The sequence below is a fragment of the Sorex fumeus genome, unplaced genomic scaffold (genome assembly GCF_029834395.1).
Source record: "Sorex fumeus unplaced genomic scaffold, SorFum_2.1 ptg000008l, whole genome shotgun sequence".
NCBI lineage: Eukaryota > Metazoa > Chordata > Mammalia > Eulipotyphla > Soricidae > Sorex > Sorex fumeus.
The window spans coordinates 74,318,629-74,438,438 of record NW_026606065.1 but is presented as its reverse complement, the minus strand read 5'-3'; the positions used below and the strand labels follow the sequence as shown (position 1 = coordinate 74,438,438).

Below are 119,810 nucleotides of genomic sequence, written 5' to 3'. Positions count from 1 at the left end.
TACCAAGACCAGGCCAGAACAGTCTAAATAGACATACAGCAATGTTCTCAGTCGTGCACATGCTAAAGAAGCCAGATCCTCCTTCCCTAAAATAAACCTGAACTATCTTCATAGCCCCTAGCATTGTGATTTCAGACGATTCCAGTGAAATGGCAAGACATTTCCTATCTCAAAGGAAAAGAGGTACGTGAAACTCCTGAAACTCCAAAGCAGGGTTGGAGCAATAGCACAGCGGGTAAGGCGTTTGCCTTGCACGTGGCCAACCCAGGTTCAATTCCCAGCATCCCATATGGCCCCCTGAGCACTGCCAGGAGTAATTTCTGAGTGCAATGCCAGAAGTAATCCCTGTGCGTCATCGGGTGTGACCCAAAAAAGAAAAAAAAAGAGAGAAAAAAACTCCGATGCATGGAAGACATAAGTGCATCCCACCTTTCTTGAGTTCATGTTAATATCACAAACGTTCTGTAAATCTATGAGAACACTAATTAGCAAATTGGCTAAAATTTACTAACTACCAGTTAAATTTTTACTACATACATTGGAGAAGTCGTGCTGTGCATTTACTTTGAAAGTACAAGGGGAAAACAACATGTGTTTTAAAATAAAATCAAGTCAATGATGTTTACAATAAATGAAATGCAAATTTGCACAATGCCCTCACTTTTAATTGCACCACCTTTTTACTGCTGAGGTGAAAATGACTCCCACATACATGCCTGAAACTACTTGTGGGAATCCAAGTCTGTGGGGATAACAGGCAACTTTGGTCAACATCCCAACCATATGAATGTCATTGGAGTGTGGAGTTACCCTGTAACTTTTTTTTTTTTTTTTGGAATCCTTTGCATCTTAGGAGAACTTAAAAGAAGAGAATAGGAAGAATTATTTCCTTATTAAGTCTCTTATCTTGGTCTGGGAAGATAAGTGGAAGATAGCTCAAAGAGCTAGAATGCATGCCTACCAAGTCCAAAAATAAAAAATAGAAAATTAACCACACAATTCTTTCCCCTTTCACCCCAAAAGCTGCAATTAGGTCTAATATTTGGGAAGGGCTGTCAAGGAAATTCTAACTGGAACTTAGGTTTCTAATACCCAGCAAAGAGTGGCAAGTGCCCTTTATCCCTTTTCATGAGGGTAGCTTGTGTTTAATTGTGTGATCTTCTTTGAGAAAAACATGGTTCTGCTACTTTATCATAAAAATGGTGTGCCTCCCTTACAGGGCTGGGGTTGGGATCAATGAGATAAAGCATTTAAAGCACATTTTAAAGAGATCATGAATAGAACTAACAAATAACTGTAGTAATCAAAACAAAGCTTAGAAAAGGTGCACTGCTGTGATTATCATTGTGGCATAACACCTTTTCAATGGACTACATTTCAGTGGGATCTCATATAGAAAAGCATTAGCAGACAAATGAGTGTAACAAATGTCTATGCTCTCCTTTTCATGTGCTTATTGGATATTTATAAAAAAAAAAAGAAAAGTATACTTTTTCTTCTTTAGAGAAATGCCTATGAAAGTCCCTTTCTGGTTTTTAAGTTGAATTGTTTGGTTTATTTAATTGCTGAATTATAGAACTACTTTACACATTGTTGTTACAAATCCATTATCATATGTAGAAATCATATATGTGTTCTCTCAGTTTCTCTATTTTGATTTTATATTTTATTTTAAATGTCTTTTAAAGTAAATGTTATTTTTAGCAAAAAAAGTGCAAAAGGAGCTGGATAGCACAGCAGGTAGGGCGTTTGCCTTGCATGCGGTCCATCCAGGTTCAATTCCCAGCATCCCATATGGTCCCCTGAGCACCGCCAGGAGTAACTCCTGAGTGCAGAGCCAGGAGTAACCCCTGTGCATCGCTGGGTGTGACCCAAAAAGCAAAAAAAAAAAAAGTGCTTAATTTTTGAAGGCAATTAAAAACACATTTTGCTATCCACCCATTCTTATTTTACTTTTCTGTTTGTGTTTTTGTTTTGGCGTCATATCCAGCAGTACTTAGGGCTTACTTTTGGTTTTGTGCTCAGGGGTCACTCTTGGCAGGTCTGAAGGTACCCTGTGCAGTACTGGGGACAGAACCAGTGTTGGCTACCTTAACCTCTGTGCTATCTCTCTTGCCTAGTTTTTCAGTGTTATGTAAGACATACTCCACTATAGAAACAACATCACTGGACTGTTCTTTATACCTTCCCCATTACTTCTCTAACCCCTAAACTAAGGGTTAGTATAACCATTAACTATAACAGTAGAAAGCAAAATACAAACAGAGCCTAGAAAAACTAGAGACTATTCCAAATATCTCCTCAAAATCATCAAGAATGTGTTTCCAGTGTCTTCCTTTTGAGGCCACTGGAAGCAGATCCAAGATCTGAAATCCTACCCAGAGAGAATTGCAATCACCCATGAATGGGTGAACTCAAGCCATACTCAGCTAACTGCAGATGCAGCGTAGAAAGTTGTTCTTTGCAATAGAGCAGCACAGACTGTCCCAGCTTTCTTTCCTTTTGGGGAGACAATTTGTGTTTGATGAATAACTTGCTCCATGCCCCAGGAGGAGTCATATTTAAATTGGCCACAGATATTGTGACAAGTTTCAAAAATAAAAAATAAAAACTTTCCCTTGAATTCGGAAACAAGTAACCTCATGATTAGCAACCAAATCCAAAAATACAAAATAGAAAATTAACCACACACAATTCTATCCCCTTTCACCCCAAAAGCTGCAATTAGGTCTAATGCTTGGGCAGGGCTGCCAAGGAAACTCTAACTGGAACTCGAGTTTCTAACACCCGGCAAAGGGTGGTGAGTGCCCTTTATCCCTTTTCAGGAGGGCAGCTTGTGTTTAATTGTTGGATTATATTTTTGCCCTGGAACAAGGGAGTGATTCAGATTTTCAAAGAAGTGAATTACAGGAAAAGGTTACTGCTTTTACTTCTTGAGTCAGGGGGAGAAAAAGGGTGACAGTCACGAGTGTAACCCATCCCAGGGATTGAAGTCTCAAGGATAATGCTGAGGAAAGAACTAAGAGATCGAGCAGGGTTTAAGGCACGTGCCTTGCACACAGTTAACCCCAGTTTGTTTGATTCCCAGTGGTCCCCCCAGCATCTCTGCTCTGCTAGGGTGGCCAGGAGTGATCCCCAGTATGGCATCCTCAGGCCATTTCAGTGAACCACACTTAAAGAACCAGAAAAGAAAAAGAAGAAATTCAAAGAGTTTACAATTCACTTAGAAAAAGTAGTACATAGCACATGGTTTGAAGTATTAAAGTCACACAATTTGCTGTTTGGCATCCAAGCATCCAGAATTCTTACAGAACACACTGGCAAACGCTGTTGTACCTCTCCCACCTTGGCTTAGGACAGAGACCCTCCACGATGAGAAAAACTCACCAGGAGGAACCTTGGGACTCTCTGGCTCCCCCTCCAGCGCTCAGGGTTGGAACAGTAGAGCCAGAGAGCAATGCTACCAGCCTCTCGGTGCACCTGTCTGTACAAAGAGGGGCACTCTCTAAAACAGTTGAACTTAGCAGGCTCTTGGACGAGCTTTCAGAACTGCAGGCAATGAAGAGCAAGCCCAGGAGCTCTCCGGGCCAGAAGCAAGGGCAAGAAGTTGTTTCAGAAGTCCTGAGAGCAACAGCTTACAAAACATTCCACAAATGTTCTCCCCACCCCCATTCTTGTGGCTCTGGCTCCACATCCCAGGAAACCACCAGGAGAAACGTCTAGCTGAGCTGGGGCAAAGGGGATGAGGTTGCAGATGAGCACCACCCACACCCCCATGTGTTCCACTCTCCCGCTCATTTTGGCGAGAAGGAAACGGGGTGAGGTTGTAGATCAAAGGCCACCCCCAGCTCATGAGCCAGACTCAACTCTTTAAACCTTCCGTGGTCGAGACACCTGCAGGAAGCAGGTAGACCAGAAGATCCCCCGGAACCTCCCATGACCCTCTGGGCCACATTGATCTCTGGAATCTGGACCAAGTTGCCCACCTTCCCGCTTTGGCTTCCATCCTTCGATGGACGGAGGAGCAGAGACCCCGCGTCGCGCTTGGCGGTGGGCGGGGTTCCCTGGAGCCCCCCAGTCAGTCTCCCCGCATCGACCTGGAGGGGCCCACACTTACTCTCCGAGTCGCTGAAGCCGCTGCTGTCACTGACGCTGGCGCTGCTCCGCCGCTTCATGCGTTCCAGGTGCTCCTCGTAGTGGAAGTGGCGCTCGTGGAAGGGCGACGAGAAGTCAGCCAGCACGGCGTCAAACTCGCACAGCGCGTCCGTTAGGTCCTCGGCGGCCGGGGCTGTGGGGCAGGGGCCGGGCGGGAGGGGAGGGGACGCTCAGGTGAGTGGCTCTCTGGGTCCCTCCTGCTGGTGGTCCCCCACCGGCACCCCAATTCCCACGCTGGGGATTTCCTGATCAGCAGCGCGCGCTCGCCAGGTGCCACCCCCCCGGGCTGCTTATCACCAGGAACCGTTGAACCCTTCCAACCCGCCTCCCCCAGAGCGCGCTCGGCTCTCCCGCTCATTTTGGCGATAAGCAAACGCGGTGAGGTTGCTGATCAAAGGTCACGCCAGCTCCTGAGCGCGCCCCAACTCTTTCCCACGCTCGCTCGGACCGCGAGCAGCGAGGTCAGGACGGACGCGCCGGGGACGCAGCCCTGGACTCTGTCCTCCCCGTCGCGCGTGGCGGGCGGAGTCGAACCCGCCAGGGCGCAAGGTGGCAAGCGCGACGACAGAGGGAAGGGACGCAAACGGGCCGACCGCGGCTGCCTCTTCTTTCGCCCTCCACCTGCATGCATGCATGCCCAGTGCTGCCGTGGACTCACCTGCGGCCGCTGGGGTGGCCTGGCTGCCCTGCGCGGCTGACGGCTTCATGGGGAGGTTCGGCCGGGTGCGCGTTCAGGACGCGTCCTAGGACCTGCTGCACTCAGAGACCCGCGCACAGGGGGGACACCGCGTCCACCCGGGCTCGGAGAGCGGGTCTGACCCGCGCACAGGGGGGACACCTCGTCCACCCGGGCTCAGGAAGTGCGTCTGACCCGCGCACAGGGAGGACACCGCGTCCACCCGGGCTCGGAGAGCGCGTCTGCTGGCGGCTGGCTTCGGGGCTCCCGGCTGCGGTGGCCGCAGGGTGCGCTCGCCTGTTCTTTGCCCAGCGCCGGCCACTCGCGAGCCCCTCGTCCTTATAGCCGCGGGCGGAGGCGGGACGGGGACGGGGCGGGGCCTCGTCGCTGCTCCGGGGACGCCCCTGTCCCGCCGGCGCCGCCCTCGCCACGCGCCCGCCTGCGAACCGCAGCGACGAGCAGTCGCCGCAGCCCGGGTTACAGTCGCAAATATTTACCCGCCACTTTCTCGCGAGCCCTGACAACCCGGCCCACGTCTGCGGCGTCATCAGAACCTCCCCACCTTCACCCCCACCCCAAGTTTCCGACTCTACGGGAGCTGTCTGGCTCCCCCGCTGGGTGCTACCTCCAGCTCCTCCTCCGTGGAGCGGAAAGGCTGAGCCATCCGGCTGCTGCGGCGAAGGACAAAGTCACGGCGGGCCGTGGGGAGACCCAGACGGGTGCTGTGAGCGCAAAGGGCTCTTCGCGTGCGTCTCCACCCTCGTTCCCGACTTCAGGACGCGTGGAGAGGAGAGGAGAGGAGAGAGTGGGGTGAGGACAGAATCGGTGGAGCGTTCACGACCAGCTTTGATTCTATTCCTCGGGGTGCCTGTCCCAGGATGGGAGTACTGCATAGAGGCAGCGCAATCCCGTGCCTCTCTCCGTGTCCCCCGAAATGCACCGCCCTGCCCTGCTACGTGGGCAGCGGGGCGAGCTACTCTCAGCACTCTCAGCCCCTGGCCGCGATGTTGCCGGATGCTGTGCCACTTTACCACAAATCTCTTTTTAAATGGAAAGCAGTGAAATCGAATAAAACAAAAGCTTGCAATCCCGCCCTCCCTTTTACATTTCAAGTGTTGAATAGGCGTGATTCCAGAAAGTTCCATTGGGCATTGCTGATGAGATTAACGCACAAAGGGGGAACTCCTTAGGTGTCAAGTACCAGCACCTGACTCTTCATGCAAGCACCGTGACCAAAGCTCATCCCCATCCTAGAAATTGGAATTACATTTCTGTTTTGTAGACCAGGAAACTGAGGCACAGCCAGTCTGAAACAGTGGAAAGGTAGGGCTGCCGGCTTCGGAGCCTCCTTAGGCGTCAGCGCACCTCCCCCTTCCTCCCGCCCTCTACAGTTAGGCGCCAGGAAGAGGCTCCTGAGCGGTGAGCAGGCAGCCCGGTCTTTGAAGCAACAACGCAAGGCTGGCTCATCTTTCATTTTCTCATTCCCCCCATCTCCCCTTTTAAGTTAGTTCCTAGTCACCTCATTCCTTCCATCATTCTTTTTGACTTGCCCATTACTCCGGCTGGTGGGTGATGTCCTGGGTTAACTCAGACACAACCTCTCTTGAACTGAGCCCAGGAAGACTTCCAACAGCAACTCTGGCAGGCCCAGGGCTGAGGAGCAGGGGGGCAGACTTCAACCCATCTTACACGGGCCATCCCAGCTACAGAATGAGTCTAACTCAGTAGTGGCAGAGTGCGGACCCTGGGTTCTGTCCCTGGAACTTGGAGGTAGGGACCAAACTGATCTTCTAAAGGTCCTACAAAGCAGCCCACTTTTTTTTTCCCCTTTATTTTATTTTATTTTTTTTAAAGTTGTAGATTTACAATTTTTTGTGCTTTGGTTTCAATTATACAATGATCAGATACCCATCCCTCCACCAGTGCCCATTTTCCACCACCATGGATAATATCCCTCCCACCCCCATCCCCCCATCCCCCCTGTCTCTGTGGCAGGGCAATCCCCTGTGTTCTCTCTCTCCTTTTGGGTGTTGTGGTCTGCAAAAGAGGCATTGAGTGGCAAACATGTTCAATCCATAGTCTACTTTCTACATGCATCTCCCCTCCTGGGAGGATCCTCCAAACATCCTTTATTTGGTGCTCCCTTCTCTATCTGAACAGCCCTTTCCTCTAGGATACCCGGCTGGCCTCTAAGTTATGGAGTAATCCTCCTGGTGCTGATCTCAGCTATTCTTGGGTATTAATCTCATACTTTGTTACTTTATATCCCCCAGATGAATGCAATCTTTCTATGTCTATCCCTCTCTTTCTGACTCATTTCGCTTAGCATGATACTTTCCATATTGTACCACTTGTATGTAAATTTCATGACTTCATCTTTTCTAAGAGCTACATAGTACTCCATTGTGTAGATGTACCAAAGTTTCTTTAACCAGTCATCTGTTCTTGGGCATTCAGGTTTCTTCCAGTTTCTGGCTATTGTAAAGAGACAAAGCAGCCCACTTTATAACAGCCATGACAACTTACTGAGAGTGACAGTGACAATTTCCTGAGAGTCCCACCAGGAGAGAATGCTGTCAGCTGTCAGCTGTCCGCCAATGTGAAAGAACTTGCCCGAGCACTGGGGAGATGGATGGGCATGGAGCCAACTCCAAGTAGTGCCTCTAGAATGGATGTCACTTTACGTGTGGAGGATAATTGCATCTCTCTCTCTCTTTCTCTCTCTCTCTCTCTCCCTCCCCCGCCCCCCAATTAGGGTACGTAGAGGATTGGGAAATAACACTGTGTACTCACCATTCGTTCACATGCACTGATTTTTGTTGTCTCTCAGAAATTCTTTTTAAATTAATTTTTATTAAAAACACGGTGATTTACAAAGTTGTTCTTTATACAGTTGTTTCAAGCACTTAGTGTTCCAACACCATCAGTGTGACCTTCCCTCCACCAATATCTCCAGTTTCTCTCCCAATCCCAATCTCCCTCCTTAGACACATAAAAAATTTACTTTCTACTGCTTATTCCAACAAAACTTTAAGAAATGACAAATAGAATGATCAGAAAAATAAATCAGTAAGAGCCAATTTGTGATTATATGAGCCTGGCAAGCTCCCCGTGACGTATTCGATATGCCAGACACAGTAACAACACAGTCTCCAATGGAGACGTTACTGGGCCCGCTCGAGCAAATCGATGATCAACAGGAGGGCCTTTACCTTTACTTACCTATGAAAATAAGAAAATTTTAAAAATACAATATTTTCATTGTATGGAGCGATAGCACAGCGGGTAGGGCGTTTGCCTTGCACGCGGCCAACATGGCCGACCCGAGTTCGATTCCTCCGCACCTCTCGGAGAGCCCGGCAAACTACGGATATGCCAGACACAGTAACAACAAAGTCTCCAATGGAGACGTTACTGGGCCCGCTCGAGCAAATCGACGATCAACGGGAGGGCCTTTATTTTCAAATGACCATTTTCATACATAAGTTTTTAACTTAGATTCTAAAGTATACTACATTAAATTTTATTTTATACTTGGATCTTGTTATAGTAATAATCATGTCTCATCTGTCATTGAAACTTTTAAAATAATACTGTGTTGATATATTTTTGAGTTTACATGTAATAAGTAAAGCCTACATATATAAATTTTACCTCTACACTTTGAATAAACACTGTGATTTACAAAGTTGTTCAGTGATGATTTCTTATAGGCATTCAATATTCCAACCCAGTCCCACCACCATTACACCTTCCTTCCACCATTATCTTCAATATTCCCAACCACCCTTAAGTCTGCCCCCATAGCAAGCCCTTCAATAATGTATTTTATATTGTTTGTTATCAATAATTTGCTAACAAAATAATTTTTTAAAGTTTCCTTAGAAGAAAATTAGTGCAAATTGTTGTATTTCACCATAGAGATATTAAATAAAGGGATTACTAAGATGTTGTTACAAGTTAAACCTTCTGTGTTTATGTTTTGTTAATCGAGCCAGGTAATTCTTATTAGACATAACTCATACAAGAGTACATAATTGTGGTGTGTAAATACCTTCCAGCCTGAGATACATTATTTTATCATCATCCCCAGAAGGATCTCTATTCAGTTTTCCATTCAATAGAACTTTAAGTAATCCTGTGGAGACTCCTCTTCTAAACCCTGTCATCTAGGATTAGTTCATTCAGTTCAACAACCCTTTAGAATTATACTATTCTTTTTTTCTATTACTTTCCTTCTGCCTCCTTTCCTTTAATGTCCTCAAGAGTCACCAAATTGTTACAGTATTAATCTACCCTCAGCTAGAGGATATTTGAGTTGTTATTTTGTTGTATAAATAGTGCTGCTATGAATGTTCTTGAAAGTCTCCTTGTGTACATAATTAAGAGTCTCTAGGATATATATCTGCAAGCTAACTGGTTTTATTATCTCCAGCCATTAAGGCGTCTATGAAAACTTTTTCTTGGTACATGAATTTCTTTTTGTGTACATAAATACACACTTCTCCTGGTTTTACACCTCAGAGTGGATTTCAGAGTCACAGGATAGACATATGTTTAGCTTTTGAAGCTACTACCAGTTTTCTGAAGCAATGGAATGAGTCACTCCCACCAACAATGTGTGAGAATTTCAATTGATCTTATTTGTATCAACATATGATATTGTTAGAATTGTTAATTTCAGCTAGTCTGGTGAGCATCCTACTACAGCTCTAATTCTTCTTGTTGTAGTGCTAAGTTACATTTTCCTATGAAAGTGGGCCACCTTTACATCTGCCTCAAATATTTCATTGGTTGCAAGGTGCGGGGGCTGCCGGGAGTGTAAAGCAGGTTACACCCAGAGGTTCTCAGGATTTACTCCTGGTTCTGCATCACCACCCTGAGTTAGGGGGTAGGGGTGCTTAGGGACCATATAGGATGTTGGGGATAGAACCTGGGTCAGCTGTGTGTAAGACAAGTGCCCTACCCATGGTGCTATCATTCCAACCCCACAAATTCAAATACTTCAATAAGAGAAATAGAACAACACAGGCACTGTTGAGATCCCCTTGGTCACCCTCCCAGTCCCCACTGGCAGGAGCAGCCCCTCAAGTACAGAACTGCAAGTAGCCTCTGAGCACCACCAGGTTTGGTCCATAAATCAGATACTAAAATAAAAACACAGGATTTTGCTTTGTTTTGGGATTCACAAAACTACTTTCATGCTTCAACATGCTTTGTTTTCCCTCAACATTGTTTTTACATATGTTGATATACAATGAGATAATTATTTATTTTGTCTGCCAAACAGAGTTCCTTTGAATGCCTACAGCACAATTTATTTATCCGCTCTGCAATTGATGGGCAGTTGGATTCTTTCCAATCCTACTCTCTCACCAACAATACTTCTGTTAACATCATCTTACTAGCTCCTAGTGCACAGACCTAAGTCCACTTCTGTATTCGTGGGTATTCCATCCCTCAAAACAACAACAAAGGCCAATAGTTAACCTTTTGTTCCTTGAGCTTCTGACTGGGTTTCACTTTCTAGTCTAGAATTTCTGAGGATCCCAGTCACTTGACCATGATAAAGAGGATGGAAAGTGACCTCACTATTCAGATGTGACTTTGTCCCTCACACAGAAAAGCCAGGGGTTGTGTTTTCCAGAATCCCTGCCACTACTTTTTTTTTTTTTTTTTTTTTTTAGTGAGACATCATGAGGTACAGTTGTAAACTTACACATTTTTGTGCTTGGGTTTCAATTATACAATGATCAAATACCCATCCCTCCACCAGTGCCCATTTCCCACCACCACGGATCCCAGTATCCCTCCCACCCCCCACCACCCCCCCAGACCTGCCTCTGTGGCAGGGCATTCCCTTTTGTTCTCTCTCTTCTTTTGGGTGTTGTGGTTTGCAAAAGAGGCAATGGGTGATAATCATGTTTGGTCTATAGTCTACTTTCAGCATGTTTCTCCCATCCTGGGAGGATCCTCCCAACACTTTAGCTGTGACATTATTACACTGGGATTCACATTCCAGGTTCTAGAAGGTCCTTTGCTTACTTATATCCTACTCAGATCTCCTTTTAGCAAAAGACTTGAGATAGCTGTGACTTTAGAAACGCATAATAATCATTTCTTAAAGTCCAGATCTTCACTGAATTGGCATCTCTTTCCCCTGTGTACTATTCATCACTGTCTCCATCTAACTACCTCATCATTTCTTCTCAGAACTACTGAATCCTCTATAAAACTCTAAGTTCCTCCTACATATGATTCCTTCCCCTTTTCTCTTCATTTGACAACCTTACTGGGCCATCTCAGCCCCTCTCAAAATTCTAACTACAAATTGCCCAATGTTTATTTGAAAATCAGTTCTTTCCCCTCAACTCTCTTACATCCACTCACATGTGAGATTCCCAGCATTCCTCTGGAGATAACATGTGGGAGAAATTTTGGCTGTTTCCTAAATCATACTCATTTAATTTAATAATGAGTAGGTAGATCTATAACTTCCTTAAGCTATATTTTCCCACCTCCCATGAAGATAGGAATGGTCATATGACTGAATTCTGGACTAAAGAGGTATCCTTCACAGCTCTTCTTCCTGGGTGGAAGATAGATACAAAACTTGATTTCACACCACAAAATGGAAGCCATGTATTAAGGACAGCAGCAAAAAGACAGAAAAATCATGGATCCTTGATGCCCTGGAACCGCCAAACCAATGAATCTTAAACTACCAATTTCTACACAGAAGAAAAGAAAAAAAAAAAAACCCTCTTCCTATACACCACTGTTTTAGGATTTCTCACCTTACAGTCTAGCATAATCTTACTACCCCCACATTAATGTCTCTGAGAACCCCTCACTTCTGGACTTGTAAGTTTAACAGTCACTTCCTTATTGCTTAAGAAAGTTTGAGTTGTGTTTTTGTGACTACTTTCTAGGGCTGCTGGAATAAAATACCACAAATTGCATGAATCAAACAACAGAAATGCATTCTTCTGGAAGTTAAAATTCCAAAATCAGTGTGCTGGCACTGTTCACTCCTTTTGAAGGCTCTGAGAAAGAACCTCTTCCATGCTCTCTCCTGGTTCTGTCCGGCTTGTTGGTGATCTTTGGTGTTCCTAGACTTATAGATTCATTATCCCATCTCAGCTTCTATCTTCACAGGTGTGTGTCCCATCTGTTTCTATTCTCATCTTCTTATGAAGTCAACAGTCATTCATGAGGTGCCTCCTTTATTTAGTATGACTACATTTTTGTTATATATGCAAAAACACTGTTTCCAAATTGTTGGGTAACATTGCTTTGTCCCTCTACAAGAAGCTTAGGTTTTATCTGGTTACACCCATTAATCTGGTTACACCCATCACAGTGCTCCTGAAGCACTTCCATTTCCATTGTGTTTATCTGTAAACAGTCTTCCCTATGCTCTCCTTCCCACCCAGTTAATCAGCTTCCCCTTTAATCAGACTTTGTTAATTTGTAAGATCAGTTTCCCAGAAATCTATGATTTTATATGTATGAGTGAAATATTGCCTTTCTCCTCTCCTTATGCCTTATGAACAGTTTACTTTAAAGTAATATCCTTTTTGTATAGATATAGAAAGACCGTTAACATTATGCTTTGTAACTTTTATGATTTGATTGGCCTTGAATGTTATTCACTCCCAGGCATCTGCTTTCTCGACTTAAGCCTCAGTTGCCCTTAGTTTCTAACACCCCAAAAGCAGGGTCCCGACGAGGGACTGAATGGACCCAGGGCAAGCGGTGAGCTACCCTGGCAGTGAAATGGGACAGGCCAAAGTGCCACGATTCTTAACTATAAGTTAAGAGTTTGATCATAGACAAATGCTGTCATGATCCAAAGGTAACGACAAGACTAGGATCCTGCTAGGGGTGGGAAAGACTCTCTGGCCTGAGCACTGTAGTCTGAGATCGAGATGGCCCTAGGAGAGCAATTCTATAAGTTTAAGATATTTCTTACTGTATCCATACAAAATGATTTATATTATATTCTTATATGCTTGTCGGACAAGGAGAGGAGAGGCACGCCCATGGGATTATGCTCTAGGGTGGGTCCTCCTGCTGAGGAAGGATCTGTCCTAGGAGCGGTCTTCCCTGAGGCCAAGATTTCTACCCCTGTTCATCTCCACCCCTATTGATTGTGACCACACCTATATGTAATTGTTTCCCCCATTCTCTTGGAGAGAGATATAAGGAGACTGTAGATTGGGCAGGGGGGCAGAGAGAAGGAGAGACAAGGAGAAACAGAGAGAGATGGGAGCAGAGAGAGAGAAGGAGAGAGGGAGCAGAGACAGATGAGGAGAGAATCAGAATAAACTATGACTAATACCAACCAGCCTGGCCCTCGTTCCTTCCTCCACCTGACCATCGCCATCAACCTCTCTGGGGTGGGAGAAGGGTGAGACTACCGAACGCGGGCGGCGGGAGTGATAGAGCCACTGCCGCTGTGTGTGAGTGCCGTGACCCCTCTTTGTGTGAGTTTACACACCAAATAATATACCATTCATAGATCACATCATAAGACACTCCTTACCCATTCATAGGTCACATCATAAGACACTCCTTACCCATTTTACATAATTACCATACAATATTTGATAGAGAAATATATACATATATAAAATCCCCCATCTTCCAGTATGTAGGCATTACACCCACCAACCGCCCCTGGCGCCATGTAATCCCATCAACGGCCAAGACCCAGAGACTATAATACCCTGCTCCCAGAAGAAAACAGCGCAGTCTCCTGCCTCCGTGCCTGGCTGTCCTCACCAGGGCCCCTTGGAGGAGGGTGGGTTGAGTTTCCCTTCCCACCCCAAGCAGAGCCCCGGCAGCTGAAGACCTCCAGTTCCAGTCATAGCCATGCTTACACGTTCAGACAAGCCTCACACATGAAGGAACCAGCAGATGAACCCAAGTGTGCAAGACCCAGGGCGTAGATCTCCAAGCCTGCTTGGATTGGTACTGGGGCCTCCTCCACCCAGATTCCCCCATCTTCCAGTATGTTACACCCACCAACTGCCCCCAGCTCCGTGTAATCCCATCAACAGCCAAGATCCAGAGACCATAATACCCTGCTCCCAGAAGCAACATCTTATTATCTAGTTCTTTCTCTAGAGAACCTGGAGGGCTACCTAAAATATCCTGCCCACATGACAGAGTCTGGCAAATTCCCCGTGGCGTATCCAATATGCCAAAAACCAGTAACAATGATGGGTCTCATTCTCCTGACCCTGAAAGAGCCTCAAATGTGGCACTTTTTAAAATCTCAGGGCTAGGACCAAGGAGACGTTACTGGGGCCTGCTCGAGGCAATCGATGAACAACAGGAAGACAGTGATACAGTGATAAATATATATATGTCTCTTGGAGAGCCCAGCAAGCTACCGAGAGTATCCCACCCACAGGGCAGAGCCTGGCAAGCTAGCCATGGAGTATTCGATATGCCAAAAACAGTAATAATAATGGGTCTCATTCCCCTGACCCTAATAGAGCCTCCAATATGGCAGTGTTGGGAAAGACGAGTAAGGAGAGGCTGCTAAAATCTCAGAGCTGGGATGAATGGAGACATTACTGGCGCCTGCTTGAGTAAATCGAAGAACAATGGGATGACAGTGATACAGTGATACATAGGGACTGGTGTTAAAACTTCAGCATATCTTTTGGGTTGTTACAATTCAACCCAAAACAGTGTGCTAAGCCCCAAATTGAGCTATAATAGTGTAAATCATATTAAATAAAAGGAATAAAGTTATGATATATGTTTTAAAGGCTTCCTATACCACTGTAATAGTTAAGACAGCAAGGTGTTAATCAAAGTCTGACAAATAGGTTAATGGAATATATATAGTTCAGAAATACACATATTTGGATTAGGAAAGCATGAACACATTTTGATGATTAAATAAAATTCTTTTTAACAACTAGTTGGGACAACTGGGTATGTGTATGGGGAAAATACATACTACTGCTATTACATACTCTACACAAAAATTAGTTGGAAATGTGTCATACACACAAATGTAAAAGTCAATCTATAAAATATATAGAAGAGAACAGAAGAATATTCTAATGACTTCATTGTGGGGAGAGAGATCTTTTAAACAGAATACAAAATGCAGTAATCATGTTTTAAAATTCTGAAACACAACTTTAATTTTCAAATTAAATTTTCTTTAAAAAATTGTTTACCCAGGGCAGGAGCAGTAGTACAGCAGGTAGGGCATTTGCCTTGCATGAGTCCAACCTGAGTTCCATCCCTGGCATCTCATATGGTTCCCCAAGCACTGCCAGGAATAATTCCTGAGTGCAGAGCCAGAATTAAACCCCTGAGCATTGCCAAGGGTTTAAAAGGCAATAAATAAATAAATAAATAAATAAATAATTCACCCAAGTTACCATTACAAAAAGAAAAGCCAAGTCACAACCTGGACGAAAATATTATAATATATATATTTGACAAAGGAATTTTTAAAGAATTTGAAAATATCTATGCCCTAAAACAAAGAGACAAGCTATTAAAAACAAAACATGCCCAAATACTTGAGCATATCCCTCACAAAGGAAGATGCACAAATTAACAATAAACACAGGAAAAGTCGGGGGCTGGAGTGATAGCACAGTGGGTAGGGCATTTGCCTTGCACATGGCTGACCTGGGTTCAATTCCCAGCACCCCATATGGTCTCCCGAGCACTGTCAGGAGTAATTCCTGAGTGCATGAGGCAGGAGTAACCCCTGTGCACTGCTGAGTGTGACCCAAAAACCAAAAAAAAAAAAAAATAGAAAAAGAAAAAAAAAACACAGGAAAAGTCAAATATACAATTATCCTGCAGCAGAGAAATTCTCATATATATTTACCATAGAGAAATATGAAGAAACTTTAGAATGATTTTTTGTTCATAATAGCCAGACACCTATACTATTTCATCAGCAGAAGAATAAACACAAAACTGCAATGTACTCAGAACAGAGTTTAATTTAAAAAAAAAAAAGAATAAATTACTGACCCATACAACAACATGGATGATTTTTACTTGCTTGTGAAAGAGTACAACCATAGCAGACCAGAAATCCTTTAAGATACTCACATCCAAGTCCCCATAATGGCACAAAGTGACCTTCATAAGATGAAGGTCAAGGGCCTTGAGATGAAGAGATAATTCTGGATTATAAGAATCTTAAAATCAAATAACTTTGGGGGATCAGAGAAATAGTACAGTAGGTAGGGCAGTTGCCTTGCATGTGGCCAACCAGGGTTTAATTCCCTGCACCACATATGGTCCCCCAAGCCTGCCAGGAGTTACCCCTGAGCGCAGAGTCAGGAGTAACCTCTGAGTATGGCTGGATGTGGCCTCAAAACACAACAAACAAAATATATCAGAGAACTTTTCCTGGCTACGGATGAGGGGGATATGACTTTCACAAAAACAGTCAGAAACACAAGATCATTGACTTTGAAGATGGAAGAAGGAGTCACACCTTAAGGAATGTAGGTGATAATGGAAATAGGGCCGGGGAGATAGCTCAACTGGTAAAGCTTATGCCTCGCAGACTAGAGCTCCTGAGGACAGACCACAGTTCTGCATGTCCCTCTGAGCACCATCATCACCACATTACCAGGCTTGAGGATCACTGGGCCCCCAGAGCCTCAATAGGAGTGCCACCTAAGAAAAATAAGATAAATTTTAAAAGGCAAGAAAACAAGTTCTCCCCTTCAAACTCCAAAAAGGAGTATACATCAGCCAATGCTCTTAGCTTTGACCCACAAGACACCCCGTTAGATTTCCTACACACAATCATCAGCCTAAATAATTTAGGTTATTTTCAAGCAGCTAAGTTCATGGTAACTTGTTACAGCAGCATCTAGAAAACTAATATAAGTAAATAACACATAATTCATTAGTATGAATCCAACTCTGAAAATAGGTAAAAACACCCATGGAATTGCAGGATCAATGACTGCCTTAAGGAAAGGGCACAAGTTTGGGTTTACGTTAGGTGGTGGTTATATGAGTTAATATGCAGTTGCAAAATTTATAAACTTACTGTACTTAACATTATATCACGGTATCACGGTCCTCCCGTTGTTCATCGATTTGCTCGAGCGGGCCCAGTAACATCTCCATCATGAGACTTGTTGTTACTGTGTTTGGCATATCGAATACGTCACGGGGAGCTTGCCAGGCTCTGCCGTGCGGGCGAGATACTCTCGGTAGCCTGCCGGGCTCTCCGAGAGGGGTGGAGGAATCGAGCTCAGGTCGGCCATGTTGGCTGCATGCAAGGCAAACGCCCTACCGCTGTGCTATCACTCCAGCCCACTTAACATTAGTTTTTTAAAAAAGTTTAAGGGGGAGCCTGGAAGATAGTACAGATAGTACAGAGAATAAGACTCTGCCTTGTATGCAACGGACTCCAGTTCCATCCTGTATATGATCCCCTGAGCTCCTCCAGGAGTGATTCCTGAGTTCAGAGCAAGGAGAACCCCTAAGCACTATTAGGTGGGGCCCAACACACACACACTCACACAACACAAGATTTCTGTAGGTTACATGGGCTGGAGCGATAGCACAGCGGTAGGGCGTTTGCCTTGCATGCAGCCAACATGGCCGACCCGAGTTCGATTCCTCCGCCCCTCTCGGAGAGCCCGGCAAGCTACCGAGAGTATCTTGCCCGCACGGCAGAGCCTGGCAAACTACCTGTGATGTATTCATATGCCAAATACAGTAACAACAAAGTCTCCAATGAAGACGTTACTGGGCCCGCTCAAGCAAATCGATGAACAACGGGAGGACAGACTTTAGGAGACATGAACATACAATTAAAAACAAAAAGAAAAGTTGTGGACAGATCAGAGATGTAGCTCAGAGGTAGAGCACTTGCCTTCATGTGTGAAGTCCTGGGCTCAACCCCCACCACCACAAATCAATAAACAGCACCTTCAAAATCCATGAGGGTACGGATTTATGGCAAAGAATGTGAGTGACAAAGAAATGTCTAAGGCAAGTTATAGACGGGGAAAGGCACAGATCTTCCATCCTCCCCAAATGTTCACCTGTATATTGACCTGGAAGCTCTTAATGCTTCTCTCAGTGCTTATGGCAGTTTCATTAGTAGGCATAATTGAGTGACTCGCGGGCCATTGCAGCATCTCAGCTGCAGCCCCTCTCCTCTTCCTGGTGAACTGGATGGGACTGGAAGCTTCAACCCTTTAATCACATGGTTGGTCCCCTTGGTCCCCTTGAGGATGCTGCACAGCATCCTCAGGTGCTTCCCCAAAGTCACCACATTAAAATCATTTCGAAGGACACTTTTATCACTCACAATACTTAGGAAAGTATAAAGCTTTGGGAAGTTGTGAGTCAAGAACTGTGTATGAAAAAATTAAACATGTTTAAAAAATATATTTTTTGGCTAAAAAATAAGTAACCAAGTACATTTTTTATGTCATGATATTCCAGGTCTTTTAATCCATCTTCAGTTCATTTTCTTGTAGAGTATAAATTCATGTTCAGCTTTGTTATTTCATATGTGGAAATCAGTTGTTCCAGAACCATCTGTAGAAGAGATGGGCCCTGCCCTATCAAGTGAAAAACATTTTTTAAAAGCAGGTACACAGGAATTTTGGCCCACCACACATGCTAGGGGACCAAGCCAGTTCATATAGAGAAGGGAGCACCAAATAAAGGGTGTTGGGAGGATCCTTCCAGGAAGGGAGAAGCATGCTGAAAGTAGACTATAAACCAAACATGATTGCCACCCATTGCCTCTTTTGCAAACCACAACACCTAATAGGAGAGAGAGAACAGAGGGGAATGCCCTGCCACAGAGGCAGGGTGGGATGGGGGGGATGAGGGGGTAGGAGGGATTCTGGGATCCGTGGTGGTGGGAAATGGGCACCGGTGGAGGGATGGGTATTTGATCATTGTATAATTGACACCCAAGCACAAAATTTGTAAGTCTACAACTGTACCTCATGACGTCTCACTAATAAAAATTTTTTAAAATAGAAAATAAATAAATAAATAAATAAATAAAAGCAGGTACAGATCCTGGTGATGTGGCTGAGAGCACCTGCTTAGAAGGCATGAAACCTCATGCGTGGTCCCAGGCACTGCCCCTCTGATCTGCAGCACCGCAATACATGCGGCAACCACACACACTGCAGCCAAGTGTGCGCACTGCAAATAAGTACACAGCAAACGGCGGTGGGGGGGGCGTAGTGCAGCAAAGCAGGAGCGGAGAAGCTGTTTGCCTTCCCAGATAGCCAGGATCTCCTAGCTTCTCCCCCAAGCAAACACACACCCCTTGATTAGTTCCAGACCCTCTACATCGTCATCTTCAAGCTAAAAGGCCAGTGCTTTAATCATCCTAAAATGTCTTAGGATTGTCCAAGGATGCCTCTGGCCCACAGATGTCCCTGGCATGTGCGTCGGCTGAAGGCGAAGCAATGCTGGCTCCTACGGACCTGAGAGTCCGTCCACTCCCCTCAGCCTGTCCCCTCCACAAACCCATGCTGTCGTCCTAGGATCTCCAGCTCACAAACCAGGAAACGAGGTTCAAAAGCTGCCTGGTGCGACCGGCTAGCCAGAAAGGCGGCTTTGTTTCACATCTGTTTGGCCCCCTAGCCAGCCCCCTTTTCCGTGACCCCAACTTACCTCACTCCTATCCTGTTCCCCCACCCCTGGCACTGTGCCTGCGTCTTGGCAGCCACGACCGGTGATTTATAATAAACAAGGCAGTGACTTTTAAAAATAGAATAACCCAGAGACAAGGGCCTTCCTTGAGGAAGGGGCAGCAGAGACTCATAGTAAAAGTAGTATGGTTTTTAAAAAAGTAATTACCAAATTTGTGAGACAACTAAGATATCTGTAAGTAGATAAATGGAAAAATTGTGGTATATCCAGACAAGGGAATATTATTTGGCACCAAAGAGAAACCAGATAGATATAGATATCAAGTCATTTATAAAGGAGGGGTGTTTCCCCTTTAGAGATGCCTCTTGAGCACATATCTTGCCCTCATATATTTCTCTAAGTAAATGTGTTTAAATAAAACTATTTTACTTCACAAAAATATGTACACATATACATACATATATAGAGATATACATATACGTATGTATGAGAGAGTGAGAGAGAGAAAGAGAGAGAGAGAGAGAGAGAGAGAGAGAGAGAGAGACTGAAGAAATGACTCAGAGGGCTGGAGTTCATCCTTCGCGTGCGGGAGGCCCAGGTTTCAATCACCAGTACTACATGATCCTCTAAGCACCACTGGGAGCAACTCCAGCATATGGAACCACTAGAATTCTAAGAAACTCTGGGAGTGGCTCCCCCAAACCGTGGAAATGCCTTAAGTACAGATTGCTAAGAGAAAATAAGCTAATCTGAGAACATTACTTCCTATATGATTCCAACCAAAAGATTATAGGAAGTACAAGTCTAGACATGGTGAAAAAATGAACAGTTAGCAGAGGTCAGGGGTGAACAAGTGTATAATGGCCTGTATCCACTATTAGGATAGCACTGTGGCACTGTCCTCCCGTTGTTCATCAATTTGCTCGAACGGGCCCAGTAACGTCTCCGTTGTGACACTTGTTACTGTGTTTGGCATATCGAATATGTCACGGATAGCTTGCCATGCTTTGCCATGCGGGCGAGATACTCTCGGTAGCTTGCCAGGCTCCCCGAGAGGGGCGGAGGAATTGAACCTGGGCCGACTAGGTCAGCCGCGTGCATGGCAAACACCCTACCCGCTGTGCTATTGCTCCAGCCCCCACTATTAGGATATCATGAAGAATCTTTTCATTTCTTGACATCCTCTGTGCTCTACCTTAAAACACTTCCACTTCTTCTGTAATTATAAATTCATTCATTTTGTATATGTATCAATATGCCACTTTTCTTATTAATAAATAATATTCCACCATATGGACATACCCAAATTTATTTATTCACTCACTAATAAACATTCAGTTTGGGCTACTATGAAAGTTACAGCTAATACACAAATATGAGCAGTTGTTTGTTTCTCTTGGATAAATTCTAAGAGTTAAAAACTGGATTACATGATAGGTATAAATATAAAAAAAATTTTGTAAAACAATTTTACAAAATTTTGATTTTTTATTGAAGCAGAGCTTTACAATACCATTAATGACATGGTTTTATGCATACAAAGTTACAGCACCACACCCACCAGAGTGCCACTTCCCTGCACCATGTGTCAGGGTCCCCTCCCCACAACTCCACCCCTGTTTTGCTCCTTATCCTTGGTAAGTCCAGATCTGTAGAGTGGTTCCAGTTCTCAGGTGCACTTAGCTCTTTAACTACTAAAGAAAATAAGTACTCAAAGGTGATTGAGACCCAAATAAATGCACAATGGTTCTCAGGTAGACTCAAAACAGGAGTTTCCTCCCATTGGGACTCTACAACTTTCTGCTGCCCCAAATCTCAGGAACAAATAGGAGAAAGAGCTGAGCCCAGAGAACTCTCCAGAACGAGCATCTATGTTCTCTACTCTCACAGCCTACAACACATTATTGACACATTATTGAGCCACTGAATTTACTTGATTTCAACTGAGGAATTTCTGAGTTCAAGTCTCTGAAATGTCACTCATTTGAGAGAAAGAGAGAGAGAGAGAGAGAGAGAGAGAGAGAAAGTGAAAGAGAGAGAGAAAGAGAATACCTACTTTCTAGCCATAGGGAGTATCCTAATGTTTCAAAGGGGGAAAGCTTGTCAAATGCTAAAAATGAGCTAGCTAGCACTCTCTTTGCAACCCAAACTAGCTTTGCAAATTATGTCACAGGTGTTTTTTTGCCTTGAGTACTTGCCACATGATTTGTGTTTAATTTGCATCTTAATGAATATGATACATAGGTCCTTAATGTAGAAATAGTAAAGATAATTCACAGAGGGGTGGAGAGATAGTAAACTGCTACTAATAGCCTTGCATGCTGCTGACCTGGGTTAGATTCCCAGCACCTCATATGGTCCCTGCCAGGAGTGACCCCTGGGTGCAGACCCAGGAGTATGCCTGAGCACTGCCTAGTGTAGCCCTCAAACAAACAAACAAGAAGGATTTATGCAGACACATTCAATGAACAGAAGTCGTTCAACTAGCTGTGCACCAGGAGCCTTTCTGACTCTCAATTTCCTGATTTAAGAAAAACAACCTGAGCCCAGGAGGTGACTCAGAGGACTGGCAGGCATGCAGAGGAGCCCAGGGGGGTTCCTCCCAGCCCTACTTCCCTAAGCAAGAGTAGAGCAGGGAGTAGTCCTCACGCTCCCCGAATCAAAGTGAAAACAACCTAACTTCCTGAAACCTGGGAACATTTAAAATAAGTTAACAGGGATCAGAGAGATAGCTCTGTTCTGAAGAGTACACACTGTACATGCAAATAGCCTGGGTTGGAAGCCTGCTAATAGCACATACAAACACATCCAGGTGTAACCTCTGACCACTGTCAGGTGTGGCCCAAACACCAAAAATGAAATAAATAAGACAACACATGCAAAACCCCTTCTAAGTTGTCACTTTGTCATTAATGTAAAATTCTGCATTTCAAAATTTATTCACAAACATATTAGCAAAACCTAATGCACAGCATGACAATCTTTGTCTTCCCATAGATTAAATATATTGCATAGTTAACTCTGTGGATTTAGAATAGAGTGATTTTCTTTTCAGATGTTAGTACAAGAAGGTGAATCTCAGAAAGGTTCACTGATTTTTTTTTTTTAAGTATAACAAGAAGCTAAATCCTAGAGAGGTTCACTGAGTCTCAAATCACTCAGGCCATTTTTCAGGTAAATTTAAGTGTGGCTTTACTCTGAGGATATACCGATCTCTTCTGTGTCACCCAGCCTCAGCAACATTTTTCACCCTGTCACACACCTCTGACACTCCTTAATGTGGAAAGCAGCTTAGTAAATTTACCTGGAACCAAATTCTCACTTCTCTCTTGCACTATGCAGTATGCTTAGTACTTTTATGCTAGTTTCCTTATAAGGACATCAGTCAAATCTTCACAAATAAAACCACATCATTTATTTCATTTATTTAAATTTTTATTTTATTTTTAAAAATTGTTCACAATAATTTATTACACTCAATATTCCAACACCAATCTTACCCCCATCACACCTTCCCACCATCATTATTTTAAATTTTCCCAACCACCACCCAAGCGTCCCCAATAGCAGGCCCTAAATAATTTATTTTGTATTGCTTGTTAGGAATAATCTGCTAAAAATGATCTAAAAAAGTTTCCTTAGAAAAAAATGTGTGAAGATTTTTTTATCTTACCCTGGAGCCACTAAGCCCTTGTATAGGATATTATTAAAATGTTATGAGGTTGAGTCTTATGTGCTAATATATATGTATATATATATATATATATACACACACACATTTAATTGAGATGGGTTGCCTTCTTGCCTTCTACTTTACACCCCATCCAATGTGGTGTGTTAATCCTGGTACATCAGTAGTGTAGAGTATGAGATGCTCCAGGAATTCTAAAATTTAAATAGGGTGATACAACTGGAGTTAAGTTTTTAACTGGATGGTGACTGATCCGGAGGCATCTCTGCAGCTTCTTGATCTCTTCTGAGATTTATTTGTGAATCTCTGTAAGCCATGTAAGCTCATTATTGGCCATAATAATGAGCTTACATGGCAACAGAGGCAGTTCATGTAATGACTGCCAGCTCCCAAGAGAATAGGAAGATTGGGGGTGGGGGGCAGTCACCCCTCTCCAACTCCATGAGAGTCTGGATATTTTGGTCACAAAATCCTCATACCTGAGTTTTACCATAGATTCACTGATAGATAAGGCTCGTTCTCAACCAGTGGAGATGGGATGTGAGCATGGTTGTGATTGGGTTCTGGAGGTTTTCAGTGCTGGGGCTCTGTTCGGGTGGGTGGTGAGCTCACCCACCCCCTCTCTAGGGTGCCCTGGATGAGATTCAGCCTGGCGCTGGATATGGAGGCATCTCTGTAGCTTAAAACCAGATCACTTAAACATATATTGCAATACTGTTATAATACAATAAGCAAACACTATCAATATAAGAGAATTTCCCCCACTGTTAAATGAAAAAAGAAAAAAGGTACACAGAGAGCTAAAATTCTTCAGAATGGGCCAAATTCTCCTCTGACTCTTATTCTTCCCCCCTTGCCTCTCCCTTCACATGATCTGCCCGCACTACCCAGAGTCTGTTTTGAATGCACATCTAACAGGGTGGGGCTGGAGAGAGTCACTGGAGATATGAAGGGGAAAATCCTAACCTTCTGAGAACTGGGGAATGAATCCCCTATCTTCTGGATTCCATGACACCATTTTGTGCATTCCAGTGGCACAATTTACTCTTCCCTGGCTTGTTATACAGATGCTCACATGAGCAGCAATAAGTTAACGAGCAAACACGCAAACCACCAGCATCCTGTGTGTGTTGAGGGAGAGAAAGAATGCAATCCCCCTTCCTGTGTAATCTCCTTTACCAAAATACATAGAGAAAATATGGAGATGCTCAATCATTTACAAGGAAATGTGAATAAGGCTAATATGTTTTCAACGACAACAACAATAATAATAAAACAAAGGCAAGAGCAATAGTACAGCAGGTAGGGTGCTTGCCTTGCACACAGTCAACTTGGGTTCAATCTCCACAACCCATATGGTCCCTCAAGTACCTGAAGGAATGATCCTTGAGCTCAGAGCCAGGAGGAAGTCTTGAGCACTGCTCAGCAGATGGTGGCCCAAAAGCCAATCATAATCATAATCATAATCATAATCATAAAAACAGAGCAGTTACAGGAGTTCTCGGGTCATGAAAGCAATATTCTTAGTACCTATTAGTAGTGGGGAAGAGAAACTTGCTGTAAATCATTCCTATCTCTTCCTAAATGACATTTTAATCAGGTTGAAATACTCCAAAAAGGTGACCTTTTGGGTCCAGGAAGTAATACAGGGGGATTAGCATGCAGGCCTTTCATGTGCCCAACCCCACTTCAATCCCTAATACTGCATGGTCCCCTGAGTATTCCCAGGTGTGGCCCCAGAGGCCAGCAAGACCTGGTGCTGGGGTTTCTGAGCAACATCGCATCTTCAGGCCTTGCAGTGAGTTGCTTGGCCAAAAATCACTGACAATGGCCCCGGTACCCCTTGAGCACACTTGGGAGGAAAAAAAAACCAAACAAAAATTCCAATAAATAAGCAAATGGGTAGTCTTAAAAAAATAGTAGCATAATTTAATGATACTTTTAAAATGAGTTTTGGGGGCATAAGCAATAGTACAATAGGCAGGAAGCTTTCTTTACACACAGCTGATCAGGGTTCGATCCCCGGCATCCCATATGGTCTCCCAAACACTACCCAGAGTGATTCTTGAGTGCAGAGTAAGAGTAACCTTTGAGCATCACCAGGGGTGACTCCAAAACAAAACAAAACAAAAAATAAATTTGGGTAACTTTGTATGAAAAACAATGAAAGTAAACTTGATGTTATCAACATAGTTAAAAAAATTTTGGTTTTCAATAAAACCACACACATCAGTTAAACAGAACATAGTTACTAAAGGGCTGGAGAAATAGTACAGTGGGTAGGGCTCTTGCCTTACATGCAGTTGACATGGATCCCAGCATTCAATATTGTCCCTGGAACACCGCCAGGAGTAATTCCTGGGCACAGAGCCAGGAGTAATCACCGAGCATCACCAAGTGTGGTTCAAAAATTAAAACAAAACAAAAACAATATACTAGCTAAATATTTAAATGTATATAAAGGATTAGTATGAAAACATAACCTTTAAGCTTTCTCAGTAAACATGACCTAACATTAGCAGCTGTTCTTTAGATCACCCCCAACATCCTGAATACTAGGAATTTGTTCTCTAATTTCACTAAGTAGAGGAAGGCCTCCCTGAAGAATGGCTGAGCTCCTGTTTTAGGGAAGAGAAAAAGTCCACCTAAATATGGAATACCTGTTTTTTAAGTATTTAAACATCTGAGGTCTGGAGAGATAATACAGGGGGTCAGGTAGGTGCCATGCACATAGCCAACCACAATTCAATCCCCAGCACAATATATGATCCTCCAAGCACTGCCAGGAGTGATCCCTGACCACACTTAGGAATAAACCCTGAGCACCACCACGTGTGGCTTTAAAAAATATATATATGTAAAATATCTGTAAGGTTTTATAATTTGATTATAAAATTAAATATCTGTAACCATATGTCTCAGTGACATATGCTTACAATGAGAGATGTCTCAATGAACTAGAGTTCATGCTTTGCCTACAGGAGCCCTTGATTGATTCTCTCTCCAGATTCTCTCTCTTCATTGCATGGTCCCCCTGAGCATCACTTGCTGTGACAACTGGTAGTCCCTCCAAAGGCATGTTTGGGCTTTTGTTTATGTTTTTGTGCTACACCCAGCAGTACTCAAGGCTTACACCTGGCTCTGAGCTCAGGTTTCAGTCCTGACAGGACTTGAGGCACTGGGTGTTGGGGATCAAAGTTAGCATCCTACCCATTGTACTGCCTCTACAGCCCCAATTAGCTTCTAATCAGTGTTGAAACGCAGGGAAGAATTTATCAAAATTTATTGTTTTAATTTTCAGTTGTGGAAACTATACATAAATATTTCACTTCTTTTTCTGTTCTTTCAGCAAACAAAATATTGCTGGATATTGAACCCAAGCCTTACACATGATGCAAGGCATGTGAGCTAACATCCTTATCCCTTCATTGCAAGTTTTTAAAGGAATATGCATTTTGACAATGAAAGGAATGCTAATTTTTCTAAATCTTTATGACTATAAGCTATACAGGAGTGTAGCTCAGTAGAAGAGCTCAAGACTGGCATGAAACAAGACTCGGGATCTGATTCCCAGATAAGGCCCAAAGGTTTCCCTGCAAGAAGGAAAATCCCTGCTTTTGAGCATTTGAGATTTCTGATTTGGGCTTTTAATGATTTCAATTCAACATTTTCCTAAATCTTCTATTTGTTTTTGTGCTCGTTTTTACTCATATGCTTTCTATCTGCTAATCTGTCTATAACCCCTGGCCTTCCTACAGCCCCATAGGCATTAGTGCTATCATTTCCCCTGTCTTTTGTGTATCTTTCCAATCTATTTTCTTTTATGTTCTAATCATTAGACACATTTAAGAGTAGGATCATGTCTTTTATACTGTCCATATCCTATATATGATCATCTCAATACCTTCAAATATTGATTTTTCTTATTCAATGGTATAGTTATTAAATCAATTCTTCACTTAAAAACATTGAAGGGGCTGGAGTGCTAATAGAGCAGGCAAGGTTTTTGGTTCCTGAGTACTGTCAGGAGTGATCTCTGAGCACAGAGCCAGGAGTAAACTCTGTGCAAAAGCCTGGAGTGCCCCACCACAAAACCCAAATATATATGTATATATATATATGTGTGTATATATATATGTTAGTTACCTTTACTATTTTAAATGATATTGTGATGAGTGTTACACTTATGTCTTTAGGCTCAATCAAAATTATTCCCTTAGAATAAAATCATAAATGTTAAATTTGTTGGGTCAAAAACCATAAAATTCTAAAAAAAAAACCCATAAAATTTTAAGTACATTTTTTTCTCATCACCTAAACAAAGATTATTCTAATTAAGGTATAACTTTCTGCAGAAACATAAGACAATATTATTACATCAATTTTCTTCCAATCTTCAAAAATATTATTTTGACTCATTTTCCTGAATAAAAAATGATGAATAAAATACAATGAGCACAAATTTTAATACTTTGATACAAAAGAAGTAACCACTTTCTGGAATGTCACCTTATTTAAGGGAGTGCTCTCTGCAGGCACCTCACAATGTAGTATCTGTTTTACAAAAGCACTGTTGTTTGATTTTGAGATCAGTGTGTGCTGTGGCCTGGGGGTAATTCCATCCTCTTTTGTGCTCTGATTCACCCCAGCAATTTGGCTAAATACTATGTTTCCCACCAAAGGGGTCTGGACTCTGCATAACTATACCATGCCTTTTAGATTAAATCTGATTTCTTCCTTGAAGTGAATGCTTTATTCTTATAGCCAACAGGGCACGAAGTTCAGAGAGAGAAGATCATGTTTTATAATGTTTATTAATGTCTTAAAACTATGTGCCCATCTGTTCTGAGTCTGAAAGAAATCACAGTTAGATTTACCAAAAATCAGGCACAGTGAATCAATCAAGTCATTAACAATAGTTGAGTGTTAGGTAGTGGAAATCATCAGAATCAGAGAGTAGACTTACAATATCTTGGTAAACAATACTTTCCTTTGGATTTAATTGCTTTTCCTAGAATATTGGATGTTTACATTTGCATAGATGTTTATTTTTCCCTAGACTGGAAGAAGACCAGAGTAGCTAGCTATGTTTTTGAAGTATTCTATTATGTTTTTCCTCAAAAATTGCCTTTTTTAAAACTGAAGAAACCTAGGGTCTTGCTCTATGAGTCTGGCTTTGTTCCTCTTCTGTGAAATATCCATTTCTCACTTTTGCCGTTTTTCTTCAGAATTGTTATCCTTTTTTTTTATTGGTTTGCAGGAGTTTATAAAATATTCTTGACATGATTCCTTTGTTATAGGTGCTAACAAAATTGTGAGCAAAGTTCAATTCACAGTTCATGTTTTCATCTTTATCATGTTTTTTTTTCTTTCTAGCAGTGGTAGGGATGGAGCCCAGATTTCATGCATGCAAGGTCAACATTCTAATCACTGAGATACATTTCTGGCCCCTTTAACATGTTTTATGATGAATACATGTTGTTCACTTTAATATAGTCAAATTCACCACACATCTATTTGCTGTGTTCTATGTTTAAAAAATATTTCCTAGTAACTCAATGAGGGTCAATTAACTCCAAATGTCAATTGTTGTGCTTTGTTTTGGTTTAGGTAGGTTTGGGGACACACCTGATGGGAATGGGACTCAGGGGCTGGCTTTCCGCAGGCAGACCAGGCTTTTAGCCCACTGAATCTCTCCATCATTAAATACTATTTTTGGCCAGTGGGGAAGAGGTTGGGCCACACTTCGCTGTGCTCAGGGCTACCTCCCAGCTCCATGCTCAGGGATCACTTCTGGTGGTATTTGGGGTACCCTATGTGGTGTCAGGAATCAAATGTGGGTTGATCATATGCAAGACAGATAGTACCTTCTGTACTATCATCCAGCCCTAATGTAAAAAAAAAATCCCAGGGCTGGGGACTTAGCTCAAAGGGCTGGGGAGAGAACTTAAATGGATGGAGTGCATACTTTGCAAGCAAGATCCCCTGCTTAATGCCTGGAACCACATGGTCCCAAGTACTGCCAGGTGGGCCCCCCATACACACAAAAGAAAGTATTCCCTAAAGATATTCACCCATATTTTCTTCCAAAAGTTCTAAAGTTTTGCTCTTAACATTAAATCTTTAATCCATCTGCAACTGATTTGCATGGGATGTGAGATAGTCTAATTTACTTTTCATATGGATAATCTGGGGTTTTTTTGTGCTCCATTTATTAAATTCCTCATAAATAATCCATGAAATGCAAATCAAATCCATAAAGGGATACCAGTTTACATCTATCCAGTTGACAAAAATAATGATGTCTGGCAAGGCAATACCAAGTTCTGAAGATGATAGATCACTGAGATGTCTTATGTGTTGCTGGTGAAAGTGAAAATTGCTACAATTGCTTTGGGAAACAGTCTGCATTATCAGCAAAGTTCAGCATATGTATACCTTACTACTGACCCACACATCTTCCCAGGTATAAACCAAAAACAAGTGCAGAAGTTGTGTAGCAAGAAAGAGCCTCATTAGAGAATGTCCACTACAGCACTGCTCACTATAGCAAAACAAACAAACAAAAAAGTGAAAACCTAAACTCTTGAATCTGGAAGACTAGATACAAATGTTCTGTGGTCACACAATGAAATACTGTCCATAAGTTAGAGTGAATCCAAGCAACCCATTTTGGGTTGAGTGTGAATGTCTCAGCATAGAAAGCTAAAGAAGAAAGGGGTTGTGGAGATAGTCTGAAAGGCAGGAATCCCCCCAGGGTTAAATATCCAGTATGTCACCTCCCAAAAATTATTGGGTGTCACCTTGAGGCCCCCAAGGAGCAGTGCAGTGAGGCTGGTGGTCCCTGGCACTATAGGGTCTGAGCAGCTCACCATCCTCAGGCCCTGGCACTGACTTGGCCAAATGGCCTCGGGGCCCTCTGAGCACTGCTTGGGAGACCCCTATATGTCCCCCACCCCAAAAGAAATCTAAGTAGAAAAAAGTCCCAGAAAATTATACATATAGCATAATATGCTTTGCATTAGGCGGGATGTGGTGCAGGGTCGGGAGGGGTTGCAGGGGTGGGGGGTGATAGTATCACAGTGCCCAGGCTTTACTGCTGAAGTGCTCAGGGTGGTGCTGGGGATCAAACTCAGGGCCCCCCCGTATTCAAAGTATATGCTCCAGCTCTCTAAGTCATATCCCCAGTTAATGCTTTTTATTAAATCCCAGACCAACTAAAAATGATTCTTTTTCACACATAAGTAATAAAATATCTTTATTACACATAAGTAATAAAATATCTTAAACATGAATAAAAGCACATTATAGAAGTATGGCTGCATCAAATGGAAGGAAGAAGAGATGCTGTGGGCTAGGGTAGAAGCATAGAAATGGAAGGTATTTTTTTGGTTTTGGTTTGGTTGTTAGGTAAAGGTAAAGGCCCTCCCGTTGATCGTCGATTTGCTCGAGCGGGCCCAGTAACGTCTCCATTGGAGACTTTGTTGTTACTGTGTTTGGCATATCGAATACTCTCGGTAGCTTGCCGGGTTGGGTTGGGGGTAACACTACGTGGTACCCAAGGAGCCACATGGGCCAAAAATCTAACCCAGAGCCTCAAACAAGCAGAGTCAGTGTTATGACATTTGAGCCCCAGCCTGGGCCCCATAGCTACTGTTCATGAGTTAGTTCTTGAAGTGGATAGTGAATTTATGAATGGTCATTATACACTAACAAGTAAACAGAGGTAGATAAATAATGTAAAAGAGGGCCGTGCAAGGTCTGAAGATGCGCGTAAGAGGTGAATCAGAGATGAGTTCAACTTAGAGCCCTTAAGGTCCACTGAAAATAAAAGGAAATCAGTCCAGACTGGGTTTCCTTTTAAGGAATAGAGTAGCTTCAAGTGTGAAAAAACACTGTTTACAAAAAAAAAAAAAAAATCAAGTGCTGGAGGATAGTTCAAAGGGATGAAGCTCAAGGCCCAGAGTTGATCCCTGTCACCACCTGCTCCTCTTTCAGCACAACCAGGTGTATTCCTGGTGACCCCAAGTATCACTGGGCCCAAGTGATCGCACCATACTACCAGCACTCTGCACTCTTGGGCTAAGTATTACAGGTAGAGGGCTCACATCCCCAAGCACTGCTGGGGAGGCTCCTATTCATATTGATTTGTTAATTATTAGGGGTTGAGAGATATGATCAGTCTTAGAGTGCCTGCAATGAGCATAGAAGTGCAGATGATTTTTCTACATTGTTTCTGCACTTCTAGGGTATATTTCCAAGAGCTGTGTTGTTGGTTCATGTGTTTTGAGGAATATCTAGTGTTTTGAGGAATGTCCATATTGTTTTCCAAAAAGGCCAGACTTGCCAGTATTCCCACCAACAGTGAATGAGAGTCCCTTTCTCCCTGCATTCGTACCAACACTGGCTGTTATTGTTCTTTTTGATGTGTGCCAGTCTCTGTGGCATGAAATGCTATCTCACTGCTGTTCTGATTTGCATCTTCCTGATGATTAGCCATACAGAGCATTTTTCTCATGTGTCTTTGGCCATTTGTATGAAGCACAGAGTTTGATCCCCCACACTACCCCACATGCCAAGTGGAATCCTCATGCCACTCGTGTTAGTGATCACAGAGTCACAGCAAAGTGTAATGTCTGGTATATGTAATCCAGTGTGTTCAAGCTTCATCACTAAAGTGTGTAACCCCAAATATGCAACCCCTGATCATCATAATAACAACAAAGGGAAGAAAAAGACAAAAGAAAAAAATCAATAAAGATCAAACCTCCTCCACTGAGTAGTAATTTTTACCAGATCCTAATCAGATGCTAATAAATATGCAGTCTGCCTAAATTCCATGATCATTCAGGTCTTCCCGAGCAACTGTAAATGGTAATAAACAAGTTCCCTAGAGAAAATTTCAAGAGATGCAAATCAAGAATAACTAGATTTCTTTGTGAACATCTACTAACTCACAAGAATAAGTTAGAATCTATGATAGTTTCAAATTTCTAGTAAATGCAGCTCAACATTTTTCTGAGTTCTGTAGTTTGTATAGTGTTCTAATAGAGATGCTTCACTTATAATGAAGACAAAGAGTCTGAGAACTTACAAATAAATCAAAGCTGTCAGCTGTTGGTGACAAAAACTACTTACAATAGAAATGAAACTTGATCCTGATTTTATTTCACAGTTGAGTTTATGTAGAAAGGAGTTAACTAAAGACACACCAAAAAATAAGATTAAGGGGGCCGGAGCCATAGTACAGTGGGTAGGGCGTTTGCCTTGCACGAGGCCAACCTGGATTCAATTCCCAGCATCCCATATGGTCCTCCAAGCACCGCCAGGAGTTATTCCTGAGTGCAGAGCCAGGAGTAACCTCTGAGCATTGCTGGATGTGACCCAAAAAGCCAAAAAAAAAAAAAAAAAAGATTAAACCCGGGTCCTCGCACTTGCAAGGCAAGTACTCTACCGAGATGCTACATCTCTGGTCAAAATTAGACATTTTTATCAGGAGGGTCCTCTTGTGTCTCAACTTCTTTAAATTGTGGCCTAACAAAAGGTCATCATACTATTGCTCAAAAACTGAAATTCAACACATATTTCTGAGCTCTTAAAATATGCAAGCACTGTGTTTAAATCTAGGAATAAAACAACGGATGAGAAAAACAATAGGGGCTGGGAAAACAATGGCTAGCAAAATAAATGGACTTCTATTTTAATTTCTAATGGCATAATGCTTGATATCTTTTATGAAGCTCTACTTGGTTTTATCTGGAACAAATCCTACATCCCCACTGGGGAATTATGAAATGGGTGAGGCTTCTTTTTTTGTTGTTGCTTTGGGACCACACCTGGAAGTGTTTGAGGGGTATTCCTGCCTTGGAGCTTACCTGACTGTGTGGTGCTAGGGACTGAACCTGGGGCTCCCACGTACAAAGGATGCCTCCAGCTCTTTGAGCTATCTCACCAGTTCCCTATATATTAGCTTTTTAACTTCAGTTCATTAGGTTAGTTTTATTTTCAATCATTTAGGCTTGGGAAAAGTCCAACTAGACTGTGTGTGATTACTCTAGGAGACTGTGAGCTTTGAGGAACACCGGTGGGAGAGGGCCTGTCTGTCCCAGCACTGACCAGGTGGCAGCTACATTCATGGCAGGTACAGTGCCTGCATGCAACTTCCCAGCTGCAAGAGCAGCAGGCCAGCTCCCCAGACAGCTCCTGCGAGGCTTCATATCTAAAATAGGTGTAGGGGGCCCAAGACCCAGTAGGGGGTTAAGGTGCTTGCTCTGCTCGCACATAGGTGCCCCAACAGGAGTGATCCCTGAACTCAGCAGCATATGCTCTCCCCAACCCCCAATAAATAAAACAGGTATACAAATCAAATATTTATGGCAAGTGGGGGTATGGTGGTGCCAGAAGGTCAATCTGTACCTGTGAGGCGAGTGAATCAGCAGCCTGATGGCGCCTTCAGACTTTCAGATACCCCAACATTGCTGTTGTGCCTTTGGCCAGACCCCAAAAACTTGGGGCAAAGTTTACCAAGAAAGTAAATGGCCAAAAGTTAGGTATGTGGGAAACACACTCACAAACCACCTCCGGCTCAGCTATACAATCGGAGGCATGGCCTCTCTGGTTCCTGATTGAACTGCTTAATGGCCATGATCCCAGAGACTCAGAAACAAATCTCAAAACCCAGCGGCTCTTGGCAGAAATGTGTCCAGTCCCTGCAGTAGGTTACTGGTGCTGGGACAACCCAAGTGGGAATAGGTTTCATGCCTTGGCCTGCTCTCCCTGGCGGCCCAGTGGCCGCCATCCATCAGAGGCCACTGGACAGTCAGGTTTGGGCCCCCAGTGACGAGACATGCAGGGCTTCACGGAATGGGGGTGGAGCCGGTCCTGTCCTCCCCACCCCAAAGAGACCCCAAGTCATCACCCACCAATGGCCTCTCTGGCTCCTGATCAAGCTGCTTAACGGCCATGATCCCAGAGACTCAGAAACAAATCTCGAAACCCAGTGGCTTTTGGCAGAAATGTGACCGGACCCCAAAGTACATTACTGTCACCAGGCCACCCCAGGGAGGAAAGGGTGTTGTCACTCCGCCTGCTCCCCCTTGGCGGCTCGGTGGCCGTCATTCTCCAGAGGCCATTGGACAGTCAGGCTTGGGCCCGCAGTGACGAAACTTGTTGGGCCTCATGGGATGGGGGTGGAGTCGGGCGTGCCCTCCCCACCCCAACGAGACCCCAAGTCATCGCCCACCAATGGCCTCTCTGGCTCCTGATCAAGCTGCTCAACGGCCATGATCCCAGAGACTCAGGAGCAAATCTCGAAACCCAGTGGCTTTTGGCAGAAATCCCTCCAGATTTAAGTGTTAAAATTTCAGAATTTCAAAATCACATGGCCCTACTGCAGCCATGCGACATCATATGTTATTCATAATCAGCAAAAGAACACAAGTTGTCTACTGTTGCCTTTTCAGAAGATCTGAGTGTTGGGGTAAAATCTCAAATAATAATGGTGGGTCTGGTGTCGAAATATTGAATGTGATCAAAGTAGAGAGAGAGTAATGTGGAAATCATGTGCCCCACAGGTAAGGGGAGGGTGTGGGATGGGAGTATACTGGGGTTTTTGGTGGTGGAGAATGGGCACTGGTGAAGGTACGGGTGTTTCATTGTATGACCTGGACTTAGACCTGAAAGCTTTGTAAGTGCTCTCATGGTGATTCGATAAATAAAATTATAAAAAACGAAAAAAAAAAAGTTAGGTGGAGTTCATGCCCAATTCAATCAGCTAATCAGTAGCTGAATAAATAGAAGTATTCCTACATAAAAAAAAAATATATATATATATATATGGCGATCAATTAACTTTTTCAGTATGCATGCTGCTGAAGCAAGCACTGTATCACTGTCATCCCATTGTTCATCCATTTTCTTGAGTGGGCGCCAGTAATGTCTCCATTCGTCCCAGCACTGAGATTTTAGCAGCCTCTCCTTACTTGTCTTTCCCAACGCTGCCATATTGGAGGCTCTCTCAGAGTCAAGGGAATGAGACCCGTTATTGTTACTGTTTTTGGCATATTTAATATGCCACAGATAGCTTTCCAGGCTCTGCCGTGCTTTGGGGGTCCCATAAGTGGGACCCCTCATACAGACAGGAAAAAACAGAAGCATGCATTATGGCAATCAATTAACATACAATTATTTAAAAACAAAACTCAGGTAGGAGGGTCCCAAAGCAGTGCTCAGGAGGCCCAGTGGCCAGTTCAAGAAATTCATGGGTGATGAACACAAGAGCCTGAGGAGGCTGCAGTGTCCGGATTAATGGCCCTAACTCAGGCCTCCGGACCTGCATCCTGTCATGCTCAGAGGATAATATGGTACCTGACTGAACTGGGGTCAACAAAATACTGGGCAAGTGCCTTGACACCTGTACTGTCTCTCCTGCCCCTGAAACAAACACTTTTAAAGTTACATTACAATTCCCCACCCCAATCCCTATCTCCCTATTTAAAAAGTTAGGGGGTGGGGCTGGAGTGATAGCACAGCAGGTAGGGCATTTGCCTTGCATGCAGTTGACCTGAGTTCGATTCCCAGCATCCCATATGGTCCCCTGAGAACCGCCAGGAGTAATTCCTGAGTACAGAGCCAGGAGTAACCCTTGTGCATCACCAGGTGTGACCTCACTCCCCCCAAAAAAAAGTTAAGGGGTAAAATCTGGGCCTTGTTAACAGCCTGGTTTCACCTAAGACATGAAGCCTGAGAAATAGCATTGCTAGAACTCTTCAGGTCTAGAAAAATGCAAAAGCCTGCACCATCCCAGATTAATACTGCTCCACGTTTCCTTGCATGTGAGAGGATGTCTTCTCATTTGTTCTTTTAACTGAAGGATATAGCTGGAGAATGTAAACAAACAGAAGAAATCCAGAGGCAGGAAGTTAGTATAGTGGTTAGGGCGTATGCCCAGCCTGGGTAATCCTCAGCCCACGTGATTCCCTGAGTACCAAAGTATAGTTCTGAAGGCCCCACCACCACCATGTGTGATCCTGGAGGCCCCCAGCACCAACAGGGTTACCAGGTACCTCCACCACCCATTGCAAGGCCTAAGCATCGTATCCTTTCATTGACCAGACTTCCCTGTTGGCTGAGAATCACCAGTGGGGCCCCTACCATCCAGGGCACCACTTGGGAGCCCCCTACACTTCATAGAGAGAGAGACAGAGAGACAGAGTGAGGGAGAGAGACAGAGAGACAGATGGAGAGAGAGAACACATCTCCCCATTGAACACAACCCTTTCGTCCTTTTCTGTTATTAATATCTAGTTGCTACACTTTTCTTATTATTAAATATACAAGGAATAAAAAATTATCATAATCATTTCTCTGGAAACCCCCCCCCCCCTTTGGTACCTAGGGTGAACTTCAGGTCCCATTCCTACCATCTTAAACATTTTCAAGTGTTCTGGTTAGTACATCCACTTCCACTCTTAGTTTTCCATGGCAGCTATAACACACGTTTGTACAAGTTTGGTGACTTACCACATTAGAAACATATTTGCTCACTGTCCCAGAGGCCAGAAGTCCAAACTCAAGCTTTCTTGTCAGCAGGGACTGCCTACTCCAAGGGCTGCAGGGGAAACGCTTCCCTGTCTCTTCCATCTTCTGATGACTCCAACATGCCTTGGCTGTAGCTACATCATTCTAACCTCTGCCTTTGCCTCTCAAAATTATCTCATCTTTCTCCTATAGGGATTTTTCTCCTCCTATGGATTTAGGTCCCTCTCTGGGGTATACCAAGATGATCTCATTTTGAAACATTTAATTACATTTGAAAAAACTTTTCCAAACTGGTCATATTCACAGATACTGGAGCAACAGCATGTTCTTTTTTGTAGGGTCTGGGGTATTCTCAAACCACTGAAGCTGGGTTAGACCGGAACATTGCCAAAATCCAGAGTTCAATGCAAATGTTGTATTCAGAAGGTGATCCCAGGAAACATTCAGAACAGAGGGGGAAGTGACAGGGAAAAGAAGAACGTCAAATCTGAGAATTTTAGCAAGCAAGTTAACCACTGTGGGAAATGGGGCTCACTTCCATCTCCTTAGGGAGACGGCACATAAAACACCTCCTACCTGAGAAGGTGAAATAAAAGCCCGGCTATTTCATCTCTCTATCAGAGAAAAAGAGAGAGAGAGAGAGAGAGAGAGAGAGAGAGAGAGAGAGAGAGAGAGAGAGAGAGAGAGAGAGAGAGAGAGCACCATCTGCACATTTTGAAAAGCTACATCCTGGAAAGCTTAGTGCTTTGGGAATTTGCGTACAGTACTGCTAGAAATTTGGTACTAGGATGTCAACGGTTTCCAAGTCATTGCTTGCATAAAAATTGAAGGAGCAGCTACTTAATTACTTATTAGAGAGGCCAGAGGTGTGAGGATGTAGTTTATACAGAATTTTATCTTACATGGATAAGGCCCGGGATTCTATTTCTGGCACCTTAGAAATAAATTTTTGGGGGCTGGAGCGATAGCACAGTGGGTAGGGTGTTTGCCATGCATGCTGCCGACCCAGGTTCGATTCCCAGCATCCCATATGGTCCCCTGAGCACTGCCAGGAGTGATTCCTGAGTGCAAAGCCAGGAGTAACTTCCATGCATTGCTGGGTGTGACCCAAGAAGCAAAAGATGAAAAATAATAAAAACAAAAAAATTTAAAAAGAAATAAATTTTTTACAACTAAATAATATAAAACAACAAAATAATTATTTCAAATAATTGAGTGATATTAGTGAATAAATTCTGTCCCGTCTCCTTTACACATTTACCTGAATAACATTAATCACATGTATTCAAACTACATATACATATGATAAAAAAATGGGGAGAGGTAGAACTCTGTGATGCTTATTAATATGCAATATTTATTACTTGTGTGTTTCTACTTATGAAAATATGTAGCATATTTAAAATTTTAACATTAGAATCTATGGTCACCACAAAAAATTTTAATTACTACTTACATGGGTATTTTTATTTTGGAACATTAAGATGCTGTGATCAATAGAAAGTGGAAGGTTTTGGAATGAAAACAGACTTAATTAGAAAAACGAATGATGTAAAATGTACTTTGGTTAATTAAGTGCTTGTCCCTTTCTTTTAAAATAGAGGATGGGGGCTTGAGCAATAGCACAGCATGTAGGGCGTTTGCCTTGCACACAACCGACCCAGGTTTGATTCTCAGCATCCCATATGGTCCCCTGAGCACCGCCAGTAGTAACTCCTGAGTGCAGAGCCAGGAGTAACCCCTGTGCATCGCTGGGTGTGACCCAAAAAGAAAAAAAAATAGAAGATAGATGGTTCAATTCTAAAGATTAATTTGGGCTCCACCGGATAAGAAGAGGGCCTGGGAGCAAGGAGGTGGCTCAGAGAACCCTTTCTGTTACATGGGTGAAGCCCTGGGTTTGAATTTTTTTTTAAAAACAGTGCTGCAATTATTTTATTTTAAAATACAAGTATTTGTAGAGTCCAGGAAATAACATTATTTGCAATTCCTTGTGCTTACAATCCAATTTTAATTCATTCATCAAACTTTCTATAAATGCCATATCCAGCAATCTGAGCTTGGGCTTTGGTGGCTGAGCAGACAGCATCAAAACAATAGTGCTAGATGGGGAAAAGGCCATGTGGTCCTGGGGATCTAATGCAGGTTCTGGTGCCATCTCCTGGGCCCTATAATAAAAGCTCTTCAGAAGCCACTCAAATTCTTTTAGGAAACCTCTTCACTACCGTGTCCAGGAAAGAGGGTCCTATTGGGTAGATGTGGTCCGGGAAATCAGTGGCCAGTAAGGTAGGGTCAGTAGGCTCTCTGTCTCCTAACAGGGATGACAAGAGTTAAGTAGTTCAGTACAGCATGTAGGGTACTTACCTTGCATGCAGCTGAGCCAGGTTTGATCCATGGCACTCCACATCGTCCTCCGAGTCCAACAGGAGTAATTCCTGAGTGCAGAACCTGGAGTAACCCCTGAGCATCGCCAGGTGTGACCCCCCCAAACAAAAAATTAGGTAGTACATGATCCAGAGGGCTCAGGAAAGGAGGCACCTTTGAAAACTTTTCTTCTTAACAGAACTTTTTGTTTAATATGCAAGTGTTTCTTATTAAAAAAAATACTACAAACTTATTTTTATGCTAATGTTATTTCAACTGATAAGTTTGGACCATGGTTCCTAAGAAATATATTGGTGACAACTCTCCAAACCTGAGATCCATGAATTTGAGTTTCAGAGATGGTGCTGGACTGTGTGGTGGGCCAACACCACCTCTGCTGATCTCCATATAGGATGAGAAGCAGGTTAGACTCTGTTTCATGACTGCAAACACGAAGTATCACATAAGTGTCCCTCATGATATGAATCTCCTTCCTCCTGCTTGGCAGTTGTCCAATATGTATTTATGATTTCTTCTTTAGCATTCGTCAGTACCTCTACTACCTCTTGTTTCATAAGCCAACCTATGTTTTCCTCTTATATTTTGAATCAGGTTGAGTAATGCAGCTACCAGTCAAGCCAAAACTGGATTTCATTTGCTTGTGTCTATGAATAGCACAACAGGGAATAAAAAGGAAGTGTGTCCAGACAGTATGTCTCCAGAGAGGCACAGAGGATTCTCTGAGGAGCAGCAAGCTCTCATTCTGTGTCCCGGCACTGTGAACACTTTCATTCTCTCTATAAACTTTCTTATATCCACTTACTATCTGTAAGTTTAAATAAAACAAAGGCTGTACACTGAGACATAATTCAACCATTTCAATTACACAGTTTAATAACTTCTAACATACACAGGGGTTTTGCAACCATACCTATGATCTAATTTTAGAACATTTTCATCTTCCACAGATGAAAGTCCATACCTCTTAGTACTCAACCCCCCCCACACACACACATAATCCCTAAACCTTAGCCCAAAGGAATAATTTATTTATTTATTACTGAATCACTGTGAGATACAATTACAAAGCTTTCATGTTTGAGTTTCAGTCACACAATGATTGAACATCCATCCCTCCACAAGTGCACATTTCTCACCACAAATGTCCCCAGTATCCCCCCTCCCCACCCCCTTCCAAACCTCCCTCTGCCTCTATGGCAGACAATTTCCCCCATACTTTCTCTTTACTTTTGGGTATTATGGTTTGCAATACAGATACTAAAAGGCTATCACGTTTGGTTCTTTATCTACTTTCAGCATACATCTCCCATCCCAAATGATCCCCCCAACCATCGTTGACCTACTGATCCCTCCTCTATTCCAGCTGCCTTCTCCCCCAGCTCATGAGGCAGGCTTCCAACTATAGAGCAATATTCCTGACCCTTGTATCTACTGTCCTTGGGTGTCAGTTTCATATTACGTTGTTTTATATTCCACAAATGAGTACAGTCCTTCTATGCCTGTCTCTCTCTTTCTGACTCATTTCACTTAGTCACTCCATGACCAGTCACTTATAAGCAAATTTTATGTCTTCATCTTAAAGGAATCATTTATATATTCCACCTCTCTATGGATTTGTTTACTCAGACATCTTTTTCTTTTGGGGGTGGGAGAATAGGGATTGTTTAGACAACCGCCAGCAGTGTTCAGGGCTTACTCTTGGCTCAGTGCTCAGGGATCACTCCTGGAGTGCACAACAGACCAGATGTGGAGATGGGATTGGCCTTACACAAGGTAAGTGCCTAAATCCCTGTACCATCTCTTCAGCCCGATTCTGACATTTCTTATAAATAAAATTATAAAACTTATGATTAGTTTTTATTTTCCATATTTTCAAGGTATCAGCATAAATATTTCAATTTCAATACTTTCTAGTGCCAAATATTTCATTATTATATTTATTCCATTGTCTTCTTCAAGGTTCTCCAAAGAATCAAAAGAACCAACAGGATACTCATATGCAATCATGGCATCACTTAACAAAGGAGAGAGATATTCTGAGAAATGCCTTGTTAGGCCATTTCATTCTTAAATGAGCATAAGAAAGTATAATTACACAAACCAAGATGGCCTAGCCTACTACATTAGCCTACGAATACCACCATTCTATATGTGACTGATCATATATGTAACTATAAGAAAGTATAACTAGAGAGGTCAGAGCAATAGTATAGCAGGTAGGGAGCTTATCTTGCATGCAGTCGACTGGAGTTCAATTCGTCATCCCACATGGTCCCCAAGCACCACCAGGAGTAGTTTAAGTGCAGAGCCAGGCATAACCCCTGACTTTGCTGCTTATGGCCCCAAAACAAAAACATCACCAAAGAAAAAAGAAAGTGTAACTAGAACCAGAGCAATAGCTTGGCAGGTAAGGCACTTGTGTTGCATGCTGCCAACAGGGGTTCAATCCCTGCCACCCATCTGGTTCCCCAAACCACTCCAGAATTGATCCCTGAGCACAGAGTCAGGAGTAAGCCTCAAGCACTATTAGGTGTGACCAAAAAAGTACAAGAAATTATGTTGTAAATATAAGTATATGTAATTTAATATGTAAATAAATGATGCATGACCACAGACATACATATTTCAGTTTACAATTTTGAAAGCATCTTTGTGTGGCACCTCTGTGTGTGTGTGTGTGTGTGTGTGTGTATGTGTGTGTGTTTCTTTTTGGGTCACATCTGGCGATGCACAGGGGTTACTCCTGGCTCATGCACTCAGGAATTACTCCTGGCAGTTCTCAGGGGACCATATGGGATGCTGGGAATCAAACCCGGGTTGGCCGCGTGCAAGGTAGCCCCAAGCGTGTTTTAAAAAATTGGCTTATGTGATTTGTGACACTCCTAGTCCACTCCTTCCTGCCCAAATCCTTTGCTCCTTCCACTCCTCGGTGTAGAAAATCTCTTAAGGGATGGTGTCTTGAGAGTAGGGAGTCAGATGGGAGCAGGGAAGAAGTGAGGATATATATACAGAATATACCTGGGTCTCGTAATTAAGACCTGGGTGTGTGCTAAACAAACTTCCACCAGGGGCGTCAGGCTGTTAGGGGACCGCTGCATCTCTGTAAGAGCATTGCCTCACTAACACAGAGGTCACTGAGCTGCACAGATGCCAATGAGAATGGGACCTCCCAACTTAGTTAGCTGACTCATTAAGAGCACTGTGCTCCTTTGAGAACATCTGCACCCACATTTCTGGTGTAACAGCTTCTTAATCATCATCATATCATAATCATAGTAGTTTCCATTATCATCTATACAGGCTTGTCCTGGAATCCTCTGACAAGGACCTAGAACTGAGGAGCAGCGCCCTCTGCCTCCCCCAGATTTCTCTCTTTCCAATAACAGCATGAGGAGAAACTGAGAGCCCACTGGGTGTTTTTGCCACAGTATACCAGAAGGCTAGTGACTGGCCGAAGAGATGTGTCCCTTCTGTCGTTCCACAGCACAGTCTGAAGACCACATCCGTGGGCCTCTCTTAGGTCTGTCACTTCTGTTTTGAGAGCCTGGCTTTGATAAGTTTTCTCAGCTCAGCTTAAATCTAGTCTATGACTGAAGATAGAGCTTCTGACAACCACACCCAAGGTCCTTTCAAGGATTAAGGCATTTGTTCTTCTGAATGACAGACTAAAATATAGTAAAAAGGACAAGGAATCAATACACACTGCCCCCAATTCAACCTCTTGCACAAGAGGAAGAATGTGTGGTAGTAGTAATGGCAAGGCCTATCCCAGTTTCCTCCCTTTTCAATCTAAGCCTAGGAGAGTCACACCTAGAATCAGGTGTGAATGCCACCCATTAGCTGCAGGAGGAGGAACTGGAAAAAAAGTATCTGGTCCCTGAAAAACCACAAACACATTCAGGCCGTAAAGCGCTGGCTCCCTCCAGTGCTCAGGACTACATTGGCACTGTTGGGTACTGTGGTAGGATGGGAAGGATGAAGATAGGCTGGATATATAGCTCAGTGGTAAAGCACCTACCTTGCATGTGTAAGGTCCTGGGTTCAATTCCTGGCATTCAAAAGAAAAGAAAAGAAAAATACAAATGTGGAGGGCCATGGGGAGTCTATCACTGGAGCTTCATCGATAAGGTTGGAAGATGAATCCACATCACATTAAAGATCTATACAGGAGGGGTCACAGCCTGCAGCATGATTCAGATAGAGAAATAGTGGCTGGTACACTAATGGAGCAGGAGAGGGAGTGTGTGTCCCAGAAAAGGACGGGGATGGAGGCCAGAGAGCTGTGAAGGGTAGGTGGGGAGAGAGAAGGCAATGTGGAAGCAGTTGTAAATTTGGTGTTTCTTTCAAAAGAATGATTAGTTCCTTGTGTTTCCATTAAGCCCTATATTTGATTCACACTGACAGATGGAGTCCACCATAGCTGTGTGCCTATATGCCCACCAAAATGGCAGCTGTTAATTAAGAGCTGCTGAAAGACCTCAGAAGCTATTAATAAGGGTAAACGAAGGAGATGAACTGCTAACCAGAGCTGTTCAACACCGGCTAGAAAAATGTGAGGGCCCAGAGATGCAGAATAAAAACTCGGACAGCACGCCTGTCTCTGTAACACCTTGCCGGGAAAAAGCATGCTCCTCACCATCATGTTGTGTATTTTGCATCCATGAAGATATTCCATAGGAATAGAATAGAGGCGAGGGGAAGAAAAGGAACACAAGAAACATCAGCTAGGGCCAAGTTACCTGGACTTATTTCTTTTGTTGGGGATGATAGTCACACTGACTCACAGCTGCACAGCATCTCAAACTGCACCAAAGCTTAACTTAAAAGGGATCACAGACATAGTATCAAATGTTTCTACAAAATACATAGAGAAAAACATGGGCAGGACTCTCCAGGATCTTGAACCCAGAGTGTCTCCAATGAAAGAACCTACTGGCAAAGAAAAAAAGCAGAAACAAACATATGGATCTACATTACATTTTTAAAAAAACCTTCTGCACAACCAAAGAAATGAAGTTTAAAATAAAAAGACTGGGGCTGGAGCAAAAGCACAGCGGGTAGGGTGTTTGCCTTGCACGCGGCCAATCCGGGTTTGATTCCCAGCATCCCATATGGCCCCCTGAGTACCACCAGGGGTAATTCCTGAGTGCAGAGCCAGGAGTAACCCCTGTGCATTGCCAGGTGTGACCCAAAAAACTAAACAATAAAATAAAAAGACAGCCCACTGATTGAAAGAAAATATCCGCACATCTACAACCAAAGAGCAAAAATCTAAGACATAAAGCACTTTCAAAATTCAACAACCCCATTTTTAAAATGGGAAGAGTTATACAGACAAGACCTCAAAAGGTACACAGAGATAGCCAACAAACCAAAAAAAGTTCAGCTTCCAATGATTATCAGGAAAATGCAAATCAAAAGGACAATGAGCTATCACTTCCTTTTGTGAAAATAGTGAAAAGTTTTTCTCAAAAAGGCCAGAAATGAGTACTTGTGTCCTGAATACAGAGGTTTTGTGTTGTCTATTTTGGCAGTACTGGGGGTTGCCAAGATCTCACAAAGGCAAGGGAAGGGTGCTACCACTAACCAATGTCCTTGGGTCCCTGGGTAGGGACCAGGATTAAAAGGATAAACTCTCAAGTCCACTCTAAAGTCAGGAATGAGAACCATTGTCCTAAAGTAAAACTGCAGTTCTCAGACCAGAATACATCTGATCTCAAAAGAAATTATTTCCCAGCTTCCATTCCAAACTAAATCCAAATATCCGGGTCTAATCTTGTAAGACTACATTATTATATAGTCCAATATCAGATATTGTTAGAATTGCTAAATCTCAAAAAGTCTAATTTTTATTAGCTGATTTGCATATTTTTCCACTATAGATACAAATATTTAATCATGGTGTTTTACACCTAAAACAAATACAATATTCAATATGTAAATTATGGCACAAAAAATAAATGAGGGACTGGAAAGATAGTACAGGAGTTAAAGTGCTTGTCTTAATCTTGGAACCCAGTGGCTTTTGGCAGAAATGTGTCTGGTTCCTGCAGTAGATTACCGCGCTGGGTCACCCCAGGTGGAAATAGGTCTTGTGCCTTGGCCTGTTCCCCCTGGCGGCCCAGTGGCAGCCATCCTCCAGAGGCCACTAGACAGTCAGGTTTGGGCCCCCAGTGACGAGACACACAGCGTCTCAAGGGATGGGGTGGGGGTGGAGCCGGCCCTTTCCTCCCTGTCCCAACGAGAGCCCGAGTCACCGCCCATGAATGGCCTCTCTGGCTCCTGATCAAGCTACTTAACAGCCATGATCCCAGAGACTCAGAAACAAATCTCGGAACCCAGTGGCTTTTGGCAGAAATGCGTCCAGACCCGCAGTAGGTTACTGTCGCCGGGCCATCCCAGGGGGGAAAGGGTGCTGTCCCTCTGCCTGCTCCCTCTAGGCGGTTCGGTGGCCACCATTCTCCAGAGGCCATTGGACAGTCAAGTTTGGGCCATCAGTGACGAGATACGTAGGGCCTCACTGGATGGGGGTGAAGTCAGTCCTTTCCTCCCCACCCCAATGAGACCCCAAATAGTCGCCCACAAACGAACTCTCTGGCTCCTGATCAAGCTGCTTATTGGTCATGATCCAAGAGACTCAGGAACAAATCTCGGAATCCAGCAGGTTTTGGCAGAAATCCCTCCAGATTTAAAATTTCGAAATTTCAAAGTCACGCGGCCACTACTACAGCCACGCGACATCATATGCTATTCATAGCCAGCAATAGAAAACAAATTGTCTACTGTTGCTTTTCTGCAGATCTGAGTGTTGGGGTAAAATCCCAAATAATAATGGTGGGTCTGGTGTCAAAATATTGAATGTGATCAAAGTAGAGAGAGAGTAATGTGGAAATCATCTGCCCACAGGTAGGGGGAGGGTGTGGGATGGGGGTTTTTGGTGGTGGAGAATGGGCACTGGTTAAGGGACGGGTGTTTCATTGTATGACTGAGACTTAAACCCCAAAAGCTTTGTAAATGCTCTCATGATGATTCAATAAATAAAATTATAAAAAATGAAGTAAAAAACAGGTGGACTTCATGCCCAATTCAATCAGCTAATCAGTGGCTGAATAAATAGCAGTACTCCTACATTAAAAAAAAAGGCGATTGTCTTGCACACAGCTGACCCCCAGTTAAATCCCCAACACCACAGGACAGTCCTCCAGCACAAGGAGTAACCCCTGAGCAGTCAGGTGTCAGGAGTAAACTCTGGGCATTGCTGAATATGGCCCCTCATCCCACCTCTCCGACCCCCAAGAGGGAAAGGAGCCTAGTATGTCTTGTTAGTGGGCAGGAGCAACCTACTCAGAAGTCCCTGAGCAGGATTTTTTCTATCAGAAGGATGAGCACAGAGGACCTTGGAAATGTCAGGACATGTGCTGGGCACAAAGTTCCCATTATCTATCAAGCAATATCTTAAGATGCCCATCTCACTCTAAAGAATCCCTTAGGATTTCAAATTCAGACACTGTGGAAGCCAGAGGCAGTAATAAGAACAAGCTCTGATGTGGCACTGATTCACTTCCCTAAGGATTTGGCATGTGAACTTCTTCAAGCCTTGCTGTTGCTTATGCAGAAGGTTCTGTCACCCCCCTCTGAAGTGCAGAGATCATTCCACTGCTAAGTGGCAGAGCAAGAATTTGAACGTGGGCTGTGAGGCTCATTCTGAGCTCAAGGAACTTAGTCCAGCAGTGATGAGGACGAAGACATCCAAGTAACATTCTGCTAAAGTAGAACGTGATCAACACTGCGATGGGAACTGAATGGGGACACATTTCTTCTGCAGGGGCAGATGAACTTCACCAGAGGCATTAGGGAAGCATTCAAATCATGGCTGAGAGGTTAGTGCTGTGGTCCCCGAGCTCTGCTATGGGGAGATCTGCAGGTGGATAGGAGTGTTTTGCCACTAAAGTGGAATACAGCACTTGAATACAACCTTATCCAATTGGTGGGGAAACCAAATAACTGAAGGTGCTTTTTCCATTTCAAGTTTTTCTATTACAAACTTTCCTGAAGCTACGGTGTCTGAGAACATGTATTTATAAATGATAAGGAAAAGAAAACAGTAAGCCACAAATACTAATGGAAGTCACGGTTTTACTGGATTGCCAATTTACATTTATATAGATAAAACAGCATTTCTGCTATGAATTTTCTTTTGGGGGATAGAATGGGTGATGTTGGAGGACCACATGGGACACTAGGAATTTGAACTTGTGACCATATGTGTCAACATAGGTACTCTATACTACTCTCCTGGTGTAAGTGTAGAATAAACAGATCCAAATCAAATGCAGTTCTCATACGTAGTCAGACTCCAGGTGCCTGTCCCTGACTTGGTTAAGAATCTCCAGTCAGGGCTAGGATGTGGTTCAGTGATGGAGCACTTGCCTTGCATGCATGAGGCCCTAGGTTCAACCCTCAGTGCCTGCAGATAGAGGTCTTCTAGAGACTTAAGGGCAGGCATATGGGTACAATGAATAGGCAGCTGGAGTCCTGCTAGAGACTTGCCTTATTAGCTTCCTCACACATGGAACAAGTTAGTTGACTTCTGTACTAAGCTCAAAACGCCCCCAGTCTAGACCATTGAGCCCAGGAAGAGCGCAGAGACTGAACACCAGGATTGCTTCTGCTTCTACAGCTTTAGAAGGAGGCTGCTCAGTATGAGTAACCAGTGCTCTTGGGGAATTAATCCATGTAGGGGAATTAATCCACGTAGGGCACATGCCTTTGGGGCAACCAATGTGTCTGATACAGTGCTTAACCCACAGAGCCTTTGTTTGATAATAGAGAATCAGCGGTTAATGGCCCTCACTTTGTAGCACTTTCCTTCCTTTGTTTATCGATTTGCCCAAGTGGGCACCAGTAACGTCTCCATTGTGACACTTGTTACTGTTTTTGGCATATTGAATACACCATGGGGAGCTTGCCAGGCTCTGCCATGCAGGAGGGATACTCTCGGTAGCTTGCCGGGCTCTCCGAGAGGAATGGAGGAATCGAATCCAGGTCGGCCATGTGCAAGGTAAATGCCCTATCTGCTGTGCTATCACTCCAGCCTGGTCCTACACAACAAATAATCCCCCTCACCTTACAAACAGCAAGGGATCACCTGAAATTCCAGCTCTTTCCTTCTGCTTGCAGATCCAGGACCTCTCACACTTGAAACTCCACCATTCAAACCAACCACCAGGCAACTAGTTAATAAAAAAGTTCTATCTGGGACTTTTAACCTCTACAAAAGGCGATTATCAGGACACATTGAATTAGAAATTTAAACACATGGAAACAACCCTAATTTTCCTAAAAAAGAAAAAGCGGAAAACTCAGAACCAAGTAGATTGGTGCTCTTAATTCTTTAGAAATGGGAAAGGTGAAAAATGGAGTTGGAAAGTCTGCCCTCCAGTGGGGAAACAAGGAAGTCATTCAAGTTTCAGAAAATACATGTCCTGAACCACAGCTAAATATGTTAACTGGAAATACACCTCAGTGAACTTTCTTGTCGAGGAAAGACTTAGCTAGAACAAGGAGTAAGATAACAGCGTCTTGACAAAGGAAGTAATAAAAATAAACCTAGAGTTGAAGGAGGACTTTAGGATCTTGTTCTTTTATTCAAATGTTGTACCTGGAAAAAAGCCTGTTTCCCTATTAGCTTAGGGTCATGTAAAATAAGGGTGAGACTACAGACTTTTTCACAGGGTGAGTCAAATAAATGACATCTGAGTGATGATAGTCCATAGTGATTCAATTATGAATTTTATAGATATGACCCTAATGACCCTTTGTGGTAAGCTCTATATGTCACAGTTGAGACAGACCAGAGTGGTGATTCAGTAAACTTACAATCTAAATAAATGTGGGGCCTAAATAAGTGAGCTACTCCTAGTACCTATGGCTGCCTCGAAGGATCTGAAAAAGTAATCTTACAGAGTGCACAAACTACACAATCGTTTGGGAGTAACTATTAGACCAATGGTGGCCATGCCTATTTAAACAGCAATTAAATTTCAATTCCTATGGGTTGGATAATACAATGAGTATGAAGCTTGCTTTGCATGTGTCTGATCTGAATTCAATCTCCAACACCCCATATGGTCTCTGGAGCCTCACAAGGAGTGATCCCTGAGCAGAGCCAGAAGTCAGTCCTGACGACAGCTGGAGGTGGCCCCCAAATAAAAAAATTAAATAAATTTCAGTCCCTCAGGTACACTTTTCATGATTCAAGTGTTTAATAACCGAGTGACTACTTGAGAAAACTAGAAAGAGCAAATAAAACCTGGAGTAAACAGGAGAAAAATAATAAAATTAGAGCAGAGGTGTGTGGGGATGGCTCAGAGGCAGAACACCAGTCTTGCAAGGGTGAGGCAGGCTATCAGGTCTAACAACAGCATCACTCCACAAGCCAAGAGTAACCCTAGCAGCACTGCCGCTTTTGATTCTGGCACTACAGCAAAATGTGTTATCTCCCTCATCCCACAAATATGTCTACAACCAAGGGATTGTGTAGGGGGGGAGAAGATGGGGAGGAAGGTGATGGGAGGAGGAAGCAAGCAAGCACCACAACAAATTGTGCAATGCCTGGCCAGCACTGCAACTACAATGTGTAGGAGCACTGTGTGGCTGGCTCCTGGGGAGCACCACAACCTCAAGCAAAACAGTGTGCAACTCCTGAGGAGCACAGCCAAATATGCAGGCATTGCAACCAAAGGGCAACACCTGGCAAGCATCAAAAACAAGTGTGTGTGATCCCTAGAGGAGAAAGGTAAGGAGGGGGAAAAAAGAACAATAAAGAGAAGGGTAAAAGGGAGATAAAATGTCAGAGCAGGGGCTGGAGGGATAGCACAGCGGGTAGGGCATTTGCCTTGCACGCAGCCAACATGGCCGAACCTGGTTCGATTCCCAGCATCCCATACGGTAATTCCTGAGTGCATGAGCCAGGAGTAACCCCTGAGCATCGCTGGGTGTGACCCAAAAAGAAAAAAAAAAGTCAGAGCAGAAATCAAAGTCACTGAAAAAGGAAATCAGACTGGGGAGATAGCTCAAAGGGCTAAAGCACATGGTTTCCATGTGGGAGCCTTGTGTTCAATCCTAAAGAACACACCATTTCCTGAATACCACTAGGAATAAGTTTTGACCACTGGGTGTGACCAAGCCCCAGCTCCATGGGGGCTTGGGGCTGGGGCTGGGGGAAAGTAAAATCAGTGAAACCAAAAGGTACGTCTTTGAAATGATCAATAAAGTAGATAAAACTCTAGCCAGACCAAGACTCTAATTACTAATATTAGAAATAAAAGAGGGGCATCACAGCTTGGGCATTAACAATCCTCTACCCACAAATCTGATAATTTAGAAGAAATGGACCAGTTCCTAAAGATACAGATAGCAGAAGGACACCTATATTTCAGTTAGGGTCCATGTCAGTGACCCACAATAAACATCCAATCTCAAGGTCTTTAGTCATACCTACAAGGGCAACATATTCACAAATTTCAGGGGTTAAAATATGGACATATTTGGAGGACCTATCACACGATTTAGTCTTCCACATCTCTTACGTCAAGAAAGCTGGCTGAAATTATTAGTGTTTACAGTCAAAGTAGAACGTGTAGGGAGAACAGGCATCATCTCAATATGCTGGCCAATATTCTGAAAGATTTCAGTCGTTCCAGTGTTATTATTCTTTATCCAGTCTTCCATACCCTGAAACTCACTGCAATCATTTCAACTGAATCTATCTCCTAATCTAAAAAACCAACGGAATACTTTTTGGAGGACTGCCTCTGAAAGCACAATATCCACATTAATTTTCATGTATATTGTATTTTGCTGAAACAGATGAATTACATAATTGGTATCTGGTGACAAAGAGTAACAAGTTAACTAACTGCTAAAATAAAACCAAGCTACATTTTTAAACTTGAAAATATTAAGATGATTAAGACTATACCCTCTCATTGAATAAAATGTTTAGCAAAAACACTTCGTGTGAAGTGTAAATGAAGTACCAATAAGCACCTGTGTACAAAATAATTTATTCAGCATTATATATGGTGGCATTATTTTACAGTGAGGTTGTTTTATTTGAATAATTAAGAATCTAAATAGATTAGAGTAAAAGAAAACCATTTTAATTATAACTTTTTATCCAAATAGTATCTCCCTTTGTAGAATTCCTTTTTCCTGAAAGGGAAGTATTAACATTACAGACATATTTACATTTCAGAAACAAACATCAGATTATTCTATTACTGCCATTTGTATAAGACAGAACAAAAAATTCTCTCAGATATTATCCTCCCAGAAAACATATTACTAAACAATACTGTTTTAATGGTTAAACTAATGATGGTGTACATTCTCATTCTGCTGCTATAAAAATGCTTTTAATAGTCAATGTATGGCTATAAGACTATTTTATTATCATTTGTATTCTGCCCTCTTTCTCTCCCTAGAAGCGCACCACTCAGATAGAAACTACTTGTTAACATGCAAAGCAACATAATCAAGAAAGCAAAGTTCTTGCCTTTGGGTCTTAAATATGCAATAAATCCACTAGTGAATTTCAATGATTAAGAGGTAAACCAACCCCTACATTCAAATAATCTATGTATACCTGGAATAATTTCTTTAACTAGAAAGTATCACTTTTTTTGTGTATATTAGGAAAGAAATAATAATCATGAAAGAAATTAAGGTGAAAAGGGCAAATTAAATTTTAAAATAAACATCAATATTTGCCAGGAAGGATTTCATATAGCCTTTAACAGTTAAGACAGATATGCTTTAATTATAAAGTAAGCAAATAAAATCAGTAATAAACCAATAAGGGATCAAAATACACAACTTAGGTTAACAAAAAAATTTCGCATTTATGATATAAAAGTGACAGCACCTATCACAATGCTAATAATTTCAGAGTTTAAGAAACTGTACAAGTACAAACAGGTAATTTTAACATGTTTATGTAAATTGGCAGTCAGATAAAGAATAAAATAACCTTATGGAATACTCCATTTAAAAAATTCTACCCAATTATTTCATTCCATATCTATATTACATTATATCCTGGAAAAGAAATCCTTTATCTGAATTCAGCTTTGAATTCTAAGAGTCAACTTTTGATAAGATTCATATTTCATTTGCCAAAACATCACAGTTAGCAGTGTGGTTCAGTGCCACGTTATGGCCATCAACTTCATTCACAGCGGGCAGGAAAACAGATGTAAAAGGAAGCAAGTTATGACAGGCCATCCTATATTCCTCATACTGGGAATGACAGTTCCCAAAGCTGCCATCAAGGAGTGCCTCAGAAACCTTTATTAAAGTCTATTGAAACAAACAAACAAACAATTGTTATTTTTTTTAAAAAGCTTGTAATCAGGTAAGTCAATCTAATCTAATCTTACAAAGTCTAATCTTACAAAGTCTAATCTTACAAAGATCTAACATGGCTTTAAAGAAGTAATCTAAGAAAATCATTTCTTGCAAGTAACTGCCATCAAAAAGAAACTTCTGGGGGCCAGAAAGATAGTACAGGCATATGTCTTGCCTGCGTTTATGTTGGCACCATATATGGACTCCCAAGCATGGCAAGTGATCACTCCTGAACAAAGTGGAAATAAACCTGAGCATTACTGGGTGTGACCCAAATCCCCAGCTCTACCCCACAAAAAGTTTTTCGGGGTAGAAGTACTGGGGGTAAAGGCAGTGCCTTGCATACAGACAACCCATGGTCAATCCCTAGCACCAGATATGGTTCCCTCAGCACCAGCAGAGGTAGTAACCTCTAAGCCCAGAGTCAGGATACCCTGAGCACTGCTGCCAGTTACATATATATATATATATATACACACACACACATATATAAATTTTATATAATATGCATTTAACATGTATATAAAAATTCATTTTTAATGGAAGTTTACTGAAATAACATCGGTTTATAATTCTATAGGTTTTAGTGCACAGTTTCTTGATTTGATATATATTCTACATTATGATTACCAGCAAAAACCTAGTATCTAGCTATCACCATATAGTTTATATATTTCATATCCCTCTTCCTCATCTGGTAATCACCAATCCGTTATCTCTGTATCTGAGAAATACGTGTGTTTTATCTTATTTTATTTTACCTTTAGAAAAAATAGCCGAGCAGCATTTCACTGTGTAAATATTATATACAACTTTATCAACTCATCCAGCAATAGACACTTAGGTACCTTGGCCACTGTGAATTAATACTGCAGTAAAGTTGAGGTACATATCTTTTTCAATTATCTTTCTTACATTTCTGAGTATCTACTCAGAAGTGAGACAGACATATCATAAGCAGTAAAATTCTAACACTTGAAAGGAGAATCTCTAAAACTGTGATAATTTAAATAAAGGTGTCCTTCATTAATAGTTCCCACTTTCTCAGAGCTTACTCTGCCTGTCAGGTACTAAGAACACTTCAGTTTATTATTTCAGTAAACTCCAGTTACGACGTCAAGTCTATGGGACAGATAGTATTTTACATCTCCATCCTATAACTTAGGAAAAGCAAGCAAAGAGAGATAACCAGTCTAATGTGACACAGCTCATTACTGATGGAGAGTCAAATTCAGGCATAACTGAATGCCCAACCTAAAATTATATTGTAAATATATATTTTGTAGACTTCATATCCATAAATTTGTAGAAATCAGTCTGTAAAAAATCTTACCTTTACTACAAAGCCAGAGGCACAGAATCTTTAATGGAATCTATTGGGGCCATCACAAGTGGCTAAGAGCAGATATGCTTTTCTGTCCTGGCTACTGGTTCTCAATCATGGCTACATATTGGAATCAACTAGGAAGGTTTAAAAAAATTGATACCTAAGTCCAAATCCCAGAGATTCTGACATAATTAATCTGGGGTGCATTATGGACAATTGGATTTTTATAAGCTTTCCAAGTAATCCTGCTGTGTAACCCAGACTGAGAATTTCTGGTCCAATCTGACATAAAGATAATTTTATTTTATTTTCCCATTTAAAAATGCAATGGCAGGGAATAAATATAAGAATTAATGAAAATTCTGAAGTTTTCAATGTATAATAAAGCAAAATTTATAATCATCAATTATTAAAATTATATTCAAAAAATTTTTAAAAATCTTACCTTTACATTTTTATCTTTTATAGTTTCATCCAGTCTAGTGGCAATAGCAATTGCTTTCTCTTGCCTTGACTTGTCCAGAAAATACATCATTTTAGCACCTGAAAAACCATGACATTCAATTTGAGATAAACAAACTCCTTTGTCCTACAATTGATTTGATTTTTTGACCAGGAGCCATAACAATAGTACAGCAGGGTGCTTGCATTGCATGCAGCTGACCTGGGTTTTGATCCCTGGCACCCGACATGGTCTCCCAAGACCCTGAGCACCAGGGTATGTCCCCACACTCCCACTCGGAAAAATAATAATAATTAAAAAACATACATTTAGGGGCTGGAGTTATAGCACAGCGGGCAGGGCGTTTGCCTTGCACGCGGCCGACCCGGGTTCGATTCCCAGCATCCCATACAGTCCCCTGAGCACCGCCAGGAGCAATTCCTGAGTGCATGTGCCAGGAGTAACACCTGTACATCGCCGGGTGTGACCCCCCCAAAACAAAACAGAAACAAAAAATATTTAGAATTAACATTTAGAAATAAGGGCTTTTTTGGTATCAACCGATGGTCAGTACACATTTACCAAAAGACCAATGATTCAACAATTGCAATACTCCTTAAAAATGACAGGATTCAACATCTAAACATAAAGTACTCTGTGCCAATCAGTATTTCATCACAAGTTTTATATACATATTTGGGGCTGGGAATGTTCTGGGTCACACCTGCAGTGCTCAGGGGACCTAGTTCAAAGCTACTTGTTTGTGTATGTATAAGAGAGTATGTTTGTGTGTATGTGTGTGTGCAAGAGAGAGAGAATGAGAGGGGGGAAGAGAGAGGGAGAGAGAAAGAGAGAGAGAAGAGTGTGAGTAGATGTGTTGGAACCATACCCAGCAATGCTCAGTGTTCACTCTTGGTTCTCAGGAGTCCACATGGTGGCAGAGATCAAAACTGGGGTTGGCATATGCAAGGCAAGTGTTTAAACCTCTGTACTATCTCTTCTCTAATATCTCATAATAATTTCTCAATAAAATCCAGTTACATTTATCCAGAAAATCACTTATCTTCTATAATCATTTTCTATTGGGCTTTTTTTAACTTACAGTTTGTTGATTTATAGCAGCTCTATTAAATTTTTTATCAGTTACATACCTAAGTATTTTCCCAAATGCTATGATTTTACTCATGACGTTTTAAAAATGTATTCATTTACTTTTTTTTTTGGCGGGGGGAACCTGGCAATACACAGGGGTTACTCCTGGCTCTGTACTCAGGAATCACTCCTAGAGGTGCTCATGAAGTATATGGAATGCCGGGTATCAACCCTAGGTCAGCTCAGATGCCAGGCAATTACCTTACCCGCTCTATTATCTCTCCAGCTGCTCATTTACTTATTTCAACGGTTGGTTTTGAGGCCATATTCAGGGATAATTCCTGGGTTGGTGCTCAGGCAGTGCACAGGGAACCATGTGATGTTAGGCATCAATTAAGTGGTGAAAAATCTTTTATATTTTAATACAATGTTGAAAAAGTCATTTCCCACCAACACAATAAAGAAATGCTTCCCTCCACTATTCTGTGTTCATAAAGAGATATTCTTATCTGCTGCAAGAAGTTTTCCAACAGCTTTTCACAGGAATTTTTTCCCATAGATATCAGAACTGAGAACGAGAGTACTGAAAGCCTATTTCCTTCACAATAAAAAAGCTTACATTAAAACACTTACATATATGTCTTAAAGTAAAAGCATATAAACAACAGATTAGCAGGTAGGGTATGTGGTTAACCTGGATTTGATCCCCAGCATTTGGCCCCCTGAGCACCTCCAGGGAATGTGTATATTCCTGAGCGCAGCACCAGGAGTAATTCCTGGAGCACCACTGGGTGTGGTCCAAACCCCGCCCCCCAAAAAGAACAGAAACAGTTTTAAGTATTTGTATTTCATTTTACCCCAATATCTTTTACATAATCTTCTATCTTACTGGCATTTATCTTGATATTTTAAGAACCCATATAAACTGCCTAAAATCCTTCCTGTATTGATGCAGAATATAAATAAATCCTAAAGATACAAATAAATAAAAACCAAAAAAAGTATGAAATCACTCATATCCACAACTCCCAAAGGCAAATTAGAGCTTTGTTATCTATCACTTCCTGTAAGTTTTTGTTACATATATTGTACATAGTTGATATTACATTGCAGGTAAATTCAACTATGCAGGTAGCATAGTTGATATTACATTTGCAGGTAAGGAAATTTGTGATTTTAATCACAAATTTAAAAACAAATTTTTTTAAAAAATTTTTATTAGTGAAACATCATGAGGTACAGTTGTAGATTTACAAATTTTTGTGCTTGGGTTTCGATTATACAATGATCAAATACCCATCCCTCCACCAGTGCCCATTTTTCACCAACATGGATAATATCCCTCCCACCCCCATCCCCCATCCCACCCTGCCTCTGTGGCAGGGCATTCCCTTTTGTTCTCTCTCTCCTTTTGGGTGTTGTGGTCTGCAAAAGAGGCATTGAGTGGCAAACATGTTCAGTCCATAGTCTACTTTCAACATGCATCTCCCCTCCTGGGAGGATCCTCCAAACACACTTTATTTGGTGCTCCCTTCTCTATCTGAGCTGCTCTTTCCCCTGGAATACCCGGCTGGCCTCTAAGCTATGGAGTAATCCTCCTGGTGCTGATCTCAGCTATTCTTGGGTATTAATCTCATATTTTGTTACTTTATATCCCCCAGATGAATGCAATCTTTCTATGTCTATCCCTCTCTTTCTGACTCATTTCTCTTAACATGATACTTTCCATGTTGTACCACTTGTATGTAAATTTCATGACTTCATCTTTTCTAACAGCTACATAGAACTCCATTGTGTAGATGTACCAAAGTTTCTTTAACCAGTCATCTGTTCTTGGGCACTCAGGTAAAAAAAAAAAATTTTATATAACTACTTGACATTCCATCCTATAAATCCACCACTGTTTCTATTTTTGGATATACATAACATTTTTCCCTCTTCAGCATTTCAGTTTTCAAATAAAGTTTTCTCTGCTATGGACTGAATCTTGAAACTTATTTACAAACATGTCACTACATCTAAAGACAATTCTTTGTAGGTTGACATATTGCTTTCTTGAAGGCAAGAGTTAGTTTACACTTTCAGGGTCTGGAGTGATAGCACAGCGGGTAGGGCATTTGCCTTGCAGGTGGCCGACCCAGGTTCAAGTTCCAGTATCCCATATGGTCACCCAGCACTACCAGGGATAATTCCTGAGAGCAGAGCCAGGAGTAACCCCTGAGGATCGCAAGGTGTGACCCAAAAATTTAAAAAAAAAAAAAGTTAGTTTACACTTTCAACAGCAAAATACGTGAGCATTTGTTTGCCATTTCTTTACTTTAGTCTTCTACAAAGTTTTAACATAGAAAACTGCTGTTTGAAAGGTCAAAAAATGGTCTAAGTCAAACCTCTTTCCAAATATTTATAAACCATTTTTCTTTTTTCCATGAACATTTTAATCCTAGAACTAAATACCAACCTGAAAGTAAATGTTGAAGAGAGGTAGCATTATGTTTGAGAAAATCCTCATTGAAATTTTCCAAATTCTTGTTAACAAATATTTTTTGCATTTCTTGAGATAGAACTTTGCTCACAATGTCTGGAAGATTACTATGATCAGACACTAAAAATAAAACATTTGGATTAAAAAAACCTTTTAGTTTGTTCTTAAAAATAATTGCAATATAGTTACACTTACTCTTCAATTTGATGTACTTGCAGAATAGAAATGTTAATATTCCTTTGAATTTAAGTGCACCCAAAAAAAGTACTGATTTCTAACATTTATTAGCAGGTTTAATTTACAGAGATGCCTTTATTTAAATATTACAAACATTACTATGATCTTCATGCTACAAATCTCAATTCAAGATAGCTGAATTCTCATATTGCTTCTAATAAACATTACTTTTTTTTATACTTACCAGATTTAGAAAATTTAATTAAACATTCATGCAACCATGGGTTATTGCTGTTGATGGCAAAAGCTCGTTTCACAGACTGTAACATTAATAGAAATTTTCCTGTGTCAGAAGAAAGAACAGCATTAATATTTATGCATTTATTTTCCAGCTAATTTTAGCACCATCTAAAATTCAAAAATAAAACTTCAATTTCTTTTACTATTCATAAGAAAACTTCAAAACTAAATCAAAAGCAACACTGTTTCATAAGAAATTGCTTCAGATAAACAATTTTATAATGTTCAAACTATTCTTAAAATGAATTTCTCATTATAGTATTTCATTCACCACCTAGTAAATTTTAAGTATCAGAGAACAATAAGATTAAGTGCAAGGTTGAAATGAAACTCCAAGAAACAAAACAGATATAACTAATAGATTACACTGAATATAATCACCAATACAATTAAAGGATTAAAAACTGAATTTAAATTATTACCTTTCCTAAAATAAATTTCAAAAGCTAACAGATGAGTATCAATGTTATCAGCAACAAGAGTCTTAAGAGGTATTAGGAACTTGATAGCCTCCTCTAATGGATTCTCCATCTATTTTGAAATAAAAAACAAAATCATTTTTAAAAATGGCAAGACAAATTCCCTCTAAAATTTCATATTAATACACATCTAAAATCTAGAGGTCTTTCATAAAAAAAGTAGAAAACATTTAAACTTTATCTATAAACAGCCAAATTCTAAAACAGTCTTACTGTTTTCTGACTGGAATCCGTATGTTTACAAAATATTATTCCACAGACTTATGGAAATGTTACCATGTAATGTCTTGTCAGTACTTAATACTACATATATCTAAAGGAAACAAATATACTTGTACCACATAAGTAAAAAAAGATTAAAGCAAAATCAATGTTTATACTAGATTCACAGTGAATAAAACCAGAACACTTAGAAGTTCCCTAAATAATTAACACTTTGAGAAAATTCTGAAGATGAGACACTTTCTTTAAAGTTAAAAGATAACAAGATATATAGAACACTTTTTAATATAGACAATCTCTGCTGTAAGAATTAAAAAACAGATGTGAAAATAAAATATATTTTGTTTTGAAATTCTGTGTAAAGAATTACCAAAAGCTTCAGTGTCTAAAGTAATTACAAATTTATTATCTTGCAGTTCTTTCAAAGTCCAACAAGGGTCTCACCATGCTTAAAATGAAGGTGTCAGCAGGACTGCATTCCTTTATGATGGCTCTAATGAAAAATGTTTCAATACCCCTTTCAGCTTCTCAAGGCTGCCCACATTCTTTAGTTTATGATTTCTCTCTCCATCTTCAAAGCCAGCAACAGAGTTTGAGTTCTTCTCACAAATTCCAACCTTCTTCCCACCCGCCCCTCCACTTTTAAGCCCTTCTATGATTTAATTGTGCACCTAAATCATGTTTATCTATTCTTTGGTCAGCTAATCACCTTAAATTACATCTGCTATCTGAATCATGTAATATACTATATTCAGATTCTCGGGATTTAACATACAATTCTGTGACTAGATTAGCTCAAATTGTGCACACTGTCACTCAAAAATAACTGATGACTATTATAATGACCCTGAGATAGAGCAAATGGATTCTAATATATAGGTTTAAGTAATGTTTATGATCAAAAAATAACTAATTTTACCAAATAGAGAGTAAACTTCTCTCACCCTTTCTAACTTTTCAGGTATAAGTTCTTCTTTGTGGCCACTGGCTTCTTCTTCGTCGTCATCTCTCTTTTTCTTTTGACTTTTATGTTGACGCTCTCTTTCTGCATGCTTCCTTTCTTCTTCTAATTTTGCCTTTTTCTGGGCTCTTCTCTGCTTACTAAGCATTTTCTTCAGCTCTTTAGCTGACAGGTTTTCTATAATATCCAAAAGATGAATTCTAAGCCAGTTTCCATTTTCCTCATATTCTTCGGCAATACATACTATTAGTACAGCTTTGCAGGGTAAGTGGCAAGAAGAGGCAACTACATAAAAGTTTATGGAAAGTGTATTCCTAATGATCACCACAAAACCTGGCACAGAAAAGTCAACTAGAAGATAATGCATTGACACAAATCAACCAATCCTAGCCAATTTCTGCTTTGTACAAAACATTAGGCAAATTATTTTATCCCTCAATCACGATGCTGACTAGTATAAAACGGGGCTGCTAACACCAATAATCTTCTTGGAATACTTCATTGCAATATATAAACCTTAGAATATTTTAATGCAATTCATAAATACAATTGATATCTTTATTTTATAAACACAAGAAATAAAACATCAGAACTGTGTTTTTCTCATACCCTAGACGTTAACATTTTGCGACTAAAGGGAGCAATAATATGATCTCTGATATTATCTTCAATGATGTAGGGATTAGAACTTATGAAAACATGTACTTCCCTAAAGAACTTAATAGAAATATTCAAAAACAGTTAAAAAGCCCTAACACACTCATTTCTGTTGTTCATGAATTGGCTTTGCCAAAGATAAAAATAAAAGATTGGAGGGTTGGAGTGTGTGTGTGGGCAGGGCAGGCAAGCCCAGGTTCATTCCTTAGCACATGGGGTCCCCCCAAGCTCTGCCAGAAGTAATTCCTGAGTGCAGAGCCAGTAGGAAGCCCTGATCATTGCCTGGTGTGGCCCAAAACTAAAACCAGAAATTAAAAAATAAATAAATAAATAAAATAAAAGATTCTGACCAGAGAGTACAGTGAATAGGGCATTTTCCTTGAATACCACTGACCCAGGTTTGATCCCCGGCACCACACACAAATCCCCCAAGCACCACCAGGAGTGATATCAGAGCACAGAGTAAAGAATAAGCACTCAGCCCAGCCAAGTGTGCTCCCCCAACCAACCAAAATAATAATAATAATAATTATTAAAAAAGTACAAATCACTGCATTAGTAAAATTTAGAAGCTACAGTACATCATCCTTATATTTTAAGTCTCTCCCCAACTTTTTATGGATATCAGTTATCTAACTTTATCCTTATTTCCTTTGGCAATATACTTTTCTATTATTTATCTTAATGACATTAGAAATTTAATGTTCTTTACAATCTTTTTAAGCAAGCTCCTTTTCAGTTACCTGAATTTATTTCTTGTTGTTTGCTCTCATTAGTTAACGGATTATCATACAACTTCAAGTATATTTCAATTGCTGATCTAGCAGCCTTAAAATAAAAGGCATGTCTTCTGAGTACATCTTCTAATCTCAAAAGATCAACATAAGCACGAAGAGTCATCTTTCTCATGCAGTATGTATGGAAGTCAAATTGATCATCAGTTATCTCCAAAAAATGCTTAAAAACAAAATTAAAAATAAACCCTTATATTTATGTCAATAACATTTACTTTTGACTAGAATTATTTTTAGAAATTAAAAGCAATTTTAATAGACCCAAATTCACTAGGCTACCCACTAGAGTTTTCAGCTGTATTAAAAAATTAAGCATTTCTTTGCACTTAACTTTCTTTTTAATAATCTATGACCAGTCTCCAAAATCAGATTTTGTGATGATATTCAGTTTCTATGTATAAAAGTCAGAAGAGCAAATTATCTTTTAAACCTAGATAGTACAAATTTATGTTCTTCATTTTAATGAAGTTATTTCTCAATATCCTCTCTCCTCCAAATTAGCAAGGGAACTCTGAATCAAACTGAACATATATACAAATTCACACAAAACATTCAAAAATCACACTTTTCTAACTCAATTATGAGCTCTTCAAAATCATGCCCTGTCTTCTCTACCCTACTACCTGGCATAAGACAGCAACATAGAAGAAATTGGATAAGCATGGTGACCTCTGCCAACTCAAGATCAATTGTGAGGTGTGTGAATTCAATTTTTTAAAGCCTTGATAATGTAATCAAAGTTAGAATAAAGAAATTTATGCAGATAGTTTTATAAAGTTTTTTGTTAAACCAATCAAATAAAAACATTTTAAGATCATTTCAAGTAGTAAAGTGCTACACAAATGTAGCACTATGGTTTTCCCTCACTAAGTTTCCAAAATCCTTGTACATTCCCCTTTAGCAGAGATCTTAATCTGGATTCTATGTATAAACAACATTTCCTAAGGGAAAAAAATCCAAGGCTTTCATTCAATTCTCATAGGCTAAAAGCAGAAAAGGTTAAAACAAATCCCACGCAAGATGGCTCACTGGCCTAGAGCACACACTCTGCATCCAGGGATCCAAAAACGGATCCCTGGCTCAGAATGGTCCACCCAGTACTGTCAGGACTGACACCCGCCCCGCCTTCTGTCTCAAGCACAAAGCCTGGATGAGCCCCTAAAACATGGCTGGGTCTGGCACAAAACCAAACAAACCAAAAAAAGAATTATCAGTTAAATGAAAAGGACCTCTCCTTTAATAAAGCAACTTGCACTTTTACTTTCTTTCCAAAATGCATCTGTCTTTTTTTCTTTTAGTTTCTCTCAAAAACATACAGAAAAATCAATGGCTCAATACCTATCTAGGCCAAGCTCTTCAACTATTTCATCTTTCCTGTCCTGGGGTTGTACAGGAAAAGTTATTGTCCTGATTTAATCATTTAATTTTTAGTTGTCCTGATCATTAGAAACACACATAAAATTACATTAAGAGCCTGAGATTTTAAGAGAATTCAAAGATAATAAAAATATACAATGTGAAAATAGAAAAGAAAAATAAACATTTCACATTATTTTTTACTTCAAAAATATTTTAATGCTATATTTGAAAACATAATTCCTTCAATAATAAAAATCAACTCAAGTTATGAACTTGATCTTATTTTTTAAATAGAGAATTACATATTTCATAAAGTTGTTCAGTTTTTGTTAAGGTAAATCAAGTTATATGTAGCATCATAAAAAATTCTTTAAATCAAACCCAATCCTAACTAAAGAAATGCAGTGTAAAGTTATGGTACATAATAAGATGAGAGCATCTTAGGAGATTACAGGAATTCCTTCAGGCTAAGAAACATTTATATCTATGAATAAAAAAGCAGACACAAACTACAAGAAATACTTCTAGCAACATTAGTAGATTTAAGAAAAAGTCACATGGAACCACAAACATTTAAGCCGCCTCTTTTATCAGTTAACAGCCCACAAGCTGCCTCTCTCCAGTTAACATCTTCATTAAAATAAGGTAAACTATCCTAGGCTGCCCGAGCCTCGGCATCTCCACTGAAAAGGCTGATGTCTCAAGAACTTGCTCAGCCTTAGCAAACCTGAACATTTACTACTCTAGAATAAAATAAATTAGAAAATATAGGATGCTGCAAAAGTATCTTTGTTCTTGAAAGAAATAGCATTAGTACAGAATTCTACTTAGAACAACTAATACTAAATTTTTTTTAGAACTCTTAAATTATACAGAAGTTGCAATGGGTAGTACAGAAAGGATATCTTGATACTCTTATCTCAGTTTCCCCCAAAGATTACATACAAATCAAATGTGAAAAACCTGACACTGGTACAGCATATGTCTACAATTCTGTGTGCTTTTATCATGTGTAGATCTGTGGAACCACTCCCACAATCAAGATACAGAACTATTCCATCAAAATCATCTCCCTTGTAATACATAAAAATACAGATGGTAACACAAACAAAATTAATTTTCCTGTACTTTGGCCAAACATCATATGACATGGTCATATCAACTAACTGCAGAAAGTAGACATATGAATATCAGCATAAGTTCATACTCTCCAATTTTCTCAAAAACACTTTCAGCAAGGTGAGAAAATAACTGGCCGGAATAAAATTTGGTAGACTGTCAAAATTAGGGATGAATCAAAGAGGCTGGGCCAGCCAAAGAGACAGTGCAGTGGATAGGGCATTTGCCTTGCACACAGCCAATCCAGATTCTACCCCTGGTATCACTCCGTTAGTTCCCGGAGTCTATCAGGAGGAAGCCCTTAGTATCACCAGGTGTGAGGAACACTTGCCGCCCCCGACCCCTCCAAATAGCAAAAAGTCAAAACAAGTCAACACATAATTAAATGTTATTCACCGTAAATTCACGGCTTCCTTTACAAAATCCCTACAAAGCCCTCTCTTCTGATCTAGATGCATTACTTCTGAGTTCTTAGAGACTAGTTAAGAGTTCATATAGAAAAAGGCAACAAAACTAAACCTAATATATAAACAGATAAACTAGGGTAATAAGCAGATTTACTATTTGCTTGTAGAGAATCATCACCATAAAGAGCACACAAGTCAATTTGAACTATTAAGATGCAACGGAAAGGAGGCTTTCAGCTGCCAGTCTGTAGACTGGTCTTCAAGATTAAGAGGTTGAAAACACTACCCAGAATCTTCCTATAGTGTCTTCATCTACCAAATGTCTTAGATCTTATTTAAAAAATATATATGAGTATTGTTTGTTTCAGATACAAATCATCAAGACAAAGTTCCGAAAACCCATCACCCAAAAAAGGGAAAAGAAATAACGTCTAAAAAATAAAGTTTAAAATGTTGTTCTAAACATGAATTTATATCCAGTATCTTGAAGATAATAGTTTTGTCTTGATTTTAATAAAACTCAAGTTCTAAATATCGGACCAGATTGAACTACAACATTTTTATATAATCCTAAAATCCTAAAAGGTGACTAATCTTGAGAAAGAGAAAATACCTATCTTAGGTCTTTCTAGAATTCTAACCCTGAAAATCGAATTACTATAAATGTTACAGTAATATGCACCTGAACAGAAACTGCCTTCAACAAAAGATTTCTTGAATTCTTGGAAAGCATAAAAATGATCTGGCCTCATTTAAACTTCTATTTCTACTCACTGACCTATTTAGAAGATAAACCTCCAGGTATTTTCCTTATTAAAATACTTAAAACCCAGGTACAAGAGTGACTTATGAAGATACCTATAAACTTATTTTGTAATTATATTACTAAATCCTTATAATTAAATCAATTATATACAATTATATGACTTTTCTTTTAGATTATAGGAGTTTTATTAGAATTTTGGGTACCTTTAATCACCTTAAACTAAGCACTCACATTTCTACATATGAACACTAGAAGAGTTGTATCTTACTTATTTTCAGTGTGCTACACATAGAGGGTAGGGGGGAATGGTGCGCATATCTGGATTACTCCTGGCTCTGTGCTCAGGAAGCAGTCCTGGGGGGGGGTCTTAGGGGATCATATGTGGTTCAGGGATCAAACCCAGGTCATTACGTGCGAGGCAAGCACCTTCTGGACTATCTTTCTGGTCAAAATCTTACTTACTTATAATATGAATTATTCACTAAAATATAGTAGTAGGTAGGTAGTTTCTTTTCCTATTTATGCCTCAAGTTCTTTGTATTCTCAAGCATCAACAGCAAACCTAAATAAAGGTAGTTAAATTTTCAGCAATTAACCAAGTTAAAAATATAACTGGATAGTAATGACTTCTGCAATGTTTTAATTGCTAATTACTTCTTGTAAAATTTTCTTTAAAAAATGCTTTTTATAAGCCAAACTGTATTTTTAGCTAGAGCTGGATTTAAAGTTCTACAAGTATTTTCTAGATTCTATTAATTTCACATTATAAAATTACATAGAATTTTGTTTCTTGCTAGTGAGCCACAATCACTGAAAATTAAAGAAAAGCAAAATCCAAAAGAAACCTGGTATATGGACAGCTATTAATCATATTCTAACAATCCCTCCTAAATAGTAAATAACTATAGATATAAGTTGTTTGTGTTAGGAAGAATCAATTTGTAAGTTGGGGAAATTCACAGAAACAATGATCTCAGAAATAATCAAATTTCCGTTTCACCGAAAATATGATAAAGTCCTAGTTATGGTCTAGTTGGATTATTGGCCCTACGAGTGCAGCAGCCTCTTCACTACTGAGAACATACTGATGAATTACATTTTTCCTAAGCAGAATGCTTTTAAAGTGGCAGTCATATGGACGGGAATGTCAAAATAAACTAGCGATCTATGATTTTATCTCAGGAATAAGAGCTAGGACACATAAATCTTGCCTTAATTTATATTTTGCAAGAAGCAGAAGTTTCCCCAGGGATAACAGCCATCTATGTTCTGGCCTAAAAGAGGGGCGGGGGGGGGGGGGGGTTATATACATACCCCATAATGCAAAAACTACCTTATCTCTGGGGGCTCAGATATTAATTCTAACTCTAGTTCCCATCAAAAGCCACCCCCTAGTATTTTGCCTTTCTTTTGGGTAACCACAGAAATTTCAATGGGAAAAAGGCCAAAGTGACTGCAGGAGTGCAGACATCAGGCTCACCTGACTATGATGCCTGTGGTTTTATACTGCGTCAGCATGGGAACAGTGGTGCAGATAGACCCCACAACTGAGGGCTGCTGAGTACTGCCTCAGGGGTGCATTTGTGGCTCTTTTCCTCCTGTTGTCCATTTGGAAGGAGAGTGCTTCAGAGATGACAAAGAACAGGAAAACAAAAATTCACACAAAGGAAAAGAAAAGTCCCCTCACTGAGGCACATCACACATTTAATCCTAAAAGCAAGTAATAAAATAAACCAGCAATCCAAGCATAGATTACTGTACAAAACACTGAATGTAGGAACAAATCTCCTGAGAAGACAAACTGGAGAGAGGCTGACTACGGAGCAGAACCTGATGTAAAGCAGAAAGAGGTGGCCATCAGCTTGTGTATCCTTCAGTCTAATCATGAAAATCAAATAATGGCCGAATTCGGAATTTGAAATTTTGATTATGTTAACAAATAGCAACAATGGCTTACTAAACTGATCTTTTCCTTCTTCAGACAAAATATATAGACACGTAGAAATCATGACCATTTGAGAATTTTTTTAAAAACGATCATTTATTCACAACTTCTAAACATTTGAAGGCCAAAAGTCAAAAACTTTTTCATAAATGAAATTCTGAAAACAGAAGTATATGATCCTGTGTAAAAATCTGCCTTTTTTTTTTCAGTCACCTTTAGAAGAAAAATAAGGTCAAAGTTCTATTAACTTACCCTTTCTACTTCATGGCATTTTTTCAAGGCATCCCCGTATCTCCCCAAACGCTGGTAAGCTGAAATGCATTCTGTCTGAAACCACATACACTGCATCTCATTTAAATTCTCCATGGCAGATGTTCCTTCCTGAAACAGAAGCATTGTTAACTATTGAAAGAAGTAACCAGAGATCCTAAAAATCTCATTTCTCCTTTACCATGACAGCTGTCTTAGTAAGACAATAAAGAGCAATAAAGAATTAACTCTTATTTATGCAGTGCTAGGGTATTCACTACATAGAAAAGTCTCCAGTTTGGGTTTTTTGGGAGGAGGAGCTGGCGTGGGAGGTGGGGGGGGGGGGGGGTGGTAAGGGTAACTGAAGCTTCTCTAGCAGGGTGCTCAAGGTCCATTTGCGGTACCTGGGAATCACAGTGTCAATAACTGAATCCAGGGTGCAGCACTGCAGTCCAACATTTCAGTCATTGCTCCAACCCCCCACAAGCTAAGATTTTTATATCAAAGCCTCTACTTATTATTTAATATAGTGACCTTACGAAGTATAGTTAAGCTTTCTTTGTCCTTTACTAATGAAAGCGACTGAACCTTTCCCTGCTGATTCTAGGACCCTGTAATAACCCTTGATTAATACCCATTAATCAAGTCTGTTAGCAACAGGTTTTTAACTTTGCTTGAGATACTAATTTTCAATACTGAAAATGATGATTTTATGTATTAATTCCAACACATACCCTGCCCCAAGTTAGCAGAAGTTTTTTCTGGCTTTTGGTTTCCCAGTACCCTCCATTCGTGTTATCAGGTGTCACTTTCTTTGTCCCCTATGTTTCCTCCTACAGAATCTCCTGTTGTCTGACAATTCTTTGCCACAGGCTGACAAAATCAAGTAACTAAAGTTATTAAGAATAGCTGCCAGTTAAGGCTCAATGAGAATCCTAAGAAGATTAAGTATGCGGCTGGAGAGATGGTACAAGTAGACAGGGTGTTTGCCTTGCACACAGCTGACCTGGGTTTGATCTCTGGCTTCCCATACGGTCCCCCAAGAACCACCAGGGTAGTTCCTGAGTTCAGAGCCAGGAGTAACCCCTGAATATCATCAGGTAATAAAAACTTCTCAAAATAAAAAAATTAAAAGATTATATGATAAAGTATCAGTTTCAGTTCAGCAACATTGGAGTTGTCTGTTCAGAAGAAATAAAAATTTTGAGTATTTTGTGTGGCCCAGGAAATGTGGCAGTGGTATTTTTACATAAATAATTTTAAAGTCCTCAGTTCTCTTTGTATAATTTCTTTTTTTGTTGAGTACATTTTTATCATTTATATTTTTACTTACAAAAATTAACTAGAACTATCTTCAGCCAAAAAATCTGCAACAAGGAATTATCAACACTTCATTAGCAATCATACCCAAATTTAATTATTCATTCAAGGTCACCAACAGTTTCCCCCCCACCTTGCCATATGTTCCACCAGAGACTTGCAAGGGCACTGACTGGTATAAACACACTGACTGTGTACTTAATTTAGCATGAAACTTGTCAAGGGGGAATAACGAGAGCAACAATTAAGCTGTAAAGTCAGGGTTATTTGGTTTTGTTTGGGGGCCACCCCTGACGAAGGACAGGGCTTTCTCCTGGGAGTGTTCAGGGGACCTTTTGGGGTGCCTGGGATCAAACTCGAGTTGGACACATGCAAGGCTAAACCTGCTGTACAATCACCAGCGCAGCGCCCAGCCACAGATTTTGGTAACTATTCTCAAAAAGCCAAGCTTTTCCCTGCTTTCTCAGACACAGCCTAGTTGACTTTGGTTTATTATCTTTTGTTGTAAATAATTGGATTTAATTAATGTTTTATATACCAAAACTCTTCTCTAGAAACATATTTTTCTGTTTATGTTTACTCTGTGGTTGTAATCTTCCTCTTGTGATACAGGGCATGGAAAAAATTTAAAAACACACTAATTACCATGTGACCAAAGATTTGCATCAAGCAATCTCTTCAGAGTCTCAATCACTTTACCGGTCAACAATCTTGATTAAATGAATTTAAACAGTATTAGTATTCTACTTTCAAATGTTATCTTTTCTCATAGTACCCCATCTTCTTGCAAATGCTTTCCCCAAAAGTATGTTTAACCACCATATCTGCAGCTGATTCTATAGCATCTGAGCTTTAGATACTAGACAGTGCAGTTACTTCTCTTATCACACAATTCTAAAACATAGGCTTAGCGTTAGATACCAGTACTGAAACCCACACTCAAATTGAACGAATACCTGGGTGATCTTCAGCTGGCAAAGTGCATATCTCTCTAAACAATTTTCTTAACTATGATTTGTTTGTGTGTGTGTGAAGACATATATAGCACTTTTCAATACTAAATAATACCAAACTTTCTGCCAATCTGATGGCACAACAAATGTCTTTTATTGTTTCCCTCATTACTAATGAAGGTATACTTTCTTGGCCATTTTGTTTTCCACTGCTGGGAAATACTTGTTCATATCTTGTCTTACTGAGTTTCGTGTATTATTTGTTTCTATGACTTCTTGCAAGAGGTCAAACTTTCATGATAAAAATTTAAGCCATTCTGTGACTTCTAAACTATAAGACATTTCCAGCAGCATGGAACACAACTACAATCTATGCATAGAACATAATTAGTTAACATTTTTCCTTAATTTAATTTCTAGATATTTTAGGGTTTTTTGTTTTGTTTTGGGGTTACATCCAGTGATGCTCAGGGGTTACTATGACTGGCTCTACACTCAGGAATTTCTCCTGGTAGTGCTCAGGGCCGGGGATGGAACACAATTGAGCTGCATGCAAAGCAAAAGTCCTACCAGCTGTACTAGCGCTCTGGTCCTAATTTCTTAACAAGAAATTCATTAAATCACCATGAGACACCAAGTTACAAAGCTGTTTATGACTGAGCTTCAGTTGAAAAATGAGCACCCATGCTTTCACCATTGTCTAGTTCCTTCCACAAATGTCCCCTGCAGGTTCCCTCCTGCACTTTTCTTTTTTTCCTTTAAGGCACTACACTTTGCAATATTGCTACTGAAAGAATATCATGCACATCACTTTACGTCCATTCAGCACCCAGTTCTTGTTCAGAGTGATCACTGCCTAGTATCAACTATATCATTATCAATGTCATCTCTTCTCTACCAACCACCCTCCCCGCATTGTGGTAAACTACCCCCTCCTTTTTTTTTTAATTTCATTGAATTAAGTTACAAGTTTTCATGTTTGGGTTACCATCACACAATGATCAAACACCCATCCCTCCATCAGTGCACATTCCCCACCACCAATCTCCCCAGTTATACCCACCCTCACACCTTCCCCCCGCCTCCATGGCAGACAATATTCCCCATACTCTCTCTCTACTTTTGGGCATTATGGTTTGCAATACAGACACTGAGAGGTCATCATGTTTGGCTCATTATCTACTTTCAGCACTCGTCTCCCATCCTGACTGATTCCTTCAGTCATCATTTTCTTAGTGATCCCTTCTCTATTCCATCTGAATTGTGGAAATCTTCCTACCAAGGACAAGTCCTGACATATTCAGGCCTGGTAGTGAAGTCCTTAATCCATTTGACTTGACTTGTGCATGGCATCAGGAAGAGATATAGGTTCACTTTTTTGTTAGTTAACAATTAAGGAAAGTAGTACACTATCACACTAGGATACATTAGCATAAAGCACAGTAATTAACTGTGAATAACTCACCTGCAAACACAAGCACTAAAACCCTCCAAGTTTTATGTAATATATAGAAAAGTACAAAATTTCATTCCAAAGAATATAATGAAACTTGGGTATCAAACCTGCAAACCTAATTTCCTTTTACTTCCCAGTCACAATCAATGAATATAACTAGTTTTCATTATATGGATTAGAACTATCTTCTCCAAACCTATGGTTTATCTTCTACTGTGCTTTGGCTTTTTTTTGTTATACATAAACTTTAATTTTAATGTAGTCAAGACTATCAAAATTGTTTTTATACTTTAGGCCTTTTGGTGCACTACTTCCTACCTCACTTTGTAAAGATACACTTCTATACATTTCTTCTTAATATTTGAAAAGCTTCCTTTGGGGGGCTGGAGAGACAGTACAGTGAGTATGGTCCTGGTCTTACACGCAGTTGATCTAGTTTCAATCACCAGAACCCCATATGGTCCCCCAAGCTCCACATCCCTGAGCACTTCCCTCTGTGGCCCCAAAATTTGGGGAAAAAAAAAGAGTTTCCTTTTCATACTTAGATCATGAATCCACCTGGAGCTGATCTGTGTGCAACATATTTACTTACACACACACACACACACACACACACACACACACACACACACACCACTCTTTCAATAAATTCTTTTCATCTCTGGGTATTAGATTATTTCTGAATAATATTTCTAAATACACGTTAGTCTGCTTCAAGATTTGTACTGTTCTACTGGTCTACTTACAGTTTAACCATCAACATTTATTTTTTATAACATAACAAAGTCTAGATCGTTTTGTGGTTCATAAGCATGATGTAAACTCAGGGAAGTTAATCATGCATAAAGGTACTCTGTAAGCCATTCTAACTAAAGAAATTTAAAAACGATCATGAAGCTGGAATACAGTTCATGCTCTGCCTATAGAAGGCTGGATTTGATCCTCAATTCTTAACAGAAACAAAAGCGTTACAAATTACTTATGAAATAAAATAACTGCAAACTGAATTTTATACATAAGCACTAAAGCTGAACATTTTATTTTTGTACTATACACCACTACAAGTCAGGCACTTATACACATTCAACCACAATAAGCAAACACATTCAGGGACCCGGGATTAAAAACAGGATTTTTAATTAAAACAGGGTGCCAGAGTGACCGCACAGTTGGTCAAGATTTGCATGTACACAGCTGACCTCAGATTGATTCCTGAAACCTTATATGATCCCCCTAGCCTGAGTCCTGCCAGGTGTGAGTCCCCCTCCAAAATACAAATAAACAACAACAAAAAAACTGAGATGAGTTCTTAGTAACTCTAGCAACAAAATTACAAAGCATCATAGAACTTCAGTCTGACTAACTCAGGCAATTATATACTCATGTATGCCAGTTCCTACCCTTGTGAATTTGGAGCACATTTCCTCTGCTTCTTTTATCATATTTGCTCGAAGCATATATTTTGCACATTTGGAATTGATGAACCTATCAGCTGTGTCCAAAGACTGTGCTTCATCCATCCATTTTACTGCTTCTTTGAGATTGCCTATATGCTTTAAGAGACAAAAATATTAGAAAAATCACAACATATGACTGGGATAATATGGATGCAATATAATGGGAAAAGCTTACAAAAACAAACTAGAAATTTGAAATTATTTCCATTAAATTGATCTGAAAATCATTATATGAATTATACTTGCATTTGTAAGAGCTAAAACAAAACACTAATTAGTCTGTTACAATTGTGCAACATGAAATTTTTTAGAATTATGAAAAAACACTATTAGAGTTTCCTAGAACAAAGATTAAGTGGCAGAGTCTTCAACTACTCAAAAACATGAATAAACTAGTTTTACCTTGTAAATTTTGGCTTTCATATAGAATAATTCAATTAGTGTTGGTGTGCTACCAATTGCAGCATTAATATAATCTAAAGCCAAAGAATATTGTCCAAGTTTATCAAAGTGCTGTGCCAGGAAATACTGAACCCAGAGGAGTGTCGTTGGGGGTTCCTTCTCCCCATTCTCTGAAATCAAACATAAAATTATAGAAGGCAAAGTAAAACAAATCACATTCCTTTCCCCCAATGCATAATAAATAGTATTACGTTAATAAACACTAAAAATCCAACAGCAATAAAAAATTTTAACAGAAAGAGGCTACGACTTCATACTACGAAGTTCAGAAAGTGGTGACCAAACCCTTTTTGAAACTAGCCAAAGATGCTAGTTTATAACTTCCACCTCGCCAAAAAAAAAGTGCTTGGGAAAAGGGGTAAATTAATCTAAGTATAAGTTCTCAAGCCAAGAGTATATGAGCAAGGGAAAAATAGGAAAAATAAGACAAGAAGCAATATTTTATCAGTAGAAACTTCAATAAAGTCAAGAAATAGCAGAGCTCAGCAATTTTTAGGCCTTAACACTAAATCAGAGAAACCCAAAACTGAAAGACTGAAAGAAAAGATAGAGTTCTGAAAAGGTGAAATTAATCCTACACTGAGGCAACAGCTGAATCCTTTCTTACTCCCCATTCTGTACCTTACCTTTAAAATACAGAAGAACTTACAAAGAAACACCAAACTCTCAAGATAGTACCAAAAAAACCACCATAAAAAAAAAAGAGAAAGAAAAAAAAAAACAAGGAAAGCCTACAGGAAGAAAAAGAGCAACAAGAAGAGAAACCAAGTTCTCAAAATGAGTTTCAGAAGGGAGGACATACTAGCATAAAATGAAGAAGAGGGGCCAGAGAAACAGTACAAGTGCCTTACAAGCTATCAACGTGGGTTTGATGCCCAGCATCCCAGATGGTCACGCAGCACTACCAGGAATGATTACTAAGTGCAGAGCCAGGAGTAACCTCTGAACATTGTCAGGTGTGGCTCAAAAACCAAGTAAATAAATAAAATAAAGAAGAAAGAGAATTTACTAACAATACATCATAAAGATCAGATTTGAAAAACAAAGATATCTTAGACAAGCAAAGGACAGTTCAACAATGCAAACACAAATTAACATATTAAAAACAAATTATAAAGGGAAAGTTAGGTATTTATCTTGCTTTTCTTATATAAACTTTTATTTCTGAAGAACTAAATTTTTATGAGAAAAAGATCTTTATAAAAAAATTTCAGTTATGAAAAAAAATAAAAAAATTTTTTAAAAATTTAAAAAAATTTTCAGTTATGATACCATAGCAACAATGCATTGGGTAAGGAGCTTGCCTTATATGTGCCCAACCCGGGTTCAATTCCCAGCATGACATATGGTCTCCTGAGCTCTCCAGGAGTGAACCAAGAGCACAGAGTCAGGAGTAAAACCTGAGCCCTTCTAGGAATGGCACCCCCCAAACAAAAAACAAACAGAATTTTAGTTATAATAAATGTAAGGGACAGGAATGTAGCTTTGCAGTAGAGTAATCGCCTTCCACGTATGAGAACCTGCATGCAATTCCCAGCACTGAAACAATAAAAAAGAATGAAAAAAAAATTTGAGGGTACGGAGATAGCTCGAAAGGCTCTATTTGTGTGATTTGTGTGCTAGAAGCCTAGGTTCAACACCCAAGGGCAGCCAAGTGTACCAAAACAAAAAAATACAGAGAAAAATTATTAGAAAAAATAATATTCCTGGAAAATTTATATTGCTGGCTAACTCCCACCTCATAAAATGATGGAAAATTTAAATTAAGTAAGATTGAAAGTATTCTTCCCATTTCGTTCACTAATTCAAAAACGATTTAGTAAAGTATCAACAGCACACAGATAATTAACACTAGTTGCACTGTGACCAGAAATAAGTTTTAAACGAGCAATGAAATTCCAACTCAATCTAAACTTACCATAAGGACTGAAAAAGTCACATGTTCTAAGAGAGGCTTCATAGTTAGTCACAAGTTCCTGGATTATAGAAATCTGTTAAAGAAACAGAATTTCAAATTTTAAAAATATTTCATTGAAGGTATTCATATTTTATCATGAATTAAATTTAGAACAATATACAGCTGACTTCAGAACTACAAATTAACTAAGCTATTAGGTTTCTGCTTTTCCCTCCCACACAGGGAAAAAAGAGCACATGGAAATGTACTGCCATCTTAATAGTAAAACAAAATCTACCAATTTCCCATCACAATAAGCTACTTGAGGTACTGAAGAACAATTATCAACAATTACTATAAAATCTTTTCTTCGCCAAAATAAACATATCAGTTTAACTTACTAACAGTTAATTTACTTGTCTTTCCTTTCCTGTTATACTGTGAAAGCAGTAAAGCATTATACTTTTAAGATTTTCTGAAATGTTGCTTAATACTGAAAAATTCAGAGAAATGATCAAAACTATAAGGTGAGATTAAGCAAATTCTTAACAAAGTATTTAAATGACCTTTGGTCCTTGATCCTTTTGATAAGTATTTAGTAAGACTAAAATGCTACAAACTACACTGTGAATGTGCTCTGCCCTGAAAGCATCAAATGAAAAGTCACAAGAATTAAAAATGGCAGGAAAGAAAAAGTTTTCCCTTATATGTATATATAATTTTAAATATCTAATGATATTTACTATTCATAATAAATCTAAATATGACTATCTTATATTAAAAAAGGATAAACTGAAGAAAAATGATTAGAAAAAATTAAAACAAGCTGAACACACACTAAGGTAGAGTCAGAATTTAACCCAAGAAATCAGATTCTAGCTTTTAGCTGATATGCTCTATTACTCAGTGAGTAAGACAAAGACGCACACTTCTTACTAAATGGCAATTCACCTCAACTCACAGGAGAGTAAAACTAGTACAGGAAACTACAACAAGGTATTTTTACCCAGGAGCATGGGCACTATCAAAAAGCAAAAACCAGAAAACAAGTTTTGGAAGAATGTGAAGGAAGTGAAACCTTTGTACAATACTGGGAATTAAAATAGCATAAGGAAGAGTACAGTAATTACTCAAAATTTAAAAAATTAACAAATGGACCAACAAGTGCATATCTGAGCACATGCCAAAAGATGAAAAATTAGAACCTCAAATAGGTTATTTGTACAACCATGTCCCTAGCAGCATTATTCAAAACAGTATTAACACTAGAGCAATAGCACAGTGGTAAGAGCGTTTGCCTTGCACGTGGCCGACCCTGGTTCGATTCCTAGTATCCCATATGGTTCCCTGAGCACTGCCAGGAGTAATTCCTGAGTGCAGACCCAGGAGTAATCCCTTTGCATTGCCAAATGCAAAAAAAGGGGAAAAAAAAAAAAAGCAAATGAGTATTAAGTCATGTTGGAGTTCTAACTGGCTCAGCCCCTTGACCACTAGAGGTCGCAGGGCCCGTGGGAAAGCCCCAGGTCCTGTCTTTTCTGGGAATCAGCTCTTGCTGGGGGAAACCTGACATTTTTGGAGAATAACATAGATTAATTGGCCTTACTATTGCCGGCAGCCGATGGCTTGGGATGTGGGAAGCAGACATCTTCTTGCAGCTTCCTAGCCCCCCTTGTGTCTCCACCTCCTGTTCGTTAGTGCAGGTAGGCACATTCCTTCAGCCTCCATTTGATCGCTGTCTCTCCTAATAAACTTGGTCATGTGACTACTAATGTATGGCTTCTATGGGTGGCTTTTTCTTAGTCATGTTGCATGCATAAATCTTTGAGCATCCATTGCCCTAGGTTCAAGGAATTGTCTCACATTCCCAGGGTCTTGGTACCTGCTAGATGGTTACAAAACCCACGTACATTGATGGACATGTAAACCACTATGTACATTTATGTGGTATACAATATTATTCAACTTTTAAAAAGCAAGGACTTTCTGCAATATGCTATAACAGGGATGAATCTTGAAGATATTAAAAAGGGTAAAGGTAAAGGCCCTCCCGTTGATCGTCGATTTGCTCGAGCGGGCCCAGTAACGTCTCCATTGGAGACTTTGTTGTTACTGTGTCTGGCATACTGAATACTCTCGGTAGCTTGCCGGGCTCTCCGAGAGGGGCAGAGGAATCGAACTCGGGTCGGCCATGTTGGCCGCTTGTAAGGCGAATGCCCTACCCGCTGTGCTATCGCTCCAGCCCAGGGGCTGGAGTGATAGCACAGCAGGGAAGGTGATTGCCTTGCACAGGGCAGACCCAGGTTCGAGTCCCAGCATCCCATATGGCCCCCTGAGCACCGCCAGGAGTAACTCCTGAGTGCAGCACCAGGAGTAACCCCTGTGCATTGCCAAGTGTGACCCCTGTCACTGTCCTTGAAGATATTAAGTGAAATAAATTACAAGAAGACAAATACTGTATGACTGCCCTTATATGTTCCAAATTATAAATCTCGAGAAACATACAGCTACAATAGAGTATATGTCTTGCATATGTGAGGCCTTGAGTTGGTATCTGCACAACCTTTACAACAATGTACATACAAAATTATTAAGTATAATAGTGACAACCATAAGAATGGTTAGAGGGAAAAGGTATAAAATTTTAGATCTAAAAGATAAACAACTGTAGGGGTGGAGAGTCAACAAGTAATACCACTGACTTGGCTTTAAAACTGGTTAAGATTGGCTAGAGGACAAGCTTTGCATGCTGAAGGACTGGATTAAATTCTCCACACCACATGATCCCTGGGCCCTAAATACTGTCAGGAGTGACACTTGAGCAAAGAGCCAACAGTGGCCTCCCTGGGGCTGGAGTAATAGCACAGTGGGTAGGGTGTTTGCCTTGCACGCAGCTGACCCAGGTTCAATTCCCAGCATCCCATATAAGTCCCCTGAGCACTGCCAGGGGTAATTCCTGAGTGCAGAGCCAGGAGTACCCCTGTGCATGTGTGCATTGCCAGGTGTGACCGTCAGCCCCCCCCCAAAAAAAGAGTGGCCTCCCTGAGTACTGTTTGAATCCAAAACAAAACAAAAAAGGAAAATAAAGTGATCAAGATGATGAATGTATAATATTTTACCAGAGGAAGTGTTAAAATAGTAATCTTAAAGTATGACCTCGGACTAATATCAGTATTAGCGTTACCATCAGGAAGTAATTTGTTAGTTACTTACAGAATCTCTAGAACCAGAATTCTCTTTTTAGCAAGCCCTTTTAATTAGTCCTATGGAGTTTGTGAACTAAGAAAATGTTCCAAAAAGATTGATAGTAAAAGCAAAATTAAAAGCATGGCATTGGGCTGGAGCGATAGCACAGTGGGTAGGGCATTTGCCTTGCACGCGGCCAACCCGGGTTCGATTCCCAGCATCCCATATGGTTCCCTGAGCACCGCCAGGGGTAATTCCTGAGCACAGAGCCAGGAGTGACCCCTGTGCATTGCCGGGTGTGACCCAAAAAGCGAAAAAAAAAAAAAAAAAAAAAAAAAAAAGCAAGGCATTTACCTATCACAACCAATACCAGGGTATCAACCTCATCACTGTCACTGTCCTCCTATTAATCGATTTACTCGAGCAGGCCCAGTAACGTCTCCATTGTGACAATTATTACTGTTTGGCATATCGAATACGTCACGGATAGCTTGCCAGGCTCTCCGAGAAGGGCAGAGGAATCGAACTCGGCTTGATCATATTGGCTGCGTGCAAAGCAAATGCCCTACCTGCTGTGCTATTGCTCCAGCCCATCAACCTCATGGTTATGGTTACAGTCCTCCCATTGTTCATCGATTTGCTCGAGCAGGTCCAGTAACGTCTCCATCATGAGACTTGTTGTTACTGTGTTTGGCATATTGAATATATCATGGGGAGCTTGGCAGGTTTTGCCGTGAGGGCAAGATCCTCTTGGTAGCTTGCTGGGCTCTCCAAGAGAGGCGGAGGAATCGAACTCGGGTCAGCCATGTTGGCTGCGTGCAAGGCAAACGCCCTATCCACTGTGCTATTGCTCCAGCCCATAAACCTCATAGAGTAGTTTTAATTTAAGGCAACATTTCCAAGTTTAAACATTCAGTATAGTAAATCCTTAAGAACCAGATAGGTTCTTGGGAACTCCAACTTCAGGCAAACAATATATAACTAGACCAAGTCCTCAAAGAATGTTGCTTCATTCATTCAGTATCATTTACTTACAACACTGATGAGTCAAAAAGGAATCCCTGCTCATTCTGTTGTTGATTCTTTAAAAAAAAAAATTGCTCTATTGGATAGTGGTTTTAGTTATGAAGGGATATGTTTTCATAAACTTCAATGCCATCTACTGGCACTTGTGGAAACTGCAGCTAGAGCTGGTTTTTAAGGTAAGGTAAATGTGTACCTTTATGTAGGATTAAACCCCTTTTTTTATATTTTTAATGAATCACCGTGAGGTATAGTTACAGACTTAAAACTTTCATGAGGGGCTGCAGAGATAGCACAGCGGGTAGGGCGTCTGCCTTGCACGCGGCCGACCCAGGTTTGATTCCCAGCATCCCATATGGTCCCCTGAGCACCGCCAGGTGTAACTCCTGAGTGCATGAGCCAGGAGTAACCCCTGAGCATCGCCGGGTGTGACCCAAAAAGCAAAAAAAAAAAAAAAAAAAACCTTTCATGATTACGTTCCAGTCATACAATGATCGAGCACCATTCCTCCACCAGTGCCCATTGTCCATCACCAATGTTCCCAATATCCCCCCCTTCCACCTCTGTGGCAGGTGCATTCTCTTTTACTCTCTTTTTTTGGGTATTAAGGTTTGCAATATGGGTACCAAGTGGCCATCATGTTTGGTCTACCTTGCAAAAATAAACATAGTCTGCTTTCAGCACACATCTCCCATCATGAGAGAGCCCTCCGAGCATCACTTACTTGGTGGTCCCCTCTATATCTCAGCTGCCTTTCCCCACCCCCCGCATGTAAGGCTGACTTTCAAGCCATGGAGTGATCCTCCTGGCCCTTATCTCTACTATCCTTGGGTGTTAGTCTCCCATTATGCTACTTTATATTCTAGGATTAAACTTTCTGTTCATCTGTAGTTTGTTTTGGGGCTACATCATACAGTGTTCAGGAACTGAACATTACATGTAGGTACTCCTACCTTGGCATTTAAGATATTGCTACTAACAGTGTTCAGGAGACCATGCAGTGCCAGGAATTGAACCCACTGCCTCACACATGGAAACAAGTGTTTCATGGCCACATTCCCAGCCTCTCGGATGAAACATTTAAGTGTGAAATCAGCCAGAGGGAAAGGTGCAGACTCAAAATGGTCATTTTCATATGTGGTATATAAAGAAACTTCCTAAGGGAATAGCAAATGCCAAAAGGCAACAGGAAAGAAGACCTAGAGAACTTCAGTAAGAGCAAGAGGACTTTAGCAAGAAAACTTCAGTAAGAGCAAGAGGACTTCAGTAGAAAGCTTGCCTACTGAGGAAGATGGAGAAGGGTTTGGGTTGGGGGTGGGGGAATAAGTTAGGGAAAGAACACTAGGACAATTGAGGAAGATAAATGTGTCTGCCACAGAGTCAAGCTAGGGGGCAGGAAGGAAAATGGGGACATTGGTGGAGTATAGTAGGCACTGGTGAAGGGGCTGATGTTGGAACATTGAATGAAATTCAATCACAAATATATTTGTAACTTTGTACTTCACATTAAATGAATAAAAATAAATTTAAAAAACTTTTTAAGTAGGTTTGACTTCCTTCCTTCCTCTTTATTTCAGGTTTTACTTCTGCTTCTGTGTTCAGGGATCACTCCTAAAAGGGTCAAGCCAAGGTTGGGCAGGGTTGGTCAACCTTGCAAAAATAAACAGTTTCGTAGATTTTCTACTTTTGCTTGATTTAGCACCATTCTACTCTGCTACTTGTAAGAATGTAAAAGCTGATGATCAAGTTCTTTATGCTCTCTATGGCATAATGGAACATAGTGGCTCAATGCTAGCTCACAGCACTGCTTACATGAAAATAATGCTTCCAGGAAGTTATTGGAACATATTACCGGAAGGAAAAATGTCCCTGGTTTGAAGGAACCCGAGAATGAATTGGCAGACCTGAGGGACCATATTAGTGAAACTTATGTGCAGGTGGTTCCCGAAGCAAGAGCACTTAGTGCACAAGCAAGCCTTCTGTTTTATGAAAGAATATTATAATTCTTTGTTAAGTATTCATGGCAAAATTGGTTTTATATTTTTAAGTGGGAGGGGGGGGCTAACACCCAGCAATGCACAGGGGTTACTCCTGACTCATGCACTCAGAATTACTCCTGGGAGTGCTTGGGGGACCATATGGGATGCTGGGAATCGAACCTGGGTCGGCAGCATGCAAGGCAAACCACCCTACCCACTGTGCTATCGCTCCAACCCCACTTTGATTAATTTTAAGTTACAACACAGGCTGAAGTTATACATTTCTTTATAAAGAAGTATAATACCAATGAATAAAATATTCAGCTTGAGACCGTCAAAACAAAATTTATGTTATTCAGACCAGCAATAGAAAAAAATTGTCTACTGTTGCCTTCTTTGGCAGATCTGAGTGTTGGGGTAAAATCCCAAATAATAATGGTGGGTCTGGTGTCAAAATATTGAATGCAATCAAAGTAGAGAGAGAGTAATGTATAAATCATCTGCCCCACAGGTAGGGGGAGGGTGTGGGATCGGGGTATACTGGGGCTTTTGGTGGTGGAAAATGGGCACTGATGAAGGGACGGGTGTTTCACTGCATGAATGAGACAAACCGAAAGCTTTGTAACTGCTCTCACGGTGATTCAATAAATAAAATTATAAAAAAGGGGGAAAAAAAAGTAAGGTGGAGTTCATGCCCAATTCAATCAGGCTAAACAATGGCTGAAAAAATAGCAATACTCCCACATTAAAAAAAAAAATACAGACTGAAAAATTACAGCTAACCTATGAACAACAAAGGTTTGAACTGTACATGTCCACTTGTATTGCTTGTAAATAGATTTTTCAAACTTATAGTATGAAAAATATGGTATAGCATATTGTTGCAAATTGCTATTATAAATGCTATTATCTTCCCTGTGACTTTGTTTAAAAAGTCTAGCTTTCTCAACCTACCCAGTTCCATACTCAGCTTTTTTCTTTATAAGAACACAGCAAATAACACATACAATATACAAAGCATGTTAACTGATTTATCTGGTAAAGCCCCCTGCTACTGCAGGCTATTAGTGATTTAGCTATGCAAGACTCCAAAGTTACAGGACTGGGTAAGAGGGATACTGGGATCCGTGGTGGTGGAAAATGGGCACTGGTGGAGGGATGGGTATTTGATCATTGTATAACTGAAACCCAAAAACAAAAATTTGTAAGTCTACAACTGTACCTCGTGGTGTTTCACTAATAAAAATTAAAAAAAAGTTACAGGACTGTCAGGCTCTCACATGAGGGAGATTTGGCAGGGTGGGGGAAGGCAGTGTCATTAACTCTTAACACCCTCACTGATTAATATTTCTCAACTGGTATTTGAAAACTATTTCCCATACTTATGAAGTTTTCCTCACTGCACTAAATTTTAACATGTAAACTAATTTTCTATAGTTCATTTCTCAAAAGTACCTGAAAACATTTCTGTTGCATGCCTAAAATTAACATTAACGAGGTATCAAAGGTTCCTTAATAAATTAAAGAAATGCCAGAGAGGGGCTGGAGTGATAGCACAGCCGGTAGGGCGTTTGCCGTGCACACAGCCGATCCGCGTTCAATTCCCAGCATCCTATATGGCCCCCTGAGCACTGCCAGGACTAATTCATGAGTGCAGAGCAAGGAGCAACCCCTGTGCATCACCGGGTGTGACCCGAAAAATAAAGCAAAAAAAAAAAAAAAAAAAGGAATGCCAGAGAGATAGTACAGCAAATAAGGTGCTTGTAAACTGCTGGCCAATGTTCAAATCCCCAGTACCACATAGAGTCTATCAAGCACTGCCAGAGATCACTTACGAGCACACTGCCAGGAATAGCCTCTTACCACTGCCAAAATCCTAAAGATATAAATTCATTCTCAGTGTCTTATTTAAAAGTGGCAATTTTATACTTTGTAAAATACCATCAAAAGTTTTATGGTGGTAATTTTAGATCAATATTAGAAAGATCTTAAGTCTATGACCCCTTGTGAAAACCAAGAAAGCCAGTAAAAGCTCAGCAACTTGTCCAAGAGGAACAAACTCCTTAATAATAAATGCCCTCAGTTGCTTCAAGATAGTGCTGATGTTACAAAGATTCTAATTCACATATACAAGTTCATTATTATTTCTGACATTTTAGCTCACTTTCTTTTGTCAATTTTGCTAAATAAAAATATTTTGGCAAATGTTAACTAAAATAATCCACAGAAATTACTTGTATAGGCACTTGGTACATATTTTTTTCTGAGTCAGTCACTCTACCTCAAAAAATTAATAGCTAACCTATGAACAATCAAGTAAATCACAATACAAATAAAAAACAAGTAAAATACAAGTAAAAATACAAAAATACAAAAAAATACACAATACAAGTAAAAAACAAGTAAAAATCACAATACAAGTAAAAAATACAAAAAAATCACTAATCAAGTAAAGCACAATACAAATATTAAGGAATTTAGTTTGTCAAACTTTACAGAAAGGAAAACAAGATTTTAGACCTTAATAAATAAGCAATGCTTGTTTGCAAAGAGGTATTTATGAAATGACTATTTTCTAACTTCAAAAAAGCAGAAAGCGTCTTTTAAAAAAACTAACTTCCTTACTAAAATTTAGTCTATTAAAACAATTCTCAGTAAAATGACCAAATAGTATTTTACTGTTGTACTAACTAAATTATTCAGGTTCTTTTAAAAGCATGCATCCCCAATTTAAAAATCCATAATTATACTATGAAATAATTATCATAAAGTAGCTAAATACAGATCCCTGCTGATACATTTAAGTATATCCATTTTTAAGAAAGAACCTTCATAATCAAAGCACTTTTAAAGCCTACATTTTAGAAATCTAAAGATTGGCATTTCCTTTATACTAAGGTGAATAACAGAATAGAAAAAAAATAAATCATACTAAATTATTTACATGGAATTCTTATTTCATTTTTAAAAAACATTTAAAACAAAACTAAATAAAAACCAATTTTTACCTTTTCTGTATTGTAATATAAAGATTTCAAAGTAGTAAACAAGGGTGGACAGCCTTTAGTGAAGTAAATCCTCAGGAATTTATCCATTAGTTCTCTAAATTTTTCACCTAGAAACAAAAGTGATTTTATTATATTTCAATTGATGAAAACACTCTTAAAAATTATAAAATTGCCTCATAAATAATTACCTCTATATTCAATTTTTATTACCACCATAAAGCATAATAGCAAATATAAAAGTATTTTCCCTAGATCTAAGTTCAAAATATCTTTGAGGAACATTTCAAATGATAGGTAAACAAAACAATTATGGGGTTTTAGGTAGAGTAACTGAATAACCCACATTCCATTCAGATTACAGACCCTATAACAAGTTTCTTTTTCACTAAACAGTATAAACCATGCAGTTATCTGCAGACAATTCATAAAGAACACTGCAAACTATAAAAATTTTACTGTAACCAGGACTATACTCAAATAGCCATCAAAATAGTTAAAATACTAAAACAATTAAAGACTGACTTCAACAGTCCTTCATTGCACTATCATATATAAAACAACTACTGTGTACCAGACACTGATCAAAGTATGGGGGATATAACAGACTGAAATTGTTTTCCAATTCTGCCCTCGTGAATATAAACATTCCACTGGTTTACACTGACAATAAGTAATATAAATGTATATCAAACATTAGTCTATGCCATGAAACAACTGATGTATGAATTAAAACAATCATCTGCTTCCAACATCAGGTAAATCATCCTCTACTATTGCTAAACCTTTAACAGAAACTTAAGTATTACTTTCTGAAAGTAAAATAAAAGGAAAATATTTTTCTTTTAAATATGTGTTTTATATTCAGATATTTAATGTATAAAAACATCAATTTAGGGGTTGAGAGAGTACAGTGGGATAAGGCACTTGCGTTACACATGACCAACTTAGGTTCGATCCTTGGCACCCCATATGGTCTCCAAAGACCCGCTAAGAGTGATACCTAGTACAGAGCCAGGAGTAAGCTACGCACAGCTGGGTGCAGTGCAAAATCAAAGACCCCATCAATTTTGCCACTCTTTTTTAAAAGACACAGAATGAAAAAATAAGCCGAAAGTAACACTATTAAAGTAAGATATTTTTTTTTACCAAGACAACACAAATAAACCTTAACAACACAAAGTGTTTATTTTGTTGAGACTGACAGTGCTAAGCTATGTACTCAACATAGCCAGATGTTATAAAAACTTGAAAAAGGAATTCAAGTTTTGTTGGGAAAGGAAACATTAAATTATAAAAATAGGTTCAACATTAGATTAACTATGGAGTCTGTTTTCAAATAATTTCTACTCTTATTAGATCACATACAAACTACTTGGCTTTCAAAAATCAGACACCATTGCAACCGTTTGTTGGTAATACTCCACTCTGAGTTAAAGAGGTGAAATTGCCCTTAAAAATGAGAAGCAGTGGGGTTGGAGCGATAGCACAGTGGGTAGGGCGTTTTGCCTTGCACGCAGCTGATCCGAGTTCGATTCCCAGCATCTCCCCAAGCACCGCCAGGAGTAAATCCTGAGAGCATGAGCCAGGAGTAAAGCCCTGTGCAACGCCAGGTGTGACCCAGAAAGGGGAAAAAAAAAAAAAAGTAGTTTCAAAAATCAAATATTTCCACCAACACTTGCTGATATACTACATCTACTAAGAATATGAGGGCCAGAGAAATTAGGTCCTTGCCTTGCATGTGACTAACTCTGACACTGCATATGGTGCCCCCGGAACTGCCAGGATTGATTCCTGAGCACGCTGTGAGGAGAAAGTCCTAAATACAGTCAGTGAGGCTGAAAACAAAACAAAACAAACCTACAATATTGTGACAGACAGCAAGGGACACTGCTACTAAAGAGAAATATATTCCTCTATTTACTGTTACTCTACTAGGGCAAATTAGTTGACCACTAAGAACCTCACTTTCTCCACTCTTAAGATTAGGATCACAGTATCATCAGCCTCAAGAGTACTCTTACGTGGTTCAAATAAAATGGTAAGCGAAGAGCAATAAAGCAAAGTGGTTAGTACAGAGTAACCACTCAATAAACATTGTCTAAAAAATACCTTGAAAGGTGTCAGCTATTCTATTTCTAAAGTTAAGAATCTTTACCTAGGGACTGGAGGTAGATCGCTCAAAGGGCTGAAATATCACATGGTCTCCCAAGCATCCGTGGGATGGCAATGGTGGTCCCTGAAGGACCCTCTAGCACTAGACTCATCTTTTCTGGAGACAGCTTTAACAAGCTAGATAGAGCACATGCTGTGCACCAATCAAGTTCAATCAATTCCCTACACTGTACAAGTACCCCAAGCACTGTCAGGTGTGAACCCAAACATCCCCAAAATAACAATAATTTTTTCTATATTTACTATCATCACTGAAAAGACTAACATTTTATTATTTTTTCCTAGTTTATTTTGGGGTCATACCCAGCTATGCTCAGGGGCTTCTTCTTTCTGGCTCTATGCTCAGAAATTATTCCTGGCAATGCTGGGGAACCACATGGGATGCTAGGGGAGAGAAACCATGTCAGCTACGAAGTGCAAAGGAAACATATTTTTATGTCAGAAGCTACTCTGAATTCCACTGCATGATCAACTTTCTTAGCATATTTAAAAGGTAAAATACACAACCCTCAATTATCCATTTAAAGTTTCTATTCCCATTAAACTGTTAGTTAGGCTGCATGTGTAAGAGAGAATGAGGAAGCTCTTTACGTGCTGACAAGAGAATGCAATCCAGATGCAAAACTAGATGAAAAGAAAAGTTCAGTCTGTACTACTATTTTTTTACAAAGGCAGGGGGTAGGGGACGCACAACTATATAGAAACTACATTCACACACAGACAAACATTTGCTCGTACAAAGATTGTATTTTAGAAAAACACATCAGTTACAGGTATGGCTACCTATAAGCCTGGGGGCCAGGAGACACAGAAAATCTTTTACTTAGCAAGGAGGGAAGTCAGAAAAATTTTCTCAATGAACTGAGCACATGCTTCTCATGCAGAAAACCCAAGTTTAATCCCAGGAAGTAGTCCCCTAAGCACCTCCAGGAAGAGACCCCAAAGCATTCCCCCTCCTTTTTAATTGAATTACCCAGAGATAAAGTTGTTCATGACTGGCATTAGTCATACAATGTTTCAACATCAATTCCTTAAATGGTGTACATTTCTCGCCACCCCTGTCCTCAGTTTCCCTTCAGATACTATTCCCTAACAACCTGCCTCAATGGCACTTTTCTTTCTCTCCCCTTCTCCCCCCTAACCACTCACCTCCACCCCAATACCTTTTTCTTGCTTAACTGCTATGGTAAGTGCTTCCACAACTATACTGAACAGAAGTGGTGAGAGTGGGCAACCTTGTCTAGTGCTTTATCTTAGAGAGACAGTTTTTAGCTTTTTTCTATTGAGTATAATGTTTCTGTGGGCTTGTGGTAGGTGAATAGTTCTGACTATACTGAGGAAAGTCCCTTCAACTTTTATTTTGTTGAGTTTTTCTCATCATGAATAGGTGCTGGAGTTTGTCAAGGCTGAAACAATACTTGAAATTTTGAACCAAGGTTCAAGGGCTGGAGCAATAGCATAGCGGTAGGGCAGAGGAGAGACAGACTTTAAGAACAACACTGATTTCTTAGGAGAGTCCACATTTCATATGATCATGTGCTAAGAATAAAAATCTAAAACTTCGAAACTTCTACCACTTAACCCACAGTGCTCACAAATAACTCATCACCAATTCTAGGGAATTCTAAATGAGTTAATTTTTTTAAGGTCATGTATAATTTTATAAATGCATGTTTTGACAATTAAAACCATACACTGACACTATTAATATATGCATGGAAATTATATCACTCTCACCCAAGACTGGTGTAGATATAAAGCTCTTTAAAAGAACCCTCCTATTTTAAAACTGAATGGTGTTGAGTAATTTCCACTACTTTTACTAATTAAAAAAAAATCTTATTATTACCTGGGACAAGATTCAAAGGTAATCTTCTAGGTGAAATTGCTCTGGGGTGCTGCTTACTAATTTCTTCATAAACTTGAAGTCTCTCTTCTAAAGTGCCTATTATCAGTAAATATGTATAAGATTCAAAGCACCAAGACTTTTCCATACAACAGAATAAATTTTAAATGTTATAAAAATACGTTATCAGTATTAAAACTGTCCTCAACTTTAGAAAAATGATATTGAAAACTATGGTGATAAGTAAATTAATATTTTAAACCCAATGGCTAGAGAAATGCAAAACAACCTTTATCACAAGATTCTAAAAACTCAAATCATACAGATATAACAGATTCAACAAAAACTACTCATATTTTTGAGCATAATTCATGAACAAGAAAACGTTCCATTAATAAAATATCTTACATAAATATTCTAACACACATTCCATAAGTATAATGATGCTTACTGATTAGACGTAAAAAAAAAATAGTAAGTTTTAAGATAATGCGATTTTTAAAAATTCTGTTCATGGCCCACATCCAGCGATACTCAGGGATATGTATACTCCTGGCCCCCCATTCAGGAGCTACTCCTCGTAGCATAGGGGATCATATTGGGTGCCAGGTACTGAACCTGGTTCAGCAATGCATAAGGCAAGCACCCTACTGGCTGTGCTCTCAAGCCCCCAAAATGCAAATATGGCTCAGATGTCAAGTGTATGTTTTTCATGCATGTGACTTGGTTCAATCCCCAGTACACACATACACATGTACACACGCACACACACACACACATACACATTACACACAAGTATAAAAAGAATACAAATGTTTTTTATATAAAAAGATGAGCCGGGGGGGCCAAAGAGAGAGCTCAAGGGGTTGAACGTGTTCTGTCTGATAAAAGGCCTGGGTTCACTCATTGACACTGCATGATCTGTCTCCCCAAGGCAGAATAAGAAGTAGTCCCAGTACTGCCCGGGAGGGTGTGGGGGAGACTGTGAGATAGAACAAAAATAAAAGATTAACTGGAGCTGGAAAGATAGTTCAATGGGCTGAGTGATATAGGAGGCCTTAGGTTAGATCCTTAACAATGCATGATACCCTGAGTGGCCAAAAAATAAAAATAAATATTCAATAAGAATTTTTGTTACTAATAATCTAACTAAATGGAAAATTCTAACATATACTAACAAACTTTTATCTTTCCTCCTAAGACCAATCTAACTTTGTAGTATTTAATAGAGGACGCATAATAAACTACAAGTTAGTTCACAATGATTCATAAAGTAGGATTTGGACCTATTTCATTACTCTTAAATAACATTCCGTAGAAATTTAAGAAAAAGCAAACAACCTGTTTTAAAATTTTATCATTTTAGTAATTCAGATCACAAAAAGAAAAACTACTTTAAGAATAACCCTCGGTATAGTAACAATCTCCATAATAAATGCAGTACTCTAGTCAAGATCATAAACAGCACTTTGAAAGATAAAGTCTGATTTTGTTTAGACTCTTTCCTTCCCCCAAAAATATGTTTTGGAGCTCCAATGTGGCTAGGTTTTAAAAAACTGGCATATGTGAAAACTTTCACATTCTGGTCATTTGGAGATTTCAAAAAATATCAAGGACCCTTATACTAAAATTTACATGAAAGTTTATTATTTTTAAAAAACTGTTCTCATAATTATGCTTATTTTAGAGAATAAGAATATATTAAAAAAGAAAAAATCTACTGCTCCAGATACAACAAATCTTATAAAAATGTAGTCAACACTAAAACAAACAAAACCATTTCAATGCCCTATTTGAAGTCACAAGTTGGAGCTCCAGAACTTACCATATGGGGGAGAAAAGGTCCTAAGAAACCTAAAAAGATAAAGTAATGCAATTAGTTTCATAATCAACACAATGTACAATAAGCATGGATCCTGACATATGGAATATATTACATTCACTTTAGTACGGCAACTGCCTTACTACATGTAACTGATGTAACTACATGCTACACAAGTAAAAACACTTATTTCAGGCTTCCAACCCTAACACCCTAACTCTGGTGCTGCCATCTGTGTTCTTGCCATCTGGTACCTTCATTAATATTGCTCTGCTCTGTCAGATGGTGCCACACCAAACTGTAATATAAAATTTTGGCAACAATAATCATTTCTTTGATAAAATCTATCCAATATGACATCCAATCTGAGCCACCAACAGTACGCACCAGGCATCAACGTGTTAAGGTATGTGACTTCTTTTTCTCTTTTTAAAGTTCTTTTGATCTAATCAATGTTTCCATTTTCATCATTTTCTTAAGAAAGGGACAGGGAAATAGTCCAAGGCTGGGTGGTGGCTAAGCACCACATTATCCCTTAAGCACTGCCTAGAGCAATCCCTTAGCATCAAACTAGAAGTAGCACTGCCAAGCATGGCCCACAAACAAGAAAAAATTAAAACTGTCTGGGACCAGAGACAGAAGCAACTCAGGTATGATCTCCAGCATCCCATATGGTCCTCCGAGCACAGCTAGGAGTGAGAAACTCCTGAGTGCAGAGTTAAGAATAACCACTGATCATTGCCAGGGGCTGGCTCAGAAACAAAAGCAACAACAACAACAAAATAATTTGCATACAAATAGAACTTGGATTAATTTACAAAATGATTAAGAAGCAACACACTTTTCTCATATCTGTTACTTCTATAAATATCATTTAGTTACCTTGATAAAATACTTTTTAATTTTTTTAATTCGCTGTTTTTAACTACAATACCTTAAATCGTAGTTTCATGGTTACCTGACCCATATATTTATCCATGAGTAAATATGATTTTAGGAATGTTAACCCTTTCAATACTTAATTATGAAAATATCAGGGAATTTTGGAAATTCTAGATTTGCTCTACACATTTTAACCCTGTTTAACATTAAGAGAATAATATTTATGATGATGCTAGAATACTATGTAAACACAGCAAACTTTCTTTGCCTCAAATCTCTATTTAGAAGTTGAGAGTATCAAACCTCATTATTTAGGGGGGGTGGGGAGACCTCCACAACAGTACTATGTTGCACAAAGCCATCAGGCTGATATGCGGTTGTGCTCAGAGTTTGTACTCCATCTCTTAAGAAATCTTGCCAGAGAGATAGCGGTGCAGTGAGAAGGGAGGGAGGGAGGGAGGGAGGGAGGGAAGGAGGGAGGGAGGGAGGGAGGAAGGAAGGGAAGGAGGGAGAAAGAAAATTTGGCAGTCCGCAGACTTGTAATTGTTTACAACTGTTAATAAAGTGGTGGGGACACTACTCACACAGCTCCCCAAGCACCATTTGAGAACCACCCCTGGGCACCAGGAGTAGCCTCCGAACAATACTGGTGTGACCCAAATCCAAAAAATTTAAGTAAACTAAAATATTAAATACTGTAACATTTCCCAGAAAATAAATGCTCATTTTCATCCCTTTCTCTGCAGTATAAACATCTAAATGAGTCAAGGAACCAAAAATTCCTTACCACAAAGTAAAAATATTTAAATTATTTTTCGTGTTCACCAACAATTTTCATAAATGTAGATTAGTAACAAAATCGTCTTTCAATTATTATTACAACTTTACATTTTATGATAATTTAAGCATTAGTTAAGAAAAGGTAATGTAGGAGAAGATTACATACTAAGTTGCAGAGCTTTTTCCAGACCTTCGTAATAAGACCAATTTTCTGCATTCCGATCAATCAAGTTCTTGAATACTTCACTGGCCTCTTTAAGTCTTCCCAACTTCAACAACATTTCTCCTGCAATTACGTTTAAAATCACATTCATTTTACTTTAATATTAAATGCCTTTGTGACTGCATATTCACAAAGCATTAGCAGCCTTAACAGGTAATGAAAGAACCATGAGACCCATTGTAATTACTGACCCATTCAAGACCCTGAACGATCGGTTTGAGGCTCTTCGTGTTCCTAGAACAAACAGACGCCATTGGGCTACACTAGCACGCGACAGGGACAAATGGAGACGTTACTGGCGCCCGCTCGAGCAAATCGATGATTAACAGGGAAGTCAAGTGATCAAGTGAAAGAACCATATATGCTTCACAGTGGGGCATATTACATAGTTTGCGTAAGTAAACAGAAATTCAGTTTGCCTTCAGAAAAAAACTTTGTTTATAACAAAGTCTTCTACACTAATACTCAATTTCTACTTCCTCTCACAGATCAAATATGTATAAAGTGATCATGTGGGGCACAGGGGATCAAACGTGGGTCCGCCTTGTGCAAGGCAAGAGCCCCTCTCACTGTACTATCTCTTAAGTCCTCTTCCAGGCAATTTTCTGACAACTAAGCAGATACAGTGCTCAAGAGATTATGTGGTACAAGGAACTGAACGAGCATGCAGCCAACCCTGATTTTAATCTGGTTAGCCCCTAGCATCAGTAGGCATGATCCCTGAGCAGGTGTGATCTACCCCACCCCTCCCCCAAATAAAGTAAAGTCTATTTAAATTGTTGTTTTTTTTCTTTTTTGGGTCACACCCAGCGATGCACAGGGTTACTCTTGGTTCTGCACTCAGAAATTACTCCTGGCAATGCTCAAGGGACCATATGGGATGCTGGGAAACGGACCTGGGTCGGACACATGCAAGGCAAATGCCCTACCCGCTGTGCTATTGCTCCAGCCCCTAAATTGGTTTTTAAACAGGAAATTCATTCACAGGCTAGAGATGGAATTCAACAGTACAGCACTTGCCTTGCATATGTGAGACCATTGAGTTCTATCCACAGCATTGCAAGAAAGGTTTAGAGATCAACTCTAGTATCTAAAAGTTTAAGAAACTTTGAGCCAAGTCTCAAAAGCTTTCATTTCCTCCATTCTTAAACTGCCAAAAAAATTAATGAAAATAACACCGATTTAGAATTATGCCATACTACCAAATATACGAAGTGTTAGCTATTGTTTATTATGCTTTGTAAATCTAGCATCTATATGAAATTTAAATTTTAAATAACTTTAATTGCAATCGAGCATTCTAGTAACAGTATGCTCGGGGAATGGATAACTAATGAATGATCAAAGCTTCATCAACATGAATATTTGAACCAGAAGATAGTACAGTGGCTAAGGAACTTGCCTTTCACAGAGCAAATGTCATTTCAATCCCGAGCACCACATATGGTTCTCCAAACCCCACCAGGAGTGTTAAGCCCTGACAGGTGTAGATCAAAAACAAAAACTAAAATCAATGTACCTGGAGGCTAAAGAGATAGCCCAAAATAAAAATACATGGCCTGGTAATACCCTTGACTATTAACTGTATTTAACTACATTCAGAGATGTACTATATCTCTGGTTCACACAAGTTTTACCGTAATGCTAAAACAAAATAAATTATTTTTGTTCTTTTGTGGCCATTAAAAAGGCATCTCAACTTACCTTTAATTTCTTCTACTAAAAGCTTATCACATATTTGTTTCTCATATGTTTCTATATGTTCCAAAGATTCCTGAAATAGCTCTGCCTCTCGCATCACCTGATTCTGGTATAATATCAGTTCACTATATTCATAGTCTATTTTATTCGGGGGAACCTAGTGGGGGGGGGAAATGACAAAATCAGTTCATTTATATAATTAATTGCATAAACAGTTACAGACCTTGATACACTTCACAAGCAAGGAGTGAGCTATGGCAGAGTTGTAAACTGCTTGGCTGAGTACTGAACAAATAAAACAACACACACTTTCACAAAGAGAATCAATAAAATCACAAGCTGGATCTCTTAAAAAAAAATGACAAACCTTTAATTAAGAATCACCAAGAGGCCGGGGCAATAGTACAGCGGGTATGGCAGTTGCCTTGCATGCAGCCAACCCAGGTTCGATCCCTGGCACCCCATATGGTCCACCAAGCCCTGCCAGGAGTGATACCTGAGCAGAGAGTCAAGAGTAAGCAAAGAGGAACATTGCCAGACCCCAAAGCTCATACGCCGATTATGAAAAGCTGTATACTTTTAAAAGTATACTTCTATTAGTCAAATAGACGAATTCTTAGGGAAATTCAGTCTATTAAAATTAATTTAAAAATAAAAAATATAAACAGACCAATAGCAAACAGAGAATTAACAATATCTCATAAACACTCAGATAAACTTCTTCACATCCAGAAGATTAGAAAACTAATAAATTTGAAAGCATTCCCAATTATTTAAAAAAAATTTTTTTCAAAATTTTCAGTCTCAAAGACTTTACTTCTTATGTGGGAATAGGAGTAATGAGGAAGTCAACTGTTTGAGTGAAAATTAAAAAAATGTTAAATGAGGTCCTTACTTGCTGAGTTTGTCTAAATTCTTCCAATAGTTTTAGTGCCATATCATAATCCTTCAGCAAATGGTATGCAATAGCATATCCAATCCAGGAAGCACGTTGTGTTGGGCGTAACTGAAGAAGCTGATATCTTGTCTCCTTAAAAAAAAAAAAAATCTTTTTGTAGATCACGGTATATTTGATGAAAATTAAGAAAAGGAAACAATCTTAAATTTTTACTTTCTAAACTTCTTTTACTTTTCAACTTTCTCTAAAATATTCACATTTAATATGTTTTAAGAGGGCTGGAGCAATAGGGCTTGCATGCAGCCAGCCCAGCAGAGCTGGGTTCGATTCCTCCTCCCCTCTCGGAGAGCCCGGCAAGCTACCGAGAGTGTCTCCCCCCACACGGCAAAGCCTGCCAAGCTACCTGTGAGGTAGTAAAAAGTCTCATAATGTTACTGGGCCCGCTCCAAATTGATGAACAATGGGAGGACAGTGATACAGTGATGAAATGAGTTTCTTCTAGTAACTATAGACCTTACAAGAGAGACTTAAATTGTTTCAATAAATTAATTTTGTTATTTATAAATCATGAAATAACAATGAACACTGTTACAGTTAGTCCCAGACAAGGAGTACACACCCTGCTTGGGGAAACTCTCAAACTTGACTGGAAATAACACTGCTGTTGCTTTAAGACAGTTCAACACTGGAGCTGGAGCGATAGTACATGGCCTATCTGTGTCCAATTCCCAGCATCCCATACAGTCCCCCACCACCACCAGAAATAATTCCTGAGTGCAGAGCCAGGAGTAACCCCTGGGAATCGCTGGGTGTGATCCAAAAAGAAAAAAAAAAAAGACAGTTCAACATTAATGGCATTTAGGGATAATCATCAGGAACTCTCATGATTATCCCAGAAGAATCAAGATAACCTTTCTAAATACAAAAATAGTCTCCACCATAGTTCCTATCTGCACCAAAGTTCTAAGCAAGTGCAAATGCTTGGAGGAACAGTGTCTTATGAAGAGCATAGCAGCCAAGACATTTTTAAAATGTAATCTTTTGTTTTCATGAGTCTATTGTTGGCATGGGAGTTTAGCTAAATGAGTCACTTCAAACTATATGCCACAAGGACTAACATATCCAGATCTTTTTTTACTTAAAAGGATTTTTGAAGATCTTCGTCAGAACAACTTGGACAGTATCACCTCTCTATCCCCATGTAAACCTCCTGGCTTTTAGCTGTGTAAGATTAAACTCTACCACTCTCAACCCAAATTTTCATTGCTGTTTCTGTCACTCCCATATTCATTAAAATCAAAATCAAAATCTGTATCTTCTTGGTTTTCTCTTCTCTGCCAAATCTTGCAATCATCCGTGGAAAATTCAATAGTATAGATGACATCCAAGAACCATGGATCCAAAATTATCTTATCTTTAAGCATTTCCTTCTTCCTAATTCAGGAACCCACTTCAAACCATAGCATCAGTCCAGAAATCATAAATTTAGTCATCTCATTTGCTGGTACTTACTCTTCTGCTGATAATTCTAAGCAATATTCTTACCCTATTTTTAAAAAACATCATTAAAAGGTTCTTTTAATTCTACCTCTTTTAATCCTACCATCTTTTTTTTCTTTTGCCTTTTTTGGGTCACACCCGGCGATGCACAGGAGTTACTCCTGGTTCATGCACTCAGGAATTACTCCTGGTTCATGCACTCAGGAATTACTCCTGGTTCATGCACTCAGGAATTACTCCTGGCAGTGCTCGGGGGACCATATGGGATGCTGGGACTCGAACCTGGGTCGGCCGTGTGCAAGGCAAACGCCCTACCCGCTGTGCTATTGCTCCAGCCCCCCATTTGCTCTTTTTATCTTAAATTATTTCACTATCCATCTTAGCAATCCACTCTTTTACAAATATTCTTCTTTACTCCATCTTAAAATGGCTGGCTTTAATTCCCACAATATGCATGTTGCCAAATACCGATTAAGTAAAATCATTAAGACAGGAGAGATTATTAAGCTCAACAAAACCCTTAAATTTTGTATATATTGGTTTTGGGGGTCACGCCTGGCGATGCTCAGAACATGTCTTGGCTCTGCATCAGGGACCACTCAAAGGCAAGCTTGACCAACCATATGGGGCGCTGGCGATCAAACCCGGGTTAGCTGGTGCAAAGTCAGTCTCCTACCTGCCCCAGAACCCTTAAAATTTGTGCACAAATCTAGGTATAAAAACTTATACAACAGTAGAAAGCTAAAGTTAATGTAAAGATTTACTTAAAGAGAAATACTTGAAAATTGATGGTCTCCTTGAAAGAGTTAAGTAGAAATCATCTACCTTACAGGCATCGGGAGGGTTGGGGGGAGGGGGGTATATTTGGGTTCTTGGTGGTGAAAAATAATTACTGGTGAGGGGAGGGGTGTTTGATCATTGTATGACTGAGACTTAAACCTGAAAGCTTTGTAACTTTTCTCAAGGTGTTTCAATAAATAAATTTTTAAAAAAAAGAATTGATGGTCTCCTTAAACTAAGTAAGAAAACTTTATTTTATGTATATTAAACCCAGAATACTAAGCATAATAAGCACAGAGAGATAGCCAGCACAGTTGAAAATCTGTTTGAAGAGGCATGGACTACAGGAAGATTGCTTTATTGCAAATGCTCACATTTTATTTACTAAACTGTAATAAAAAAAACCCCTAATGTCCATATTTTGATTTCAATTATAAAAACTGTTTACCAAATTTATGTCAAGTCCAAAAAAGAATGTAACAGCATTTTTTTTTCTTTTTGAGTCACACCTGGTGATGCACATGGGTTTCTCCTGGCTCTGCACTCAGGAATTACTTGTGGTAGTACTTGGGGGACCATATGGGATGCTGGGGATCAAACCCATGTAGGTCGCAAGCAAGGCAAAACGTCCTACCCGCTGTACTATAGCTCCAGCCCCACAGCACATCATTTAAACATAGAAAACATTCTAGTTTTTTAACAGCATGAAATAAGCAATAATTATAATTTTCTGATGACCAGCATGCAGTTCTACAGTTGATTTCAGGGAGGAAGGTTCTAAGAAACTTTCTCTTCTACAGCCAACCATAATGAATAACACCAAGTCTATTTGCACAGGCTTGGGGTTGGAGAAACAGTAGAATAAAGGTGCTTGCCATGACTGCAGTCAAACCAGAGTTTGATAGCCAGAACCTCAAATGGTCCCCAGATACCTGCCAGAAGTGATCCCTGAACACAAAGGAGTAAACCTTGAGCACAGCTGGGTGTGGTCCCCCCAAAAATAAAGCCCGCATGATCTTGGCTTATAATCTCATTCTGATTCACAAACTTTTAAATTATATACATTGTAAAAATATGTACCTTTATAAATGAAGTACTTACTCTGTAACCTTCAAGATCTCTCATTTGGATCTGCAATAGAGAGAGATCTCTCAAAATTTGCAGATTATCTTTGTCTAATTTGAGGGCATTTCGGTAACACTTAATAGCTTCATCATACTTCTTATCAGAACGCTGCAAGAGTCCATATACATGCCAACCTATTAAGTTAAGGAAATGAAGACATTCACAGCTACTAGAATGTGCTAGGTATTTAATATAAAGCTTACCTTAATGAAATGGTATTTTGTTTAGGAATTACTTCATAATCTGGAGTCAGAGGAAGAGGAACGGAGAACATGTATGGAAGGTAAAAATGAAACCAGATCATCTTCGACTGACAACTATTAAATTGCTGTGTTGGAAAACGGACACATAGTGCTTCACTGTTGTAGACTCACCTAGCTTTGTTATAAATTTTTCCCAAAAAATTTAAAGAAAAAAAACTTCCAAATAGGGGAGAGAGACAGTACTAGAGATAGTACAGCAGGTAAGGCACTTGCCTTCAACAGTTGAATTAGATCCCTGGCTTATCCCCACCCTCACCAAAGTCCTGCCAGGAGTGTTCCCCTGGGTGCAGAGCCAGAAGAAAGCCCTGAGGACAGCCAGGTGTGGCCCCCAAACAAAAATATGCAAGTAAAACAATTTTTCAAAGTATTCTTAGAAAACTCTAAAAGTTCTTCATATGCTCTACCTTCTATCCCCTCATTTTCCTACCACAGCATCAATATTTATTACTTCTTCACCACTATGTAAAGAAAAATAGTTATACATGTTATATATATATATATATGTATAAGCCGCAATTATCTTTTTAAGCAAGTTTATATTCAATCTATAAGAACATGTATCCATAAATTACTGCTGATAGTAAAGATGACAACAAAATAAGATTTTTATTTATTGTAAATTAAAAGACTTGGCATATCTTGGAACCAAAAGAACTAAATACTTAGATGCCCTTTCTCTTCACTCTGGTATAAGCACTGGGATTAAAAAAAAAGTAAGTATTTAGTATTTTGAGAGAACCCTAGCCAACTATGTGAAAACAAAAGATTGCTCGTGTTCAATACTTGTCAATGACTTAAATGTAAAAAAAACTAAGATATAAGAGTAATGTGCTAAAAAAAATGAAACACATAGAAAGGCAGAAGAGAAACGAAGAACAATTTCAATAATTCATCCTTTAAAAATACTGGGAGGAGGAGCATGTATAAGAAAAAAATAAATGGTCCCAAGTCATAAATAAGTTACCCAAGTTACTTTTCTCTAACATTCAATTAAGTACATATATATTTTATATATAGAATCTTTAAGATACTTCAGTAAACAAGACAGGGATAAGGAACAAAAGAAATGCTACAAAATATTAACTAGTATTGAGTTAAAACATTCTCTTCTATGCAATTTTGAGTTTTACTTGAATACGAAAAACCTAGTAAATGGAAAATGCACAAATGAAATCAAGCTATTAAACTAGAGCAAAAGGATACAGACATGACTCTTGACATCATTACGAAGTCCTTTACGAACAAATTCATAAGCTTCTTCTTTTTTTCCTAAACAGTTCAATGTTAATCCTTTCATAGCCAAAGTCTCTGAAAAATATTTTAACCTCTATTTACACAAAAAGTATTCAAACTATTCTTTTAGCACTGTTTTAGTATCTGAGGTCTAATAATGCTTAAGTGATTCACCTTTTTTTTTAACCCCACAGAGAGAACTTCTCTTTATTTTTTTTTTTAATTTTTATTAGTGAGACACCATGAGGTACAGTTGTAGACTTACAAATTTTTGTGCTTGGGTTTCAGTTATACAATGATCAAATACCCATCCCTCCACCAGTGTCCATTTCCCACCACCATGATCCCAGTATCCCTCCCACTCCCATCCCACCCTGCCTCTGTGGCAGGGCATTCCCTTTTGTTCTCTCTCTCCTTTTAGGTGTTGTGGTTTGTAAAAGAGGCATTGAGTGGCAATCATGTTTGGTCTATAGTCTACTTTCATCATGCTTCTCCCATCCTGGGAGGATCCTCCCAACACCCTTTATTTGGTGCTCCCTTCTCTATCTGAGCTGCCCTTTCCCCTAGCATGTGTGGCTGGCCTCCAAGCCATAGAGCAAAATTCCTGGTACTAATCTCGGCCATTCTTGGGTGTTAGTCTCCTATTTTGTTACTTTATGTTCCCCAGATGAATGCACTCTTTCTATGTCTATTCCTCTCTGACTCATTTCGCTTAACATGATACTTTCCACGTAGTACCACTTGTATGTAAATATAGAACTTCTCTTTAAATACAAAAAGTAAAAATACATTCAATTATTTGCTAAAGCTTAGTCAAGTCCTTTCCTCAAATTCCTTAGGCTGGGAATGATTTAATCCTCTGTCCCTTGGAAGACTCGTAAGGAGGCTGAGATGAGAAAGAAAGGAAAGAAAGGAAAGAAAAAAAGAGAGAAAGAGAGGGAGGGAAGGAAGGAGGGAAGGAAGGGAAAAAAGGAACAGCATTTCTTGGTAGGCACTTAACACAGATATACTAATTTTAAAATCACCTTCATCAAAACAGGTTTCTCCTGCTATCCAAAATTAAAATATTTAATGGGCTAGATAGTACAGTGGGTAAGGTGCTTGCCTTGATGCCTTGAATGCGTCTGACCCGGGTTTGGTCCCCAGCATCCCATATGGCTCCCATGCACTGCCAGTAGTAATTCCTGGGTGCAGAGCCACCTCTGAGCATCGGCAGGTATAACCCAGAAACAACAAACAAAATAGAAATATTCTTATCTGGCATAATTTATTGGGTTATCTTTTTAGGCTCACTATCAACATAAATTTATATGAAAAGAAACTTTTTGGTGTTCCCAGATGCAAAAAATAAAGTATTAAATCATGCCAGGTGGGGGAATAGACATTTTAGGGTAGAGGGAGGGTGCTGATTTTGGTTTCTGGGTCACACCTGGAGGATTTAGGGTTCACCCTGGCTCTGTAGTCAGGGAATCACTCCTGGAAGTGCTCAGCAGACCTTCTGTGGTAACAAGAGATTGAATCCAGGTCATTCATAAGCACGGCAAGCACCCAACTTGCTACACTATCTCTCCAGTCCCAAGAGCTTTTTATCATTACATTTATTCCAACTACTTCAAATTAAACTAACATCTGTTTACATTTCAGAAGGCATAGCAAGGTAAGAATACGTTAAAGTAGTTAACAAAAAATAATTTGAAATGAAATAATTCAGGGGCTGGAGAGCTAGTGAAGAAACAATTTAAGGTGCTGTGCACAGAAGTCAAGACTTGTCTGAATCCCTGACCTCATATATGATCCCCTAATGTCTCGCTACAGAACAATGTATTATTGTATTTTCTCATTACTGCTGTTTACTATACGCATTGTCATAATTCCACCCCTAGAAAATCAGAGTAAACTTCAGTTCTATGAATTCTGATCTAGGGTAAACCTCATCTATTGTCCCTGATAAACCAACCACTTCCTGTCTAAAAGCAAAAACTGTACACACAACTAAAGTAACATAGAATGAAACTTAAATGAGGCATAAATAAATACGCTGAAGGCCTGAGAGATAGCTAAATGGATTAAACATTCTTCACACATAGGAGATTAGCATGTAGTTCTTGGCAATCAATTCTCAGACCAATCTGGAACAAACGGCAAGAACAAAGTCAGGAGCAGCCCCTAAGCTTCACCAGATATGATCCAAAAATAAAGCCAAAACATTGAATACTTGTAACACTATGGAATCTAAAAAATATTGCTTTCACTTTTTGGTGGGGGAGGGGCTTCTTTTTGGTTTGGGGGCCACACCTAGTGGTGCACAGGGCTTATTTCTGGCTCTGCACTCAGGGACCACTACTGGCAGGCCTCAGGAGACTGTATGTGATACTGGAGTCTGGACGTATGTCATGAAAGGAAAATGCCCTACCCACAGTACTATCACTCTGGCCCCTACACTTTCACTATTAAGAATCCTGTTTTGTTAGATTTCACAATTTTCTCATAGATTAGACAATACCTCCATGTTCAGCAAATTTTGGGTTTGAAAGAATCATCTTGCAAAACTTGAGGCCATTTTTGTATTGCTTCTGTTCGTAACATTTCTGTAAAGAAATAAAAAATTATGAAATTAATATACAAGGAACAGATTTTTACTATATTATTTAAATTCTAAACTCAAGATCCAAAATTAGGTATAAAACATGTGAAAGAGGTTCAGAGAGACAGTACAGGGAATAACCTTGCATGTGGCCAACCCCAGTTTAAAAGTGCCAGTTTAATCTTGGCAATGCATGTGGAAACCACAGCTAAGTGTAGCCTGAACTCTTCCTCTCAAAAAATAATTACAATACATGCGCACACGCGCACGCGCGCATGCACATACACACACGCACACGCACGCACACACACACAGAAAGAGATAGGTAAGATGATAGATATTGGTTTTTGGATCACATCCAGCTTACTTCTAGCTCTGCACTCAAATAACAACCATCAATCCTGGCAGGACTCAGAAAACCATACCGAGTGCGAGGAATCTAACCCAGGTTGGCAATACACAAGGCAAGATAAGTACCCTAACCCATTGTATCGCTTCATTCCCCACCATTCTTTTCTTATAATGAGACTTTTTAAGATCTACTCTCAACTTTAAACATGCAATTCAGTATTAGTTTCTATTCTGTACTAAATTAATTAAGGCTTTTGGTTGACTCTAAAGAAGAGACTTTGATGTTTGGGAGACAAGAATCATCATGCTATGAAGCCAAAGCCCAAGTGTGTGATGGACACCCCCAGATTCCTGGAGACTCTCAATCCCCTCCTTCTATTTGGTGCTGGGGATTGAACCCAGGGCCTCACACATGCAAGGCAAGGCCTCTCTTTTTATAGTATGACAGCTTAGGTAACATAGCTAAAACAGTATTAACCCTTATGGTTTTAATAAACAAAGTAACTGTACCAGCACCACTACAAAGACCCTCCAACTACTGTATATATGTATATGTGTGTGTATACGTGTGTGTGTGTGTGTGTGTGCGTGTGTGTGTGTCACCTCTAGCCCAACTAGTTCTTTCGTCCTCCTCTCTCTGTAGCCACTGCTTGGTACTCTTGAAAGCAGAGGCCAAGAGTTTGTCCTCATTTAATACCATATCTTTTCTTATCTTGTTTATCAATATGCCACAGATTTGAGGTTAGCCAGTATTTGTTACTCTACAATGTAACTTCACTGAACATGATACTCACTGGTTGTATTCAAGTTGCAGCAAACCGCATGATCTTATCTTTTCTAACAGCTGCATTCGATTGCATTTGTATATACATACCACAACATCTTTACCCAATCATATTACTAAATATTTGGGTTCTCTCCATACCCTAGATACTGCATCTACTATTGCAATAAACACAGATGTTCATATATCTTTTCTAGTTAATAATTTTGCATATTTGGACAGAAGCCAAGAATTGGGACCTCAGGGTCATAAGGAAATTTTTCCTAAAGAAATTTCCACAATGGGGCTGGAGCGATAGCAGAGCGCGTAGGACATTTGCCTTACACGTGGCTGACCCAGGTTCGAATCCCAGCATCCCATACGGTCCCCTGAGCACCGCCAGGAGTAATTCCTGAGTGCATGAGCCAGGTAACCCCATGCATCGCCGAGTGTGACCCCAAAAACAGAAAGAAAAAAAAAATTTCCACAATGTTGTAGGATGTCTTTTGGGGGGAAGAATGGGAGAGGTTGGGGTGCTTAGGTCTTATGCCTGGCTCTGTGCTCATTCTGGTACGCTAGGGGGACTATCTGGGTGCCAGGAATCAAATCCAGGTCAGTTTTCTGCGAAGCAAGCACCCAACATGATGTACAATCACTCTAGCCCCTCCACAATGTTTTTCACAGAGGCTAAGCCAGACAACATGATAATCAACAGTACAAAGAGGGTTTTTCACCACGTTCCAGTAAACACTGGTTGTTTCCTATCTTGACATATGCCATTCTCTAGTGTGAGGTATCTCAGGATCATATTTGATTTACATTTCCCTGATAAGCGACTCTAAACACTTTTTCCTATGTCTACTGGTCATCTGCACATTCTCTTCATCTTCATCTTCTCTCCCCATTTTTAATGAGATTTATTGGTTTCTTTGTTGTTGAATTTTGTGAGTACTTATATATCTTACTTTTTGCTTTTGGTCTAGACCTGGTGGTGCTCAGTGCTTACTCCTGAATTTGCAATCAGAGACCACTCTTTGTGGTACTCAAGGGATTATATAGGGTGCCAAATAGGAAATCCGGTTGGCCATGAGCAAGACAAGCACTGTACTATCACACTGGAGTCTTATTATCTTGACTTTTTAAATTTCATTTTCATGATTAAGCAACTGTGTACTAACTGAAGTGGAAATGAAGTTGTACAAAGTTCTAGCACCCATCCCTTCACACATCCCTAGTTTACCTCCCACCCCAAAGCCTGCCTCGATGGCAGACACTTTTCTTTTTTCCTTTTAGGCACTGCGGTTTGCAAGACTGTTGTTACTGAAAAGGTATCATGCATATCACTTTACCTCCTCTCAGCACCCAGTTCTTGTCTGGAGTGATCACTTCCCACTGTCATTGTTACAGTGGCCCCTTCTGACATAACTGCCTTCTCTCATTTGTGGCAAGCTTTCAACGAAGGATCAGTCCCCTTATTGTCATTGGGTATTTTTCTCCTATGTTTTATATCCCACAAATGAATGTGATCATTCTGACTCATTTCACTCAGCATGATATTCTCTCCATGTTCATCCATGTATTAGAAAATTGCATCACTTTTTTTAATGGCTGCGTAATACTTCGTCATGTAGTAGATATACAACTGCTTCTTTATCTACTTGTCTGTTCTTGAGAACTTTAGTTGTTTCCAGACTTTGGCTATTGTGAATAGTGCTACAATAAACATAAGAATGTAGATGCCTTTTCTATTGTGTTCTGGGACCACTGGGATATATATATATATATATATATATATATATATATATATATTGCCAGGAGAGTAACTCCTGGGTTGTATGGAAGCTCAATTCCTAGTTTTTTGAGGAATGTCTATATTGTTTTCCCAAAAGGCTAGACCAACTGACATTTCCACAAGCACTCCCCCAACCCCACCCACATCCACACCAATATGGTTGTTTTGCTCTCTGTGGTGACTGCCAGCCTCTTTTTGGTGTGAGACAATATCTCATTATTTTGATTTCCATTTCCCTGATTAGTGAAATAGAACCATTTTTAATGTGGATTTTGGTCATTTGGATTTGCTCTTTATCTGATTCATGGTATGCAAAGACTTTCTCCCATTCATTGGGGTATCTTTTACTTTTCTTTTGCCATGCAAAACCTTTTGTTTGTTTGTAATACCTAAAAAATAAAACGAAACTATAAATTCTTTTTAGTTTGATATAGTCTGCTTTTTCACTGCTGTTGTTTTTGGTTTGTTTTGCCAATGGAGTTGAATCATTGAATATACCACTGAAGTCTATATCCTAAAGAGTTCTACCTGTTTTCTTCAATGTATTTTATAAATCCTGGCCTAATTTTGAGTCTTTAATCCACTTTGCATTTTCTATCCGTGTGGTGTGTTAAATTATCTAGTTTCATAGTTTGAGATTTGTTTCTTTTTTGCATGTATATTTCCAACTTTTTTTTATTTGTTTTTGAACCACAACTAGCAATGCTCAGGGATTACTCCTGGCTCTGCACTCAGAATTTACTTCTAGCAGTGCTCAAGGGAACTTATGGGATGCCAGGGATCGAACAAAGGTTGACCACATGCAAGGCAAGCACCTTACCAGCTGTATAATTGCTCTACTTCAACAGAATTTCTTTAAGAGGCTTTCCTTGCTCTACCCTATGTACCCATCTTTGTCATACATTAGTTGTCCATATAATGGAGGGTTTTCCCTCTGGGCTGTCAATTCTATTTCATTTATCTTAGTCTACCCTTACCCCAGGTTCCAAACATTTTGATGACTATAACTTCAGAGAATGATTTAAAATAGGAAATGTGATGCCTCTCAGCTTTTTTTCTCAGAATTGCTCTGGCAATTTAGGGAGTTTTTGGATTCCATAAAACTTTCAGCAGACTTTGATGGGCATTGCTCTGAATTTGTACAATACTTTGAGTAGGATAGTCATTTTGACAATGTTAATTCTTCCCATTCCATGAACATGAAATATTTTTCCATTTCCTGGTGTCCTCTTCCATTAATTTCAAATGTGGCTTATAGCTTTTAATGTGTGACTTAAACATCCTTTGTTGTTTTTTTAACTCTAAATTTTTTGGGGGGGTGCTATACCTTGCTATGCTCAAGTCTTACTCCTGGCTCTGTACTCAGGGATCACTCCTGGTGGGAATCAGGGGACCATATGAGGTGCCTGGAATCGTACCCAGGTCAGCTGCATGCAAGACAAGCATCCAACCTATCTGATCCTAGTATCTCTCCAGTCCCTTAAATTCCCTTTGTTAAATTGATTTGCAGTAATTGATCTGATTACTTTGGACACTTTCAATGGAGTTATCTTTTGGGGAAAAAATTATGAATTTTGAACCATGTGAAGGTCTATGATCTCCTTTTGAAGTGGAGCTATTAAAGTACTGAGTTTCAGAATCAATTCATATGAAAGCTGAAAGCTGTCCTTCTCCCCTATCCAAATATTCAGGTTAAAATCTTAAATTCAGTAAAGAACACATACAAACAGAAAAGATAGATTCTACTATTAATTGCTACTAAAGAACCTTAGACACCATTCCTGGGTTTAGCTGTCTTTTTAAAAAATGGTAAAGTAGCTCCAAAGTCAACAAATAAAAATGCTAACATTAATTAGTTTGAAGAAGACAGGGAGGAACCAAAGAGACAGGCAGATCGTGATCCCTGGTGCCACATATTGTCCCCCAAGTACTACACAAAATGACCCAGAGCAGTCAGAAGATCCTCAACACTGTTTGCTGGGTATGGTTCAAACACAAATACACACATACAAATGTGACAAGTCAGGTGGTGAATCTGTACATATGTATTTAAATAGAGTATTCTTCTTATTGTTGATGGAAAATTACTTTGGTTCACTCAATCCTGAACATTTTTCTAGGTCTAGAAGATGGTTCAAACACCTGGAGCGCATGGTTGCATTTGGAAACCCCAGGTCCAAACCCAGACATTGCAAGGTATCCCCCAAGTACCACCAAGAATAGTCCCAGAACACCACTGGTTTAGCCAGAATAAAAAAATTTTTTTTAATTTTACCAGAGAAACTTGTTTAGCCATGGGGTATTACAACAAAAACTTACCCACATTTTAATGGCAAGGTGATAAAATTACACACTTTTGGAGTTGTCTCCTAAATTCATGCAATCTTAAAAATGTCTATCAGACAAAATATTCAGTGTTTCCCAATTACTTGATAGAAAAGTTGCTTCATTGGCAGTTGTACCATTTTTGTAACCAGTATAACAATCACAGAATTGTGTTTCATTGTGCTGGTACCTAATTTGAAATAGAAAAATACAGGAAAAATATGAACTTTGACATCTTTTAGGTAGATGCCAAAAGTTCTGAATACAATGAATAATGTGTTGATGATTTTACTAATAAGTCTGAGATTCTTTGGAAAACAAACACACCTCAAGGGGCAAAAATGTTTCACTTTCTCACCAACATAGAGGGAAGAGTAAAGAAACTGATCTACATATGCAATGGAATACTACTCAACTATAAGATGAATCCTACTACAAGGATGACACCAGGAGGTTTCCAGCCACGTGCAGTCAGTTGGAGGGAGAGAACAGATACAGAATGATCTCTCTCTTGTGTTTGAATATAAATACAATAAGGGAACAACAAAGAGCCAATGGTAGCAGACCCTGAGACTGAGAGTACAGAACTGAGTCCGGTGGGGTGAGTGAACTCAATCAAAGTCATTCTGGTGACAGGTGTAGAACAATATTGTAAATCATGGCACCAAAATGAAAACTGAAGAAAAAGGGTTAACGTCTTCAATTATGTTATGTGAAAACGTAAGGGTCTGAAGAAAACTAAGTAAGAAATAAGGTATGCCCTGCTCAGTGAAGGAACCTGTCATTATGTTTAATTAAATTTTTGTGTTAACACTTCTTGGGTTTTCAGCTCAACACTAAGCACCATATAAAACTAAAGCTAAAATTTTTCATCCCGTATATTGCATTTTTAAAACATTCTTAAAGAGGGGCTGGAGTGATAGCACAGCGGGTAGGGCATTTCCCTTGCACACCGCAGACCTGGGTTCCATTCCCAGCATCCCATATGGTCCCCTGAACACCACCAGGAGTAATTCCTGAGTGCAGAACCAGGAGTGACCCCTGTGCATCACCGGGTGTGACCCAAAAAGAAAAAACAAAAAGAAAAAAAATTCTTAAAGAACATTTACGCAAAGAGTAGTATGTTAGGATAGGTAAAAGGCAGTATTTTTAAACTGTCATTAATATATAATTCTAAACTTATTTAAAATAACAGTAAGAAATTACTGATAAACACATAATCAATATGTTTTAAATAACATAAAACCTTAAACTCTAAACACTAGTTCTAATTCGAAAGTAAATACAAGATGAGACCTAATAAGACCTAATAAGACAAGCAGGTATAAATCATATAGAACACGGTATAAGTTGGTTTGTGAATTTGCGCTTAAGTGCACCGACAAACTCTTGCTGTAGAGAGCCATGCATATGAGTCCACTGGTGGACGGATATAATTTCAAAATAATTTCATTACAGAAAACTGTTTCTCACCCACATTTACTGCAACTACGAGACGATCCTGCATTAAAGCAGGAACTGTTTTTGGGTCACCTAGCGATGCTCAAGGGTTAGCCCTGGCTTTGCACTCACGCTCATTACTTTCGGCAGTGCTCGGGGATGCCAGGGATTGAACCCCGGTCGGTCACGTGCAGGACAAAAACACCCTTACCCGAGCGCTGTACCTACTGCTCCGGGCCCCGAAATGTTTCATCATTCAAATTTTATGGGGTTTTTTTTTATAGTGATAGTGATTTATTATTTATTAAAGCCTGGCAAGCTCCCCGTGATGTATTCGATATGCCAAACACAGTAACAAGTCCTCACAATGGTAACGTTACTGGGTCCGCTCGAGCAAATTCATCGTTCAAATTTTAAAATCTCAAGCCAGCCCCGTCATTCCCCGCACCTTCCCCACACCCCTCCCCCCTCCCCGGATGCCTGCCAAGAAACGCCAGGGCTCTGTGCAAAGGCCAGCCACAACCCCACCGAGACCCTCCCGGCCCGGACGCCCAGTCTCCAGCTCCGAGAGCGGGTGCGGGCGCGCTCCTCTCCAGGGCCAATCCCGCCGCTCGGCGCGCCTTTCGTCGCGGAAACTCCGCGCGGGGCCGTGCGCTGCAGCCAACGGGAGCCGCCGGCGCCCCGGGAACTTCCAGCGGCGGCTCCCGTCCGTTCCCCTGGCCCGGGAAGCCCGTCCACCAACCCGCCAACTTCTCCCGCCTGGGCCGCCGAGGGTCTTCACCCCCGCCCCCAACACACACACACGCCCCCCCACCCCCGCCGCAGACCCCACAACTCCCGGAGCCCCACCTGGCCACGGGATCGCGGGAAGGAGAAGCGCGAGGGAAGTGTGTGTGGGGGGGGTGCGTGGAGCCCACCCCAGAGCCCCGGACGCACCCCGGGGCCCCCGAGAGCAACTCCTGGAGAGGCGCTGGGGGTCTGGGGGCGGGGGGCGGGGGAGGAAGGCGCGAAGTCGCGGGCCGGACCGCAGAGGCCACTGCATCCCGGCCGGGCGAGTAACCGGGGCGGCGTGAACTTTCTGGAAAGCGCGCGGTGGGGTGCGGGAGACGGCGCAGGGTGCGGCGGCGGATAGTGGGGGAGGGTGGCGGCGGCCGCCTCAGAGCTTGGCCGCGCGCGGCATAGAGGTCGAGGAAGGGTCGGGGGGAAAATAGGCGACGAGGCGGCGGCCGGCGGCCAGGCGGGGGGCCCGGCCTAGGCGGGCGAAGTCGGGGCTGGCAGACCGCGAGATAAACAAAGGACGGAGCCCCGGAGCCGTCAGCCCCGCGCGCAGGCGCCGCCGCCGCCGCCGCCGCTGTAAGCCCCGGGCGGCCCGGAGGGGTGGAGGGGGGCGGCGGCCGGGCCTCCCGCCACTCACCAAGATGCGTTTGAAAAGGTTGCTCTCCTTGGGCGGCAGCTGCACGTTCGGCATCGCGGCCGGCCGGCGGGGAGGCTGGGCAGCGCCGGCGCCTGGGCGCCCGCGAGCCGCTGCTGCTGAGAGGCCGCGCGGGGCGGACGGGGTCAGACCATCGGCCTGGTTGGAAGAGGGGTGGGGGTGGGGGAGACGCTCGGTCAGGGCGGCTCTGGGAGCCCAGGACCCGAGCCCTGCCTCAGACAACCCCTCGGCTCCGACCTGCCTCCCGGGGAGAGCGGCGGCTTCCGCGCGCTGCAAGATGGCAGCCAAGGCCCGTCCCCCCCCAACGCGCCCCCCCCCCCCCGCCGCCCGAAGTAGCCGGGCGCATGCGCGAGGCGCCGGCCGCCGTGCACGGGAGGGGTTGGGGGGAGTCGGGGCGCTGCGGGGCGCCGCTGGGGACCGTGTGCGGGGCTGCCCGTCGCCGTCGCGCTGCGGCGCCCGGAAACTTCGCGCCCGGCGAGGCTCCGGTGCAGTCGTCGCTCCAGAGGCTCGGGCTCGGACGGTGCTGGGAAGTTAGGTGGCGGCCCAAACCAACGCAGGGGTCACCCCAGGCTTTTGTGTGTGTGTTTCTCTATTCAGGAACTTGAGCCGCCGCGCTCGGTGCAGAGTCTCTCAAGGGCAGGCGAGCAGATTTTTCCTTTTTTTTTTTTCCTCCCCCTCCAGTTTGGACTTTTAAGAGAAGCCCCGTCTCATCAGTGCAGACCAACCCCACGTGGCCCCAAGGTGAGGTCCACTGGGCAGAACAATAGACACGAGGTGGAAACACGTTTGAAACGTTCCCTCCCCCCAGTGAACGTTCCCCAACGTGGTCGAGATTTAGGCTCGCTGTTTGGGGCCACTATTCTCATCCAAATCCATCTGCTTTCTCAAACGCTGATGGTTCCCCTTCCAACAAGTCATCTAACAATGAGAGGGACAAGGCTAAATGCAAGCACCTTCCGACTCAGGCACTCCACAGAAGGTAGCAGAGCAATGGAAATGCCTGAGTCAAGAAATGAATAATATATCATGGACGAGAATAGCCTAAAGAATGTATACAGTGTAGGTGTATTAAGACGTACAGGAAAGGCCTTCACATTAACATAATTATAATTATGTAAATAATCAACTACTTAAAATTTAGAAGTTTTACATTTGTGTCACGTTCTTATGAATATGCAATTATATGCCGGAATATAGCAATATAAATATGTAATGTAAAAAAATTTTTTTAATCAGTGCCTGGAGCGATAGCACAGCGGGTAGGGCGTTTGCCTTGCAAGTGGCCGCCCCAAGTTTGTTTCCCAGCATCCATATGGTCCCTTGAGCACCACCAGGAGTAATTCCTGAGTGCAGAGCCAGGAATAACCCCTGTGTGTTGCCAGGTGTGACCCAAAAAGCAAAAAAAAAAAAAAAAGAGAGAGAGAGAGAGAGAGAAAGAAATTTAAATCAGTGTCATTAAAGTCTAGCTGGAGTTTAAGATGAAAGAAAATGTGAGTGGAGGATTCAAAATACAACAGAGACTGGGGTGAGAGCAATAGTACAGAGGGTAGGGCTTTTGCCTTGGACACAGCCAACCTGGTTTTGATCCGCCAGCATCCCATGCAGTCCCCGAATCATGACCAGGAGTAATTCCAGAGTGCAGAGCCAGAAGTAACCCTTGGTATGTATTGTCCCAAAGCATCAAAAATACGAAAGAAATTTATTCAGTGGAGATGATCCTGAAGGACTTAATGTTTCTGAGCAGAATCTAGGCTCCCCCAAAGTGGAGGAATGAGACAAGGAGAGTAGCTTAGGATACTTGACTGATATAAACTGATGGAATTTTCCCAATGGAATAATGCAGAGGAGTATCTGCTCACAACACTTTTAGTTCTTACCCAGAGTTTGCTTACCCTGGCATTACTGAATCCTGAAAATTCTTTAGTTCCCTATTTCACTACATTCTCAGGAATGAAGTGTTTTGTAGTTTTCATGGAAAAGCTGGCCTCCTAGGGTTCCAGATAGGCCATTCTTTGACTTGGTTAGAATATGAACTTTTCAGAAAGCCAGTTTGCCTCACTTTGCTTCACAAAGTCAATTTCAAAATGGCATTGAATAAGAAAGGGGAGAGTGGAGGAAAACATGAGGCCAACTTCACTTAGAAACAAACCTCTCTATTTTGGCGTGCTTTTTTTCTTGTTTTTTCTCTCTCTTTTTCTGTTTTTTTGTTTGTTTGTTTGTTTTTAGGGTGGAAGTGAGCAAACCCAATCCGTTAAAGAGTCATTCCTTGTTCTTTGCCCAGGAATTGCTTTACCAATGTTTGGTGGCTCATATGCAGTTGGGGATCAAAGCCTCGTTCGTCATATGCAAGGCAAGTTCCTTAACCTCTGTACATTCTCTCTGGACCAGATCATTGCAATTTTTTATGAAAGTTTCCCAGTTTCCTATTCATTTATTGAAAAGTATTCATTGCTGGGAGTTGGAGCAATAGTACGGTGGGTAGAGCGCTTGCTTGGCACATGGCAGACCCAGATTCTATCCCCAGCATCCCATATGGTCCCTTTAGCACCATCAGGACTAATTCCTCAGTGTAGCGACAGGAGTAAGCCCTGAGTATTACCTGGTGTGGCCCAAATACAAATGCGTGTGTGTGTGTGTGTGTGTGTGTGTGTGTGTGTGTATTCATTGTTCCCACTCTCTCTGATAGTTGTACAAGCTTGACCACAGCTCTACCTCACCCCTAAATTAGACAGCCTGTGCTGGTTATTCATTCACATTTTTCAGCTTCCCTCCACCTCACCCCCTTCTCACACCTTCCCCAGCATCTACCTGTAGCACAGAGGAAATCTGCAAACACTGCAGAAGAGGTAGTTATAAATACTCATATTTTCCCCATCATTCTTTCCCACACCATGATCCACACAATGCACATATACCTTGGTTGGCTACCCACAGCTGGAGGTGAAGGAAGAGTTGGAAAATTGAGAAGAATGGCAATTGTGTTGTTAATTGTAGAACTCAGCTTTAGAATTAAAAATGCAATGCATGCAAAATCAGAAAGTCTGGATTAGCTAGTAGCTGCAGTTTTATTTCTGACTTCCTATTTAGTCTGGAGCAAATCTCACTTCCACCTTTCAGCAGAAAATGGGGTTATAATAATATTATTATGATCTGATTCACAACAGCATTTTGTGACTGGAATGCCTAGTCATTTCAAAGCACATAGGCCAAAAAATCTGCTTTGTAGATTGAACTCACCATCTTTCAGTAAGAATGCTGAAATCCCTTTGGGGACATGGTGGACTTCATCCATATGTTCCTTCTTGGTGCTTCAGGCAGTGTGTACCTCCTTGAAATCACGCACACAATAAAATAACAGAACAGCATCTGTAAAGACCTAATTCCTGGAACACCGTACATGACATGGGCCAGTAATTCTCCTGCTAACCCTGGTAGAGTGAAGGAGAAAAGAATCTGAAAAATTATTTCCTCTACACGTTATACACAGCATATCTTGCAGAGCCAGCTGGCAGGGTAAAATCAAGTAGTTTGCTGCTATTCCCACAACCAATTTAACCATGTAATTAAAGTCTGATGGGAAATGAACGCATAGATTGCATAATGCATTACACCTCAGATTCCCTAATGTTTCTGCTTTTTTCATCATTTCTTGCTCTTTTTTTTTTGAAACAAACAGCACTCCACACCTCCCTTAGTTCCTGATCCTATCTACTTCTGCTTCACCCGAACTTTCATTCGTTATTGAATTCCATTCTTTTCATTTTCCCCCTGCCTTACATTCTAATGAAAGATGACAGACAATAAACTCATAAGTTAACAGATAATTCCAGACACTGGGAAGTCTGATAAAGGAAATTAAACAAGGTCATGTGGAGGACAACAGGGGCTGAGGATTATTTTTCTCCTTGTTATTATTGAGCTGACTAGGGAGGCACATACCTGCCTGGCTGTAGAGCTAGGCATGTGGAGCTGCATGTCAGACGGCAGTACTCACACACATGGTTAATGCATACCCGGGTTATATTCTCTTAGTTGTGGTGTCTGAGTGCATTCTGATAGTGCTCACTTGGACCTGCAGTGCTCACACACATGCTATATGTGAGCCATGCTGCATGCACATCTCAATGCTCTCAGAGTTGTGGCACTGAACCACTTTTAATTGTGGTGCTTATCAACCTAGCTATGGTACAACTGAAAATTGCTCTCAACACCAGGGATCACAGATAGAAGACCTGCTAGGACAGTGTTTGGTGAGTTTAGCAGCACTGGGACTGAACATGCTGCCTTACATGTCCAACACAGGTGCTCAAAGCCCTATCTTAAACTGTGGGTTGCAGAACTATGTGCAGGTCATGAAAAATTTGGCAACAAGGACAGAGAGATAGTACAGGGGGTAGGGTGCTTGCCTTACATGTAGCTGACCTGGATTGACTCCCCAGCACCCCTCAGGTCCACCAGGAGTAATCCTTGAGTCAAGCCTAAATTCTGAACAAAGCAGGTGTGGCTCAAAAACAAAACCAAAAATAAGTTTCAGAAATGACTTAAAACTGCCTCTGGGACTTTAGTGACTTGTTAACAGAGATCTAAAAGATAAGAAGGGAGTTAACAAAGTGAAAACCTAAGACAGTACATTCTAGCATAAGATTGGCATGGTCACGGAACAGTTGAGATCTTCAAGGAGGTATTGGAAGAGTGGTTGTTGGAAATAAATGTAGAGTACTTTCATCATTACAAGTAGTTGGGTTGGGTTGTTTTTTTTCACCAAACCACAATAGGAAGTCTTGAAGCAACTTAAACAAGAAAGTGATCTAATCTTATTTTTGTTGGAGGAAGGTGCCATGTATCAAACCCAGGGTCTCTTACATGCAAAACATGTGCTCTACTGCTGAGTTATATTACTAGTACCCCACGCCTTAATTTATTTTGAGCGAACTTTGTGTTTATCACTTTATAAGAAGTGAAAAAATTAGAACATTATAACAATCATATCAAAAAATTTTCATGTATTTTATAACATTTCTTTACGATTTTAGTTTTCTATGAAATTTTATATATTTCAGGTTTCTTAATTCTATGAGAGTTATTGACACTATTTATTAGTTTCATAATATCTGCCAGGGATTATTCTAAGTTCCTTATGCATATTAGCAATTTAAATCTTGACCATAAATATGATAAAGAGAAGTACCATTATTTCTCCTGTCAATGATGAGAAAGACTAAGGTACAGAGAAATAAAAGGTCACATAGATGTTAAAGGACAGAACTGGGCCAGAGAGCTAACTCAATGGACCAGAGCACATTCTCTAGGTCTTGTTCAATTCTCAGCTATCCCACAGTATCCTGATAACCACTGGAGTGGCCCCTAAGGAAAGGAAACCAGCAAGTGAACCCTGAGTACCACTAGCTGTGGCCTCAATCCCTACCCCTTTTCTGGTCCAACACAGGACAGAACCAAGACAAGAACTCTGTCTATACATCTGGATATTGTGCTTTTCCCCACTAGAATAGACTGCCTATGTGATAGAGGAGGAGTTTGTGAATCATCTTTTAGGGATAATTTTCAAATTTTATGAGAGAAATAGGAAAAAATATGAAATAGACCATTTCAAGTAGATTAGATCAATTGGAAATGCACAGTTTTGAAGTGGAGATAGTTTAGGAGTAATTGCAAATTGTATTTTGATAATTTAAGGTAATAACAGAATAAACATAAAATTTCAACTGACAGTCTCAATCCAGTGGTTTAAGCAAGATTGCATAGATTTGTCTGGGAATCAAAGCATTGAATTCTTAGCTCTCTTGGGTCATTTTATTTGTTTGAGATAGTAGGCAAAGTTCCTGAGACAATACTTTTAGAGGTTCATAGACATGTCTTGATTCTTTTTATACCATGATTTTTTTTTGGCTTTTTTGGGTCAACATGCAGAGATGCATAGGGGTTACTCCTGGCTCTGTGCTCAGGAATTTCTCCTGGCAGTGCTCGGAGGACCAAATGGGATACTGGGAATCAAATTCTGGTCGGCCATGTGCAAGGCAAACGCCCTACCTGCTGTGCTATCACTCCAGCCCTATACAATGATTTAATTTTTAAAAAGGTGACAGGGAAATAGGGAGATGACTCAAAGGGCTAGAGCACAAGCTTTGCACATATGGGGTCCAGGTTCCATCCCTGGCACCCCATTGTTTCCAGAGAACCACTGGGTAGGATCCCCAAAAGAACAAACAAAAACAACAACAACAACAGAATCACCTATATAAAATCATCACTTGATCACTTGACATCTCGTTACTCATCAATTTGCTCGAGTGGGTGCCAGTAACATCTCCATTTGTCCCTGTTGCACACCAGTGTAGCCCAATGGTGTCTACTCATTCTAGGAACACAAACGGCCTCAAACCGATCCTTCAGGGTCTTGATGAAGAAATCTGACCATCTCATAGGTGGGCAGCCACGCAATCTTTTGACGACCCATGGAAGTCGGTAATGGCTTTAGTCATCAGCGGTCGTCTCCAAGTCTCATTATGTGTCCAGCCCATCTGATTTTCGATGTCTTGGCAAATGAGACAGTGTCCCTGATTCTTGATTGTCAATGGAGGTCAAAAATCTGGATCCTGTGGTAGGGTGGGATAGGGATGGGGGGAAGGGGGATGGGAAGGATACTGGGACTGGTAGTGGTGGAGAATGGGCACTGGTGGAGGGATGGGTATTCAATCATTGTATAACTGAAACCCAAGTACAAAAATTTGTAATTCTGCAACTGTACCTCATGGTGTTTCACTAATAAAAATTTAAGGAAAAAAAAATCTGGATACTTTCTCTCATTTGAGTGAAGTGTGATACTTCAAGCATAGCTCTTTCGATTCCTCTTTGGGAGACCCAAATAGCATTCTCATCCTGTTATTGTGGAGCCGAGGTCTCTGAGACATATGTTAATGCAGGAAGAACAGTGGAATCAAAGAGATGTGCCCAGAGCCAGAGGTTCTTCTTCCTGTTAGCTATTTCTTTGATGCTGCTCTCTTCCTCCTGCGCAATTCAGGTGCCAAGTCATACATCATGTAGGCTTCTTGACCTAGGTACACATAACTGTTGCATTCGGAGATGGTCGTTCCATTGAGAGTGAATGGAACGTCAGGAATGAGACTGTTTCTCATAAACATTGTCTTTGTGAGATTCAGCTGTAGTCTGACCTTTCCACACTCACGGTTGAAATCAGCCAGTATTTGTGCCGCTTGGCTAATGTTTGGTGTTATTAGAATGATGTCATCAGCAAAGTGGAGGTGATGTAGTTGCCGACCATCTATCTTCACTCCCATTCCTTCCCATTCCAGTCGTCACATGATGTTCTCAAGGGTGGCACTGAAAAGTTTTGGTGAAATGGTATCACCCTGTGGAACCCCTCTCTTGACGTCAATGATCACCTCCCTGTAGAATAGTGAGATCCTGGTAGTGAATCTGCAGTACAGCTCACGGAGGATCCTGATGTATTGAGTTTGAACGCCCTCTTTGGCTAGGGCTTCGATGACCACTTCAGTCTCAGCAGAATTAAAGGCTTTCTTTAAATCAGTGAACGTTAGACAGAGCGGCATCTCGAACTCCCGAGAAACCTTAGTGAGCTTGGTTATCGTGTGGATATGGTCAGTTGTGCTGAATTCTTTTCAGAAATCGGCTTGCTCGCTTGGTTGTCCTTCATCTAGAGTTCTGCCAATTCTATTCAGGATGACTCGAGTGAACAGCTTGTAGATGACAGACAATAGGCAGATTGGGCGATAGTTGCCAATGTTGTGGATGTCTCCCTTCTTGAACAGTAGTACAGTCCTGCTGGTTTTCCATTGGGATGGAACCTTGCGTTCAGACAGGTAGCGTGTGAAGAGCAGCACCAGTGTATTGATGAGTACTGATGGCAGGTTCTTCAGGTGTTGGGATCTGACCTTGTCTGGGCCGGGTGCTGTTCGCTTCTTTACCGATGAAATGGCATGTCAGATTTTGGAAGGAAGAACGTTGGGAAAGACATATCCATCCTGTGAAATTTAGTATGTGGGCAGGTGGACATGGCTATCGAAGAGATCCGAGTACAAGTCATGGATAATCTTCTCCATTGCCCTTCTGGAAGATGTAATAGATCCATCAGGATGTTGGAGGGCAGTCATCTTGGTCTTGTAGTTGGCGAAGGACAGGCAGGTGTTGCGATGTAAAATGGAGAGGAGATAATGGAGTTTCTTCTAGGAAAGTAGCAACTCTGTTAATATTCAGCTTATGGGGTTAGAGTGATAGCACTGTGAGAAGGACATTTGCCTTGCACATAGCCGATACAGGTTCAATCCCTGACACCCTATATAGTCCTCTGGGCCCGCCAGGAGTGATACCTGAGCACTGTTGGGTATGGCCCAGAAACAAAATTTTCAACTTCTGGAGTTTGATTCCCAGGACTGTTTGGAGCAACCATTGAGCATTAAACTGGGAGTAGCATCCTAGTTCCCAGCACCACCAGGTACGGTCCCAAAAGACAAAAACAAAGTAAGAACATGGCTTCTCCTTCCAACAGTTTTCTGAAAAATGTTTCCTTAAAATATTACCTGCTTGAGCTGCAGACCAATGGGACAGGGTTGAATATACTGACATCTCCCTTCAATCATATGATCATCTAATCTTTGATAAAGGAGCAAGAAATGTGAAGTGGAGTAAGGAGAGCCTCTTTAACAAATTGTGCTGGCAAAACTGGACGGCTACATGCAAAAAAATGGGCTCAGATCTCTGCCTAACACCATGTACAAAAGTAAGACCAAAATGGATTAAAGACCTCAACATCAGACCAGAATCCATAAGGTACATTGAAGACAAAGTTGGCAAAACCCTCCATGACATTGACGCTAATGGTATCTTCAAAGATGTCACGCCACTGTCTGAGCAAGTGAAAACAGAGATAGATAAATGGGACTATCTTAAACTAAGAAGCTTCTGCACCTCAAAAGAAATAGTGACCAAAATACAAAGACAGTCTACAGAATGGGAAAGGATATTCGCCGAATACACATCTGACAAGGGGTTGATATCAAGGATATATAAAGTACTGATTGAACTCCACAAGAAGAAAACATCCAACCCCATCAAAAAATGGGGCAATGAAATGAACAGAAACTTTCTCAAAGAAAAAATCTGAATGGCAAAAAGGCACCTGAGAAAATGCTGTACATCATTAATCAGCAGGGAGATGCAGATCAAAACCACAATGAGATACCATCTCACACCTCAGAGACTGGCACACATCCAAAAGAACAAAAGCAACTGGTGCTGGCGTGGATGTGGTGAGAAAGGGACCCTCCTTCACTGCTGGTGGGAATGCCAACTAGTTTAGCCCTTTTGGAAAACAGTATGGACGATTCTCAAAAAATTAGAAATTGAGCTCCCATTTGACCCAGCAATACCACTCCTGGGAATATATCCTAGAGAGGCAAAAATGTATAGTCAAAGTGACATCTGCACTTGTTTGTTCATTGCAGCACTCTTTACAATAGCCAGAATCTGGAAAAAACCTGAGTGCCCAAGAACAGATGACTGGTTAAAGAAATTTTGGTACATTTACACAATGGAGTACTATGTAGCTGTTAGAAAGGATGAAGTCATGAAATTTACATACAAGTGGTACTACATGGAAAGTATCATGCTAAGCGAAATGACTCAGAAAGAGAGGGATAGACATAAAAAGATTGCATTCATCTGGGGTACATAAAGTAACAAAATAGGAGACTAATACCCAAGAATAGCCGAGATCAGTACTAGGAGGATTACTCCATGGCTTAGAGGCCAGCCAGGCATGATAGGGGAAAGTGCAGCTCAGATAGAGAAGGTAACACCAAATAAAGGGTGTTTGGAGGATCCT

The 119,810-nt window shown here is 40.5% G+C and overlaps 2 protein-coding genes across 5 annotated transcripts in view; both read right to left on the bottom strand.

Moving 5' to 3' along the window:
* Nucleotides 1-5,312, bottom strand: part of RGCC (regulator of cell cycle) — a 15,679-nt gene extending 10,367 nt beyond the window's left edge. Inside the window, exons 1-2 of the mRNA XM_056109751.1 lie at nt 4,814-5,312; nt 4,118-4,288 (exon numbers count right to left, since the gene is read on the bottom strand). Coding sequence (XP_055965726.1) covers nt 4,118-4,288; nt 4,814-4,862 — 220 coding nt within the window. The 5' untranslated portion in view covers nt 4,863-5,312. The remainder of the gene's footprint in view (nt 1-4,117; nt 4,289-4,813) is intronic.
* Nucleotides 5,313-51,143: 45,831 nt separating this feature from the next.
* NAA16 (N-alpha-acetyltransferase 16, NatA auxiliary subunit) lies at nt 51,144-110,098 on the bottom strand. 4 transcript variants are annotated; one of them, XM_056109880.1, is made up of 20 exons: nt 109,913-110,098; nt 101,747-101,831; nt 99,214-99,318; nt 97,724-97,881; nt 94,340-94,474; nt 93,448-93,601; nt 91,687-91,806; nt 88,040-88,135; nt 84,019-84,125; nt 74,847-74,919; nt 72,869-73,038; nt 72,410-72,562; nt 67,284-67,412; nt 61,385-61,598; nt 59,968-60,161; nt 58,745-58,853; nt 58,267-58,365; nt 57,822-57,965; nt 54,275-54,372; nt 51,144-52,454 (listed from the first exon to the last, which is right to left on the bottom strand). In XM_056109880.1, the coding sequence occupies exons 1-20, from the start codon at nt 109,964-109,966 to the stop codon at nt 52,257-52,259; spliced, it is 2,595 nt and encodes an 864-aa protein (XP_055965855.1). In that variant the 5' UTR covers nt 109,967-110,098; the 3' UTR covers nt 51,144-52,256. The 4 variants fall into 4 exon arrangements, 3 of the variants coding, with proteins under 3 accessions (XP_055965855.1, XP_055965856.1, XP_055965857.1); XM_056109881.1 differs by lacking the exons at nt 99,214-99,318; nt 101,747-101,831; nt 109,913-110,098 and adding an exon at nt 97,951-98,057 and having other exon boundaries at nt 97,724-97,855; XM_056109882.1 differs by lacking the exons at nt 97,724-97,881; nt 99,214-99,318; nt 109,913-110,098 and having other exon boundaries at nt 101,747-101,819.
* Nucleotides 110,099-119,810: the final 9,712 nt, after the last annotated feature.

Coding starts and splice junctions, on each gene's coding strand:
- NAA16 (XM_056109880.1), bottom strand. CDS start 109,966: ATGCCGAACGTGCAGCTGCCGCCCAAGGAGAGCAACCTTTTCAAACGC. Junction 74,920..84,018: donor TATATTACAATACAGAAAAG/GTAAAAATTGGT, acceptor TTTCTTTAACAG/ATTTCTATAATCCAGGAACT. Junction 57,966..58,266: donor AATTAAATTTTCTAAATCTG/GTAAGTATAAAA, acceptor TTTTATTTTTAG/TGTCTGATCATAGTAATCTT.